At 54.8% G+C, this 139,656-nt stretch overlaps 3 protein-coding genes across 12 annotated transcripts; 1 reads left to right on the plus strand and 2 right to left on the minus strand.

Moving 5' to 3' along the window:
- Nucleotides 1–3,713: 3,713 nt before the first annotated feature.
- On the minus strand, nucleotides 3,714–75,441 carry Cpne5 (copine 5). 4 transcript variants are annotated; one of them, XM_021633466.2, is made up of 23 exons: nucleotides 75,127–75,441; nucleotides 63,844–63,884; nucleotides 63,181–63,227; nucleotides 47,333–47,436; nucleotides 46,293–46,332; nucleotides 45,768–45,844; nucleotides 41,913–41,972; nucleotides 40,019–40,069; nucleotides 39,631–39,694; nucleotides 29,873–29,976; nucleotides 25,567–25,671; nucleotides 18,889–18,930; nucleotides 16,159–16,234; nucleotides 13,380–13,433; nucleotides 11,952–12,013; nucleotides 8,220–8,266; nucleotides 6,948–7,129; nucleotides 6,489–6,616; nucleotides 6,200–6,302; nucleotides 5,587–5,644; nucleotides 5,136–5,209; nucleotides 4,214–4,456; nucleotides 3,714–3,774 (listed from the first exon to the last, which is right to left on the minus strand). In XM_021633466.2, exons 1-22 carry the CDS (start codon nucleotides 75,219–75,221, stop codon nucleotides 4,238–4,240), a joined length of 1,833 nt encoding a protein of 610 aa, XP_021489141.1. In that variant the 5' UTR covers nucleotides 75,222–75,441; the 3' UTR covers nucleotides 3,714–3,774; nucleotides 4,214–4,237. The 4 variants fall into 4 exon arrangements, with proteins under 4 accessions (XP_021489141.1, XP_021489143.1, XP_021489142.1 ...); XM_021633468.2 differs by having other exon boundaries at nucleotides 3,714–4,456; XM_021633467.2 differs by lacking the exon at nucleotides 40,019–40,069 and having other exon boundaries at nucleotides 3,714–4,456; nucleotides 75,127–75,439.
- Nucleotides 75,442–87,344: 11,903 nt separating this feature from the next.
- Ppil1 (peptidylprolyl isomerase like 1) lies at nucleotides 87,345–102,997 on the minus strand. 2 transcript variants are annotated; one of them, XM_021633431.2, is made up of 4 exons: nucleotides 102,800–102,997; nucleotides 100,488–100,642; nucleotides 88,788–88,856; nucleotides 87,345–88,263 (listed from the first exon to the last, which is right to left on the minus strand). In XM_021633431.2, the coding sequence occupies exons 1-4, from the start codon at nucleotides 102,853–102,855 to the stop codon at nucleotides 88,043–88,045; spliced, it is 501 nt and encodes a 166-aa protein (XP_021489106.1). In that variant the 5' UTR covers nucleotides 102,856–102,997; the 3' UTR covers nucleotides 87,345–88,042. The 2 variants fall into 2 exon arrangements, with proteins under 2 accessions (XP_021489106.1, XP_060225172.1); XM_060369189.1 differs by having other exon boundaries at nucleotides 102,690–102,813.
- A 4,817-nt stretch (nucleotides 102,998–107,814) lies between these two features.
- Nucleotides 107,815–139,584, plus strand: C16H6orf89 (chromosome 16 C6orf89 homolog). 6 transcript variants are annotated; one of them, XM_021633458.2, is made up of 8 exons: nucleotides 107,815–107,969; nucleotides 121,527–121,734; nucleotides 122,125–122,332; nucleotides 131,537–131,691; nucleotides 131,802–131,941; nucleotides 134,159–134,288; nucleotides 136,368–136,491; nucleotides 139,417–139,584. In XM_021633458.2, coding segments are annotated over exons 1-8 (1,062 nt in total). In that variant the 5' UTR covers nucleotides 107,815–107,967; the 3' UTR covers nucleotides 139,512–139,584. The 6 variants fall into 6 exon arrangements, with proteins under 6 accessions (XP_021489133.1, XP_021489132.1, XP_060225171.1 ...); XM_021633457.2 differs by lacking the exon at nucleotides 107,815–107,969 and adding an exon at nucleotides 108,406–108,543; XM_060369188.1 differs by lacking the exon at nucleotides 107,815–107,969 and adding an exon at nucleotides 108,863–108,991.
- Nucleotides 139,585–139,656: the final 72 nt, after the last annotated feature.

The following is a 139,656-nucleotide window of genomic DNA, read 5'->3' on the forward strand; positions in this document are numbered from 1 at the left end:
GTCACAGGCCAGCCCTAGCTAGGACGCCTGTTAGCAGCTGGGAGCCTGCAGATAGTGTGTGGCCTGATTAGCCCCTAGCAAAGCTAGCCATTACCCTGAAGTTCCTGGTAGCCCCCTTCGTGATTCCCACGAGGACTGTCACAGACGAACGTTTGAGTTTCCCTTCCTTAATTAGAGATGCCATTGTTGACGGAATTCACCGGTATGGAGTTGAATGTCACCCTCTACAAAGGGCTGGCAGCCACTTGGGAGAGGCTTGGTGGTTCTGCGGCCTCATCCTGCTCGTGGGGCTGCTGGCCAATGGGCTCCTACTGCTGCTGGTGGCCGGGGGCCCTCGAGCTACTCGCCTGCTCCTGGCGTTGACCTCCAGGCTCTGAACCTGCCGAAACCTGCTCTTATCCTACCCCGCTGCTGGGGGCTGGGCCACGGTCTGTACCACCGGCCAGGCCGCCAACAGGACCAGCACCTTCCGCACCTCCTACAGCATGGTAGCCAGCGCACTTGTGTGTCCGCAGCCCCCGTCCGGCCCAGGTCTTGGCCTGCTGCTCTGTGGGGCTAAGTGGGTACTAGGCCTGGCCACGTCTCTGCCCATCCCAGCGGGTGACGGTATTAGAGCAGGCAGCAGGTGTCCCTGAGTCCCTAGCCTGCCACCTGTTGCTCAGCCTGCTGGTTTACGCTGCTGGAAGCCAGGCCTGCTGGGCCTGGGCTGCTCTTCCGGCCGTGTGGGCCAGTGCCTGTGCACACGGAATGGTGGGTGCCCCCCCTCCTGGGAGAGAGTGTACAGGAGCACAAGGTAGGCACACAGCTTACCCTTGTGCTGGTAATCTCCATTCGGATGCGGGGACCCTGCCCTGCACTGGGCTAGGTGGCTGCCGAGAGCCGCTTGCCCGCCGGCTTTTGTGGCCTCCGGCCTGTGCACCTTGCTGGCCTCCTCCAGCTGTGCCGTCAGCCTTGGTCATCTAGAGCCCGCTTCCCCACCTTCTCATGGGGTCACAGAATGACACGGAGCCGGCCTTCTGGCACAAGCAAGCTGGCGCCTTGGAATGGTGAGGAGGGGTAGGGCCTCCGGGAGCATGGCGTGGCTGGGGGTAACGTGATGCTGCCACCATCTTAGGCTTGCAAATTCTGGGCATCTGAGAGGAGTTGACAAAAGGGGCAGACAGAGGCCACTCTGGACCTCCCACCCTGCGGTCCTTAGTCCTGACGGGCAGCCTGTCACAGCCAGACAGATCCAGGAGAACCCTTCATCTGCCTGCCCCCTTCTGCTCTGTCCCCCACACCCTCCGTTCCAGACGGAATGAAAATAAAGTCCACGTTGGAGTCACAAGTCCAGGCTTGCGAATTGCTGAGCCCCGCCCTTTCTTCTCTCTCTCTCTGTATGTGTGTGTTTTCCTTGTCATTGGGGCCCGCCTCTCCCTCCCCCACCCATCTGGGAGAGGTCCCTTCCCTCTCACTCTTTGGATGAGGCCTCAGCTTCTGGGTGGGCCTCAGGAATCTGGAAAAGGCTGTGGCCACTGCCATCCTCAAGACAGGTCGCTTAGTTTAACATGAGCAGTTAAGGGCAGGACAGAGAGGGGAGAGGGGGAGGGAGGGGGAGGGGGGAGGTCTCTGACTGACTCTGGTCTGAAACCTCAGGGACTCTTATGAGGTCAAGCCAGTGTCTGCTACAGAACTTGGTAGCCCTAAGGGCCGCTGAGGCTACCCCAGAGGGACTCCGAGGAAGCAGCCGCCTCCGACTCCATGCCAGGTAGTAGTTCCGGAGACACACCTTGGGAGGGAACCCGGCAGAGAAGCCAGCGTCACGGTAAAGATGCTTTGGGCGCTGTGCCTGTTCTCTCCCGCACACCTCAGGGGCAGCCACTGTCTGGATGGGTGTCCATCCCCTCCCTACACTTTCTCACGGCGCCCAGGGAGATGGAAAATAGACTGCTGGTTATGGGAACTTCCCTTTCTCCCCCGAGCCACGACCCCACCCCGCCCGTCCCCACTCATGGCGTCATGAGAGTCTCGGGGCATCTGATTACAGACACGGCCCTGAGTCAGCTCTAATTTACCACGAAGCAGTCAGAAGTAAACAAGCCGGGAGTGGGCAGACAATTAGCACGGAATTCCTCTCAGGTACAGGCCTCCTCGGAATGGCTGCCCAGAGGGCTGACGGGACAGCATGCGTGGTCTGTGTGTACACAGGCCTTGTCCCCATGATCCAGGCTGGCGATGGCCCTGACCTGTGAGGAGGGAGCCAGGGAGGTGCTTTCCGTGTGCCTACAGCACAGAGGGCCCCGGGCACGTCTGCCCATCAGTGCACACACGTACCCCCTGTCGCTCCGCTGGCCACACCCCCGGGGTCATCCAGCATGGGCCAGGGTGCCCTTTATCGACACACCTGAGTGCCACGGCTCCCAGCCCTTCCTGCTGGCTTGCACTGCTGCCCTGTGGCGGCTGATTTAGCCCAGAGGGTGACAATGGTGACAAGGGCCTTGGGTCACCATGCGGGCCTGGGACAGATTCTGGGGAGATATTTGTGGAAAGATGAGGTGATAAGTGATCGGCCACACATTGGCAAGGTTCGGGTTGCTGTCTCTCTCACTTCTCCAATAGCTGCCTCTCTCCCGAGGCCTCGCCTCGGACAGCAAGGCCCTGTGCCTTCTGGCCCCTCCCTGCACACTCTCTTTAGAGACTTAGCTCCATCACAGAAGCCTCCTGCTCTCCCTTTAAACACAGCAGGCTCCCACCTCAGGGACACTCCCCTCACTCCCCCGGAGCCCTCACCCAGGCAAGGCCCCCTGCCTGTTTCCCTGGGGCTCTCTCCTCAGTCCCTGTCTCGTCTAACCCATCACTCTGCTGGTGTCTCGCCCATTACTCCTGACTCTTCCCGCTCTCTGAAGCCAGGCTATGGGCCTGAGCGAACAGCTGTTTCTCTCAGGCGTGCATGCTGTCCTCCGGAGGCAGCTCTCGCTCCCTGCCCCTCCCCCCGTGCCTCACACAGGGTCTCACAGGGCCTGTCAGACCAAGGAAGCAAGGCAGCAGAGAGGCGCCGGGCAATCGGCGGAGAAGGGACGGGGAGTCTACTAAAAGAACTGGTTTATTTCAGTTTAAGGCAAGTTCCACAGAGACAGTCTCGGACAGGCACAGGACCAGACAGTAGAAACATCATCACCATCACCATGCATGACAGAGGTGGGTGGGTGGGGAGGCGGCAGGCGGGGACCCCATGCGGCATACGGGACACATGCAAGCCTGCCCCAGTGGACAAAGGATGACGGTGGCCGGTGGGGTGAGCGGCCTAGGGTGAAAAGCCCCTTCCGACCTTCCCGCAGCAGGGGCAGGAGCTCCGGAGGGCTAGGGTGTGGGGTGACAGGCTGCGACAGGGCGACCCCAGACGGCCTGGGTGTGGATGGTGGCCATGAGGAGGGGGGTGGGGAGGCTGTGTGTGGAATGGACGGCTCGGGAAACGCTGGACCCCCTGACCAATGCTGTCCTCACAGAGGTGTGGACACCGAGGCCCAGAGAGCAGAGGCTGTGCTGGGTGGGGACAGGTTGGTGCCCAGGGCCACCGTCCACCTTCTCTGGTCCCAGAGCCACCGAACAACAGAGAGCAGGAGCCTATGGGAGCGCAGGGGCTGGGCCTGTTCCTGGCAGGCGAACGAGCGGCCTCCGAGTTGAGCAGGAGACGTTTTGGGGCCCCAGGCCACCTGTGCCATCCAGGTGACGCACTGTGGCATCCGGTGAGGCTGTAGATCTGTATCTAGAACATTCTAGCACACCACCGGGCCCCTGAGGATGGTGAGGGAGCTCTGCTAACAGGCCTCTACCTCGGCCCCTGACGGCCCACGGCCCTGCTTATGTATGCTGTCCCCAGGAGGGTCACACACATCCCTGGGCGACCACTAGCCTGGGGTTCCCTGGAAACAGGACAGTGGGTCTCACGGACTGGGGACACCGCACACTAGGTCAGGAGGGGAGGGGAGCTGGAGGAGGCCCAGCTGGGCTGCAAGAACGGGGGATCTTGGGGTCGTACGGTATGGGCTAGGGGAGTCCACGCAACCCCAGAACTTTGTGTCCCCCTGACTTCTACCCCACCTCCAGTTCCCTGGATCCGGGCAGAGGATTGAGTCTAGAGGGTGGGAGATGAGGCCCTGCATGCCCCTTCTCCTGCCGGCCCTCTGAGTGGAGACTGGGAAGGCGACCACACAAGAGTGGGGCCTCAGCTTACCCTTGGCCCCGGGGTCCTGTGGCTTCAGATATCTGTGTGCAGGGGGGACTCGGGCGCTGAGCGGGATGGGGATTGTGGGGCGGACTGAGCCGGCGCGGGGGGCGGCGGGCGCGGGCGGATACCCTGCGCCTTCATGTAGGACACCAGCTGGTCGGGGATCTCGGCCAGCACGTCCCGGGCCAGGCGGGCCATGCTCAGCACGTGGTTGCCTGTGCGGTCCACGTAGTCCCGGAAGGGCACGAACTGACAGGCAAGAAGACGGGGTCAGGGTGGGACACCTGGGTCCCCCCCACCTTCCAGAGGACCCACTGCTTCCGACCCTCACTTGGTGAATCTCCCCAGAGGCTGTCCAGGTCTCTGTGGTGAGTAATTCAACTCTACTCCATGGTAGGACCTAACACCGACCCAGCCTGTTCCCTGAGACTTAGCAATGAGAACAGAGGCTCAAGGGATGCTGGGAAAGGTGAACTGAATTCTGCTTAGCTTCTTTTCTCCTTGCCACCCCTCCCCAGGGGGTTCCTCTGGTCCTTTCTCCTCGGAACCCACAGCTAAGCCACCTTCCTCACACTGTCAACCTCTGGCTCCTTCCTGCCTTCCTCCTCCAGGGCTAAGGACACCACCTCCCTCTGCAGAGGGTCTCTGTGGCACTGGAAGGCCACGAGGCACAGGCCACGAAAAGTCAAATGCTCGTGGAGCTCTTGGGTGGGCCCTGGGTTCTGTGGCGGAGGGGGGCCATCATTCAGGTTAGAAGGGGGCTTCAGACGGGGTGGGGATGGAGGGGGACGTCTTCCCTAGGAGACTGGCCCAAGGAGGGGATTCCAGGGCATGGCCTCTGGAAGCCCTCAAAGGGGCCCCGAGCTTGGCCTGGCTGGAGGACCGCCATATTGGTTGGGACTCTGCAGTAAGGCAGGGCCCATGTCACCTGAACGATATCCCGTTCGGCCAGCTTCCCCCTGGAGGAGATCCGTACGTCATCCCCGTCCAGCTCCACCATGGCTGTAGGGACAAGGGATGTGTGTGTGTGTGTGTGAGAGAGAGAGAGAGAGAGAGAGAGCGAGAGAGGAGGCAGGGAACGGCATGCGCATTTGGCAGGACTTGCCCTCCAATCCCAGGCCCAGTGCAGGGCCCCTGGCCTAGACACCAGAAGTGAGGAAAACAGGAGGCCAAGACCAGCATGCAGCTAGCGCCCTGCTGCTACTGTCCAGACTCCTGGTCTGGGGTGAGGAGGCCAGCTGGGATGAGGCCTGCATGGGCACCCTCTCAGGACCACAGAAGCCCACCCAGACTGCGTGCACGGCCAGGCTCTCTGGTGGGGACGAGATGCCACGGAATTCTGCGGGGAGGAAGAGCTGAAAGGGGGACGCCGGACTCACCATCGAATTCGGCCTGGCCCACGCCAACAATGATGATGGACATGGGCAGCTTGGCAGCCTGGGGGAAGACAGGGGAGGGGAAAGACCTGCATGAGGGGCAGGCAGGGACGGGAGGGTGGGTCAGAGGAAGAGAGGGCAAGGCATGGAGAAGGCCGTGAAGGCCAGGGGACCCCGAGGAACCCCGAGGAACCCCGAGGAAAGGAGAGGATAGGGAGGGGACACAGAGCAGGGGCAAGGGCAGAGGAGCTGCAGCCGGAGCCAGGACTCCCAGCTAACCCCTCTCTCTGGTGCCGGGACTCCGCCATGTGGGACCAAGGCAGCTGTGGCTGGGGGCCCTTTTGTATGGAAACCACGGGTCAGGGTTAGGGAAGAGAGCTTTCCAGGTGGTGGGACCCCTCCCTGGCCTCTCCATGACAGACAGGCCGGGGCCTAGGGTGGGTGACTGAGGGAGCCATGGGCTGCCTGCCTGGCTCAGAGGTCTGATGTTTCACAGGCCCAATGCTTCTTGTGTCTCCCAAATCCCTGTCACACACACACACACACACACACACACACACACACACATACACACACACACACACACCACACACACAGAAGCCCATCGTCCACTCACATTGACGATGGCCTCCTTGGTCTGTGCCATGTCCGAGATGACACCGTCAGTGATGATGAGGAGCACAGAATACTGGGAGCCATCCTGCACTGCTGCGGCGTTCCTGTGGGGTGGGGGTGGGGTGGGCACACAGAGGTGTGTCCCGGAGCCTCTAGCCCAGGCCCCCTGAACGGGGCTCCTCACTGCGGTAAGGGCTTAAAGGGAATGTCCTGGCCTCCTGCTGCGGGGTGAGCAGCTGCCCTTCACCTCAAACCCTCCCAGGGTGTCCCGGGGTTCCTGCCCTGCTCACCTGGCTACGTGGGTGACGACGGGGGCGAAGTTGGTGGGGCCGTAAAGCTGCACGGTGCGCAGGCTGCTGTGGTAGGCCTCCAGGATCCCGTCAATGCCGCAGCAGGAGGGGTTCTCCTGGTTGCCGTTCTGGGACACAGAGGGGGCAGCTGAGGCTGGGCTCAGGGAGGTGGGGGCGGGCAGGGGGGAGGGCAGGCGCAGCTGCCTTTAGCCCAGACCCCAAGCCAAGACTATGGAGTTTACTCTGTAAGTCTTTAGGCCAGGGTTAAGGATTAGAACCACCCGCTCACCCAGCCAGTGGTGGCGTACGCCTATAATCCCAGAGCTCAGGGAGGCAGAGGCAGGTGGATCTCTGAGGTCGAGGCCAGCCTGGTCTACAGAGCGAGTTCTAGGACAGCCAGGGCTACCCAGAGAGACTCTGTCTCGAAAAACAAAGACACCCCCCCCCGGTAGCGCCTACCAGTGGGAACTCGTGGGACACCCTGCCGTCGGGGGGCAGCTTGGCCCCGAAGCCCAGGGCGGGGAACATCTTGTCGCTGTCGTAGTGCTGGATGATCTCGCCCACGGCGGTCAGCGCCAGCGCATAGGCGTTCAGCTGGTAGGGGCTCATATAGTGCAGAGATGTGGACTGCGAGGGGTTCCCTGAAACGCAGGACGGGGGGGGGGCGTGCCAAACCGGGCGGGGGCGGCCCACGGTGGCCCTGCTTATCCCTGAGCCCTCTCTCTGTCATGCCCTCCTTTCCCTTCTCCCGCCACGGTGGCCCCACGCCCCTGTCATCCCCAAGCGCTCAGATTTCACCCACAGCTCCCCGGGGCACCGCCCACGGCCCGGCCTTCCGCTAGCTGTGTGGTCTCACCCCTTCGGCCTTACTTTCCCTCACCTGGAAAACAGGGGTGCCTGCCCGTCCCACGATCCCCGGTTGGGACTGACGTCAGTAGAAGTGTCTTCCTGCCGTTTTCCTATCTGTGTGTGTATGCCTGTCTGCATGTATGTGGGCGTGCCCGCCATGTGTGGCCAAGGCTGATCTGAGAAGGTGGGGTCTCCCAGTCGGAGCTGGCCAGCACGGCTCGTCCCCCTGAGCCCATTACAGCTGGGCTACCGCAGGAACCTGCTACGTAAGCGTGTCCTGGGACCAGACCTCCAGTCCTCACTTGCACGGCAAGTGCCTTAACCACCGAGCCATGCCCTCACCTCTGTAACGCCCTCAGCTCTAACAGCCCGGCACGCGTGCCCCGTAGCTATAGAGACATTTGGCATACAGAGAAGGGTGACACCTAGGTGTCCCCTGACACAGAACATGCTCAGAGCACTCTGGCGGGGTCGCGACCCCACGAGCAGCTCTGTGTTTCTCAGGACATACTCAGGCTCCATGATGGCTCCTGGCTGCCCAGCCATAGCCAGATGTAAAACACTGTGTTCTCGTTTCCCATTGGATGGCTGCTCCCGGCCAGGGCAGGGGCTTGGGGTGTGCCTTCTCACCAGCACAGGTCACCGGGATAGGCTCATCTGACCTGGGGAGCCCTCGGCCTTCTCGGCCACGCTGGGCCTGGGTGGTGTCCTTACTTTAATCTGCTGCTGGTCCCCTGTCTGGGTGAGCATGTGTTTGCTCACATCTCCCTCGGAACGGTGTCACACCACAGGAAGAGCAGGAAGTAGGAGGGACCCAGCTCACGGCCATGCTGTCCCCCGCAGCTTAGAGACACCCACCCGGCACGCTCCTGCCCCACTCACCGTTAGAGGCGGTAAAGTCGATGGCCACGGTGAAATTGATCTGTGTCCTAGAGAGGGGAAGACCTGGAGTCACCTGGGGAGCACGGTCACGGGCAGCTCCAGGCAAGGCGGGAGAACCACTGGGCGTCCATGTTTGTCAGGCACGTAGCCTCAGTGGAGCCACTGTGTGCAGGCTCTGGGAAGCTGGGACAGTGGCAACAGCCATGGGCCGCTGCCCGCATTGGAGGTGAGCATTCCAGAACACCCCGGGCGATTATGCTGTGTGGGCACCCACAGTTCCTTTCCTCCCTGAGCCTGGCCTCTGTGCCCACGTGAGCAGGTGTGGTCAGGGGTCACTGGGTTTCCCGTTCAAATTCAGAGTCCAGTTAATGCTTAAAACATGGCAAAGAGTTCAAAATATATGCTAAGCATCTTTTAGGAGGAAGAACATGACACTATCCACAATGCTGCCTGGGGCCCAAAACCCAACCCAGACCCTGGCTGACCCTCCACAGCTTTCTGCTACATTCTTTCATTTACTTCACTTAGTTTTGAGATGGAGTTTCAGCCGGCAGCCCTGGCTAGCCTAGAACCTGCTATGTTACCAGGCCGGTCTTGAACTCATAGGAGTCCTCCTGTCTTTGTCTTCAGATTGCTTGAACCAAAGGTACGCACCACCACACCCGGTCTCTACGTTCTAACAGGAAATCCAGGGGACAGAGCAGGGACAGTGCGATGGCCTCACGGGGAGTCTGTGAGATACACAGCATACTCCCAGAGTCTCTGAAACCGTATGGAACCCCCACAGGGACTGCAGTGGCGAACTCGGGAACCTCTGGTCCCCTTTCGATCCCTCGAGATGAAAACAGATTCAAGAAAGAAATAGATCAATCAGTATTTGGATTCTGACTGGACTTCAGAATCAACCAATCTTAACAAGTTTTAAGACAATCGAGGACATTTGGGAACTGCCTTGATTCTGTATTATGAAACTATTTTTTAGTGCTTATGACATTATGGATTGTGGGTTATCTTGTGATCACGTATTATGGCTATATGTTTAAATTAAAAAAATTTTTTATTAAGTGTCTGTGTGTGTGTGAATGTACACTTGAGTGCAGGTCCTAGAGGAGGTCAGAAGAGGGCGCCAGATCCCCTGGAGCTGGAGTTACAGGCTTTTGTGAGCCACCTGACATGGGAGTCGTATTCTGCAAGGGCAGGAAACACTCCTAACCACTGAGCCATCTCTTTAACCCCCTTCTATTTTATGTAAAGAAAGCCTTGTATTTTAGAGCTACCTTCTGCAGGACCCAGGGATGGATGAGGGGTGAGATTCAGTTTATCAGAAGTGGTTGAGGGGGAAGAAAAGACTCCAGCTATCCAGGTGGGTCAGTAGAGAAGCAGGGGAAGCCCTTGAGGGTCATTGTTCCTTCTTGATTCTATAGCATGTGTTGACAGTTTTCATAGTGAAGCCTGCTTGGGTGTTTCAACAGTTGGCTGCCGTGGGATCCGGGCCAGATGTAGACAGAGTAAAAGCTGATGAAGATGTGGGCCTGGGTGGAGACTCATCTTGTGATTCTCACACTGCTGGGAACCTGACTGGCAAGAGTCCAGAGCCTGTGGCAATTCATCCACTCTGACGTGGGGGCCCTCAGAATGGGCTTACCAAAAGCCCAGGGAGGCTGAGGAGGGGCCCTGGGGTCACACTGGGAGGAGGTGTCTTGCATGGGGCTGCGGAGGATGTAACGGGAGCCAGGCTCCATTTCAGCTGTACTTAGGAGAAGGTCCCTATCAGAATCCCCAGCTCCCATGCTACCTATGCATAGCCAAGCTGATGCACCTCTGTGCCCTGGGAAAAAGAGCCAGGACATGGCCAGCAGAAGACAAGCCAGGCTTTCTAGGTAGATGCAGTCCCATCTTTCATCTTTCTGCTAGCTGGGGGCAGAGTGTCCTCTGGACTCCAGATTCCAAGAGAAGAGCCACAAAAGAGCAAGAACCCGGGCCCCTGAGGGCTGCTCAAATCACTACCACACTCAACTCTGCCTGATACTTGTTTGAAGCAGATGGCTGGAAACCCCTTGCTACGGCAGGAGACCATGTGATGGCATGTATCCATGTGCAGTAACAGCGTATTTGTTGGAAGAAAGGAGACACATGGAGAGTAAAAACCCCGGCTCAGGGACCATCTCTGCCCTGCTGAACTACAGCCAAGGGGACACAGCTGCGCTGTCTCTTCCAAAGATGGGATGAGGGGAGGGGCTGGCCCTGCTTCTTAACTATCCTTCTGCTCAAAGTCCTGAGAAGATGAGGGAAAGAAGAAAGCAGAAAGCAGGCACTGTGAGGAATAACTCCATGTGGCCATGTTGCTCCTGCCCCTTGGCACTTATCTGAGATGAGAAAAGTGACCCTCGTTTCTCTTCCTTCTGGGTTCAGCTAGCAGGGAAGGGAAGCCATGGCCCCCAGACAGACGCCTCTGTCAGCCTCCTGCCTGGACACGTTCCCTGTGCTCTCACCCGCACGGCACCTCAGCAGACCCCGGCCTCCGTCATATTCGGCACAGAAACAGCTTCCATCAGACCCAGCCCCATGGGAAACAACAGAGGAGACAAGGAGGCCGAACGGGCTCGAAACAAAAGGAGCCGGGCCACCACGCAGGTGGGTGCAAATCGGAGATAAGGTCTTCCTTCGCCCCAGAAGCTATGCAAATCAGGAGCGCCGCGCAAATGATGAAGCTGCTTGAAAGTTGCCCAGTGCGGCGGAACAGGAGGGCTGGCTGCTCAACGGAACAGTGAGGGGAGGAGTTTTGGTTGGGGGATTTTTTTTTTTCACACATGGGAGGGAAATGCTGCACGCACGCAAAGGTAGAAGTGATGGAGAAGGCAGCCAGAGCAGCGAGCGGGTCCATGCAGAGAGGGGCTAGAGGAAGGCCCTGTGTGTGTGTGTGTGTGTGTGTGTGTGTGTATGTGTGTGTGCTTGCTCTGCAGACAGAAGGAGGGCTTGCAACCTCGAGGCTGTGAATCCAAGAGAGGAAGGTGCAGAACCATGGGAAAGTGAGGCGTGCCCCAGGCAGCTCTCTCTGTGCCCTGCACACCAGGCAGCCAGGTGCCTGCCGGGCTAGGATGCGCGCTGGGTAGCCGCCCCACCTGTCTCGGCTCTGGCAGGTGCAGCCGTGGCTCACTTACACCTGTGGACTGCCCACGCCCCGGCTGGCAGCGCACCAGGGAGGCCCTCTTTGGAATCGGGCCATTTCTAGGAAAGCTGGCGGCTGGGGCCTTCTGGTATGCGATGGCCTGGAGGTCACTCCCCACCCCCCGCTTTGCTTCCTTCTGCTCTTTCGGCCTGGGCTTGGGTACCTGCTGTCCCTGGGACTGTCCTCCAACTTCACTGTCCTTACAGGTCCCTGCCCTCAGAGAGAACATGACGCGCCCACTGTAACTCAGAACGTCCAAGGCAAACAGGGACCCGGAATCTGCATCTCCCACACCCTGGCTCTTTTTCACAGAGTGCCCACCACCATCAGGTACTCTCTCTGCCCAGGGACCCCACATGACCCCGTGACCCTGTGACCCTGGCAGGCTTCCTGGGCTCAGAATCCAGGAGAGGGCAGGGTTCTCAGCTCTGAGGCGGAGTCTGCCGGGGAGCCAGGGTCTGGCTCCGGCTGGGGCCTCAAGGGGGCGTGCTCTGGTTACACAGAGGGGTGGGGAGCCCAGCCCTGTCCCTGGGGCCGGGGAGGGCGCGCCCTGTTTCTCTCACCCTCCTTTGATGTAGTCCAGAAAGGTGCTCTCTGACTCTACCGCAAAGGAAAGCAGGGTGACCTGGGAAAGGAGCGGAGAGTGGTTAGTGGGGAGCCCCAGATGCCTGTGGAGAGCATCTTCAGGCTGTCGCTCCATGCTGTGTCTGGGGCAGCCCGATTGACGACTCTTAACCCCATTTTACAGCCAAGGAAACAGGCTCCAGCATGAGGCACAGCAGGGATTCGAACCTTCTGCATCTGGATCAGGAACCTCCATCACTTTCATGTTGAGGTTGGGTCTCATGTAGCTACAGCTGCCCCCGAACTCGCTGTGTAGCCGAGGGTGGCCCTGAACTGCTCCTCCTGCCTCCACCTCCTGAGTGCTGGAGTTTGGCGGGCTCTAGGACCACGCTTGAGTTTGATGCTTAAGTACCAGGACACAGGCTAAAGGCCCAGGCATCCTCCAAGTGGGTCCTGGGGAAACCCAGAGCCTGGGCTGCAATGTCGAGGCTGGAGAGTCCTCCTGAGAGAGGCCCAGCCGTGTCAAGGCCTGTGTCATTGACTGGCATGGATCCCATGCTCTGTGCCACTGTCCGTTGTCACTCCTGTCTCTGAACTGTTCTCTTCTCTGGCCTGCCCGCCTCTGGGGTGTCGTTCAGCCTCTGCCCCTTCAGCCCCAAGACCCGCCGAGCAGCCCGCCTTTTCCCTCTGCTGGTTGAAGCCTCCCGCCTCCTGCCTCTCAGGAGACTTTGGCAATGGCCTTGCCCGCATGGGCAGCCTGTTGCAAAGGATTCTGGGTCACTGAGAGAGAGTGGGGCCCCTGAAAGGAGGGGATCCTGAGATCGAGGGGCTCCTTCTGGTGTGGATCCGACTGATTAATCCACCAATCCGTCAGCGTGGCCAGGCCAGCTGGGACAAAGCTGATGTCCCTCAAGCTGAAGAACGGGGGACACAGGAAAAGGTCTGTGTGCGGTGGCCCAGAGAGCCACACCCAGGGGAACAGAGCGTGAAGCGCCTGAGGGGCCCGTGGACTCCTCCCAGGTCCTCCCGGGGGTGGCTGGTCAGCCCTTAGATTCCTGAGGCCCAGGAGGAGCCTGGACCAGAGACCCGGAAACTTCCCATCCTGCCCCACTAACCAGGCCTCACACTGGCGGGAGCAGGGGAGCAGGGACAGCGCCTGCTGCTGCCCAGGAGGGTGAGAGGCTGACTCCGGCTGACTGCTAGCTGTGTAACCTCGCCTGAGTCATTTCCCAGCCCGAGGCCCCACTCCTCCCCGACTCCTCCCCAGGACAGCAGAGGCCATAAAGGCCTCTCACAGTGCCCGGCCCCTGGGAATTCCCCACAAACACGGGGTGTCTCCTTCCTGCTGAGTGACTTGGGAGTCAGACCCTACGCTCCAGCCTGGCTTTCGGCAACTCCCCCCCCCCCCAATGACGGGTGCTACTCACCGTGCCAGAATTCACGTACTTCTTTTTTTTCATTTTCTTTTTTGGGTTTATCACCTGTAGGGAAAGAGCAGGTACTGTCCAAGAAGAGCCAGGGTGGGTTCGGGGCTCCCCCCAGCCTGGGGTGTGTGGCGTGGGCAGCAGCCCAGCAGGCCACGGGGTGTGACCGCAGCTTGGGGAAGGGCTTTGCCAGGCTTTGTGGGATGCTGGCATCTGGGCGTCCTACCCCGTGTCCCAGGATCCAACACACCAGGACAGTTTCTTCAGCTTTGTCCTCAATACCCTCAAGCCCACCCAGAGCAGGCGGGTGTTGCAAGCCAGCTCTGCACACACCTTCTTTCTAGCCCAGGGCCTTGCCTTCCCCATCCTCCCTGGGGCTCCCACTCAGGGGTGCCCTGAGCCTCCGAGCCTTGGAGCCTGGCCCTGGGCTGCCACCCTGACCCACAGCAGGAAGCTTCCAAACCAGATCTGTCTATTCCGAGGCAGGGCTCCCCACAGCAGGCTCAGTCAAGGCAAGCGGTTGCACCCTTCACCCTTGGCATCTGGTAAAGTCTGTAGGTGGCTGTCACTATCCGGGGCCAGGAGCAGGGTCTCATTGCATGGCCACACTGCACTGGGCTCTTTGATCCCGTGCTCAGCAGGGGAAATCCGGGCTTCCTCTGGTATCCAATCAACAAAGCAAGGCGGTTCCCCCCTCCTCTCAAGCTCGTCCCCCTCCCCACGTGGCTTATGCCTCCCTTGGGGGGCTTCATTATGTCTTCTGTTGGTTTGCTTCCCGAGACAGGGTTTCTCTGTGTAGCTCTGGCTGTCCTGGAACTTGTTCTGTAGAGCAGGCGGGCCTGGAACTCACAGAGATCCGCCTGCCTCTGCCTCCCGAGTGCTGGGACCGAAGGCGTGTGCCACCGCCGCTTGGCCTTCCCTACATCCTTAATTGCAGCGTCTGTGGTCTAACCAGGACTGACAGCCACTCTGGAGACAAAGCAAGCCACCAGGGCACAGAGATGCCAGGTGTCCTGCTCAAGGTCACGCGGCCATCCGGGTAGACACAGGATGAGAAACCAGTCTCCAGCCCAGCGGTGCACAAATATGGGGCTGGGCGACAAGTTCAAAGGCGAGGGCGAGCAGAACCCACGGGCAGGACTGAGGCCGGAAGTGCCTCTCTGGTCCCGGTGCAGCCCTCTCCACCACCACCACCGGCTGCTGGCTGCCCCGATGGGTAGGCAGAGCTGCTGTCTCAACACTACTGAGTTTCCCCAGTTGGGCTCATTCGGGGTTTGAACAACGGGAATCAAATGCGCCTCTGACCTCTGACCTCTGACCTTGGCTCCACGGTCACCCTTATGCAGAGTGGAAATAGCACATACTTAGGGTTGGGGTATGATTTCTTTATATTGCCTTTGTTTCATCTTATTTTGCTCTGGTGTTTCTGAGGCAGGGTTTCGCCGGGTAGCCCAGGCTGGCCTTGAACTCACATTCCCCTGCCTCGGCTTCCCGAGTGGCGGGATCACAGACTCCCAACACCACGTCCGACTCGGTTCTCTGAAACCTTCTCCGTGATCTTTAAATCAACGTGTAGTCACACTTCCGTGCCCTGACGCTACCCCACACTAAGGCAGCGGCTGGCATCGGATCTGGGCGAGGCGGGCAGTGAGCTAGCGCCCTGTCTGCTCTGAGGTCTCCTGCGATTCCCCAGAACCGCCACCAGCACGGCCTCCCTAGCCACGGCGGCTGCCAGGTTCCACGTGGGGCCGCAGCGCCCTCTATGGACACCACAGGGACTGGCCCACTCGGCGAGGCTGCCTTCCCGCAGCTCTGCATCCTGGTTCCCTGGGCACCGGGAAGGCAGACTCCACCTCTGAGAACCTCCCGCTCTTGGGAGGGCCCCGGGCACACCCTGGGGAGGAGCAGCGCGACGGTAGGGACTTGCAAAGGTGACAGCCTCCTGCAGGGGGCATTAGAGAAAGGCCTGCCCCGCCCTCCTGTCTGGAGAGGCCCGGCGGGTGAGTCAGCCTCTGGCAGGGGCGGGGTCCAGGGAGGGGCTGGGTTAGAAGTGCATCCCGGCAGGGTGGCTTCAGGTCCGAGATGGGGTGTTGCCTGGGGAGTCTAGCAAGGCCTCCCTGAGCCCACTGGGCCTCCGAGCGACACCCCTGGGGTTCGGAGCCGCCCCCGGGGGCTAGGGAAGCTGAGGCTGTCTCTTCCCCCAGAAACGGCATCGCGGCTTCCCATGCAGTGGCTCCTAGCCCACTGACCTCGAAGGCGCAAAGATGGATGACGGACTGGAGAACCGGGCTGGCCACTCTGCGTTCCCCACTCTCATTTTGCCTGAGATTTCACAGCCACTGGGAGCCAGGCTCCAGAGCTAACTCCATCCACTTCACGAAGAACCTCGTCAGGGGTGGCCCAAATGAAGACGGCCTCTGCCTTGCCTGGGGCTCGGGGGACTCAGCCAGCTCAGCGCTACAGCCCTTCCCCCAAACCGCAACCACGGGGACCAGAGAGATGGCTGGCGGCTAAGAGCACCATCATCCTCCAGAGGACCGCAAGCTTTGTCTGAACACACGGGCCACACTCAAGTCAGGACCTCGGGGCTCGGCTTTCAGGAGTGACCTTGAAGGCTCTTCCTGCAGTGTGTGTGTGTGTGTCTGTGAAATGGGAACATGAAACCCTCCATGTGGCACAACATGGAAGTCCTCAGCCCCTCTCTGAGCTCCCGTGCCCTTACTGTCAAGACCCAGCACCCTTACGAGAAGGCCCCCCTCCCCCAACCCTTGTTGCACCTCACCTCATAGATGTTGAATTGACTCTGGCCACGTGCCAGCTCCCGGTAGCTGGTGGTGAACTCCCCGATGAAGTCGTGGCTGTAAGGGAAGATGAGGCTGAAGACAGAGGCCCAGGCTACGAATGCCCCCGCCCCACCCCGCCATCATTCTGCCAGGGCCAGGGAAGCCAGCGGCCAGGTGGCAGAAGCCAGGGTCCCGGAGGAAGGAGACACAGGTCTGCTTGAATTCTTATTTAAAGGAGCCAGTAAGAAAAGGCATTCGGGGACAGTCTCTCTGCGGGGTGAGCGCTGGATGGCAGTCAAGCATTGCGGCTCAGTGTGTCAGGTGGAATAATGGCATTCACAGTGATGTGGGGAAATGTGCTTTTTTTTTTTGTAGACATTTCTAATGAAATATTTAGGGGTAAATGCCACAATGGAATTTCCTTTAAATTATATTAGCTATATATATATGAGGTGAATACAGTGAAATTTAGCAATTGTCAAAAAATTCAAGTGACAGGCTTAAAGGCATTCATTAACTCCTCCCTGCTGGGACAGATTTTCCAGTAACAGGGCCCCACAATGTAGTCCTGGCTGGCCTGAAACCTTCTAATTTAGATCAGGCTGGCCTAGAACTCACGGTGCTCCACCCGCCAACGCCTCTAGAGTGCTGGGATTAAAGGCATGTCCACTGTGTCCCGCTCAATAACATTTAAAAAATATTGTTTTTACTTTTTTAATTTATATTTTGAGCTTTATGGAGACAGTGTCTTATATCCCAGCCAACTTGCAAACTTGTATAGCCAAGGATGGCCTTGAACTCCTGACCCTTCTCGCTCTACTCCCGGAGTGCTGGGATGACGGATGTGACCACCCCGCCTGCCTGTCTCATTAATTTATTCCTTTTGAGATAACTTCTTATTGCATTGCGAAGGCTGTCCTCAAACTCCAATCCTCCTGCCTCAGACTCCTGAACAGTTGCATGACACCACCTGGGCCTTTCCTTTGGTGGTGCCGGAAGTGGAACCCTGGGACTGGATCCCTCAGGTCTGGGCCCTGTCTCTGAGCTGCACGCCCGCCCGGTCCTCCTGCTAACATTTCCTAAGGAGGTGATGGGAGCGACGTTCAGGCCGCGGGGGTCTTTTTCCAGTGTGTTTTCATAGTAGACACAGCAAGAGCTTGCGTAAACAGCGCCCCCACCAGCCCCGAGTCCTTGCTGGGACACAGTGCTCAGCGCTGTAGCTGGGGCAGCCAGAGGTGTCCAGGTGTCCCTGGCCCATGCCCTGCCGGGAGCCCACAGTAATTTTTGTTTTTTGGGATTTTTTTTTTTTTAAGTCATACAAACTAATGGATTTCGTTGTGAAACCTTGATACATATATACACGTTGGTTTGGGGGAGTTTAGTTTTACTGGTAGTGTGTGTGTGTGTGTGTGTGCGTGTGTGTGCACACGCTTGTGTGTGTGTGCGTGTGTGTCTGTGCGTGCACATGCCTGTGTGCAGGTGTGCCTGGACCACACATGAGTACGTCGGTCACGAGACAGCTTGATGGAGTGGGTTCTCTCAGCCCACCTTCTCGTGGGTTTCCAGGATTGAGCTCAGGTGGGCACTCTGCCCCCTGAGCCGGGCCAGCCCTGGGAGTTTACTTAGTTGTGCTCGGTGTGTGATGGAACCAGGGTCTCCCAAGTGCTCGGCGGGCCCTCTACCCTGAGCTACACTCGTGGCCCCGTGCTGTGGTGACAGCTGGTTCACGGACCTCAGACTGCTGATAAGGGTAGGACCCTGCCTGGGGCACCTGGTGGCTGTCTCAAGTTGCCAGGGAGGAAGGAACCCCCCTGGGCAGAGGAGACACGTGGGGAATTGTGAAGAAAGGGTGAAGCCAACTTGTGTTGGATGCATGGCGGTGCTGACCTGGCTGGCCGGAAGGGATGGAGGAGGTGGGGTCGGGGTTAACAGGGGCAGGATGGGCACTGGAGAATCTTCCACAGCTTGGGCCTGACCTGGCTATGTGGGCACAATGCCCCAGTCCATATCAGACATGGGAAGTGCCAACTGTGGCTGCCCTTCAGAGGCGCCCCGGCAGGGAGAGGCTGCAATTTGCCAGGATGCGGCTAGGTTTGGTTCGTCAGATAACTGGGAGACAATGAGGAGCCTGGACTCGTGCTTTGAGAGAGAGACATTTGTTCTGCCAGCCACACTCGCTCCCTGTGGGGTGCCCAGCCCTGCCCCCCACAGTCTCCAAGCAGAGGTCACCCTCCTGCAGGCCAGCCCCAGCCCTCCTCAGGCTCTGCCTTGTCCTCCCTCAGCCTCAGAACACCCCGCTGTCCCTTAGAGTCTTCTGTCAGACCTAAGTTCACCCTCCGTGTTTACAGGGAGCGGGAGCGCCTGCTAGACTGTGGGGCGCCTCTGGGCCTGGTCGGCCTACAGCGCCTCGCCCAGGGCTTCCCACAGGGAGAGACAGTGTGTGTGAATGCTCAGTGTCCCGCAGCACGGGCACTTCAGAGTGTTCCCGGCTCTGCAGGGGAGGAGAGTGAGTGCACGGGCTGGCTGCTGGCAGCTCTGTGAGGGAAAGGGGGTCCCCGGCATCCCTGGCCCTGTAGGACCTCCATGGGGCCGAGCCACCCTGTCCTGTCAGCAGACTCGTGTGGAACCCAGCTCCTCCCTCCCAGAGTGCCCTGATGGGCCGGCCTGGCCTCCCAGCGCTCCCTCGGGCCACTCACCTTCCTTTACACCTCTCTCACTCCTGCCCTTACCTGCCATCTCGGTCCCAGTCATACACCTCCACCTTGATGGTCCTAGAAAACAAACAGCAAAGAATCCTGGGTGGGACAGGCCTGAGGGCGGGCCTCCTGCTCATGGACCAGGAGGGAGGCACGCAGGCACTCTCTCCAGGGTCCAAGCCTGTGTGGAGAGAAGACAACCTGAAAGAGAAAGAGAGAGAGCAGGGACCCCTATCTGCAAAGGTCTTAGGGGCAGAGGCCACCAGGAGCCATGGCGGGACATCTTGAGATTTCAAGAATTTGGCTGAAGGGGCCTCGGCCCTCTGCTCACCCCACCTTCTTGGCTTCCCTAGATGGAGCAGAAGGCTCAGCAGGAAGCCAAACTGGGCATTCACCTGCGGCAGGGCCACGATGGGACAGACCTCACAGCGAGGGAGCGGGGAAGCTTCTGTGGGGGAGTTAGACTGCTCGGCAGGAAGGAGCCTGAGTCCGAGCCTGCGGGTGGTGAAGAGCCAGCCCTGTGGGCCAAGAAAGGGCCCCGGGCCCTGAGGGTGCCCTGTGGAGCTCGCCATCCCCGAGACTGGACCCTGAAAGAGGGTGGGATTTTCCTCACATCCTAGCCCAGGCTGCTTTAATTAGTTTGTTTTGACTCCTAAGCATGGGGCTGGGCTTTAAGAGCCCATCTTATTTTTAGCCATGTTTCCATGGCAACAGGTTAGCGGACCAGAAGCAGGAGGAAGGAGGTGGAGGGTTGCCTGTTAACCCTTGGTGCCGCCTGCTCCGTCCTCTCCAGGACGGAGAAGCCGTCAGGCAGCACCAGGGGTCTAGGAAGGTGGGAGAGGCCGGGGGTGGGGCAGTTTCTGGTCTTGAACCCCACGTGGGATGAACAAAACAGTCTGAACTGGTTTCTGTTCTACCAACATCCATTTATCCCACCGGTGGTGGGGTCCATCTTCTCGGCCCTGCCTGGAGCCGGCCTGGGAGTTCTGTGTCGCCCCAGCAGGGGGCGCTGTCTCCATTCGGATGCGTCTATCCAGGATGTGTGCAGGGTGGAAGGTCAGATTTCACAGAATGGGGCAGAAGAAAGTTCCAGAAGGTTATGCATGAGCTAATTTCTGTAAACGAAACACTATGAAGCAGATACAGAGGCATGGTTTAAACCCTCTGCATCCTTACTTTATAAACACAAACCCTACGGCTGCTTGAGCTGGATTGTTAAGACATCAGCACGCCTAAGTTTCTGAAGGTGCTGGAAAGAGCCCAGATATGACTTGGGTGGCTTCGGCTTGGACACTGGACCTGAGCTGTGTGGCTTGGTGGCTTTTCACCTCCCTGAACCACAAGCCTCTACTGTTAAAGTGGGAAAACAGGGGTAGTAAGGGCCTGACAGGACAGCTTACTGTGTGTGTGTGTGTGTGTGTGTGTGTGCATGTGCGTGTGCATGCGTGCATGTGGTGGGGTGGCTGGAAAATGCCTCCTGATTTCCACATTATCATCTAACCATGCCGGGCAGTGGTGACGCACACCTTTGGTCACAGCCCTCAGGAAGCAGAGGCAGGGCGGGTCTCTGAGTTCAAGGCCGGCCTGGTCTACAGAGTTCCAGGACCCTGTCCCAAAATCAAATGAACAAACAAATCCCGTGGCTGCTCTCCTAACACTTTCGTGAACTGGATGACATTGGTGACAGGGACACAGAGCACAGAAGGGGGGACTGAGCGTGCGGCTGGCAAGATGGCTCTGTGGATGAGGCCACAGTAGTCTAGCCTGGCAACCTGAGTTTGATCCCTGGGAAAGCAGGCACTGACTCCTGAAACGTGTCCTCTGACCTCCACAGGTGTGCCATGGCACAGTCACATTCCCCTCTGCCGCCAATAAACAAATACATGCAGTAAACAAACAAACTAACAAAATCAAATCTCAGCGTCAAAGGGCCTGACTTGTCTCTTTGCCTGGGATTTTGTCTGGGAAAGGCCCAATCCTGCACGTAACCCAGGCATGCTGCGGGGCCACCGGCCCTCTTCAGACTTGAGCTTAGGGCTCACGTCCTGGCTGACTCAGAATCAGCGGGTCCAGGGGACGGGGTGGGAGCTAGAAGCTCCCCAGGGGGTGGAGACTGGCGGCTGGGACTTGCTGTGAGGTTCCCCAGGGGCCAGTTTGATCTCAACCGAGGCTCCGGGCTGTTGCAGCCTGGGAGGGTCTGCTGGATTCGGGCTGTGTCTCCAGCCTGGGCCTGGGTGGGGAAGAAAGCAAAAGGACAGCCCCAGGCACAGAAGAAGGCCCCGGGGAAAAGCCCAGTGTCACTGTCTGTTAACCTGTCACAAATCCTGGTCATGGCAAATGGGACTTGGGACCCACGGGCCTGTACCCAGGCTCAGGCCAGGCTGGCTGTGACCTAGCCGTGTGACTCAATGACCTTCTGGGTGAGGACTAATGGGACAGAGCTCGGTGGCCCCTAAAACCAACATCCCGTTGGCACAAAGAGGTTAAAAACTCAGGGTCCCAGGGGAGGTGGTGAGGAGGGCAGGGCAGGGCACTGCCCTGGAGACAGCAGCCCAGCGTGGTGCCCCAGATCCTGCGGGTGCTGGCAGAGCATCCCTGCTGGTTCTGCCCCCCCAGGGGGGGAGGGGACTCTAACCTGTGGGGTAGTCCCGGCCTCTCCGAGGGTGCCAGCCACCCTGCGGGCACCGACATGTGGTCCGCCCCTTTGGGGCACACTCAACCTTCTCTCCATCTCCAGCAATCCTGGTGTTTGTCAGGGCGTCCTCCCTGGGTCGGAGGCGGCTGTGCTCTCCTGCCGGCTTGGCTCCCAGCTACGGTGCCAGGCAGGTGTGAGGCGCTTCCGCTTCCCGGCTGGGGGCGTCACCTAGCACCTCTGTGAATGGGCAACAGTGGCCCAGGCCCCTGGCACGCAGGGTGAGACTGGGGGGGGGTTGCAGATGGTGTCTCCAGGCCTCTCCCACTGACCACACACAGCACATGCCCTGTAGTCACCCCGGACCATGGTGGCAGTAACAGCTGCTCGGGGCAGGAGAAGGGACCTTCCCCGGCTGGGGGCCCTCCCTGCTTTCCATGTCCTAATGGTCAGACACTCTGAGAGAAACTGGTGATGGAAAGACCGTTGCACCTCGTGGCAGGGCCCAGGGCTGGGTCGACTGGTGCTCAGCTTGTGCTTGTGTTTCTCAGGACTGCAGGGCGGCCCTTGCGGTGACACTGAAGCATTTGGTAGTGGGCCTGCCCCTCCCTGCAGCCACCGCCACAGCCCAGTGTCCCCACAGAAGCGAGCCGGGGTGGTGGCAGCACACTCCCAGCTCAGGCGAGACCTCTGCACCCTCTCTCACAATCTGCAGTTCACTGGTGGCTGACAGCAGCCTGGATGAAAGGACGGGGCTCAGTCAGGGCAAACCCTCAGCTCCCAGAATGCCAAGAGAGCAGGACGGAGTCTGGCTGCGCCTAGAGAGTGCTTCTGGTTGTCACACCCCCTTTGACTTGACCTCTGCTCCTCTGAAGCACTCAGGTTTGGGGAATGGAGGCACGAGGGGAAAGTGCTCAGAGACAGGAGAGCTGGGCCAGGATGAGCCTAGAGGCGGCAGCTATAGAAGGAAAGGCATTGTCTTCCTCTGACACAGACTCTGACCCTCCATTTTCCCATCTGTGAAATGGGCACATCATGAATGAGGCTCCCAAGGCTATTTTTCATGACACACACACACACATACAAATGTGTTTAAGCCAAGCAGGACCACTGTGACACACATCCTAAGTGTCCCCATGATTCTAACAGCATGAACCATTTTCACCCATCATGCTGGGACACTGCTCTCTCTCAGTAGAGATAGTCAGTGTTTCCGTATAGTCTCCTGGCAGTGAGCCTCCCCCAGTCCTCCCCAGTCTCCTAGCCCACCTACTCTTCCTCCTTGCCCTGGGCCTGTGTCCTCACCGACATGGCCTCTGTCCCCTCCCCTCTGAGCTGTGCCTGGCCTCCAGCCACTTTTCTTCCTAGGATTAGAATCAAGACAGCAGCAGCTCTCCAAACTCAAACACAACTTTCCTAACCTAAGATTGTTGAAGTTTCCAGGTGGGCTAGGGGTTGCCCATTGGCTGGGACGAAAAGGGAAGTCGCATACTCAGACTACTCAGTAAGAATCTAGCCCACGTCACACGCCCTGCTGCTCCGCACCTCTCTCCGTGGAGCCAGGGGCCAAGTGAGAGCACAGCACACTCATGTTACAGTCATCAAGGTCTTCTGGACCTTCCTTCTCACCGTCCCCTGCTCCTCTCCTCTCTAAACCATTTGAAAATGATCTCAAAAGGACCCTGAAGTGCTTTAAGGACTGAAACCACTCCTCTGGGGTCACCTTTGAACAAAACTTCTCCAAGTCCCCCAGCTAAACCTCTTAGCTACCCGGTCACAGTGTGTCCTGGCCATTTGGAACAGATTTTAGAGCCAGCATGGGTCAGACTCCTGTGTTTCCATCCCCAGCATGGCTGATAGCATGATACAGGAAGGTGCCCACCCCTCACCTAGGAAGCACAGCCTCGCTAGAAACCCTTCCCAGTTCCCTGCATGTGGACCCCGTGTGACGGGAGGTGTCTGTGAGAGGCGAGAGCCGAGAGGTACGCCTGAGTCGTCAATAAAAACCCAAACTATAGCCCACAGGAAAGGGTAGAATAGAAGGTGGGACATCCAGTAGGCAGAAAGGATCCTGGGATAGAGCCAGGTGCAGGGAGATTTGCCAGGGAAGATGTGAGGAGGACAGACGAATGGTACCTGAGCAGAGGTAACCAGCCACGTTGCAAAGGGTAGATTAGTATAAATGGGTTATTTTAAGTGATGAGCTAGTCAGAGAAGAGCCTTGTTATATGGTATAGGTATTTGCAAATGTATTTTGAGTCTCTTCAGTTGTTATTCTGGGAGCGTGAGGCCTGGGAGGAAAAACACAACCCTACCACCCTCTGTACTGTCTGAGTCTGCCAGAGGGCTATAGGGGGGAGGGGAGATCAGTGGCCTCCAACACATCACCTCCTCAGTGGGTGCTGGGGCAATACTAGGCCAGACACTCCAGCCCCTGGATTAACCCTGCTGTCAGTCATGTCACAGTCCATTTGTGCCCAGCCATGAAGAAGGAGAGCAAGCCGCCCTGGAGGAAGATGCAGCTGGGCTCAGGCCTGTCTGCGCTTCTCACCAAACACTTGCCTCCTCTGGGGGACCAGAGGTTAGGCCAGGCCTCAGTCATGCTGTCCCCCTCCCTGTCCGCCTCTGATGGAGCCGGGTTCATCAGGAACCCCTCCCAGGAAGGCAGGTTTACGGCACTGCCTGCCCTCTCGCGATCTCCATCCTTTCCAACCCCTTTGCCCAATCCCCACACCTTCAAACTCCCAGCTGTCCATCCCCAGACTTCTTTAGAATCTAATGCTATCCTGTCCCCTCCCCAACTCCAGATGCCCTGGGACCCAGCTAGGCGTGTACCAGGAGTTTGTTTGATGGAAACATTCACTTTGGTCCCCAGTTCATTCTGAACAACTGCTCAGCTGTCATGGAACCTGTGTGTGCCTGAGCACCCATGGTCAGACCGAAAGTTCCCAGAAGACCCAGAGAGCCACCTGTCCTCGAATGCCACATAGTCAGGGACTCGGTGCCAGGCAATGTACACTGGGGGAAGAGACTGCTGTGTGTCTGTCCCAGCCAAGAGGACAAAGGGGAGTACCTGGCAGCTTGTAAGTGCTGAAAGGACACAGGTGCCAGGATGCCATCCTTGAGCTCACCACCCCCATACACACACCCTTGCAAACCCTGTGCAGAGTCCCAGCGTGTCGCCAACGTGTGTGTCCCCCTGCGCCATGGCTTCTGTGGGAGCAGCCAGTGTCTGACTTCATGCGAACCGATGCTGCCTTGCGGTACCCACCCGGCCTGCCTCCTGCTCCCTCCAGCACCCTCTGCACTGGCTAATGACATGTTTCTCTGTGTGATTACTGGATTAATGTCTGCCTCCCCCACGAGCGCTTCAGCTCCGTGAAGCTGGGAAGAGGGCGAGGTGGGCACGCTTGCTCGCTCGCTACCAGCCGACTTGCAGCACACGGCAGGGGCTCAGCCACCCAGCAGGCTGAATGCTACGGCACTGGGGCATTTGTCGCCCTCCGGCCTCCTGCTGGCCCCGAGGGAGCAGCCCCGGGAGGTCAGCAGGTGTCTCCACACTTATTTTGTAGGGAAGGACAGTTGAGAGGCAGACAGGCCAGGGCTTGCCAGGCTGACTGCTCCCTTAGTCAGTCAGGGGTGGGACTCAGGTACCAGTGCGTGGAGCTGAGGAAGAGGAGGCCAGCCTGCTCAGAAGACGATGATGAAAACACCCTCATCCCTCACTTAGGCACACGCTCAACCCGGTGTGGTCAGGGACTCTCCCTGGGGTCTTCACTCCACGGTCCCCAGGCCGAGAGTGAGGTCGCCGGAGACAGACCCCTCCTGCCTCTCCCCCCTCCCTTACCCCTGCTGCCATCTGCAATAGAGAGCTCCAGACCCCAGCGCCGGGAGACGCCCCTGCTCTGACCTTCCTGGAGCAGACAGGAAGCAGCAAGAGGCGGCACATGAGGTGGCGGAGGGGGTCAGGCGGCTCCAATCCCCACCCCAACCCCCCGGCGGTGTGAGAGCAGCCCCAGGAGGCCCCGTTTGCGGGGTGGGGTGGGGTGGGGGAGGGGAGGCAGGACCCCTTCTCTCACCTGTCATAGTCCCCGTTGCACAGGGCCCTCACGGGGATGGAGAAGGTCTGCCACACTGGGTTGAGGGTGTTCTTCATGACCTCCGTCTTGTGACAGATGGTGAACCTGGCCGAGAAGAATAGAGGGACATACGTGAGGCAGGCGGGCAGCTCAGGCAGTCAGCACGGCAGAGCTAGCGCTGGGCGCCGCCACAGGGAAGTTCCTGGACTAGGCAGAGCTGTGGCCGGAGCAGGGCGTCCTGCGGGCAGCGTCAGGGACCTGAGTTCCAGCCACTGTCCTGGGGCCGGCCTGTGGGAGCCTGACCAAGCCTGGCTCTCCGGGCACTTGCTTTCCTGGGAAGCCGGGATCTGAACTCGGGGCTAGACGGGTGGGTGTGTGCAAGTGTGCGCCTGCCCGCCTCTCGTTGGGACGTCTGTCTTCTCCTTCAGGACATCGCCAGACATCACCTCCAGGACGTCGCAAACGTACCAACCCTGACTCTGACACCCCCCCCCCCCCCGCGTCTCTCTCCCTCCAGGCTTTGCCTTCTCATCTCGTTTGTCACCGTGTGACACGGTCTGTTTCTCTCCTTACTCGGTCTGCTGTGGTCTGTCAGTAAAATCTAAGGTCGGCGGGAAACTGTTCCTGCTGCTGCTGAGTGGCCCAGGACAACGGCTGGCCCCAGGACATCCTCGATCATCTTCTGCTTGTGTTTTTTTTTGTTTTTGTGTGAGGGCCTATGTAGCTCGGGATGGACCTAACCTTCTGCTCTCCTGCCTCCGCCTCTCTTCTGCTGGATCCAAGTATCCAGCCATCAACCGATTAAAAAAACAAAACAAAACAAAACAAACCACCTACAATGAGATCTGCTGCCCTCTGCTGGCCTGCAGGTGTACACGCAGGCAGAACACTGTATAAATAATAATAAATGAATAAATCTTTATAAACCAACCAAAACAAAAGCCATTTAATTACTTTATTTTGTATGTGCCTGAGGGACTATCTATGTGCCACAGCTGTGCACTTTCCTGCGGAGGCTGGAAGCAGATGGTGGATCTCGAACCATTGCTGACCGGGAGCCATCCAGCATGGCTGCTAGGACCCAAACCCAGAGCTCCTGCAGCCGGTGCGCTGAAGGGCTGAGCCATCTCTCTAGCCCCCAGTCATATTTTAAAGGGAGGCGAGGGCCAGGCGTGTCCAGATGGTAGGTGCTTGACAGCACTGAGCTCTATCTACAGCAGCCCAAGAGCCGGCTAAAAAAAAAAAAAAAAAAAAAAATCAATAAAATAAAAAGGAGCTGCCAGGCGTGGTGGCCCTTTGGTCCCAGCACTTGGAAGGCGGAGGCAGGTGGGCTAATCTTTGAGTCCCTGGCCAGCTGCGGCTACCCTGTGTGACACCATCTCAAAAATAAAAAAAATTAAATTAAATAAATGGGAGCCAAGCGGGAACTGAGCTTCTTGGGGCAGAGATTCCACAGCTTTCACGGGCATTTCAGTCCAGTGGAGGCAAAGTCCTCTCTGGGGCCACTTGGGACCCCTCAGTTCCCTTCTGCTTTGCTAGCCGTGTGGACCGGGCTGTCTCCGCTGTTCCTGACATGGCGTCCTGCGCTCTCTGCTTGCCATGCCTAGCCTGTCTCAGAGGCACCCTACCTCAAGGATGGCCAGAGCTCTCCCAGCACCCACCCAGGCGGCATTAGAGCTTGGAAAGGTCACCAGGAAGCTCCGGGGCCCCACCCGAGGCCCACACAGCCTGTGCTGTTTCTTCTTTGGCAATTTTCAAGTCAAAATGTCACTCCTGTCACCGGGCTGAGCGTTTCTCCTCTGCACTCCTTCTCGCCCACCCGCTGGAGTGTGAGATCCACGTGGGAGGCCTTGTAGCTCACCCCAGAACTGGAGGAGGGGCTGGGGTGGGTGGCTGAGGGTGACAGAGAGTGAGCAGATGACAGGGGGGTGAGGGGAGCAGGCTGGAGGGGCTCCCTGGGCTTCGGGGATCCACCACGGAACATTCCCTCAGAGGGCGGACGTCACCCAGCCGCCTCAGTCCTCCTACACAGACCCCTGTCCTTCCTTCACGGCCCATGAGCTCAGAGAGGTCTCCTAAGACCCCTGGGTCCCCCTGGGTGGTCCTGTTTCTGCCTGAGGTGCCAGCTGGACACTGCTTCCTGTAGCCCCCATCAGACCCCCAGCTGCCTGGTGCCAGGATCGCTATGCCGAGCGGTCCCTGTAAGTACACAGTTGGACCATGGGTGTGGGAGAGTGTCACCCGTCTGTCAGACAGATGGAGTCCCAGGCCCAGAGCCAGCTGTGTATCCCCTGAATTTCCTTCGATGGCAGAACGAGTATAAAAAGAATGGCTAGAACAAACAAACAAACAAAGGAACAAACAAAAAAGGAAAACAAAAAAGCAGGGTAATGGCAGCACACGCCCTTAATCCCAGAATTTAGGAGGTACAGGCAGGCAGATCTCTGAGTTCAAGGCCAGCCTGGGCTGTAGAATGAGTTCCAGGACAGTCAAGGCTATGTGGACAAACCCTGTCTCAAACCAAAAACAAAAACCAAACCAACCAAACAACCAAACAACCAAAACAGAGAATGGCTATCGCTGAAGAAATGGCTTAGTGGGTAAAGTGGGGAAATGGCTCTGACTTCGCGCGTGCGCGCGCACACACACACACACACACACACACACACACACACACACACTTCTTGGACTTGGGTTCTGGACTACATATGCCAGCTGAGAACCAGCCCAGTCTGTTTCTTGACGTGTGCCTTCCAACTGTGAGCCAAAGCAAAACCTTCCTTAGGTTGCTTTTGTCAGCCCAGGTCATCACAGCTAGAGGACAAGTGATACAGTTCTGGCGGGCGGCGTTCTAGCACACCAGAGGGTTCTGTTGGGTTACAGCTGCCTAAAATTACTGTTTCTTGTACCTACTAACACCAGGCCAGGCCCAGCCGGCAGCTCGGCTGTCCAGTTTCTCCAGGATCCCAGAGGCCCCTCCAGGCATCGCTGTCTCCCCTGCCAAGAGGCTGTCATCTCTGAGTGTAGAACTCCCAAGGCCACAGCGCTCTGGGCTCCCCTGGCCCACGGTGCTGGTCCTCACGGGTCTCCTTGGAGCCCCTCTGCCCCTCCCTGCCCCCCTCCCACCCACAGTTCGGCTCAGGCACCTCCCACCTGCTCCGGAGTCAGTCAGAGCCTTCCCACACAGCCCTCCAGAGCTGCTCTCAGCACGCACCCCTCCTCCTGCCCGACCCTGAGGGGCCCTAAGGCTGCAGCTCAGCTTCCCTACAGGGACGGACAGGAGAGCCTGCTCGTTCACAGCAGCCCCAGCCTTTTCCCTCTGCCTTCCCCGGTGCTAAAACCAACTCGAAGTCACCGGGAATGATTTAGAGCGTCCTGCTGGGATCCTCCGAGAGACAAAGGAGCCCTTTGTCATGCAAATGATTGCACCTAATTTCCCGTTCAGTAGTTTGCGGTTAAAAATCAATTCTCCTGCACCAAAATACACTTCTCCTGCCTGCGGCTGCCCCGCCCCCGGCGCGCATGCACGCACATTCACACACACACACACACACACACACACACACACCGTGCACGAGCACACTGGCACTAGGGGTCCAGAGTGCCTCGCCCCGAGCTCCAGCTCAGCCCAAGGTTAGCCCTCCGGCCCTGTTAATCGCCCTGCTCCTCACTCAGCCCCGAGGACCCATTTTCTTCCTCGCCGAGTTTCTCCAATTAACCCTGCTGGCCTCATCACTTCCGCCGCCTTCCGCAGGATCCCAGAACCGGCTGCTTAAAGAGGCCGTGGAGACCACCTCATCCAATCGCTTCATTTCACAGACGAGAAAACAGGCCCAGCGAGGGGGCGGAAGGTGCCCTGGGCCACACAGCTGGTTGGTGGGGGGACCCGGGTTCTCAGCTTGGGTTGCCGACCTGCACTGGCCAGCGTGCCCCGCCCATTTCCCCTAGCTCTAATTTGACGAGGTGGGGAGAGGGACGGGGCCTTTCCATGCTGTGGTTCTGAATACGTGCACAGGAAAGAGGTGTGGGGCGGTGGGGGAGGGCCCCAGCTCTGCCCGGCCGGCTGTGCGGTTGGGGGACCTGTGAGCGTGCCTTGGGTTCTGTGTGAGGTGTCAGGGTGTGCACAGCGAGGCATTTCCGACCTAACCCTGGTTCCGGGCCCTCCCCAGGCACCCGCCGCTGCCGAGAGCCTCCCAGAGGCCATGCCAGGTCCCCACGTTGGCTTTCTCGGGTCCTGGGCGGCTGTGCCCTCCCCGCCCTGCCTGGTGTACAGGTGCCCGGAGCGGGGAGGCGGGGCGGGACTCACGTTCCATCCTCGTTGCTCCTGTAGAACACCAAGAAGGGGTCGGATTTTCCGAAGAAATCTTTCTTGTCCAGCTTGTTGGCACAGAACTGCATGGTAGCTACATCCTGGAAAGGAGGGAGGTCAGGACGGTGAGGCGGGGGGTCCAGGCATCGGCAGGGGCAGACAGGGCATCTCGCCGGGCACAAGCCCCAGGCCTATCTGTGGGACAGAGGGCCAGCTTCTCCAGCAGCCCACAGGCCTAGGGGACCAGCCGGCTGGAGAAGCTGCCCGGGGTTCGAATCCCAGCTCTACCACTTTGACAGTATGTGACCCTTCCCCCTCCAAGGAAGGCAGGTGACCTCAGCGCTCCTGGTTCCCCTCTCTGGGGCTCACGGGGGTAGCAGTGAGGAGCACAGGTCAAGTGTATAGAAATGTTCGCCATGATGAAGCCCACGGCCACTCTGGCCATGGGCTGCTGGGTGGCGCCTTGAAGCCTGGCACTGTCCATGACTCCCCGTACCCTCACAGACACCTGTGCTTAGGTGTCCCCTTCCACTAACCGGAGTGTGCCCGCTGCCCAGCACTTTAAGAAGGATGGGACAGGGATCAAACTCAGGGGCCAAAGGCTCACAGTTGGGGAGGTGTGGGGGAGGGGAGGGGTGCAAGGACAGCTTTACCGAGCTCCACAAACAGAGCTAATTTTGACACCCCCCCAGCTCCTTCCCCCACTGCCTGACATCTGCAAAGAGGCAATCAGGCCTTGAGAGAACCCCTCAGTGGGGTCACACTCCTCTCTGACCATGTCCCCTCAGGCTCTGAACCCACCTCGACCCCTCAGGACACCCCCACTTTTGGCTCTGTCCTCTCAGAGCTCCACCCTCTCAGGGTCCTGCTCCCCAGCAGGAGGCCCCTGGCCAGGCGGGGCAGATGACCAACCACCGCTCACCTTCCTCCTAGCCCTTTGCAGTGAAACTGGCTAACCTGTGAAAGAAGGCAGCTGGTGATCAGGGGAGCAGAGATTCAAACACCTCAGAGTCAGGCCTCTCGGGCACACCCCAACCCCTGGGATGCACCCTGAGGGACAGCAAACTGCCTCTCACCGGATTCACCTCCCTGCTTTCTTTACTCGCGACACAAACCGGGGACCCAGAACAGGGTCTGAATGGAAAGCTCTTGCTCAGAAAGAAACAGGAAATCTCAAAGATTATGGCCTAAGCGTGGGGGCCTGAGGGGCTGCGGAGCTGGCAGTGGTGTCTTCCCATGTGGCTTCAGGGGACCAGAGTCTGCTCAGGGGAGCCATGGGGACGGCCCCACAAGGAGACAACAGGCCCAGTCCTGGCTCTACAGAGCCTCGTGGCATCCTTACCTGAGTGAAAACATGAGCCTCTCTCAGGTGACACACTCAGGCTGACCCTAACCCATGCACACACTGGAGAGGGCCCAACAGCACAGCACAGCCTTTTGAAGAACCTTCTGAGAACCTTGCAAGGCCAGGTAGGGGGCAGAAAGTTTAGATCAAGAGTCAATGTAAGCCAGGAGCATAGCTAACGAGTGTTTGCCCAGCACACACAAGGTGCTGCGTTCACCCCCCTGCCCTAGAACGAGAACACCTGATATCCCCCTGGTGGGGGTCGCTATCCACGGGTTGAGAACCGTGGATCCGGTTCTTAGGCAGGCCTCAACGTTCCCAGGGCAATCTCTTTCACCCGCCCAGCCATCCCCACTGGGCTGCCTTCGTATCTATGCTTCATTCAAGCCTGTCAACGAGTCCATGGGGTAGGCACCGTTCTCCTGCCCATTTTACACAGAGGGGGATGGGTTCTGGGGGCTTGGTGCTCAGGAGTTAGAGGCTGGCAGAGCTCTGTGAGTTCAAAGCCACGGCACACTCCTGCCTGTACACACGCAGCACGAATACATGAAACGTAAGAAAAACAGACCAAGAAGTGGAGTCACAGAGCGGGGAAGCACCCTCGCTGGAAGCCACACAGTAGGGCTCCGGAGGCGAGTCGCCGAGACTGTGAGCGATGATCCCCGCATCTCCAGGTAAGCTTAACTATGTTCTATAACCTCCATTGGGGGAGGCACAGAGTGTGAGATCCATTTCGAGGGGCCTCTGTGCAAACTCGTTAAAATGAAAAAAGAAAGGAAAAAAAAGAGGCAGGCTCGGAACTCCAGCTACGTGGAAGGCTTGGCCAGGGTGTGACAGTAGATTTCCTGTCCATGGTAGATAAGTGAGGCTCATCTGGATCCCACCCACCGCCAGGGCACACACTCTCTCTGTCTATCACTCTCTCTCTCTATCTCTCTCTCTCTCTCTCTCCCCCCAGTGACACTTGCCCAGAGCCCACTGTGACTGCTGTACCATGCAGGGCTCCTGGAAGACAAGACAGACTTTCAGAGAGGTTTTCGGCTTGTCACCAAAGCACTGACGAACACCCAGTGGGCAAGTCCCCTGGGGGCAGTAAGTCGAGGTCCCGGCCTGTGAGGATGGAACCCGAGGGCCTGGCACAAGCTGAGCAAGCCCGAACCCTGACCGGAGCGGCAGCCTGTGCTGTGGGGGGTTGGGGAGGATGATATGCCGTGGCCTGGATCCCGGGCTTCCCGAGAGGATCGGGTTTGGGAGGTTTGATGCCGAGGTGGGGCTCTCCCAGCCGAGAGATGCTGTTTGGAGCCTGTGCACCCCAGGGAATCGGTGGCGAGGAAGATAAAACTTGCTCGCTCCCGAGATATATAATTTCCTGCAATTTCTGCCTTTCACCCTATCTTTTTAAAAAACATATTAAGTTTCTCTAAAACAGCAGGATTGCTTCAATTTGCATATCCCCCGAATGCTAATTGCGCTGCCTAGGAGATGCGGCAGGCAGACTTTCTCTGCAGTGGGGCTCCCCACCCTCCGGAAGAAGGCTGAGGAGGTCACAGGTCAGGCCCACAGGGCAGCAGGCCCAGCATCCACTCTTCTGCCTGGGTCAGCAGGTCAATGGGAAACCTAAGGGCACCTCTGAGGCTCAGTAATCGAACGCTTTAAAAAAGAAATCAATAATAATAATAATAATGAAAAGCCGTGATAGACAGGACACTGAAATGTGAACCATTTGTATGAATGAAGCAACTGAGTCACACAAAAAGTCACACAGAGCCTGCCCAGGATCACACACTTGAGTTCTTTGGTTGCTGTTTGTTGTTGCTTTCGATTTTCAAGACAGGGCCTCTCTCTATAGCCTGGCTGTCTTGGGAGTTGCTTTGTAGACCAGGCTGACCTCAGACTCACAGAGATCCACCTGCCTCTGCCTCCCAAGCGCTGGGATTAGAGGTGTGCGCCACCACCGCCCAGCTGGCACTTGAGTTCTGAGCCAGCCTATAAGCCAACCCTGAGAGATGTTTTTAAATAACTAATAGGACCGTGGTGCGTCTATTGGCTTTGGTCTTTGGGGTTTTCCTAATTTCCTAGAGTTAAGCACATTGTTCTCTTCCCTCAGATAAAAAGGCACAGTGAGGGATGGCAGGTGTGATGGCAGGTAGGAGGCAGAGGCAGAGGCAGAGGCAGGTGGATCTCTGTGAGTTCCAGGCCAGCCTGGTCTACAGAGCAAGTTCCAGGACAGCTAAGGCTACAGGAAGAAACCCTGTCTGGAAACAAACACACAGAAGGGAATCATATGAAAGAAGGGGGAGTTAATAAGACCTGGAGAGGACAGGAGCTCCACAAGGACCAAATATATCAGGGCACAGGGGTCTTTCACGAGACTGTTCCTCCAACTAAGGACCATGTATGATATAACCTAGAACCCCCGCTCGGATATAGCCCATGGTAGCTCAGTATCCAAGTGGGTTCTCTAGTAAGGGGAACAGGGACTATTTCTGACAGGAACTCAATGGAGAGCTCTTTGACCTTCCCCCTTTCCCCCTTCTCCCTGAGAGAGGAGCAGCCTTGCCAGGCCACAGAAAAGGACACAGCAGCCAGTCCTGAAGAGACCTGATAAGCTAGGTTCAGATGGAAGGGGAGGAGGTCCTCCCCAATGAATGGACTTGGAAAGGGGCAGGGAGGAGATGAAGGAGGGAGGGTGAGACTGGGAGGGAATGAAGGAGGGGGCTACGGCTGGGATACAAAGTAAATAACCTGTGATTAATATAAACACACACACACACACACACACACAGAAAACCACCGCCACCAACCAAAAGACCCCAGCACCCACAAAACATGTGGTCTCATGGGCACCTGTAGCCCTGTGCTGTGCGGGTCTGAGGCTGGAAGGTCTGGGGCTTGCTAGCTGCCAGCCCAGTCAAACAAAAGAACAAGAAAGCCCAAAGTTTCAGGGTCAGGGAGAGATCCTGCCCCAAAGGAATAAGGTGGAAAGTGACACTTGTACACACGTGGTGCACACACACACACACACACACACACACACAGACATACACACGCACGCACACGCACACGCATGAGGGGGGCAGGGAGGGGAGGCCAGTGAGGAGGCCTTGGGCTGACAGCTATTCAGACACAGGAGGTGGGCACAGCTGAGGGAGACGCTGCGTGATGCCTTTGTTGGTGCACTAACTGTGAAGGGGCCTCGGGGTCAAGGGTCAAGCTGACAGTCCTTTGCGGTGGTGACGGCGGCCGACTTCCCAGTCGGCTGTGCCTACGCTGATCTGATCTTTTAGAGGCTGAAAACCCTCTGCTGACCGCTTTCCCTCCCCTCGCCGTGTCTGGGAAGCTGACCTAAATCCAGTGCTTGGGAGGAAAAGGAAACAGTCAGGACACAGGAGGTGAGCTGGGCGTGGCAGCGCACGCACGTAAGGGGAAGGCGCATGTGTGGGGAGCCCGGGAGCCATCTGGGACGTAGAAGTGTCTCAAAACCAAAACCAACCAACCGACCAACCGGAGGGCCTGTGAGGCGTCACCTACACGGTGACAGCAGAGAGCTGACTCCCTGTGCTAGCTCCGGCCTGTGTGCACACAAACACACAAAAAGTAAAGGAATCAGTGCACGCAAAACCACAAGCAAAAAAGAGAACAGGCCGCTCAGCGCAGAACTGTTTAACTGTATCGAAGAGGGAGCTGAATTGAACAAATGACGCCCTGCCGGACAATGAGGGGTAACAGGCGGCTGTGACCAGGTACCACAGGGGCTGGGCGTGGCGGAACACATCTTTAATCTCCACACTCCACTCGGGAGGATCTTTGCGCCTGAAACCAGCTTGATCTACACAGCAAATTCCAGGCCAGGAAAAGCTGTACAGTGAGACCCTGTCTCAAAATAAAACCACCAAATGAGGTACCAAATTACACCAAAAAAAAAAAAAATCTAATCTGTAGCCATAAAAAAAAAAAAAAAGGTCAACAAATAATTCTCTCTGGGCAATTTTTTCTATTCTCCCCAACCTGTGCAGAATCAACACAGGAATTTTTTTTCTTTTTCATTTCCACGTGTGTACGTATGTTCGCCTGTGTGTAGGTACACGTGTGTGCGAGGGCGCTCGCATACACGCCTGAGTGTGTAGGGGCTGGAGGAGGGGTTGACTTGGCGCCCTCCTTGTTGACTCTCCATCTTTTTCTACAGGCAGGTGTCAGTCACTGGGCACCCATGTGGGTTCTCGGGGCGTGAACTGTGCTTCGCTCCTCTGTGCAGCGAGAGCCTGAGCCGTCTCCCAAGGGCTACCGTGGGCCAACGCGCTGTCACCCTTAAGCAGCAGAGACGGTGTTTTTGTTTTTTATTTTGTTTTGATTTGACTAGAGCAATTACTCCCGAGACTAGGAAATTACACACCGAGCTCTAAGGGAGGATGCTCAGGCCTGTTCAAGCACTGACGGGCCCTTCTCCTAGCCTTCAGCCAGAGGCAGCTGAGGGTCTGAGAACGTGCACCCCGCCCCCACTTCACCCACAGCACCCTCCAACCTCCCCCATTCCCTCCAATGGCTACTCCCTTCCAAAGTCTGCAGCAACGAGAAACACCAACCCTCAAGTCTCCTGTGAGTTCGAGGCCAGCCTGGTCTACAGAGCATGCTCCAGGATAGCCAGGGGCTACACAGAGAAACCCTGTCTTGAACCCTGTCCCCACCTCCATCAAAGAAAGGGAAGAACTCCAGCCCCTCCTTCCAACATCTTCCCTCCCTCCCTTCCTCCCTCTCTCCCTCCCTCCCTCCCTCTCTCTCCCCCTCGGCTTTTGCACAGCCTCCTGCCTCCCAGGGAGCTATTTGTACCTGCTTTTCCACACAGGCATGTAATAAAACACCCATGGATTTTCCTTCAGGATCAAGAACGTCAGGAGGCATGTGTGGAAAAAAGATGCAGGGGGTCTGCCAGGGTGGGGAGGCTGGGATCGCTGGCTGGCATTACACTAAATAATGACAAGTCCCGGGGACAGAGGGCAGACACTCACTTGCTGACCTGAAATGGATGGACTCCTAATCAGTCTGGAGAGGATTCATGGGTGTGCTGGGGAGCGGTGGGGGGGAACCCCAGGATGCTGCAGCCTGATGCTCGGAGCCTCCTGACCGGGCAGGGTGCCAAGGATGAGGCAGGTCTCTGCTCCCCATCCGTCACCTGGGTGGCCGGTACTGATTGTGGTGACTAAGCAGCCTGAAAGGCCGGGAAGATCCGGGGCTTTCCGTTGCACATGCTACCGGAACCCATCGCTCTGGATCCAGTTCCAACTCTCTCTCTCTCTCTCTCTCTCTAAGATTTATTTACTTATTCCATATACAGTGTTCTGCCTACACGCCAGAAGAGGGCATAAGATCCCAATATAGATGGTTGTGAGCCACCATGTGGGTGCTGGGAATTGAACTCAGGACCTCCAGAAGAGCAGCCAGTGCTCCTAACCTCTGAGCCATCTCTCCAGCCCTGGTTCCAACCCTCACAGCCGGCTTTTCCGCTGATGGCTACAAGCCTGCAGAGTCCGAAGGGCGACCATTCCAAGTCACTGAGAAATTGTCCCTCGTCTGTTTTTGGCTGAGGAAGGCTCTCATTATTTGGCCCAGGCTGGCCTGCAACTCAGAGATCCGCCTGCCTCTGCCTCTGAGGAGCTGGGATTAAAGGCGTGCACCACACAGGGACTTAATTTTTTATTTTTATTTTTTGAGACCGAGTTTAGCGTGGGCAAGGTCCTGGGTTCAATCTGCAGCATAGGTTGTATTTGTGAACAAGAGAGCCTCAGAAAGGAATGTGTCAGTATCCTCACGGGGCCTGGGAAAATGTGGTTGAGTCTGGGCAGCTGACATCCTGTCAACATAAGGACCTTGACTGTCTTAGCATCAAATCTGACTGTAGGAACCTTCTTGGCATTAATATTCCAGATGAGCAAGGCTTTTCTCCTACCTACTAAAGTAAGCCTGTGACAGGCATCCACGCCATCCTTTGCTGTCCCGGCCACCCACGCAGGCTCCCCGGCTGAAGGCAGACCCACTCCAGACCCCGCCCTCTCCCTTTGATCCTCCCACTGAAAGCCTGAGTTGCAAAGCTGCTCACATGTAATTATTTTAATTCAGCCAGATGCTGAGAATTAGTCTCTTTTCCTTGCAAGGATTCTAGGGAAAGAGAGAATTCAGCCAAAGATGTGCCAGAAGAAAAAGGGAGCTGACAGCCTCTGGAGGGAGGGAGGGAGGGAGGGAGGCCCCAACTCTCCCACCCCCAAAGTGTGGGCAAAGCCTCCAGTGAGAAACTGCTGTGTCCAAGGATGAAAAAGGAGAGGGGGAGGATGGGGAGGATGGGGAGGCGGGGAGGAAGAGGAAGGGAGGCAGGAGGGGTCTAAGGTGGCAAAGGAAGATGTTTACAAGCTGCCAGGAAACCAACAGCAGCCTCGGCCCCCAAGCTTCTGGTCTGTACAGCGGCCCCACTGATGTTATTTAAAGAAGCACCGAGGAGGAGGTCAGGGCTGGGCTGAGAGCGCAGGGGAAGGGAAGCCGCACCACCCCAAAATTCCCGCACAGCCTCCCTCCTAACCGCTGTCAGGCGGCAGCCATCCTCATCACCATCACCCTCACCATCACTTAATCCAACCGTCCCATGGCAAGGGAACCCTGAGGCTCCGGGCTTAGAAGCTAGAAGTCGGTGTCTGGGTCCCCCAGGCCCGGAGTTAGTGTGGGTGCTGAGAATCAAGCCCGGGTCTTCCGCAAGAGTGGCCAGTGTTCCAAACTACGTCATCTCTCCACCCCACCCCACCCCCGCCATGTCCATTCTTGCTCATTGGGTTTTTTTGGTTTGTTTTTTTTTTATTTATTTTTAATTTTAATTTTTATTTTTTTTGCTCATTGGTTTTTTTAAGATGGGGTCCCTCTACGTATCCAGGCCTAGAATTCACAGAGATCCTCCTGCCTCTGCCTCCCAAGTTACTGGGATCAGATGCATTCTCCAACACGCCTGCCTACCAAGCCGCTTCTGAGTGGGTTCCACTGTCACTCTCCTAGAAGGAGCTAACGCACAGTGACATTCGCTCTGCCGCAGTCTCTGACGTGGCGGATGATGGTGGATACAGGGGTGCTCAGTCTCTTTCTCCTGGGTGCCTGGGCTTGGGCTGTCACTTAGCCCACCCCCACCCCAAATCCTGCCTCAGAGGGGTTCCTTGCTGACCTCAGCGATGCCTGGCTGGGGTGGCCTGGGGGCTGAGCTGGGGTGGAGCCCAGTCTTGCTTCCTGTTGTTCCAGAGAGAGGATGCAGTTTCTGGTAACATGGGAATCTTTCTCAAGTCCTTTCCCCAAGCATCGTCCATAAGGTTGGTCTGCGGCCATTCTGTGAGGCATTTTTATTTTGTTTTTTAAGATTTATTTCTAACTGTATGGGTGTGTGCACATGCCTGTCGGTACTGTGAAGGCCACACACATGCCGGATCCCCTGGGAGCTGGAGTTCCAGGCAGCTGGGAATGGCCGGACATGGGTGCTGGGGAACTGAGCTTAGACCCAGTTTAAGGGAAGCACACATTTTAAAGCACTGAGTCTTGACAGTTAATTGGAGAGGGAGGGCACAGCCCACTGTGGGTGGTGCCATCCCTATGCAGGTGACCGGGTCTGGGATCTACAAGAAATCTAGTTGATCCTGACCCTAAGAGCAAGCCAGGAAGCAGCGCTCTTCCGAGGTTTCTGCTTCAAGCTCTTGCCTGGGCTCTCCGCTCTGACTTCCCTCCGTGCAGGACTGTTCCCCGGGACTATAGGCTAAAATAAACCCTTCCCTCCCGGAGTGGCTTCGGTCATGGCGGTCACGGCAGCAGCCCAGAGCAACCCAGAACAGTGCCGATCACTGACAAGTGGCTCCATTTGTCCCTACAGCATCTTTGTAACATCAGAACCCTGACCCCGTTCTCCGAGTGGTAAGCCACCCCCGGGACCTGCTTTTCCACAGTCCTACACAAGAGTCAAAGCCAACCGGTGCCTGGGATTGCAGACTCTTGGCTTCCCAACAGCCACACCCTCCCCTATTTCATATTCATACCTACCCACACTCCATCCGCCCATGCACACGAACTCACACTTGTGCCCACACACAGACACATGCAGCCCCCTCCGCTCCGCTGAGGGTGTCACCCCTATGCCAACCGAAGAGCGACAACCCAAGCCGGGACAGGCTGTGGTCATTGCTGCCGGTGCCCTGGCCGTCTGGGCTGAGGGACGTGTGACAGGGCTTGAAGGAGCCTGGCTCTGTGCTCCCTAGGCCGCTCCTCCCTGCTCAACCATAAGGATGGACTCTTCTAGCTCCAGTGTCACGGCGTCCTGCCAGCCAGATCACGAGGCGCCCTGTCTACCCCGGGGCTCCCTCCGGGAATGGGCAGTCCTGGGTCACAGACCACTCACCCTGCAGTTGCTCAGCTCCTCTGCGGACAGAATGATGGTGCCGCACTTCTTCCCAGGGACGCCGCTGGAGGAAAAGAGGCAAAACAAACAAACAAACCCAAAATGACAAGCCAGACCGGGACAGACCAACCCAACACTCCTGGGCCAGCCAGCCCGTGCCCGCCCCGTGCCGTCCGGGCAGCTGACCCCAACACCCCTGAGAAAGAAAGTGTCCGGAAGTGCCTGAGCAATGTGGCCAGGCGCTGCGTCGCTGGGGCCAGGCCCGCGGCCTGGGTGGCCTGCGGCCTGGGTGGCCCTCAGCATGGGTGGCCCTCGGCCTGGGTGGCCCGCCCCCTGCTCCCGAGGCCCACCGGGGAGGTCTTGAACTGGCAGCAGCACCCAGACTCACCCGGAAGCTTCCGGACCAGTAACTCTGGAGCTTTCCATCGAAAGACCACTTCTGTGGGCAAAAGACCTTGTGGGCTAGCCACCCTGTACCCGGCTGACCCAGGGTCCCCCGGTGGTCCTGACTCTGAGCCAGTCTGCTTCCTCGAGGGAAGAGCAGCTGAGGATGGGGCAGGGCTTCCGGGAGGGGGTCCTCTCCACGGCTCTCTTCTGCAGCTACCTCCCTCTGAATTCCTTGGCTGGGGGACCCCAGAAAGGCAAGCCGGAGAGGGACTCTACTCAGGGTACCCCAACACCTCAGGCTACCCTCCCACCTCTTCCCGTGTGTGTGTGTGTGTGTATGTGTGTGTGTACACACTCGTGAGCGCACGTGCGCACGCGTATAATGCCCTAAGGACTAGCCCATGTCACTCTAACATCTGAGACTAAGCCAGGGGGATAGCAGGGTCACTGAGAGGGAGAGTCATATGTGAAGCTGTGGGCTAGCTGGGACTAGGGTTCAAAGGTTACTTACTCTTCTGCCCCTGCCCATACCCACGGGTGACATAGGATCTGCTTTTCTAATACGTGCACACAGTGCCTAATGCACAGAGGGCCCTAGATTTCCCCTCCCCGCATCCTTGCTTCCCCGTTGTGGGGTACTGTAATACCCAGACCCCATCTCCTGCCCAGCCCAGACGGCAACATGCTGTGTGGAACCCACTGGGCTTTCGCCAGCATCAGCCTTTGGAGAGAGAGGTTCCCGGCACAGGAGGGAAGAGAGGAAGAGACGCCTCCTGGGGTTGAAGAAACAGCCCAGGTCTCTCCGAATCGAGTGGGCAGAGCAGGGGTCACCTCTGCCCCAGGCACGTGGGGCTGCTGCAACTTGTCCCCTGCTCTTGGGCAGCCCTTCCCCACGCACTGGCCTGGCAAAGCCCGGGCGGGAGCCTGGCAGCAGCCTCCTCCGCCCCTGGCTCCCCATCTGCCGCTCTGCCTTGGACTCCACCTTCTATTTCTGCTCTTGCTTTCCCTCCTCTCTTGCCTCAGCCTGCTCCTACGGGCTTGGTGTTCCTTCCTCTTCCTACCTCTCTCTCTCTCTCTCTCTCTCTCTCTCTCTCTCTCTCTCTGGACTTTGCCCCTCTCTCACATCTGCTCACAAGCCCTCAGCTCACTGGTATCCACCCTCCTCATAAACCAGCAGCCACACCGGCCCTGAGCTAGGAGAGGGCCCACGTATGGCTCCTCCAGCCTCTTCCCTCACAGGCAGGAGGCCGGGACTCCCTTACTCAGCCCCAGAGGCCCTGAGCCTCGCAGGGTATGACAAAGAAGCCAGCCTGGAGGTTCTCCTCAAGAGAGGAGAGGGAAGACCTCAGAGGGTCTGTGTATGAGGCCAGCCAAAAAGTCAGAGAGGGAACTGGGGGAGCAGACAGCCCTCCGTAGGCCAGGCAATCTATGAAAGCAGTGTGTGTGCGCATGTGTGTGGGGGGGTAGGTGGGAGTTTGAGCCAATCAGACTCCATAGTGAAGAGAAGCCTCATATTTAGTAGGGAAAACACGGAGAAGAAAGAACCAAGAGCAGTGTTAGATGGAGAAAAGGGAGAGGGAATGGGCAAATCTGAGGGAAAAAGGGAAGTGAGAGGTCTCAGGCACTCAACCCTGGGCACAGTCTACTCCTCTGAGCCCTACCCTGCTTCCTGACATCCCAGGAGCCACCACAGCTCAGCAGGCTTCCAGCCCTGGCCCTGAGAGGAGGTCAGGCAGCCATCTTGGTGCCTGAGACCTTGTGGAGGGACCCGGGACCCTTTGTCTTCTTCCCCAGGGGTAGGCAGTAGATCAGGAGCTGGCCCCGGAGGCAGGTGGCCTCTGTAGGGCTGGCTGAGCACAGAAGGACACAAGGGCCATGGCTGAGTGGTGACCTACCCGTTAGACACGGCCGGCATAGGTTTGCCTGTCCGGGAGTTGAGGCTGAAGGCTCCTATCCTGTGGAGACAGAGCAAGAGAGCCAGTCGTGAGCCCAGGACACCAGTCTTCTTCGGGCAGAACACGTGATGCGTGGACACCTAAAGCCAGGTTTCTGCCCTGGAAGTCATTAAAGTGGGAGCAAAATCCCAGCCCACTCAGGGTGAAGCCCTGGGTGTTCAGAGCAGGGACCCCAGACCAGCAGACCCAGCAAAGTGTGACACACGTGCCTCAGTCCCACGGGTACGGAAAGCCTGAGGTGCAGCCCAGCCTGTGCCCCAGGGGATCCTGACACCTGCTGCAGGTGGAAACTGTGTGGCATCACTGGGCCTCAGTGGCTTATCTGTGACTCCCCGTTTGCAGGCTGAAGGCCCACACCCCAGCGCCCACATGACTACATCTGGAGACAGAACCTTTCCAGGGGGCTGCAGAGATGGCTCAGCAGTTAAGAGCGAGGAGCGTTCTTCCAGAACCAAGTTTGCTTCCCGGAACCCACATCAGGAGGCTCACAGCCAGCTCCGGGACTCTGCCGCCCCCTCTGGCCTCGGAGGGCACCTGCACTCACATGCACACACCCTCCCCACACACAGACACCTACACTTAAGTAAAAATAATCTCTAAAGACTTTAAGAACAGAGTCGGTTAAGGAGATTAAGTCACGTGGGTGGGGTCTGCCTGCCCCTACACACACAGAACGGTGACTCCAGGAAGACAGGAGAAGAAACAACACATCCGTCCCAAACCAAAGAGAGCAGGCCCAGCAGAAGGAAACTCAGCCTGGCGCCCTGAATTTGGAATTCCGGCTTCCAGCAGTGTGAAAATGTTAATTTCTCTTACTTAAGCCACTCAGTATGGTATCCACATCCGCAGCCCTCGGAAGTTAGCACAGCTGGCAGGGTGTGGTGGCACACGCCCACAAACGAGCCTTTGGGAAGGGGAGGCACAAGGCGCTGTTTGAGGCTTTCCTGGGATATGGACAAAGACCCCGGGTTGTGACTTTAAAAGGCTGTGGTGGTGCCCAGTTGCAATCCCAGGACTCAAACACAAGGAACCCAAATCAATGATGTCATTGTCCCTCAGTGGGCACAAGGAGCTGCTTCCTGGACCCCTGTGTGACAACAGAGCCTCTGGATAGCAAGTCTCTTTGTTTCATTTTCTGAGACGGTTTCTCTGTGCACCCCTGGCTGTCCAGGAACTCTCTCTGTAGACCAGGCTGGCCTCAAACTCACAGATGCACCTGCCTCTGCCTCCCGGGTGCTGGGATTAAAGGCATGCGCCACCCAGCCTGGCATCGCCTGTATTTACGAAATCCTTAGGTGAGTCAGAACACCTAACGCAGAGCAAATGCTCAGCACAGGCTTGCTGTGCTGTCTCCCGGGGAACACTGCCCGGGGGACTGTCAGCGCTTGTCCAGGAATACACAACCTTTCTGACTAGGGAGCACACGCACGCGCAGCCCACGGACACCGAGGGCTTCCTGCGCAGACTTCACTCGAGAAACACCGACCCTCACATCTGTCCGGATGCCGGCGAACAGGTGCTGCTCAGGTGGGCACTCCTGGGGGAAGGCCCTGCCTCCTCCTCGGCGTTCCGCCCCCTACACTTCAGATCTCGCTGGTACAAGCGGGAACCAGGCCCGGGACTGGGTGGGTTTAGACCCAGGTGGGAGCTGGGAAGTGTGGATGCATCCTGGGCCTTTCCTCCACCAGAGGGTGCAGAAGGGCGTGAGAGAGGGCAACGGGGGGTGGGTGAGATCAAAATGCATTATTTGCACGTGTGAGATGGTCCAAGAATCAGTAAAAATAATTTTAAGGTGTGTAAATCTGAATGAAAGGCCCCCTGCACGCTGCTACTTAAAAAGAGCTAATTGTGACCTCTCCCTGGGGAAAATACCACTTTTCTCTCCTTGTAAAATTTGTTTTTACTATTTTTAAGTGTGTGTGCATGTGTGTGTGTGTGTGTGTGTGCGTGCGCGCGCGCATGTGTGTGCGTGCACACGAGGCCGGAGGTGTCGGGTCCCTTGGGACTGGAGTTGCAGACGGCTGAGAGCCACCGGACAGGGGTGCCGGGATAAAGGTGACATTGTCACACCTCTGCAGTGAAGGTTCTTAGCCTGTGAGGCACCCTTCCAGGCTGGTCAACTGGAGAACAGTTTGGGGCCTCTTTGAATTAGTGAGTTCTAGGCTGGCTAGGGATAGATAGAAAGATCCTCTCTCAAAAACAAAAACAAAAAAAAACCCCAACAAAACCAAAAAAAAAAAAAAAAAATACAGAACAAAGCAAAACACAGCCCCCACACACAGAACCTAAAACAACAACAACAGAACCCCCAATATTCTAAATTAAATCTTTGTTGTTTTCGTCAAAAACCCGAGTGAGCTAGCTGGGAGATGACTTCATACACCGGAGCTGGGTTCCTGGTGATGCTGAGCTGCTCCAGGCGGGAGGCAGCGCTGGTCCTGTGCACGAGCAGCGAGCAGTGAGCGCTCTCAACCGCTGGGCACCCTCAGTCCCCTGCATGCCGCCGATGTTTATAAAGAGTCGGTTACAGACATGTTTGCGACGGTCTAGCAGATGTGAATTTGTGTCATTATGTGTGTGTATTCATATGTGTGCGTGTTTGTGTGTGCCATGTGTGTCTGTGTGTGCATGCATATGTGTGCATGTGTGTGCGTGTATAGGTTTGTGTGTGTGAGAGAGAGAGACTGTGGAGGCTGGAGGCTGGTGTCAGCTCTTTCCCCCATCCCTTTCCACCTCACACACGGGCAGCGGCTCTCACAAGCCTGGATCTTGGCAATGCAGCGTCCAGCCAGCTCTGAGGCCTCCCAGGCCGGGTCCCAAGCGGTCAGGTGTGTACTCGGGTGCTGGGGATCGACCGTTCGTTCGTGGGAGTGACAAGAGTGGCATGTGCTTTCCCACAGCCCATTCTCCAAGCTCCAGAGCGCCAACCCGAATTCCTCCCAGCTCAATGAAGGAATTATCATTTCTGGGGACCTGAGGTTAGGCTTTTGAGGGGGAAAGAGATCTTTCCTGAGGGTTCTGATGCTACCACACAGCTGCTGAGCAGTTACAGGCCAGGGTCTAGGAGAGAGTGTCTAATCCCTGTACACACAGACACACACACTGACACACACACACACTACAGTGTGCACCGCAGTATGTAACAGAAACTTGGCAGAAGGGAGGGAGGGGTTCATGCTGGGCGCACCTCAAACCCTCTCTCTCCTGCATGTCCAGCCCTGTGACCCAGACACGGGTTCCAGCCTCAGCTGGTCATTGCCTGGGCCCTGTCCCTAGGGCTTCCTTAGGATAATGCACACACAAATGTGCATACATGAGCACGCATGCACACAAGCCACCCTCAGCAGCACGGTGGGGATCCTGGAGACCCCCAGGCCTGACGCCAAGGCCGCTCAGGGTAACAGCTCTCCCCAGGAGCCCCGTGCCTCGGGGGTGAGGGGTGAGAAGGCCCCACTAAGTCAAGGGATGAGCTGTGCAAATGAAGGCCAGGTTCAAATCCCAGCTTTCCCACCTGCTGGCTGCGGGCCCCAGCTCCCCCCCCCCCCCGTGTGTGTTCTCTGGTCTCTTCCTTACACAAGGAGAGAGGAGAGAGAGGCACGGTTGCAAACTGACCAGCTAGTTCTCGGAAATAACAGGGTGGGAGGGCGGGACGGAGCAGGGCGGGAGAGCCCCTCTCTCGCTCTGGGAGCCCGGCCATTGGTGCTCTGCCACAGGGGGCTTGAGGCAGGGTGGGGAGAACACACAAGGGCATCACAAGGGAGGGCACGCAGCAGGCCGCAGCCACCCTGCACTTACGTGAGAGGCTTCTCCAGGCGGCTCCCGGAGGACCCCACAATCTCGCCAAGGGTGCAGAAGGCCTGGCCCAGGAAGTCCTGTGTATCCGGGGCACAAGAGACCCGCGTCAGCCACCTCCTTCAGGGCCACCCACCTGCCCACTGACGAGACAGTGTGCAGCCTTGGGTACATGCTCTCTGAGGGAAGCCCAGGGCCTAGCCGGAATATGGCATTTAAGAGAGGAGGCTGGAGGCTGGTGTCAGCTCTTTCCCCCATCCCTTTGGACCTCAGTGCATCCAAACTGCAAGAGAGGGAGCTGGTGGGAGCAGGGCCAGCCTCAGGCACTAGGCTCCAGGCTCCGGGTTCAGTGGGGCACCCGCCTTTAACCCCAGCAGAGGCAGGTGGATCTCTGTGAGTTCAAGGGCAGCCTGGTCTACAAAGCGACTCCAGGACAGCCAGAGCTACACAGAAACACCCTGTTTTGAACCCCCCCCCCCAAAAAAAAAGACAGCCTGGGCTCACTGGGCGGTGGTGGGTGGAACTCACGTGTTTAGATAAATCCGGGCTCTTGGAGTCGACATCGTATCTACGAGGGACACAGAGAAATGGTAAAGGCAGGCAGGGGATACCCCACCTAGGCCTGCGTAGGACCCCGGGTGGGTAGAGTCAGGGGCCCCCACACCCTAAAAAGTGGGCTCTGTCACTGTGAGCTCGGGGAGTCTTGGAGGCTCATCCTGTCCTGATCTTGTATTCTATCTCATCCTGTACCCTGACTGGGTCACAGGTAGCTGGGTCACAGGTGGCAGGGTCACAGGTGGCTGGGTCACAGGTGGCAGGGTCACAGGTGGTCGGGTCACAGGTGGCTGGGTCATCCTACCCATCACTCCCAGCTGTCTGTTTTCTCAGTGTTGTCTGTCTGTCTCTCTCCTCACCCGGGGCCCTGCCTCTGCACTGAGCTGGTCACTCCTGAGAGAGGGAGGCACGGCTACTTCCTCCTGAGTGGGCAGCCGGCTGGCCTGCCTCTCTCGCTGCAGCCTGCTCTCCCGGGGGTCCTGCCTGCAGCCCTTCCTCCAGCAACCTCCCCTGCACTATGCTGCGCCTGCTGAGGCTGGGGGTCACCACTCACTCTCCTGAGCACTTTGCCTCCCCAGACTATCACCAGGTGACTTCTCTGTCACATCATGGGTGGTGTTTGTTCAGAATGAGACCTTTCTGGCTTTTCCAGGTTAGCTCCTAAGTTCCTGCACGCACGCACGCACGCACACACACACACACCATGGGGAGAGGCCAGCAGGTGCCTGGGAGGCCAGGAGAAAAAGGCGCAGCGGCAGACACCTGCATTGCTACATGGATGCTCCCAGAGTCAGACGCCTCGCCCAGCGTCCCCTTAATGAAGACTAATGCTGGGTAAGGTCTGGCACCCCCTTTCCCACACCCTAGCGAGGCTAGGGGTACATCTCACCTGTCGCTTTTATCTTCCTGGTCTCCCGGAACATCCCTGCCTCTCCACCTGTACCCAGTCAACCCCCGGTCCCAGTCCGGCCCCCCAACCCCCACCCCGTGTGTGTGCCCCACCTTCCACTCACAGGTCAAAACGGAGGTTCTGCTTCTCCTCAAAGAAGTAATCCACAATGAACTTGCGTACGAAGTCCGGGTTGAGCGTGTTATCAATGACCTCAGTGCGTCCAAACTGCAAGAGAGGGAGCCGGTGGGAGCAGGGCCAGCCCCAGGCACTAGGCTTCAGGCTTTGGGTGCTGGCTGCCTCCCGCAGGCTTCTCCTCCGACCCCTCCCTCCCCCCTCTCCAGGCATGAGCTCCAGGCATGGGGTCATACCCGAGTGCTCCTTTGTGTTCCGATCTTGCCCTTAGCCTATGCCGTGACCTCTGTCTACCCTCCCTTCATGGCCAGGCAGTTGCTTTGGTGAAACACCATGACCAAAACAACAGGGGGAGGAAATGGTTTATTCTGCTTATACACTTCTACATCACAGCCCATTATTAAAGGAAGTCAGTGTAGGAACTCAAACAGGGCAGGAACCTAAAGGCAGGAGCTGAGGCAGAGGCCATGGTGGGTTGCTGCTTACTGGTTTGTTGCTCCTGGCCTGGTCAGCCTGCTTTCTTTCTTTTCCTTTCTTTTCCTTTCCTTTCCTTTCCTTTCCTTTCCTTTCCTTTCCTTTCCTTTCCTTTCCTTTCCTTTCCTTTCCTTTCCTTTTCTTTCTTTCTCCTTCCTTCCTTCCTTCCTTCCTTCCTTCCTTCCTTCCTTTCTCTCTCTCTCTCCCTTCCTTCCTTCCTTCCTTCCTTCCTTCCTTCCTTCCTTTCCTCCTTCTTTCCTTCCCTCCCTCCCTTCCTTCCTTTCAAGTGTTATCTATCTATCTATCTATCTATCTATCCATCCATCCATCCATCCATCCATCCATCCATTTATTTATTGTATATGCATGCCCTATCTGCATGTACACCTGAATGCCAGAAGAGGTCGTCAGATCCCAGTATAGATGGTTGTGAACCACCATGTGGTTGCTGGGAATTGAACTCAGGATCTCCAGAAGAGCAGACAGTGCTCTTAACCTCTGAGCCATCTCTCTAGCCCCATCCTGCTTTCTTACAGAACCCAGGACTGCCGCCCACAATGGGCTGGGCCCTCTCACATCAATCACCAATTAATAAAATGCCCTACAGCTTGCCAGCAGCCTTATCTCATGGACACATTTTCTCGACTGAGGCACCTTCCTCTCTGATGACAGCCATGTCAAGCTGACATAGAACTAGCCAGCACGCAGGTCCTGCGATCCCTCAGGTCCCGCTGCTGATGCTGCCTCCTTAGGGAACCTCCTAGATATTCCACCCCAAAGGTTTCACTTCTCAGAGCCATCGCTGAACTTGTGGCAACCCTATGTAGCCCACTGTGGTCTCTGACAGCCTCCACAACCAGGGGTGCCTGGATCACAGGTGTGTGCCACGGGACCCAGTTTGACCACACACTTCCAAAAAGCAGAATATACACGAGTTACAAGATGCCCTTCAGAATACTGTGCTGTCGACCGTGGGGCGTCCATCTTGGGGGTTCCTTGGGGTTGGCCTGTCTTGCTCGCTCACTCCCCTAGAGCCAGCAGCTGCAAGAGATTTAGTGCCTTCCCGCTTTGGCCATGGCAATCCTGGCTTCGCAGCGCCCCCGCCCGGGTCCTGTCTCTCCTGCAAACCTCATGCTTTCTCATCTCCTGCCACCTCCTGCACATGCACTAACTCCGGATGGTTGAGGCCATGGCTCCCCACCCTGACCCCTCGCTCTTATCGCCGTGCATGGCCTGGAAACTACTCACGGAACTCCTCTCCCCTCTTTTGAGCCGTGAGCACACACGATACCCAGATCCACTTTGAACAACCTGCGCCCTAGTCCTACGTAACGCCTTGCGGGGGCCTTCCCCATCTTAGAGAGGAGAAGACGGAAGCCCGGAGGAGCCACGTGAGCTTGTCTAGGACCGCAGCGTAGTCCAGGCGCACTCCATCAGCCTGCCTGTCAGCGACTCACGTCACGCCCTGCTGCCACCACGCCAGGCACATTTCCAACATCCCAGGAGTCACGCACTTTCCCTGTGCGGCCCTTTAAAGGATCCTGGACGCCCCAGATGTCTCTCTCTGTGTGTCTTGTTTATTCTCTCTGGCTCCCGATCTTTCTATCTGTCTCTCTGTCATGTCCCTACTCTGAGACAGCCTTTCACTCCCTGTCCCCCCATTCCCCCCAAACCCTCCTGAGTCAGATCTTTTGCTTGGCATGATCTCTTGGCAGCACACCTCAGCACACCTGCCCAGGCACCTTGGCGGATATGCTAACACCTGCAGCCGAGACTTGCTGACCCGAAGGCACAAGCCAGGCTGGGTCACGTGGTGCCACACGTACTGTGCGGGAGATGAGACCTGCATAAGACTGGCTCACGCAGACACTCCAGGGTGGAGGACGAGGAGCCGGATGACTCTCGGTCTTGTCACAACTGTGAGGTCCCTTTAAAGGATGGAGACTGAGCTGCCTCCCACCCGCACCCCACACCTTCCCAACCTTATTCGCGCCTGTTCTGTATCGCACACAGGTTGCTTGCTTTGACGGAGCTGGGGGGTCAGCCCAGGGCCTTGCCCATGCTAGGCAAGCGCTTGACCATGGAGCCAAGAGCCACGCCGAGGCTCTATCCAGTTTCTGAGACCTTAGCATAGGCCGGGCTGGGTCCATGCTGAGCTACGATGAGCAGAACGCGGACGCTATACCCGAAGACGTCTCCATCACGCTCGGCGTCACTCGTGAACAAACACCTATGACACAGCGCAGTCACCAAGAGCCACGGTGCCCTGGAGCATAGCTCGGCCTCCCGTGCCCGGGTGTGACGGGGCACACCTGGAATCCTAGCACCCAGGAGGTGGAAACAGGGGGCCAGGAGTTCAAGGCCATCTTTTAGCTACACAGTGAGCTTGCAGCCAGCCTGATCTATTGTCCTCACGGCCTGACCCTTAAAAAAAAAAAAAAAAAAAAGCTTTTTGCACTTTCTGCATGAGATCAGAGGTCAGAGGTCAGATCCCGGCACCCACATAACAAGCCAGGCATCCCACACACCCCTGGAAGCCCAGATCCAATGTGAGGCGGTGGTGGGATGATCTGTGGCTTGCCTAGCCTCGTCAGGAAAACACAAGCCCTAATGTGCAGGGAGGGATGCCACCTCAAAGGAAAATGCGGAGACGGACAGAGGAGGCCATTCACCACCCTCCTCCGGCATCTGCACAGGCACACATACACGCATCACGCATACGCTCACGCATAAACAATCACCTGTGAAAAGAATAACATGCACTCACACATGTAAAAGAATCACACACACATACACACACACACACACACACACACACACACACATACACACAGCTCCAGTGTAGTGTCCTACCCAGCCTGCGCGGACAGGCGAGCTCGGCATGCGCAGGGCAAGATGGCCTCCCTTGTGGCTCCCATCATCGGCCCACACACTTGTTGTTTTAGAATCACTAGCTGCTGTGCCTTGCTGGGGGCTGCTTTCTCTGTCTCAGTGGGGTGTGGCAAACTAAACGGATTTTTGTCCTGTGCTCATTTCACGTTTGTGTGAGAATTAAATAATAATAATAATAATAATAATATAATAATTCATGCTTTAACAGGTGCTAAAGAAACAACAACAAAAACACCCACACTCAGCCCCGCCAGGGGCCAATTAAAGTCAGTTCGAAGTGCGTGGGGCCCAAACAACCGTGTGCCAGCCAGGGAGGGTCCCCGGACTCTGCTCAAGAGCGGGTAGGGTTGCCAGCGGCTGATGAGGGAGGCCAGCGGGAGGCAGGGAGAAAACTAACATTTACCGAGCCTCTGCTGAACGGTCCACAGATCAGCCGGGTCATTAAGCTCTCTCATGCCATCCTCGTGAAGACTCCCAGGGTTACTGCCCGGCTCACGAGCTCGGAGACAAATCAGCGAGGTTAAGGAACCTGCCCTCGGCCACACAGCAGGGAACTCGTGCTGTTTTTTTGTACACTTGACTGGAGGGAGACATCTGAACCGATGGAAATCAGACAGGGTGGTTTATTTTCCCAAGCAGTGTGGACGGTCCCGCTGGGGGCGAGCAGTGGGGCCCCGGCCCCTGGGGTCACATTCCATAACAACCTCGCCAACATGGCGCCCGCCGCAAAGGACTTCCCGCCTGCCCCCGCCCCTTCTAAGTGAACCTCCTGTCTTCAGACAAGAGGAAAATTTCTCCTAATGGCTTCCTCGGGGAAGTCCTGCAGGTAAACACTTGTCTTAGACAAGTCTCTGGAAAGATCAGACTTCCTGCTGCTCTCCTTCAACGCTTGTAGCCCCGGAGCATCCCCAGCCAGGGCTGGCAGATGCCCCCAGCCAGGGCTGGCAGATGCCCCCTCCCAGGGCTGGCAGCCCCGGCCCACACTCCCCGGAAAACCCTCGCCAGGGAGGATGACAGCAGCCGCTTTGGAAGTGGCACTGGAAGGTTCCACGGGGGGTGGGGGGGATTCCCTGGAGACTGCTCACTGCTGGAGCCGGGGACAGGGTTCCCCTGGAAACGGGAGGGGAGGGGGCTCCGGAGGCCCCTGGAAACGTGGAGGCGCTTGAAGGATTCCTGGGACTCGGCTGTAATTAACATATACACACGGCACCGGCGAAAGCAGCAGCCCAGGGGCCCGCCACGGAGGCTTTACGGGTTTTCATTAGTTGGACTAATAACAGCGAGGGGTGTGCGCTCTGAAATTCAGATTTAAGAAAGTGTCTCAGAGGCCACCGGCTCCCTGCCAGGCTCAATGTGTACGTCTGCTAATGAAGGCAGGAACACAACTGAACTGATGGTGCTGAGGGTGTGTGTGTGTGTGTGTCTCCATATTTCACAAAGAACTGCAGAGCTCTGGCAGAATGGCCTTGGGGAGGTGAAGTATGAGTGTCAGACCCTGTGTCCTAACCGCTGTGTGCACCCCATCTTGGTGGGGCGGGGGAGGAGGCCAGGCCCCTCACCGTCCTGAACCCGGAGCCTGGACACTTTCTCAGAACCACCTGTCCATCCCTCTAGTCCATTCTGAGCCAGCGCTGGTCCAAGCTCTGGGCGAAGGGGTCTTGTGTCGCAGGAGTGCCACGACCCCTAAGCAGCCCCCAGGCAAGCAGAGGACTCCAAGTGACTCAGGCAGTGCGCAGCCAGGGACTCAGCACAGGATGCAGAAGGTTAGAGGGCCTTCCAGGGTATCTGAGAAGGATGAACAATGTCGGGGAGGGGGGAGGCGATCCCTGACCTCAGGACTGGGACGCCTCCTATGGGAAAGAATAAAATTCTCTCCTATGGGGAGAATAAAAAAAGCACAAGCCCAAAGGAGCCTGGAAAGGAGAGCCTTCAGCCTCTGAAAGGCCTCATCCCTGGCCACGGGCCCGAGTGAAGCTTTTGGAGGAAGCTGCTCCCAAGGGCTCCGATGACGAAGCCCCAAGAACACCAATTAAGCGGCATTAACCGCAGATCATCCAGTCCAGTGAGACCCTCGGGAGAGGCAGGCCTTGAACCGTCCTCAGGGAACAAATTAAGTGGTTCCCAAGCGGCTCTGCCTCACAGACGAATTGTGTGGCATTTCTGGGTACAGGTGAGCGCCGGTGTCCAAGCATCCTCAGAACCTGTCAGGGCACGGTGTCTGAGCCCTGGTCAGCCAAGCCCAGCCTCCTTTAAAGCTCCCACTTGAGGCCTCAGGGACCGGCCTGTCAGGACAGTGGGTTGTCGGGGAGGAGGGCACAGGCTGTTCCAAGCCTGCCAGTGGGTTTGGCTGTGGAAGACCCTGGGAAACACAGGCAGACAGACACAGGGGTGGGGCCTCTTCTCCCAGCCTCAAGGCCCACCTTCACCTCCCCCTGACACCGCGGTACCCTCACTGACCCCGCAGTGGACAGTGGGAGCAGCTCCCCACTGCTGCTTGTCCCGTCCAACACATCTTCAACCACGCCCATGCCTTCAAACCTCCCCCCTCCCCCCCCCGTGAAAAACCTCCTCAGCAGACGTCAGAGGCAACACTCCTTCCCGCCGGATGCCAATCTGGATTTTTCCCTCTCACAATCTCCAGCCCACTAGGTCACAAGGGTAGCCCCCATCCTCACTCTGTCCTGCTCAAATCCACTGTGCAACACTTGCCCCACCTAAGAGGTGGGTAAGGACCCTCGAGGCGGCTGGCTTGGAAAGGTGCTTGCTGCCCAGCCTTATGATCCGGGTTCAATTCCCAGGACCCCCGGGGTAAAAGAGAACCGATACCTTTAAAGTCGTCCTCTGACCTCCACAAGCTCACCATGGCATAGGCACCCTGACATCCCCCCCTCCACACACACACAAATAAAGGAAATGCAATATTTTTTTAAGAAACGGGAGACCTGGGCATAGTGGCACACGCCTTTAATCATGGCACTCAGGAGGCAGGCACAGGTAGATCTCTGTGAGTCTGAGGCCAGTCTGATCTACACAGAGCACAGAGTTCCAGGACAGCCATGGCTATATAATAAGTCCCTGGAAAGAAAGAAAAGAAAGAAAAAAAGAAAGGAAGGAAGGAAGGAAGGAAGAAGAAGAAGAAGAAGAAGAAGAAGAAGAAAGAGAGAGAGAGAAAGAAAGAAAGAAAGAAAGAAAGAAAGAAGAAAGAAAAGAAAAGAGACACAAAGAAACAAACAAAGAAACAAACAAAGACAGACAGAAGAAGGAATGAGCTGCCATCTCTCAGGCTGCCGTTGACAGTCCTATGGAAGAAACTCTCAGTGCTGTTGTCCCATCCAAGACCTCCCATGGGGACACTGAGGGTTTGGAGCTTCTTATTTATTATTATTATTTTTTTTTTCTGTAACCTCTGCAACACAGAGCTCGTGGTTCCCTGAGGCTCCAGGGGAGGGAGGGAATATTCGGGGATCTGCCTGGCGCCTGTTCTGTGTTGCCCAGTACCGACAACTCTGCAGGCTGGGCACAGCGGCCTATAATCTCAGCATCTGTGGGTGCGTAGGCGAGGATCAGAAACCCAAGGTCCAGTCCAGCCTGGGCTACGTGAGGCTGTCTCAGAAACGTCATTCCTTTAGCAGGATGCCTGTGCAGCTCCACTGTGTGCTACACGCTAAGCTTTTTCCATGCATCGATTCAGTCCCCATAAATGCTTAATGAGGCAGTGGGGACCGAGGTTCCCCAATTTACAGACAAGTGAACTGAGAGAAGGCTCAGAGAAGGCGAGGGGGTGCCTGAGGCCCCACAGCTACTGGGCATAAAAACAGAGTTCAAACCCAGGCAGGGTAGTCCCAAACCAACAAGGAATTGGTGTGGTCACAGATTGACAGGGGCCGCTGGGGAGATGGCTCACGGGGTGGGCTCACGGGGTGGGCGCATGCTGTGCAAGCGTGAGGACCTGAGTGTGAATTCTCAGACCCCACTCGAAGTCCTGCGTGGCCGCTCACCTCTGTGAGCGAATCCTAGGGCCATAAGGGGACAAAAAAGAAACCTGGACGGTCTCAGGGTCACCTAGCTGGGTGTGCGCAGCAGCAGACAGCAGACACAGACCCTGCCTCAGGCCAGGTGGAGGTGAGGACTGACGCCCAAGGTCGGCCTCTGACCCCCGTATGGACGCAGCAGCTCAGACAGCCTGCACTCACACACTAGCATACACGCGCACACACGACTCTGAACTCTCCCATGGCAAGCTTACCCTAGGATCTAAAGCCTATGTGGCTGGGAGCCCAAATCCTTTCAATTAACTGACGAGGAAGCAGAGGCGGGACAGGAGACTGGCCATTCTGGGCAGGCTCAGCAGCCAGATAGGAAACGGCCCTGGACAGGGCCCAGTGGGCCAGCCACCAGCCCAAGCGCCCGTCCACACCCCTTGCCCGGGCTCTTCTCTTCCCCCAGCTTTGCACTGTGACCCCTCCACTGCCATGACTCTGCTCAGTCTCCCTGGGACCTCAGGAGGACACACCACCACGGTACCCGCTTTATACGGAGGGTGAGGAGTGCCAAGGGGACCCAGCAGGCAAGAGAAAGAGGCACAGGTGTCCCCCTGCCTCGGTAATGAGGGGACGGCGCTCTGCGAGCCTGAACAGCAGTAAAAGCGACACCCCCCAAACACAGGAGGCAGCGCTCGCCTTTCCCAAACTGCGGCTGGAGCTTCTGAGACAGCCCCCAGCTGCAGAGCACCCCCCAAGCTGCAGAGCACACCCCCAGCTGCAGAGCACACACACACACACACACACACACACACACACCGCGGAGGCCAGGAGCCGATGGACCGGGCCTTCCGTCCCAAGCTGCTCTCCAACCCAGCCCCAACTGCTCGGCAATTCTCACACAGGACTGACGGCTCCCAAATAACAGGTCACTGGAAATCCTGGCTGCCGGGCCCAGTCCCGGCCGGTCATGACTCACGTTCACCCGGAGTAAAACCAGAGGCCAAGAGCCGTGTCTGCCTCAGAGAGCAGGAAGAGGAAGGGTGCTTGCCCAGGCTGGGAGCTGGGCCCTGCTGTGGGGCCGACAGCCTATGGCCTGGCTGTGGTACCCCTCCTGGTACCGTGAGGCAAACTGGGCCGGAAGGATGGAATCCCCAGCGGGAGAAGTCACGGTCCTCCGGGCTCAGCGTCGCCCACCCGGTGTCCTATCCTGCTTGGGCATCGGGGTGCGGAGGACACAGTTATGACCGGCACCCCTGGCTGGGGGAGGAGACCCACACCCGGAGCAGGATGGCGCAGGTGTCCTCTCCAGCCAGGATGTGTCTTTCATCCTAAGCCGCCTAGAGTTTAGGATGAAAGACACATCCTTTTTGCTTCCTGCCAAAACCCCTCGGCTGCTTATCAGCCATTGTCCCACACACTCTGGTCAATGGTCCCGTTCCCTGGGGGAAGAGCGGTTGCCAATGAACTCGGCTGCCAGGCCAGTCCTCCCACCCTGTGCCACCCTTCCTGGGCCTCGTCAGGTTGTGGAAATGGGTGGACCGACGACCTCCCCTGAGTTCTCCCTGCCAGGCAGGTGAAGCCGGTTCAGGATCTGACTCTGGGACGACATTCTCTATAGCTCAGGCAGGAGCATGTGTGCGCATGTAATCACACCCCCACACACATACACATGCACACGCGTACACGCACAGCTTCAGAGTGGGACAGAAAGCCCACTCAGTGGGTCTAGGCAGGGAGCCCGGCTCAGAAGACCAGCCCACCTTCTAGCCGAGTTGCTGGGCGGAACAGGAACCCTCGGAGCCTCACCACGGTGCAGTGAGGGCCCAGGGAGGACAGGGACACAGCCATCTCTCTGCCTGTCAGAGGGCACAGAACTGAGCGTGAACAGGCGCCTGCCACATGATCCCTGCCAAGGGAGCTGGCACACAGGATCCCATTACAAAACAAACAAACAAACAAACAAAAAACCAAGGGGCTGGAGAGATGGCTCAGTGGTTAAGAGCGCTGTCTGCTCTTCAAAGGACCCGGGTTCAATTCCCAGCACCTACATGGCAGCTCACAACTATAACACAAATTCCAAGGGATCTAACACCTTCACAGTAATGCACATAAAATAAAAATTAAAAATAAAACAAAACCAAACCAAAAACCCAAGGCCCAGGAATCGAGTGAGTCAAGCGGCAAAGACAGGCTGTGAAGGGGCATCGTGACAGTGCCCTGTCAGGCCACAGCAGGCTTAGTGACGTTTGTTTACTGCAGTCATGTATTTGGTGTGTAAAGGCGTGTGTGTGTCACGATGCGTGCGGATAGAGGTCGGGGGACACCCTTGTCCGAGTCTGTAACCTCCTCCTACCACGTGGGTCCCAGAGATGGAACCTGGGCAACTCTGAGCTGAGGGAAGTCTGGCAGGGGAGACTCGGCGATTCCACAGTCGTTCTGAAGGAGGCGGGAAACGCCTGCCACAGAGGTCGGCCTGACAGTGGTGGTGGCACCGTTCCCGGCTCCGGGGTATGGGAGCTGGCTGAGCAGGATGCTCCCCAAGTGTTCGTTTCTCCCTGCTCCTCACTGTGGATGGGCCGTGGCCAGCTGTCTGAAGTCCCTGCCGCCCTGACCTCTCCGTGATGACCGACTATAACCTGTGAGCTGAAACAAACCCTCCTTTCCCCAACTTGCCTTTTTTCTGTTCTTTTCCGATTATCCGAGACAGGGTCTCTCTGTGTAGCCGTGGCTGCCTGAAACTCACTGTGTAGACCAGGCTGGCCTCGACCTAAGAGATCTGCCTGCCTCCATCTCCCGAGGGCCGGGATTACAGGCGTGCCCGATGCCACTGCCCGGCTTCTAAATTGCGTTTTGTCGGGATGTTTCCTCACAGCGGCAGAAGCAAAGCTAGGATGCCGTCTATGGCGCTTTTGTTACAGCCGCTTCAACAGACTAAATCGGTGCCCGAGACATGCCTGGGGCAGCACGGCCATGTGACATCACGTGTCCAGCAGCCCCCGGAAGATCAGCCTGAATATTCCCACAAGCCACCGCTCCAAGCCCATGTTCACGTGTTGACAGTCTGGGATTGCACGCTGAGTGGTGTCAGGGCAGACGCTGCTATGACAGCCTGGGCTGCAGGCCCTGCGGGGGCTATGGGCTGATCAAAACCCCGAGGCCTTGCCTCCCATCTTTTCCTTGCCATGGGGACCTCAGCCTGGACAGCCGGCTGATGAGGGAGGAGCAGGACCCTCCCCCAACACACACACACACACACACACACACACACACACACACACACACGCTTTCAAATTCAGGGTCCCCGCAACGCCTCTCTTCTCAAATGATCTGTTCTGAGCCTCTACCCCACTGGCCACCTGAGGACACTCAGGAGGCCCAGACAGGGCTGAACACCGATAGTGCTTAATTTTGTAAGCTAAAATTACAGCTCAAGAGTCCATTTTCATAAAATGTCGTGACACATTTAGGTTCTGAGAAGACGGGCTTTCTCGGAAGGCATAAAAATGACCCGAACGGTAGAAGTCAGCTAAAAGCTGACGGGCAGGGCCTGGGACAACAGCCTCCTCCTTCCCAGGATGGGCTGCTGGTGGGCAGGTTCAGGACCCCCTGGGCCCTCCTCGTCACAGGAGGCTTAGCATCCAAGTTCCAGCATGGTCAGAGAGCGGCACCTTGCCCCCTCCGGGCAACACACCCGCAGGTGCAGTGGCCGAGCTGGCTCCTGTCTGCTGGGAAAGCCCTTCTTCCTCCTAGGGCATGGATGAAATGGGATCACACAGTGAAGCTAGCGAGCAGGGCTCTGGGTGTGTGTGCATCTCTGTGAGTTTATGTGCAGGAGCCCACAGAGGCCAAGAGAGCAGCGGATTCCACCAGACGTGACCGTAGAGGTGGTTGCGGCTGCCATGTGGGTGCTGAGAGCGGAGCCCAAGTCCTCCTCAAGAGCAGCCAACGGCATCTCTTGGGCCCTCCACCCCTTTATTACATTCCCTGTTGGGGGTTGGTCTGGTGTTTGTGTTTTGATGCTATTTACCGGCCCTCGAGATCTGGGGACTGCCTGGATACACCTATCCTTGATGTGTAAACCTGCCTAAGACATTATTCCTGATTGGTTGATTAAAAGGACTAAAACCTGGGCGGGACAGAAGGCGGTAGGTGTGGCTAAGGTTCTGGGATTTGGGAAGAGGAGAATCACGGGAAGGAGACAGACAGTAAGGGAGGAGGACGCCAGGATGGGTTAGTATGGAGAAGAAACGACATGGGCCGGGAGGAAGGACTCCAATAATGATGTGCAAAGGCCCAGATGAAGAACATGAGCAATTATTTATAAGATAATGGATGGAAGGTAGACCAGATGAGGGTGGTTAAGGCGGATGGCATTGGACGGGGGCTGGGAGGTGGGTGGTGAGGTTATTGAGACGGCGTCGATGGAATTGGCTTCGTGGCCCGAGTGTTTTAAGGCAATCATAAAATCTAACAGGTGTCTGTGTCTTATTGATTGCGATATCGGGTTAAACAATCCTGCCGAAATAATTATAGAGCAAATAATAATAACATTCTATAGCCCAACACCCATTCTTATCGCCTACAGCAATTCCCCAAGGGCACACGGCCTGGATGGGCTGGCTCATTCGTCTTCTTGCCCCCACAACTATTCACTTTTGCTCCTGTGTGCTTGCCTTATGACTTCCTTGGAACCCAGCGTTTCTAGACAAATCTCAGTGATCTCTCCGACCAAGACTGCCTTCACGGCCTGGGGCCAGCCAAGGGGCAGAGCCAGAGAGTGCCGAAGGGTCTTTGGCTCCTGTTCTGTTCCTTGAACGGTGGTTTCTACATTAGATTCAAATGGTGTCTCAAAACATCAAAACACCGGGCTCGGTGGGTAAAGGCGCCTGTCCCAAGTCAGACGACCTAAGCTCGGTCCCTGATACCTACACTGTGAAAGAAGAAAACCAGTCCCAAGTAAACCTCTGACTGCCACATGTGTGTCACGGTGTGTACATACCTGCACTCATATGGATACAGCTTGTGCGTACACAGCCAAGCATCATGGGATACATGTCCCTCCCCCAACCCAAATAAATATAACCTTTGTTTTGTGAGACAAGTGTCATTCCATTATGCAGCCCTGGCTGTCCTGGAACTATGTAGACCAGGCTAGCCTCAAACTCCAGAAACACACACACACATACACTCAGTTGTGAGTCCCCACTCACACGTGCTCTGCTGCGCCCTCGCCTTTCCTGCTCCCCTACCCCTGGTAAATGGCTGTCTGGCATCCACAAATGCTGTGTGTTGCAAATGTTCACTAACAGGCAGAGAGCCACCTCAGAGCAAGGCCTGGCCTCAGGCCAGCGTTCTATGGCGACTGTTGTGTGTAAGGCTCGAGGGATCTCTCCTGCCGCCATCTTGTTTTCCAAATCCTCATCTTCTCTGGAACCCAGTCCGGGCCCCACCTCCACAAAGGCCTGGAGCCCCAAGCAAAGCTCAAGCGTGCCCAGGCCCTGCCTTGCTTGTGTGCTTTGGGGCAAGAAGGGGGGTGCAGGTGTGGGGGGGAGAGCCCCGAAGAAGCCTGGACAATTGGAGGCCCTGGACCTAACGGAGATGGTTTTCAATTACAGCGTGTAATTAACAGTCTGCCAGAGCAGCCCTTCTCAAGAGGTCCTTCCAGACTCGCGCTAATGAATCACCGAGCCTGTGCTCCGCGCTGGAAGCTCCGCCGAAAGGCCCCAGAAGTAATTAGTCCACTTATGCGGCCTAAACGTTCCCTAGCAGTGTGCTTCACGCTTCAGCGGCTTTCGCGTCTTAGGGAGGGAAGAGCCACACGCCAGCCAGCCTCGGCGGAAGGAGCGCCATTGCTCAGACTCAGTCCACACCCCCTGCCCTCGGCTTCCGCTAAATCCGGCTTCATGATGGACATTTCCATCACGTCAGGATCTTGGGAGCCTGGGCTTCCTTCTCTCTTTGGAGATGCCAGGCAGTCTCTATGCAGAGGTTCCCCCCCCCCAATACCTCCTTCCTAGGAGCCAATGACAGGGTGATGAGGTGAGATGGCCAGGGCCATGAGGCTGCAGCCTCAGCCAACCCTTTCCCGTCTCGTTCATTAGCCTGCTTGCGGCAGCAGCAGCAGCAGTAACAGACTCGACCCTCGGCCACCTCAGACAGCCTGACAGTCCCTGGAAGTCCCTCAGTCCCTTAGCAACAGGCCAAAGGAACTGCACATTCCCAGCATGAAAGAAAGAAAGTAACGTTTCCCTCCACGCTTCGATTCTGCCCTGCCTTGTCAAGAGTCAGGAGGGGCAGCTCTTGTGTCAAACGAGGAAGACGGGGCCTCCTGCGGGGGGCATTCGTCTCCACCATCGTGTTCCTCTAGCTGGGTCTCCTCTGCATCTGAAGGCCTGGGAGCCCAGTGAGGGGCAAGGAGGCCGAGGAGAGAAAAGGACAGCAGCCGTCATATCCTGCAAGCCTAAACCGTTCCTGATCTTTCCTTGAGTGCCTGCCGTGTGCTGGGCGCTGTGCCAGGGACAGCAGGCAGAGAGCGTGGAAAGCCCCTGGCCTGTGGAACTGACACGTGATGAGATAAATACTGATGCTAGAATTGATGGTTAAAAAAACAAAACCAAACCAACAAACAAGTGACAAGGGTGTGTGTGAGACGGAGATGGAGGCCTTACTCTGGGAAACGCCTTAGGATGGGTGGCCCAGGAGTCAGGATCTGATGAAACTGTGGAGGGGGCACAGGGTACACCCCTGTGAGAAGAGAAGAGAATGGTGCGGAGCATGTACAGAGGCCCTGAGGCTGGAGGAGACCCGTGTGCCATCCGTGTGGGGGCATGTGCAAGGCCCGCAGAAGAGGACATCCGAACCCCTGGAGCTAGAGTTGCAGGTAGTTGTGAGCTGCCTGGTGCGGTTGCTCAGAGCTGAACTCGGGGCCTCTGCAAGAGTGGCGGGTGCCCTTAACGGCTCGGCCGCCTCTTCAGCCCTAGGTTCTATCTCGCCCAAGGACCCCTTCCTCCTCCTCCCGATTCACCACGCCTCTCCCTTCACAAGTTCCTCTCCTACCCAAATGCAGGGGGACAAGCAAGCACGGACCGAACCCTCTACAACCATGAGCAGAAGTTAACAATTCCCCCACCCCCCATAAATGAACTTCCTCGGGTAAGCTCGACAGTTATGCAACTAGTTCTAATACAGAAATCGGTACCAGAGAAGCGGGTGACTAAACTACCATGGTTCTCGAGCCTCCGGCCTGCGACGGAGCTGGGAATGTCACAAGAGGTGCAAGAAACCCAAGGATGCTGTAACTGACAGTTCTGCTGGGAGCCCGGAAGACCTTCAGCAATGCCAGTCAAGGCCAGGCTCGTGGGACTTCAGGTGAAGAGCCATCCACAAGCCTGTTCCAGCCAGGACTTTGTGGGAACCTTATCCATGTTCTGAGACTTTGGGAAAGGCTGGAGTTGAAAGGGATAGACCCGTCAATGTGATGGAGGAGATATCGAGACCTCGAGGCATCCGGGCCACGGCATGGACACTGCTGGCTGCTTTTAGCCAGGCTTACAGGGAGAGCTAGAAGCAAGAAGCAGGCAGATAGATCTGGGAACCACAGCACGGCCAGAAAAGAAGCACGTTTGAAGCTGTGAGCCGGATGGCTATAGTGTTAAAGAGATGCGGATAGAGAGTTACTACAGAGAAGCCACACACTCAGCACCGGGACAACAGGGCGACGGTGCCAAAGTATGTGAGCTGTTAGCCATAGCAGTTTATGAACCCATCACATCTCTCCTCTTCCTCCTCCTCCTTCTTCTTCTTTTATCGACACTGGCTGCTCTTTATAGTTCTAGCTGTCCCGAAACTTGCTCTGTAGACCAAGCTGGCCTTGAACTCACAGAGATACTCCGGTCTCTGGCTCCTGAGTGCTGGGATTAAAGGCGTGTGCCACTGCTGCTCGGCGTAAAGCAGGCTTCTAGGTGTTCTTGGAAGGGAGTTTCCAGAGATTATCAGTAAGATCACCAGGGCTCTGAGCTAACGGATGGGTTTCTTTTGCTTTTGAGTGAGCGGTGGGAGCCCCTGAATACAGGTCACCTATGGAGTTCCTGGGTGCCGGGGTGGAGTGGAGGACGCAGGCCAGTGGGGCTGTGCCCCTGGGTGCTCTCTCCTTCCTGTCTTCCATGCCCCCCCAACCAAGGACATGAGGCCAAGCAGCCATCGCTAGACGGGGCCCCCCGCCCCGAAATGTGAGCCGAAATCAATCTTCCTTCCTCTGAGCTGTTGTCTCGGTTAAGCAAAGCAAACAACGTAGCCAGGCTCGTGGGACTTCAGGTGGTAGTTTCCCCTCTACCAGAGCTCCCCGAGAACAGGCCCAGCCTGGTCCGTCTTCAGTCTCCACACCCTCTGCTGGCCCTGCCAGCCTCTGGTGCTGCGGGCGGGGTGCCCACAGAGGAACCAACGGCACACTGGTGCTCCCTGGGTGGTCAAGGGGCGGGGCGGCACCTACCTCCCTCCATTGCTTGTTCTCCATCCCTTGCGTGTACATGACGCACACTGGGGGGAAAAGAGAAAAAACAAAAACATGGGTTACTATCTCAGGTCAAGAGGGACAGTCAGAGCCTCAGCCTACGCTGCTCAGCTGGGTTTGGGGAAAGGGTGGCCATATACTGAGGCGGCTGGGGTCTTGGTGAGTGAGCCTGGCCCCCAAGCCTAGACCGCCATGGGTCAGTTGTTTCTGTAGTACTGAGACTGGCCCCGGATCCTTAGACAAGCACCCGGCCATGGAGTTACGTCCCCCGCTCCACAATGGGCCTCTACACAGTGCCACCTGGCAGTCGGCTTGGCGAAGGGGCCTGGGACCTCGGCCCGTCTCTTAGGAGGGAACTCAAGGGCCATCAATTGCTCCACCGTGGGAAGGGTCCTAGGTGTGAGGCAGGTGGGCGTGATGGAGGACTGAGTGGCGGGTATGGTGAGGATGCCTAAACAATCCCACGAGGCCTATTACCACCACCAGCTCCTCTTCACTGATGGGGAAACTGAGGCCCTGTGGAGGCCAGAGACCTATCCAAGGTTATGGTCAGCCAAGCTGGGGCTCACAGGACAGAGGCCTTCTTGACCCAGACACCCCTACACCTAGTTATCAGGCCGCTTCTGCCAGAGCAGGACTTACATGGGTCAGACTTGGAAAACATGTCTTTGTCCAAAAGGTTCCTGAAAGAGGAGAGAAAGCAGAAATTAGCAGGGATGGAGGGGGCGGGGTGTCGGGGCCTAAGGCTGGTGCTGAGCCTGGAGACAGCCTCCGGCCCGGCCTCAGACACATGGAAAGGGAAGAAGGTTTCCTCAGCACACTTGATCAACCTCATTACATGCCGGGAACCATGCAGGGTGCCCCATGTCTTCACCCTAGCACGCGGGGAGAGGAGAGGGAGACGGGACTGAGGAGTTCAAGGTCGCCCTGGGGCTATGCAGTGAATCAGAACAGCCTGGGCTACACGCAATCCTGTCTTCAAAAATAAAAATAAAAAAAAAGATGCTGGGAGGCCCTGAGGCTGCTCCAGGCCCTGCTTTCCTACCATCTGAAGTGCTCCCCATCCACACCATAGCCACAGCGCCTTCAGACTGGCACCATGGCATTCTGGACCCTGGTCATTCTCATTAGCCAAATCTTAGTGAGCCTCAGAAATCAGCCCTTCTTAGACCTTTCTTTCTATCACCTCTCTGTCCCTCAAAAATAATAAATGAATGAATGAATGATAAATATGACCCACCAGAAAGTGTCTGTTTAGCCTCTGGTCTCCCAGGATGCCAATTCCCTAGTCCTGTGCATAGGGAGGAATTAATGAGTGACTCCTCACTGAGTAATCAGCGAATGACTCCTCCAAGGGGATACAAGATCCCTCCAAGGTCAAGACCAGAGCTGACTTTGGGTGGGGTGGCCCACATCTATAATCCAAGTGCTTGGGAGGCTGAGGCAGGAGGATGGAGTTTAAGGCCAGCCTAGGGCACATGGGTTGAATCCTGTTTCCAAAAGCCCAGACAAGGTGTAGCAGCCCTGTGATCTCAGAACTCAAGAGGTTGAGGCAGGAGGATCATGAATTCAAGGTCATCTTCATAGTGAGTTTGAGGTAGCCTGGGCTACAGGGGACCCAGCCACCAACAAACAAAACAGAGTTCACTCATGGATCCAAGACTTAGGCTGGAAGAGGAGGAGTTGGCTAATGAGGGATGAGGGTGAAGGACCCTGAGCGGCCCTTGGAGCCTCCCCCTGCCGGGTCAGCACTGGGTGGGTGTGGTCCCAGCTGCAAGGTGGAAGATGAGGCTTGGGGAGCCCTGTTCTGTAGAGTGCTGTCCCTCCACACACGTCATCAGGAGGCTACACAGCCCATTGGAGACTGTCACCAGAGGGCAGGGGTCCACCCTTCCTGCCCTAGAAGCTGTCAATGTCGCCTGTCTCCCTGGAGCTGGAGGGACGCAGCGGCTGCCCCTCATGCTCACTACCCACTTCCAGACGGTAGCAGGCGGAAAGTCCTGCTCCGGGGACAGTGCAGCCAGCGACAGCAATAGCCAGGGAATGCGTGCCCAGCCTCCACCCTCCCTGGTGGCCTCCTATAGGCTGAGGGGACAGAACTTGAACGGATTCCCCCAAGGTCTGTGCCTCCTCCCAGTCTCGGTGGTGAGGCTCAAGTTTAGTCATTTCTAGGCTAGTGAGGAAAAAAGAAAAAAAGAAAAAGGAAGCCCCTAGGTTTCAGCCTGGGCGAGGGAGGGAGAGAGACAAGTGAGGATGAATAAATGCAGCTATCCACTTTGTAGCCGGGCCATAGGCCCACAGCTAGACCAAGAGTCAGAGTCCGGGTTGGAGGTGTAGCTCAGTGGCAGAAGGCCATCCCAGTATGCACGAGGCTCTGGGTTCAACCCACAGCACTGCACCGAACAAAGAACGAACCAGAGTACGGCTCCCGGCTCCGGCGGCTCCCCGTCCGATCTGCCTCGGATTCTCCATAAGCCTGGGGCGACAGTCACCCTGGACGGTGCAGGATACCCGGAGAGACTGTGGGTACCCCTGCCCCTTCACCATGTTGGGCCCCTCCAGGGAAGGGACCCGCACAGTGCAGGCTGAGTGCGGAGGAACACGGAGATGAGGGACCAGCGGCGCAGGATGGAGCCAGTGGGTGGGGCCGGCCTAGCACACGCAGAGCTCTGGGTTGGCTCCCCGGCACCGCGTACCGCATAAACCAGGCGTGGCAACGTCCGCTGGTGATACCAGCACATGGGAAGCTGAGCCGAGGGGACCGCCACAGATTAAAGGCTAACCTGGGCTACACGGTGAAAACAAAACCAAAGCCAGACAGGACAGCCAGGGCTGCCCAGGGCGACACTCATGCCCCAACCAACCCCTGGCTACAGACAGGCAAGCAGGATCACATCCTGGCTCTGTGAGGCTGACGTGGCTATGTCAGGCCTCAGTTTCCCCACTTATAAAATGGGGCTTGGTACAGTCTAGGGCTGCTTTAATGTGTTACCTGGCTCCTATGGGTCAGTCCTCACCAGCCTGTGCTGGTCAGAGCAGACATTTCTTCTGAGAAAGCCCAGGCTCACGGGTGAGAAAGACTGACGAGCCACCTCTACCCTGGCTGGTCCAAGAAGCCAGGCCCTACCCTGACCTGAAGGGGGCACTGAGATCTTATCAGACCCTCAGACTCCCACGGGATGCCAAAGGCCCACAGAAACGTTTATTCATCTCCCGAGACACCCTCACAGTTGCCAGGTCCCCGCTAACCCTCACCTGCCATACTGGGCACTCTTGGCTCAGAGAGAGAGAGGGAGGGAGAGAGAGAGGCCTCCAGCGGCACACAGCCAGAGCAGCCTGTGAGACCTTCCATCCCAAGCAGGGCCCAAGCCGTGAAGCACTGACCAGGCCAGACTAAACTAGACCTTACGTGGTTTTCCTCCGCTTTCTACTTTAGGAGAGCTCAAAGAGAGGAAAAAAATGCCTCCAACAGACAAAATTTTCCCCCCAAAAAAGCATAAAACCCTTCAGCTGTCTGCTCAGCAGCCTGGAGCTTGGCTTTCTTTTGTTCCTTAAACCGAGGCTGGGAAAGCAGAGCCAAGGCCCTTTGCTTCCTGCCACCCCCGAGGACTCATTTCCAACTCGGGAGGCTAGGAGAAACGTCACCAGGCTGTGAGGTCCAGGCCTCTGAGGCTCTGGAGGAAGGTGATAGGGGATTCCCTTACAGGGGCCTGAGGGTGACACTTGCCAGCAGAGAGGCCCTAGGGAAGTGGGCCAGGGGCTGGGGCTGGGCCGGAGTCCCAGTCTGAGGAGACACCCCTGCCCTTGCCTGAGCGCTGGATACGGTAACTGCATCCCCCGGGTCTCTCTCACGGGTGCGCTGAGCTTGCGCTCAGCTGCCGCTGAGAAGGTGTCCTAACAGCTTGTACTTCAGCTATCCTGGGCCCCAGGGCCCTCAGTGGGGACCATGGACCCCTGAAACTAAGCGGACTGATGCTGGTGCGGGAGTGTTGCAGTTTTGTTCTGTTTTTGTCATCCGATTCTCAGAGAAAGCCACGAGGCTGCAAATGTTAGGAAAAGGCTAAACTGGGCAGGCCAGGCCTGTAATCCCAGCCACCTGCGAGGCTGAGGCAAGAAAGTCACAAATTCAAGGCCTGCTTGGGCTCTATAGTGAGTTCAGCGGCAGGCAGTCTGGCAACTTGGCTATCTCAGAAGAACACAAAGCAAAGGGTTCTAGCTCCGTGGCAGGGCACTCACTCAGTATGTGGAAGGCCCCAGGTTCAATCCCCAGCACGGCAAGAAAGAAAGAGCAGGTGGGAGGGAGGTACTGAGGAGCCTAGCTCTTGGGAGGCTGAGGCAGGAGGACAGCCAGTATGAGACGAGCCTCTGGTGCGAGGGACAGATGAACTGACACCAGGTAGCCAATGACAGACGCACAGAGAGCCTCGGGAGAGCACACTGATATCACCTCGCTTTTCAAAATCAATCTCATGCCAAACATCTGGGCAGTGGAGTCGATGAAGGGGTGACCCCTCACCTAACTGGCCAGGTCCTTTGTCGGGTACCTAACCTGGGACATTCGACTGACCCTGCAGGTGCCAGTTCATACCCCTGGAAGGGACAGATTTGACCTCCAGAGTCCCAGTCACCGGGGCTGCCCAGGTACACCTATGTCACATAACCTGCGCTCTCCCAGGGCCACGGGAAATGCCACCTGTGCCCTTCCATCCCACTGGCACATCAGATGTCTGCCTCCCCCACCTGTCACAGGAGGAAGTCGTCAAGGGAGACTGGCCAGGAGCGTCTGGCCTCTGGCACCCACCACTGCCTCCACATCCCACTCATTCCCTGCCTGGCCATGCCGTCTCCCTGCCAAACAACCTTGCCAGGCCTAATGAGCGCTTCTCCCAGGGCGCCCGGAGAGCCTTCTAGGGCTGGCAGCGTTTCTATCGCTCTGGGATATTGGCATAACTGTCCCTGCTGAGTCGTAGGGTCAGGGGAGAGAGCTGTGCCCTCAGGAGCAGGCAGGCTGGGATCCTGCATGGCCACACCGCCACCTGCCACCCTGGGCAGCTTCATGCGACACCTCAGCTTCTTGTCGGTACAAGAAGGGGCGGGGGAGGGAAGCAGGTCACTCGCTTGCTTCTCCGAGCAGGTGTGAGCCACTAGCGGCCAGCTTAGACTGGAAACAGGAAGTGACCTCGTTGCTGGCTTCCCCGGAGGCCGTACCTGTTCTACTCCGTGGGAGCCACTCCCCACCTGTCCGCTATCCCCATGCTACCCTCACCATCCTCCGCTTGGCCTCCCTGGAAACACATCTACTTCCTGATGCACCCCCACTCCCCAGCAGCCTGGAGTCTGCTCAGCAACCGGAGGCCTGTCCGCACAGTTAATCACAACTCCTGTTTAACAAGGTCCATCCCCAGTGCTCTGAGAACAGTAAACCAGAACTCCTTCCTGTGACTCCCAAAGTTACGGCTTACAGCCCCCCATCTCCGCTGGGACCCCCGCCCTTGCACTACCATGATCCTTTGTGCTAGCTTTGTCTTCTCCATGGCTTCCTGATGGGGGTTGGTCTGGCGCTGTGTATCCTGACGATAATTACTGACCCCCAAGATCAGGCCCAAAATGATGTTTGTAACCCAGCCTGAAACCGTATTCCTGTTTGACCAATGAAAAGCCGACACACCTGGGCAGGGCAAATGGGGCAGTTGTGGCTAAGGGCCTCAGGCTTGGAGGGCAAAGAGGAACGTGGGAAGGAGACAGACAGAAAGAGGAGGAAGGAAGGAGGAAGCCACGATGGGTTAGCATGGAAAAGGAACCACGTGGGCCAGGAGGAAGAACTCCGAGAAGACGTGCAAAGGAAAGATCCAGATGAAGAATAAGCAAGTATTTATGGAATTATGGATGGGAGGCAACCCAATCAGGAATGGTTAAAGCAGATGGTGGGGGCTGGGGGCTGAGGGATACGAGAGAGCGTAGGTGGAATTGTCTGCCCTATCAAAGGCGAATCTAAAGCCTAAGCAGGTGTCTTATTGATTATAATAGCGGGTTATACAGTAACTGCCGTATTCATTATAAGGCTAATAACAAAAATTACTAGACACAGCAACATAATGGCGCCCAACGTGGGGCTCAAACCCAGGACCCTGAGATTAAGAGTTTCAGGCTCTACAGATGGAACAGGCTGGGCTTCCCTCATGTCGACACCTGCCTCATCCTCTGAAGCGAATGAACTCACTTGCTGATCAGTTCACGGATGCTATTTGCCTAATAAAAATGTGCAAAGGATAGAACTGGCAGAGGGCGCCTTTAATCCCAGCACTACTGCTCCACTGAGACCTGGGAACTGCCTGGGTGAGGAGAAGGGAAGCTGGGGCAGAGGCACCTGGCAGGCCTTGGCAAGGACAGAGAACCTTAGCTTCTTGCCTGTCACACCAGGAGGGGTAGAGGTCGTCAGGGCTCTGCATGACTCCTTGGAAATTCTGATTCCTTGTCCCCAACACTGGCTGTCCTCTGGCCTAAGAACGTGAGGGAGCCAGACCTCGAGAAGTCAACACTAGGCCCCTTGTAGCTTCAAGGAGCGCAGGCAGCCCGTGAAACCATCTTGCAAGCCATGGCTGGCCATCCAGGCGGAATCCACCCAGGTTCTGAAGGGATGGAGAACCCCCCCTTACGTCAAAGATGGCGGCAGCAAACATGAGATCCAGTTCTGACCACTTGCTGGGACTGTTGGGGATCTGTGCCAGGTTGTGCTTCTCAGATCAAAGCACCTTCCCCGAAGACCCTTGGCCGCTCGGTTTAGATACAGTTGCAAGCCCTGGTAAAGAGGCAGCAGGTTTGTAACAATGGAGCTGCGTTTGGATGACAACCAAACCAGCCCCCACACAGCTTACCTCTGGACTCTCATCTGAGAAACACAAGTTACTTCAGGTTCAGGCTGCTAGCAGCCAGGTTTCCTGTTACTTCTACTCGGCCGACGGCTCTATGGGGCTTGTCAGCCTCAATGAGCTTCTCTCTCCCCTCTTTTCCTCTGTTCTCAGTGGTGGGTCATCTCCCCGCAACCCCCCATCAGCCCCTGAGTCTGAGCAGAAGGAACATGAGCTGGGAGAGGAGGGTAGGCTGGCTTCTGTTGTAGAAGTCTCCCTGTTTGGCCTCTCAAGAGTCAGCAGCCTCTCCAACAAGCAAGGCCTTTTTCGCACGCCTGAGGGAGGACCACCTGCCTCTGTCTCGCCTACAGTAGCTGCTACCCAGGTCCCACCAGGATCTCTACGGAACCTGACCCTCGACCTCAAGAAGCTCTGAAGGTCTTGACATCTGAGGGCACGGGCTGTGGACTCACTTCTCTGCCAACCTCAGACAGGTGCCTTCACCTCTCTGGGCCTTCATTTCCTAGGCAGACAGAAAGGAAGGGCTGCAATTTATGGAAGAGGATTGTCGGGGAGCTAAAAAGTCACAGTGTGGGGGGAGGGGGTTGCTGGGGAGATGGCTCAGCCGCTGAAAGGCTTGTTCTGTTAGCGTGTGGAAGACCAGAGCTCAGGACCCCAGAAACCCATAGCAATGCTGGGCGGAAATGACAGCCTGCCTGTAACCGAATCCCCAGAAGGCAGACAGAGAATCCACCCAGAGCCATCCGGCCAGAGAGATCTCTGCCTGTCATGGCCCTTGAAGGAGCCAGCCTTCCCTGAGAGGTCAGTTGTGGCTTGCTGGGACCAGCAACCCCCGGAGCCAGCTGGGGGTCGCTCTGGTCCTTACCAGGAAGACACTGAGCCTGGACTCTGCAGCTTCCTGCGGCTGGCAAGCCTGGTCAGAGCCCACACCTGGAGTTGGAGTTGCGAGGGGGCCAAGTCAGATGTTCAGGAAACCGCGACCAATGCTCTGACCTTCTAAGACAGCGCGGTCTGAGGCGCTAGCTTAGACAGCAGCCTGGGCCAGTGTAGACACAACAGGTGCGGGTCTGTCTAACGAGGATGTCCACCGCTCAGCTGAAGTAGAGGTCTAACCTGTGCCACTGAGACCCTCCCCTGGCGTTGCTGAATCGCTGGGTGTGGTTAATGGCTAAACAGCTCTCCTTTCCCTAACGCTGACTCTTACAACTGCCACCCCCCCTCCAGGCCCACATGTCCCCAGTGCCTGCTTGTCAGAAGCTCACAGTGAGCTCACACCTGTCTTCAAGGCCCAGGACACAGCCCAGAGCCGGTTGTCTCTTTCCACGGGGTGCTGTAACTTAGCTTGAAAACAGACAACAGTAACCAACCTTTGGGGCAGAGACCCAGCCACCCACCAGCCCCTACCAGCGGTGGGAAACAAAAGCTGTGGTAGAGCCTGAGGACGCATCCAACCTGCCCTGGTCTCAGGAGCCCTCGAATGCGTCTCCAACACGACCCTGCCCGAGCACAAAGGCTCCCTGTAACATGAAAAAGGCAAGCCATTCTTTCCGACCACAGAGCTGCTGCGGCTACAGGCACGGAACAGGGCTGCCAGGGCCTCTGGAGGAAGAGGCGCAGGACTCAGGCAAGCTTTGGATGGGTCTGCAGAATGGCTAACGTTCCTAGTCAGGGGAGGTCAGGAAGGAGAGGCACAGGGCTCAGGAGCGGGTAAGGCCACATTTCATACCACGCCTGTCTGCCGGAATCTCGTGCCACGAAGCACCTTCCCTCAAGGAATCGCCCCATCACATCATCTCCCGGCCTCTGTGCATCCCCGGCGCCCACCACTGGACAGGGACCGTCGCTACTGCGTGAGCTCAGTGAGTGCTGAGACCGGCCGCTGTTCTCAGACTGATCCCCCGGATCCCTATAACTGACAGGGACCACTAGGTTCCTCTGCACAGGAGGAAACTGAGGCCAGACAGGGGAAGCAGCTCACCGGAGACCGCAGGAACAGAGCTGGGCTGTGCCTCAGTGGTAGCGTGCATGCATGATATGGGGTTGATCCCCAACAGCCTTGAGTGTGTGCATGTGCGGGCTCATGCAAACAGAGAGGGAGAGGGAGGGAGAGAGGAAGAGAGAGATGGCCTGGAACTTACAGAGCTATGCCTGTCTCTGCCTCCTGGGTGCTGGGGATAAAGGCAAGCTCACACTCTTTTTGTTATTGTTGTTGGGGGTTGGTTTGTTTGTTTGAGGCAAGGTCTCTCTTGGTAGCCCTGGCTGTCCTGGAACTGGCTCCATAGAACAGGCTGGTCTTAAACTCACGGAGATACACCTGCCTCTACCTCCCAAGGGCTGACCAAGCTCACGTTCTTGACCAATAAGTCAAATAGCACAAGGCTGGTTCACCCTCAGGCTTGGGTCTACCGGAGTGACAGTAGTTCATTTGGGAATGCACCACAGCTTGGCCCAAGACGTCCTCTAGAGGCAGAGGCCCTAAAGTGTCTGCCCCGTGGTGTCATTTGCTTTCTGCACATGTGCACGCACGCACACACACACACACACACACACACACACACACGCACACACATGAAACACCAGCGAGGTTTTGGGGTAAGGCTGCGTCAGGCAGCCTTGTTCTGCTGACGTGCCCAGGTCAGGCACAGCTTGTCTCTAGAACAGCCCCTGGGGCAAGACAGAGTTTCTGGGCCTGGATCAAGGGAGCTGAAGAACTCATCAGACACCCTGAGGCATTGCTCCCAGCTGCCCATTTGGAGGAAGTTGCCAGCGGGGGTCACTGAGCTGCTCGTGGTAAGGCACCCCAAAGTCTCTATTCTTGGGGCTCGAATGAGAGCTGGCCAGGCTGCCAGGAAAGGGACACTTGAGTTGGTAAGCATGGGATAAAGGGTATGACGGCAAAGTGGGCTCTTCAGGCCTCTGCCCTCCCCTGAACATGGATGTCTGTGGACCTAGAGAGTCAAGGCCACCATCTCCATGGACCTAGAGAGTCAAGGCCACCATCTCCATGGACCTAGAGAGTCAAGGCCACCATCTCCATGGACCTAGAGAGCCAAGGCCACCCAGACTGCTTTGTCGCCTTCCCCCTGTTCCAACTGACCATTTTGTCCTCATCTCTCCTCACCCAAACCACATCTCCCTCATTTCCATCTCAGGAGAACAGAAGCAGAGCTCGGCCAGGCCTTCTACAAAAACGTGGATCACATCCCTTCCGAGGGATGGACGGCAGCGTCGACCCAGAGCCCAACCTCCCGGAACCCTGCTGCAGCAGGAACCTCTCGCACATCCTTTGGATGCTTCCAGAAAGCACAGGGAGGGAGCAAGAGCTTCTGTCTCGGGCTGATCACTGTGGCCACCCGCTGCTCAGTGCGGGAACGCTCCTCCGTTCCCACCACTCCATCGGCCCGCCCTGTTCGCACCCACTGTGTGCCCCAACCAAGCACACGCGCTACTTCTGAGCAAGGCTTCCCTGAGAAGAGAGAAGACTTGCAACTGGGAAACTGAGGCTTAAAGTTCGCCTCACGCGGGATCCCTCACCGGATGTCTGACCCCAAGCCTCGCTGCTCTCACCCCTCCTCCCCTGGGGCAGGTGCAGCCCCGCCTCACCCAGAGGCGCTGGACTCAGGGACCTGCGGAGGTAGGAGCCAGGGCTTTGGGCGGCTGTCCCTGGCAGTGGAAAGCACAAAGCCTTTCCGGGTAGGGAACAGGCTGTTCAGAAGCCCAGAGGTGGGAAGGCTCTGAGAGACAACTGAAGAGCCTGAAGGCGACAGGCATGATTGAAGGCGGGGAGGCAGGGCTGTGTGCGGAAGGAGGGCAAGCCGGCAGCTGCTGACAGCTGCGGAGGTGAGGCTGGAGCTAACGGGCCATCGGGAACCTCCCAGCGGAGTAGAGGCAGCTTCAGATCGGCTCTGTGTGGGACTGGGGAGGGCGGGGGGAGGCACAGACGTACATTTGGGAGTCACCACAGCAGCCCCCTGGAGAGCCTGGCTGGGGACACCCCTCCCCTCAAGTCCTCGGGAAGAAATTCCCCAGAATCCATCCTCTTTCACCCCCCACCCCCCAGGCCAGCCTCTCAGGTCCCACCTACGCCTCCCTGGTGCCTCAAGTCAGTAACTCAGAGCTGAGGGGCCAGGACGCAGGCAAAGTCTGGCCCAACGGTGACCTGCAAGGAGCAGAGGCGAATGGTTCCGAAGGAGGGTGCTGCAGGGCTCTGGAATGCTGTGGGCCGCTGCGGGGACCTCAGGGTGAGCTTTATCTGGGCCACGGTGTCCCTCCTAGACCTATCAAAGCGGTGTGCCCCGGGGCCAGCCACCTGCCCGGCTACCCTTGGGGCAGCCTGTTCAGAGAGCCCGAGAGGCCCAGCTTCTCAGAGAAGTCCTTCCCGACCTGCATGGCCTCACAGGGGCCTCGAGGGAGGCGGCCTACAAAACGAGCTACCCCCTCCTCCCGCCTGAGGATTCTGACATTTCACCCTCGGCCCTTCGCTCCTCCGGCTTCAGGTTCTTCCACCCGAGTCACCGGTTTCTAATGGCGCCACTCTTAAGTTCGCCAGGGCTTCCCGCACTCAGAGTGCCTGTCCCAGCTGGTCCTTCTGGCGGGAGGTGAAAGCAAGAGAAGGCTTTCAAATCCCGGGTTCTAAGACGGTGGAGGACCGGGAGCAGGCTGGGGCACAGCCCCGAGGATGGGGGGGGGGAGCAGAGGTCACGGGAGGCTCAGCGGGTCACGCACTTCTCCTTTTGGAGAGGGCGCATCAGAGCGAGCCTGGGCGGAAGGGGCAGCCCCCATCTCTTCCCACTCGGGAGCTGGGACCCCCGTTTCCCCCCCCCCCCCCCCGTCTCCCCGCTGTCCCGGAAGCAACTGCTCCTGTCGCAAACTTTCTGGGGACCCGACCCCCTGCCTGGCCTGCCCCTTTAGCCCCTGGGCAAGGGGTTTCCGAAGGCCGGCAGATGAGGGGCGTCCGGGAGGCGAGGCCACGGGAGAGCGGGCTCGCTCCGCACAGGGGGATGAGGGATTCCGGCCCCGGGGCGGGGCAGGGGGAAGCGACTGGCGGGCGGCTCACCTGCACGACACGGTGATCTCCACCTTGGTGGCCGGGATGCTGCCGGCCAAGGAGTCAAACTCGCTGAGCGACGCCATGTCCTCGGGCTGCTCCATCGCCCACCGTCCCCCGCCCCGAACCACCACCGCCACCGCCACCCCGCCCCACCCCAAATTAGTCAATATCCCTGCGCGATTCACGCCTCCTCCGGAGCGGCTGGAGCCCCGGGCTGGGCGGCCAGGGGAGGAGACGAGCGAGCGCGGAGAGGGGGCGTGGGAAGCGAGAGCGGGAAGGGGGCGGAGAGCGGGGGCCGCGGCCAGGGAGCCGGGGCGCGGCGGGGAGGGGGCCCCGAGGGGGCGTGGGGACCCCGTGGGGGGCGGTGGGGGGGAGGCGGTGGGGGAGGCGCTGCCTCGGGCTCGGGGCGCAGCGCCGCGTCCTCTGCTGGGGCTCCAGCTCCCGGGTGCCTGGACTGCGGGAAAATCAAATGTGCCCCGAGTCGCCACCGCCGCCGCCGCCTCCCGCCAGCCGCGCGCGCGCTGCGTGCCGGGGGGTCCGCCGGGCGCCGGAGGGGCCGCCCGCAGGGGCCGGGGCGGGGCCGGGGCGGGGTCTGCGCGGGGCGAGGGTGGGAGCGGTGTGCGTGTGTGTGTGTGTGTGTGTGTGTGTGAGAGAGAGAGAGAGAGAGAGAGAGAGAGAGAGAGAGAGAGAGAGAGAGAGGGTGTGCGCGCGTGTATGTGCACGCGCGTGGCGGGCGTGGGGAGACGCGGCTCCGGATGACGGGGACAGGGCTGGCGACAGCCGGAGACGGTCCCAGGGCCGCGCGCGCCGCCCTCCGCACCGGTCCCCCCCACCTCACTTGTCTGCGTGCTGGCGGGGAGGGGGGCACGGCCCAGGGGCACCTGTTTGGGCAGCGTCTGGGCGGGGTTCGGGGCAGAGGGCTTGGCTGGGCGTGTGCGCGCCAGCCGCCACCAGAGGGTCTAAGCCCGGAGCAAGCTCTCCATCTCCCCTTGGGGAGGTGGCCACCAGCCCGGTGCCAGGCGGGCTGGTCTGGTTTCCCGTGGAGGGTGGGCCTGTGGGCACGTGCCCATCTGCCTCTGGTGCCCGCCAACCCTAGGCTTGGCCAGTCGCCCGAACCTTTAGCCAGCTCCTTCCTTCTCCTCCTCCTCTCGTCGTGACCATAGGGGCCGAGCCAGCCCCCGGGTCTGGAAGCTTCCTCCAGTAGACAGAGAGGATGGCCTCGGCTCCCTGGGCTCTGCAACCGGCTCCCACCATACCCGGCTCGGAGCCCTGCATTTGGGAGTGCGGGGAGGGTCCGAGCATCTCCCAGGTAGTGTCTTCCAGCCAAACCCGGAGCCTCCTGCCTGGCCCAGCCTGCCCTCTGGTCCTGGGGTCGCAGCCCCAAGCTCCTCACCTATCACCCCACACGCCTTGGATGCCCGTCGCCGATAAGGGTGGCATTCTGGTAGCCGGGCATTCCGGGCGTTCTGAGCGAACGCTGTTGGAAAGCAATCCTCTGTGCATCCGTTGGGGCCAGGGTTGAAAACAAACAGAACACCTTTCTTGCATCTGCACAAGTGTTTTTCTGTTTACACATGGCTCCAGATCAGCTGGACTTAGTCCTGCCGCCTGGAGCGGACAGCCAGGGAGGGGCACCGGGATTCCCCTGGGAAGCAAAAGGAGGGCAGCTCCCTTTTGGGTTGGGCTGGGGCCCTCCCTGCAGAAAGAAAACTCCGTCTCCCACTTATTTCTTTGCGTTCTGTTTTTTTATTGTTTTCCAATTTTCAATCGATTTCAAATTTAGACCGAAATGCAGTCTGAACCACAAGTGAGATGCTGGTCGATCTATGGCTAAAACTATGGTTCAGTATGATAATGAGAGAGAATGAACATCGGGGCCTGAGAAATTCCCACGCAGCCTGGCTCTCTGTATGTGTGGCTTAGGAAGAATCTAGTTTCCAACTCCTTATAATGGGGTGTCACAAAAGCACAGACACTTGAGGGGACTTGCCAAAATTTATGATTAGAAATGTGTTTTTATTTTATTATCGTTTTGTTTTTCGAGACGGGGTTTCTCTGTGTGTCCCTGGCTGTCCCGGAACTCAGTCTGTAGAGCGGGCCGGCCAGAACTCACAGAGATCCGCCTGCCTCTGCCTCCCTGCTGGGATGAAAGGCGTGTGCCAGCCACCACCGCCTGCACGGATGCGTTCTGAATGACTGGGCGAAGATCAGGTCACCCCTTCACCACAGGCACGCTGTGGGTGTGGGACCAGGGCGGTGCGGCTCAGCAGGCGGCCTCCTCCCTCCCTCTCTGATGTCCAGGCGGCAGCTATGGAGAGGCAGGGAGGAGGTTCACCTGAAAGTCTGCTGAGGACCTGAGCATTTGCAGAAGCCCGTAGTCTGTGCGGTCCCGTCCTCTCTAGCTGTTGCGCTTTTTCACGCAGACAGAGCTGGGCAGCATTGAGGAAGGCTCTGGCAGGTGGCATGAAGAGCCAAGGATAGCGTCGGGGGTGGGGGTGGGGCAAGGGAGAGGAATGGGAGCCTGCAGGGATTGTGACAGCAACAGACAAAGAGAGCGAGGCCTTGGTGTGATGTGATGCTAGAGTCGCGGTGAGTGTGGGTGGAGTGTGAGATGTGGAGCAAAGCAAGGCGGCCCAGGACGGCGCTGGCCGGCGAGAGGACGGGATCCCAGGACTCCTCCCACCCTCCCGATCCGGAGTGTTTGTGCGGCTCCTGCCAGCTGTCGGTTCCATGGCGACACTGCTCCGGAGGGGCTCGCCTTCGGCTGCTTCTAGCCTGATACCCAGAGCGGCAGTGAGTGTCTCAGAGGCGGGGAAGGCCTCAGCCCGCAGGTCCACGGCCTTAACTTTGGCTCCACCACCGTCGCCACCAGCAGTGAGGCTGAGCTGCGTTCTGTGGGGAGGCCTATGGCACCCTGGCCACAGATCTGTGCCTGGCAACCTTGGTGTGTGTGTCTAGAGCGAGGCCAAAGGTTGATGGAGGTAGAAGGTAGAGGCAAGAGACAGGTGTGAGGCCACAGCGCTGCCACCGGCCTGCCCAAAAGGGGGCACCAGTGAAGAGGTGATCTGAAAGGCACCTCTCTGCCCCGTGGCCAACCAACTAGCTGGTGAGCATCAGGAGTGTGGCCCCTGGCCTTTGCTTAAACGAACCACTCACTGATGGCTCAGAGCATACCCATGCGGTGATACCTTTGGGCCTGGAACCCATATCCGAAGCACCCATGACCCTGGCCCACCCACCACATCTGATTTAGAGCCTCGGGCACGGACTGGTGCCGTGCCCAGACGATGTAGATAATCAACATCAGCAGTTTGCCGTCGCCGACCAAGACTGCAGAGGGCCCTTCATCTGACCTCACCCGTGGTGTTAATGACGGCAGAGCAATTTCCAGAGGCAACTCGCAGCATCGATAAGGAGGGGAAAAGCACTGAGGGCCTGGGGGCCGGGCTCCTCGGAGCAAGCGGGGAAGAGGCAGCTGCTGTCGCCCTCCCCTCCCCTTCCTTCCGCTCCTTGGAGGCTCTTGGAGTATGTGCTGCCTTCAGATCTGCCCTGGTACAACAGGAGAAAGCTGATGAGCGAGTTGGAGCGGGCAGGTGCCCACACTATGCCCGAGAACACTGTCAGCTGGGGGGACACAGCCTTGGGCCCGGCGCGCGCACACACACTCACACACACACACACACACACACACGCACACACACACACGCACACACGCACGCACACACGCACGCACACACGCACGCACACACGCGCGCACACACACGCGCACACACGCACACACGCACAGCTTATTTCTTACACAGTTAACACCCTGTGCCGCTGTACCTGGCTGCCTCAGGGGGAGAAGGAGACCCAGGGCCCAGGAGGGAAACTTGAAACCACCACAGCAGTAGGAAGGAGGCAGCATCCATTTATAGAAATACTACAAGGGGTTTGGGCCGGAGACCCTGTAGGTTAAACCCCTTTGATTGCTGAAAAGCTTAGAGGAGAGAGTGTGGTGAGTTCAAGGTCACCAGATTCCTTCCCAATCAGAAACCCACCACGAGTAACAGGCTTGGAGCGGGATGCTGGCACACCCCTGTGATCCCAGCACCCAGGGAGGCAGAGGCAGGCAATCTCTGTGAGTTCGCGGCCAGCCTGGTCTACAAAGCAAGTCCAGGATGGCCAAGGCTACACAGAGAAACCCTGTTCCTCAGGACCTTGCCTCCCCATCCTGCTTGGTGCCACCAACTCAAAGTGAAGCCCAGAATGTTGCAGTGGCCCGGGGTTCCCTTCCCCCGGGAAGTCCCCAAGCCTGACTGCCCCTCTACAGCCTGCCTTTCTCTTGCCCTTCCCTCCGTCTCCATACTCTCTCCAGATCCTTACCGTCCAGAACCTGGAACCTTCACAAACAGGAGGTGCGCTAACCCACGGGGCACACATCACCCTTCTGGAACATCCCATGACCCTGACCTGTTTGGCCGCATCTCCTCCATCACCTTGGTGACCATAGCCAGCCAGGTGGGCCTTTGGTTCACGCCCTAGGCCTTTGTACCTGTCTGTTCTGTTTCTCCTGCCTGGGAGAGTGTTGGCCGTCTGCTGCGATGGCCCTGGCCCTCACAGAGACCTCCCCGAAACACTCTCAGCCTCCCTACCTCCCTCTTCCCTCCCGTCTGTGTTTTCCCACCAGGGAAAGCTTTGCACAGCCCAGGGCTGCCTTGCTCACTGTTGATTCCCAGTGCCTGAGGACCTTGCAATCACAGATAGATGGTGCACGTGGAAGGTGCCTGATTCGTCAGATGGCTGACTGAAAAGCCCGCTCCTGCCCTTGGAAGCACCGAGTCCTTCACGGAGACCCCCAGAGCCTACCCAGCAGCACCACTGGGGACTGCCCATCACACGCATCATTAAACATTTATTCTGCCTGTGTCGTGAACACAGCTAGGGAACTATGTGTCAACAATCTGGCTGACCCTGGCGGGTCTGGGGCCAGAGTCTCAGAGAAAGGGAGAGATTTGGATGTCTCCGGCTTGTTTACTGAGAACCCGCCATGAACGCAGCATCGAGACCCTCACATCTGCCGCCCACTCAATCCTCAGGAGTGGTCCCACAAATCTCGCTACTCCTGCCTCTCTCCCCACACCCAGCCATCTCTGGGGTGGAGGGCGGAGGCCACCACAGCATACAGCTCAGCCCAGGGCACGGCACCCCCTTCCTGAGGAAGCTGCAGAAGGGCCAGCGTTGGCCATGTCGGTGGAGCCTGGTCCTCAGGGCAGGGGCTGTGTCCATCGAAGCCTGCCACCTCCCTTGGGTCTCCTCTCTCACACACTTCATCCAGTGTCAGCTTGGTTTGAGGTATCAGCTCGATGGCAGACCTCCTCCATGTTGCCAAGGGCTTAAAAGATGGCTCTGCAGATCTGGAAACTGAGGCCCGTGGAGGGAAAGAGGTCTCTTCAGGGCTGTTTGCCAGGGAGTGGTAATTAGCATCAAAAGCTCATAAGTGCTCAGACTCAAATCAGAGTCTGTTTGTTTGTTGCGACTGTTGTTCCTTTTGGAGACAGGATCTCATGTAGCCCAGGCTGGCCCTCTGCTCCTGCCTCCACCCCTAGAGTGCTGGGATTACAAGCCCTTGGTTTCATGTATTGCTAAGATCAAACTCCAGGCTCAGCAGGCACTCTGCCACTGTGCTATATCCCCAGTCTATCCAGGCTGGACTTGTTCTGACTGTAGCCCTAGCTGACCCTGAGCTCACTGGCCATCCTCCTGCCTCAACCTCCTGAGCACTGGGATTTTAGGTAGCAGTCATTTTACTTCAGCTCCTTCTGGGGGAGGTTGGTTGCTTTAACTTCCATCTCATTAACATGCGAGTGTACCCTGTCTGACCCTACAATGAGGTCCATGTCCTCACCGCTGCTAACAGGCTCCACACTGGCTGGCTTGGATGCCCTGCCGGCCTTGTCTCTTCTGGAGAGCTGACCCAGTGCCTCTCTGCAGTAGATGCTTTTCTCCTCTCCAGCTCTGTGCACATTGGGGGTGGGAGGTGAGGATAGGGGTGGGGACAGTGGGGGGATGGGCTCCAGGTCTTACTTCCGTTCCACAGCCTGGTCTTGCCCGGCCTCAGCCCCCCCCCCACCGCTCTTTTGTTGCTGGGTCTAACTCTTCATCCTGTCCTCCCTCCCACCTCCCTGGCAGTGCTGGTGATGGAAGCCAAGGCCTTGTCCATGCCAGCGAACACTCTGCCACTGAGCACACCCCCAGCTCCATTCCATCGGAGAGCAGCGTCCGGCCTCACGTGGCAGGCTGGTCAGCTTCGGGGCCCGCTGGGCTCGCTGCTCCTGGTGAGAGCATCTCCCCTTGCCCGAGCGTCTTAGGAAACAGAAGATTGGCTCCTCACGTTTGTTCTAAGCTTGAACGCACACTCCGCCCCTCCCTGCGCCTCCAGCCTCCCACCAGTGAGCAGTCTTCCCGGCTGCCACGCTCAAGCCCAGGAAGAGCAGGGAGACACAGCCTCTTGGCCAATTCTGTGCCTGAAACTCCTCCATCTCCCCCGACTGGCTCCAGAGACCCTGGCGCTCTCTCCCTCGGGCACCTAAAAATGGGAGAGAGGAGTACGCTCTGGCTGCCCCCACAGCCCCAAGGGTCCATCAACCCTGCACGCTAGCACCTCCCCTTGCTGTGCCTGTACCAGGGCAGCCTGCAAAGCCAACGAGGATGAAATATCCTTTTCCTCCCTTAAGCTCTAAATTGATTTTCATGCCAAGCCACTCATATTTGCTTGCCTGGCTGCAGAGGTAAACTGAAATGCGCACAAAATGCCACAAGCCTGGCTCTGTGTGCAAGCCGAGGTCCCGGAGGCCCTGCCCTGCCGGGCCTGCTGGAGTCTTCAACTGCCTGCCGCAATTTCCCTGAGTTTATTAGCTCTGTCTCCTACCCCCGGCAGCTCAGCGGCACGGCACATCTGCTGGCCTGCCTCCTCCACCCTGGGCTAGGAACAGCAGCCCTGACTGAGGGAAATGTCTGCTCTCTGGTTCTTTGAGAATTCCATCAGTGTCTTAGGTAAGGCTCGGGTGTCAGCATCAGGGGCTGCTCCCAGCCTAGAGCAGAGCAGGCTCCTCAGCACCCTCTCTCCTTGGATGGCGGTTTTTTAGGTTTCCCCTAGCTCAAACTGGGAGACAGTAGGGTCAACAGTCTAGTTCTGTGGCACAGCTCTTGCTTAACATGTACCGGGTTCTGGGTTCTAGGCAGAACTACACACGCTCTCTCTCTCTCTCTCTCTCTCTCTCTCACATGCACACACACACTAATAAAATACTCAGTGTGCCCCCACCTCCTCTGGAGTCTGTAGGAGGGTCCGTTAGAGGCCCTGCTGGGAGCTCCCTAGAGAAACTCGGACCATAAAAGCGTAGTGAGATGGCTCAGTGGGTAAAAGCATTGGCCAAGTCTGTTGCTCTGGGTTCAATCAGCATCCATAGTTGTCACCTGACACCCACCCACCCACCTACACACACACACACACACACACACACACACACACACACTACATAGACAGACAGACAGACAGACGGATGGATGGATAGATCACAGGTATGTAGACCAGTGGGGCTTAGCACGAGTGTGGGCCTCTCACTTTGCAGGTAACCTGAGGCTAGGGAACGCCCCTCCCACAGCCAAATATGCCTCAAAACCCTGTTCTTTTTCTGAGCTACAGGGAGGAGGGAGCAAAGAATTCTCACTCACGCACACACGTGTATTTCCAGTGTGCAGAGGGACAAAGCACACCAGCGAGGAAGGGAATTTTGCCATCCTGCATTGGGGGCCCAATGGAGCCGGGCAGTACCGCCTCCTACCCCCTGAGCTCACCAACCAAGTCCCTCCTCACCCTCCTTCCCAAAAGGGAGCCGCAGAAACAAAGCCCTGAGGACTGAGCACGGCTGAAGACAACCGTGAACTCTGATTCCCTCTCCTTCCAGGCCGACCGGAATGGTCACTTTCCCTGTCAGTTAATGAGGAAGGAGAGACACGCCTACTCCCCCCCCCCCCCCCGCCTGGACCAGGTACACAGGGCTCAGCTCTTAATGGAGCCTGGCCGGAGCCTCACGGAGAGGAAAGTGTTTTCCACCAGCAGAGCTGAGTGGCGCGGCCATTGCACTTCTGACCTAATAAACAGTGATTAGGGTCACGTGGGTCCTGGGCCCTGGCGGCCAGCTTCTGGGAATGGGCTCGTGGCGGCGAATCGGGCAGGGTGGACGTCCCCTCCTGCGAAGTCAACCTCCCCTTCTATGTATCAAGGGTGGGGACAACTGAAAAGAGCCAAGACCACGGCCAGAAGTCCCCAAGTCTCTTCCTAAGCTGGCAGCCTTGGGCCCATTATTCCATCTGCGCAGTCACTCTGCTGGGCTTTGTTCTGTTCGCTCATTCAGAATGGGCGTAATAAGCACAGCTCAGAGGCAGGTGGTGGTCCAGGAATTCTGAGTTCGAGGGCAGCCTGATCTACAGAGAGAGTTCCAGGATAGCCAGGGCTACAGAGAAACCCTGTCCCCAAAATAAACAAAAACCAAACCAAACCAACCAACCAAACAACAACAAAAAGCCCAGAAATACACAAACCGTACTGTTTTCTCAAGTGAAGTTATTTCCTGGCTAATGTCAGGGAGGGACCCAGATTACCACAGAAAGAATGGCTTCCCTGCTCAGGAAAGGACTAAACAGAGAGCAGAAGCCAGCAAGCTCTTTAGCCCAGGTGTGCACACGGCCAGGCCCAGGCTCCCTCAACCCGGGCGTGGGAGAGCAACTGCCTAGCCCAGGTGACAGAAGACATCTCAACCCACATGGCTCTCTAGGCTTCCTCTGCTGGGCTCAGTGCTGGTCAGTGGTAATCTGAGCTTCTCAGGAGCGGCTGGTTTGGCTAAGTCATGAAAGGTGTGCCTGCCTCCTGGAGCAGCTGCCAGGCTCAGCTGTAGTCACAGTGGCCTCTAGCGGCCTCTAGTGGCAGGCTCCCAGAACAGCATGCTAAACGCCAGCTTGGCAGCTGGAAGAATTCTCTGACCTACATTCAGACTTGAAGCTGGAAAGGCCTGTCTTAGCCTGATGATCAAGGAAACTAAATTCTAGGTGTCACATGGTTCTCCGAGGTGCCACAAAGTCCTCACACTCCCAGATCCACACATCTTGCCTTGTGGCTTCAGACAGGGGGATCTTAAAGATTTGTCATTTTAACTCGAGTGTGCCTGTGTGGGTTTGTGTGCACGCTGTGAGCGCAGAAGCCCCTGGAGACCAGAAGAGGGCGTCGGATGCCCTGGCGTTGATTGGGGTCACAGGCAGTTGTGAGTCACTGTGTTGGAATGCTGGTCCTCTTTAAGAGAAGCGAGCACTCTTCAGCACCCAGCCCTCTCTCCCACCCAGACAGGACTCTCATTTTCTTTTGCCCCCGGAGGCAGGGATCTGTCTCACTCTGCAGGCCAGGCTGGTCTTGGACTTGCCACTGCAGGTTTGGAAGGACAGACACAATCTCTCCACGAGACCAAAGCAGCCTTACCAGCCATACTTGCCTCTGCACTTTGCCCATCCTAGGGAACAGACGGCACAGAGTGCTTCTGGGCAGGAAGTGCCCAGCTCGAGCAGATGTGCTTGCCAATGCTTCCTCCTCCACACCCTGCAGCGTGGTGCCAGGGGCCACAGGGAGCCTCAGACTGGCTTGAGGATCGGGGGTAGAAGCCATTTGCCGTTTGTGGGAAAAGCTATTTTGACATACTCTGCAGACACAATCCAAAAATAAACGAAGCCGAGGCCTTCCAAGGGCTGAGTAGAAAAGGCTTTGCTGTCAGGCCAACCAAAGCCAGGGTCCGTGGCTCTGGGCGCAGCTACTCCTGCCAACGAGCCTCCATCTTTTCCTGATGGAGATTTCATTTGATTCACTCAGCAGTAACCTCAATACATTACACAGGTGTGGGAAGACAGCAGGGAATGAGAATACGACCAGGCCTCCCTCTGAGGTCAGTGCAGGGAGGGGGGAGCTGTGAGGGCAGACAGGCATAGAGAAGCAGGGGTTGGGAGGGAGGGGTGTGCTGTGGTGGTAGGGTTCTGGCCCAGAAAATGGGAGGTTCAGGCTTCTACCCACACTGGAGAGGAACGAACACGAATGAACACACACACACACACACACACACACACACACACACACGGCTGAAGAGGTGTGTAATGGCTTTAAGGTCCACTGGTACTAGAAGCTGGTTTTTAAGCATTTCCAGTACCAGATCCTGCTCTGAATCACATTCTGCCATGAGCAGTAGTGTGATCATGACTGCCGTGAGTTCAAGGCCATTCTCTGACCCCAATTTCGGCTAGGAGGATCCCAAGTTCGCGGTCATTCCCAGCTATAGAGTTAAAGGCTGCCTGGGATACATGAGAACCTGTTGCAAACCACAAGAACCTCAAGGCAAGGGCCAGGCGTGGTGGCACACCCCTGTAATCCCAGTATTCTGGGAGGCCAGCCTGGTCTACCAAGTGAGTCCAAGATAGCCAAGGCTACCCAGAGAAACCCTGACTTGGGGATTGGGGAGGAAGAACCTCAAGACATGTTTCCAGGCCGCTTCCTAGACGCCCTATGGTCCCAGAGCCCCTCCCTTCACTGCCCCTTGCCCTGACTGCTCCGAGTCAGGCACCGTGGAGCTCACACAGCAGGGCGCTGTCCTCCGATGTTCAGCAGCCAAAGTGCTGAACTCAGCCTGGGCTTTCTCTTCTCCCCAGGCCAGGAGAGGCAGGGGAGGGTCTAGGAGGCAGACCATGGGGTCACGGACCTGCTCACCCTGGCTGTGGCATCCGGACCAGCAGTCACCATCTCCAGGGGACTGAACGGGCAGAGGTGGCTCGCCCAGGCCGGGGTATGTGGCGCCCCGCTCTGGACTTTCGCTTGAAGGCTTATCTACTCCCAACCTCAAACCGCCTCTCCAAGTCTAGATCCTTCCCACGACGGCTGCCTCTCTCCTGTCCTTTACTGAGCCCCGGAAGTCCCACAGCCACTTTCATTGCTCTCTGAAGGTCCCTTCTCCTCCGCCTACAGTGGGACTGGGCCACCTGTGGCCTGCTGTCACAGCAAGGGTCTGGTGGCTCCTCACCCTGATGGTGTGACAGCTAATTGTGCTGCTTTATTACGCAGGCTCTCTCCTGTCCATGGGGACGGGTGCCTGTACCTCAGGCTTCCTAGCAATCGCTAGAAATCGTGAAACCCTTGGCCTCTCTCTTTTGAGGTCTTGTGCTGTACGGAAACAGGCCTGTGCAATTTTCAGGGCTTGTTGGTGGGTTTTCCTTTTTCTTTACTACTGAGTGAGTATTTTCCTGATTTCTGTTCTCAGACCCATGTAAATAAGACCCTTACACATTTAATACGGTGCATTAACCTTGGACCCTGGAAAGGTTGAGCCTTTCCTGGACCTATATATTTGCTAACTTCTGTACAATGCTAGGTGCCTTTTTTTCATTGCTGAGAGAAGAGCTTGAAGGTGAAGACTTGTGGAACAGAACGTTGGTCACTTCCCAAAATGAACACACAATGACACAGAGGCACTTGGCTGCCTTGGGCCCACAGCAACATAGAAGTGGACCTCCTCCAACTTCAGGGGATGACTGTGTCCCCGGCATAGACCCCGGTGGTAGCTAATCAGCTTGACACACAGCGAAGGAAACCTCAACTGAGGAACTGCTTTCATCTGGCCTGTGAGGCAGTTTCTTGATTGCTGGCTGATAAGAAGGCGCAGCCCACTGTGGGTGCCAGTCTGGGGCAGCGGGCCTGGGTTCTCTAAGAGAGGGAGCTGAGCAAGCCAGTGAGCATGATTTCTCCGTGGTCTCCGCTGCAGCTCTGGCCTGAGTTCCTCCTGCCCTGCCCTGTCTTCCCTGGATGGTGGCCTGTGGGCTGAAGAGGAAATCAACCCTTTCCTCTCCAGGTTCTCGAGGCAGCTGAAGAGCAGCTAGAGCACAGCCAGCTCACCCTCTCCCTCAGAGCACTAGCACACATCACGTGAGGCTTTCTTTGGTTCTATCTCTTTCAAGCAGGGGCTGATCTTGCTCAGGGGAGGCCAGGTGGAGGTCCCCAACCGGAGCTGGGCGTGGGGCTGCATGCCTTCATCCCAGCACCTGAGGTTCAGTCACTTTCAGAATTGATGGTCTGTGCCTATGGTAAGTTAAGGCCAGCAAGTGCCACCCAATGACACCCTGTGTCAAAAAAATAAAGCCAATACCAGACCACAGCAGGGATTTCAACCAGCAACAATGCTTTACTGTGGAAATCTCTGTTTACATAGGTACCAACACCCTTCTTCTCACCCCAACTATCCTGCAAATCTAAAAAGATAAAAAAAAAAAAAAAAAAAAACCTGAATTATGTCATGTATAAAAAGCTCTTGCCTACTTTTTCCAAAGCCCTAGGAGCGTCACCTCCTGTGGGAGCTCGTGCAGGCCTGGCCTTGTGCTCACTAGACCGCTGCTCCCTCCCTGGGTCTGTGTGTGTCTGTGGGGGGGGGGGGGGATGGGCACCGTTCTGCTTCCCTTCAGAGATTCACGGCTCCATCATTTCACATTTTCATTCCCCACTTGACACCTTCTCAGCAACTTGCTTGTTGGATGCATTTTTCCTTTGGCAAAAACCCAACATGGCTTTGCGTGGGCTGTTCAGTGTCAGCGGCAGCGTGGCTGCTCCGGCTCTGGGAGGGAAACGGGGAGAGCTGTGTGTGCATTCCTGGAAGAGCGCACTGGAGGCCGGAAGGGGCTGTGCAGTTAATGTGCCTCATTGGCGCTGCCAGCTTGTCAAGTCTGAGACCATTGGCCAGAATACAAATGTCCCCAAAGACGACCCCTCTGCTTCAGAGGAGGTGTACAAGAATCGCATGGCACTCAAGGTCACTGGAAGATGGCTGACAGGGACCTGGGTGTGCCCAGGACAGCATCACGTCTACCCAGAAGGGTACGCCTTCAGGATCTTCACGTCATCCACGGGACGGTCCTGGGAGTTCGTCTCCACCATGCCCACTCGATTCACCATTCCTATACCCTGGCATACTCGGCCAAAAATGGTATGTTTGCCATCCAGCCACTGGGTGGGGGCCAGGGTCACAAAGAACTGGCTGCCGTTGGTGTCTGGCCCTGCATTGGCCATTGCGAGAATCCCAGCCCCTGAGGAGATAAGAGAGAAAAGCATGAGCAACGGCCCCTGGAGCCAGCTAAGCGCCAACACTGTCGGTGGACGCAGGGGACTGCACGCCCTCTCTGTCACCAATGTCAGGACCCCAGCACCCCTTCCCAGGTGCACGGCGGCCTCGCCTCCACTACCCCAATGGCCTCCATGCCTCCGCCTCCATCTCCCCAGTCTCATGCGTTGCTCCTCACTAACCCTGGCCAGCGCCTCTCACTCCTCTCCAGAGCGAGGCCTTGCTTTGCTCTGAGAAAGCTCCAGACTGCCTTTCCTTCATGACACTTCACACGTGGGTAGACTCTAGAACACAGACCAGTGCTCAGAACTGCCAAGGACTCTCAAGAGGCGCTGTTTTCTTTCATCTGCCAGGGCGCTTGTGGCGCCACGGCTGGGCAGCTGTCTGGCAGCACGCCATGGTGTCAGGCACTCACCTTGAGTCACAGCCAAATGAGCGAGCTTTCAGTATCACCCTCTCCCTGCCCAGCCAGCTGGATTACACACTCACCAGTGAATTTCAGGTCCGGATGAAGCTCGTCTTCAAACTGTTTGCCGTAGATAGACGCGCCGCCTCGACCTGCCCAATCAGAAGACAAGCAGTGAGCCAGCCTACCTCAGCCCATGACGAACGGCCTGAGGTCAAAGGACTTTTCAGAGTACAGGGATGGAAGAGGTGGCGGCGCCTCAGCCCCCAGAAGGCACATGACAATGTTCCGGCTGTGGCTTCACTCGGGTAAGACAATACCATCTGCTCGTTAAATCAACGTTCACAGTTCACATGCAGGAAGCCAGGACGGTATCCCAAAGGGCAGTGGTACTAGCACGACACTACAGAGGCCCTCCCCTCATGACTGGCAGGGAACACATCTCTCAGGGCTTCGGCCCTCAGCCCAGCGCCAGCACAGACACCGCTGACCAACACACTCGCCCCTGCTGTGCTCAGCTCCTGTCCACAAATCCTACCGACCCACCTCTCCGGGCACCTGCTGCACAGGATCCGAGGTGGCTGTTGCCTCCCCTCGGGCAGGTGATGGTCAGGAAGAGCTACCAGCTTAGGGAGGAAGGGACGGTGCTGAGAGACAGGCACAGTGGAACAGAATCACACTTGCAGAGTGCACAGAGAAGATGGGCGGCGGTTAAAGGGAACACAGAGACTGTGGCCTGCTGGCACCACCACCAGGTCCAGTGTGGTCGGGGCGGTGCCAGGTGCTTAGGCTCCAGCAGGTTCCCTGGCACATAAAGGAACATGGACAGGAAAGCCCACACTGTAATTCCTACATTCAGGAGGCTGAGGCAAGAGGCTGGAGCTCAAGACTAACCTGAGCTACATTGTCTCAGAGAAAAGGAAGGAAATGTGGTGTCCTCACAGGAGAAGCTGACGGGAGGCAGGCTCTCATCAGTGCTTACAGACTACGGGGCCTGGCTGAGCTACTGGCTTGTCCACGCTGGGCGGCCATGACCAGACATGAGCTGTAGCTCTGAGTCTACGTGCAGCAGAAACCAGGTGGGAAGTAGGGTCTGCCCTCCCCAAGCAGCCTGCTATAAAGGAGCACACTACAGCAGGTGCCGGTCCTGGCTGCCCCAGGACCACGGCTACTGTGTGTGTGTTCGCTGGATTTTAGTTTGTTCTTTTTTGAGACTGGGTCTCACGGTGTAACTGGCTTCTGCCTCCTGAGTGCTGGGTTCAGGGGCATACACCACGACACTCAGCTTTGTTTTTAAGTCCTTTTCTTCCCCCCTCAGGTGCAAGAAAACCCTGTTCTCATACCAAGAGGAAGGGGCAGGAAGAGCCAGCGGGTCAGGGGAAGCCTCCCACCCGGGCCAGGCTCGCTCCACTTCTGGAAGCGAGGGAGCTAAATCCCACTATGTACAGGCTCAGCCTGAGAGCGGCAGCCCTCAGGGCATCCCACAGCTCTGTAGTCCCCCAGTGCTCCCCAACTGGCCTCCTCAGCCCATGATGAGGTGCTCTACCCGCACAGTGCAGCCTGCACCCCTGCCCCAGGCCTCTGCTCGGGGGGAACTGTCCTAGTCAGGCTTTCTGTTGCCATGATGAAACACCATGACCAAAAGCAGCTTGGGAAGGAAAGGGCTCGTTTTGCTTCTCCTTCCACGCCACAGTTCAACACTGAAGGCTGTCAGAGCAGGAGCTCAACTAGGAAGGCGGGAGCTGATGCACAGGCCTGCAAGACGGCTGCAGGCTGTCTGCTTTCTCACAGGACCACCGGCCCAGAGATTGCCTCACGCACAGTGCCCGGGCCCTCCCACAACCACCTCTACTTAAGAACATACCCTACAGGCTTGCCTACAGCCTCATCTCAGTCTCTCGGTTGGGGTTCCCTCCTCTCAAATGCCTCTGGCGTGTCACGTTGATAAAACTAGCCAGCACAGGAACCTGAAAGCCGCCACATCAATGCCACCGCAAACATTAAGATACGGGCTAGTCAAGGGTCAGCGACACAGTGGAGACTTTTTAAATAACCAAGGAGGGAAGAGGGCAGAGTGAGGCCGTTGTAATCGCTAGGCATCTTGGGAACTACTAGCTGGGTCTCCAGAACACCGTTCACTCAGGGCTCACTCTCCTTTCATCACCCAGTTCAACTCAGAGGTTTGCAGAAAAGGCCCGCCCGCCCGACACCCCCGAGCAGACACTGCTGCGGGCACGTGGAGCAGGGGAAAGGTGGCCAGACAGGGAAGAGCAAGTATCCTCGGCAGAGCTGGTCCCTGCAGACACCGATCAGCAGCCACAGCCCTGCACAGCCTCCACAGGCTGTGGCTGGCCTAGAGCAGACGGTCCCTGGGCCCAGACTGCTGACCGGACCACACGCTTCTGGCCTCTGTGAAACATGTATCCAACATACAGATTTGACACACACAAAAGACAAAACAAAACAACAACAACAAAAAACCCATAACAAACAAGAAGGCTGAAGGCCGGGACGCTGGAGGCCAGGACACTGATACAAGTTCCTGGACTGTGTGCTACAGTTTATTCTTAAGTCTCAGTGGACGGAGAACTTCACCGTCTGCTTGCCAAGACCACCTGAAAGACTGCCTTACAACCACAACAGCCCACTGGCCCTAAGCTCTGGACCCGTGGCATTCTGGACTAATTCTGGCCTCACCTGTGGCCAGCTGTAACTCATGTACAACAAATCCTCTTTCTCACTGTCTCAGCTGAAGAACCAAATCACCAAATAAAGCTATCTCCAAGACTCTCCAGCATCTTCCTCAGCTCCCCCAGTCCCTGAGAGGAACAGGCTGAAGGGCGACACACGAAGCACAGGCCGACACAACCGTTACTGTGCTGGTGTAACCTGCCCCCTTCCTTCCCGTGACAGGCAGCAGCCCGTAAGGAGGACCACATGGGTACTCGACACCACGTCAGAGCCTCTCCTCTCCTGGTGACAAAACCTCCAACAGACACCTCTGGTCACTGTCCGCTGGGCATTCCCAGCCCTTTCTCCCCACCTTCCCTGGCCTCAAAGACAGGCCCTTTTTGCGGCCAGCTGAGGCGATGGCCCAGTTCTGTCTTACAACACGCACAGCTTGCTAGGTCATGCCTTCAAGAAGCCAGCACTTTCTGCATCACACAGACAGCCCTCTCCTTTGCATTTCCCCATAGTCTTTTCTCATCTTCCTTCAAAGGCAGCTGCAGCCCTCTTGCAAGCATAAGACACAAGTCCAAGATCGAAGGCCAAAAGCTAAGAGTGACACAGAGAAGGATCCCTCAAGCTCGGCCCTTAACAACTGTGCCAGGAAGTGAGGCAGTGGAAACAGCAGCTTCCCCCCGGGGTGCTTTACACCATGGGAGAACCAACCCAGCCACGATGGCCAATACATTTGTCAGAGCCCAAAGCACTACCCGATGAAACACTGAGTGACAGCAGAGCAGACTATCTCAGAAGTCGCGTAGGTAGCAGGAAGCAAGCACAGAAGCTATCAGGGATGCTGAGCCCACTAACCAAGAGCGCCCTGTGCCTCCCACGGGGCAGCAGATACAGTGACAGTGGCCAGCAGTCAGCCTGGCCTGGTCCCCTCCTCCACCACTCCTGGCTCTCCTTGCTCTTCAGGTGGCCTGCTTATTTCAGAACTCCCATCACCCCCCCCACTTCCTCTTGTCACTGATGCACCCTATGAGCCACTGTCAGATTACCCAGCACCACGTACCCAAGGCCTCAGATGTAAGGAAGCCAGCAGTGACAACTGTCCTGTCCAGCCTTCCCCTTCCTGCCAGCACTTCATTAATATTTCCTAGTACCACTACTCAGAAGCACCATCCTCATTCCATCCTGAGAACCACGTACGTGCACCCACACCCACACCCACACACCTGTGTCCTGGCTGCACCAAGCCCTAAGGCTGCCCTTGGTCCCCAGCAGCCTCTCACAGCTGGTGTCACCCTTCTCCAAGACATCCCAGTATCCCCCCTCCCTGGCAGCTCCTTCTCCACTGGCACCGTCTTTCCCAGGGGACCAGCCTATGGTGCCCAGGGACCACACTCTTCCCCTCGGGTCCTCTCCCCTGTAAATCTCTGAACATGGCTGAGTGTCTGCGTCCTGGGAATCACACTAACCCTGGTCTAAACTACAGCCGTCCAGCTCAGCCATCCGAGCCCCTGAATCCCAGCCCTGTGCCCGGCTCCCACAGGCGGCTTCTTCACGTAGCATTTGGAGGCTCCTACCCTGCCCTGCTTGAAATCCTCCGGGTGCATTTCCCCACACTTAGGACTCCACACCGCCGTCCCGGAGGACAGTCTGTGCTCATCATCCCTCACCCCCTGCCTCACTGATTCCACTGTCTTGGCAAGCATGGGCTCTAAGGCCTCTGACGCTGCATCCTGCCCCAACCCTGGTACTCAGAGCTCTACTCAACCTTATCAGAGGTCTTCCGTCCATGCCCTACCCCAAACAGCACCACTCCACCCTCTAGCCCAGCGGTTTTCAACAGGGGTTGGCTGTGGCCCCAGGGACACCGGTTAATGTCAGACACAGTTCTGGTTGTCATAACTGAAGGGTCTACTATCTAGCAGATGCCAGGCCAGGCCACATCAGCAGTACCTAGCCTCAACTGATAACACCAAGGTGGGGACACCCTGCCGTCTCCCCTACAGCCACCATTTCCAAGTCACCTGACAGTATACACGGAATGGCTCACCTTCCATCTTATTAGGGCTTTCTCCCTGCGGGCTCCAGCCTGGAGCAGCCAGACAGAGGCAGTCTAGCAGGTACCTGTGAAATGCTAAGTAAATTAAGCATAAAAATAATCTTCTAAACTGTTTCTGTGCCAAGCCTTTGCCAACACGAGCTCACTTAGCTGCCACCATAACCCTGGGAGGAATGGACGGCCATGCTCCCCACCTGGCGATAAACGCTCTGCAAAGTTACCCAACCTGCATGTGTGACAAGTGACCACGTGAGGCCAGGACTCATGTCTCAGCACACTGGGGCGCCCGCCATCGCCACCCGGTACCTGGACGTGACCCCACCGTGCCACGGATCCCAGCTGGACTCAGCTTCTCAGGTATTGTTCCTCTTACCCTCGTCACAAGCATCCCTAGTGCCACATTAATTCTGATCACAATGGATCAACCTGCACCCTTGGTTGGTGGGATCTGCATTAACCGGCCCCATCTCCTGACCCACACCTTTTCCCACTGGTGAGCAATCTGCCCATACTGCTCCTCTCCTATTCCCTATACAAGCAGCTCAGAGACGTGTGACTCCTGAGGCCTCAGAGTCATTCAACTACCCTCTCAGGAGTGACCGGCTGGAGGGGCTGCCGCACGGTGAAGCAGGTGAGCCGCTGGCTCCCAGGACAGCAGGCTCTCCTCCACGCTTCCCTGCAGAAGGCTTAAGGGTTAGATTCTGCGGTCCCCTCAAGGCCATCCCCAGGTCTCCTCCCCAGTAAGCCCACTCCATCGGACCAGGCCTCCTGAGTTACCCAGACTGCGCAACACACAGACCGCAGGCTGCCAGCGCAGAGCTGCACAGTCATGAGCTCAGCACCCGCCCGTTTCTTAAAACAGCAGCTGCTTTCCTGTGGAGCTGGGACCTCCATGAGGAGAGACTATGCTCCGGCTTCCATGCTCCAACACTCTTCACAGGCCTGGAACAGCACAGGACACCCGGCTAAGCGAGGACAATTAACAATGGCTTGCTGTTCCACAAGACAAATTACGGGGGTTCCCAGGGCTCCAAAGAAGACAGATGATGGGAGGAGGCTGCCGGGCAGAGACCATGTGCAATCAATCAAGGCCAAGAGCAGAGCAAGATGAGCTGGGGGAGGGGGGCTCATCAGGCTGTCGGGTTCCAGGTGGAGGTGAGCGAGGGTGAGCGGAACAGACAGAAGGCACACAGGAAGCTGAGGATGAGGAAAGGTGGGCGGTGTGGAGGTGGGAGATGGTCAGAGGGAGGTGCAGGGAGCCAGAGGCTTCTGAACCGAGATTGCATCTGCCAAGGACGAGTGCAAGAGCAGCCATGCCAAGAAAGGCTCCTGAGAAAGGCAGGAAGTGGAGCTGGAGAAGAAACACCCAACTTGCTGAGAACTCACCTACCTGCCTACCTGAGACATTTAACAAAACCTGTCTCTCCGCTGGCTGGCAGGCAGGCACGATCTACTGGGGGCAGAGGGGGAGTCCCTGCTTGCTTTTCTCACAGACCTGCTGGCAGGCTGCGCAAGCATTTGTTATACTCGAGGCTGTGGCTTTATTGAAAGTCTTTGGAGTGCTTCAATTTCATTAAAAGTACATCATGGAAATGTGACATTAGCAAAGAGGGCCAAGTAACTACAGAGACCCGGGAGACACTGCGGCAGCAGGGGACCTCAGGGACTCCCAGATACCTGAGCATGGGCTCTCGGCGCAGCGTTACAGGTTAAAGGTTAAAGGTCATTTCATTACAGAAATCAAAGGGAGAGGTGGGGCATGGTGGTGCACACCTGTAATCCTAGAGCTTGGGAGGAAGGAGCAAGTGATCTCTGTGAGTTCAAGGCCAGCCTTTCTACAAAATGAGTTCCAGGAAGATCAAGCTACACAGTGAAACCCTATTTTTTTTTTTTTTTTTTTTAAAAAAGGGTGGTCAGGAAGGAAGGGCAGACATAAATACCAGCATCAAGCCTGCCCTGCTTCAAGACTCATTGAAACCCACATCACAAAGATTTTTCAAAGGCAAAAATAAAGGGAGACAAAGGGCCTGCTGTGGTGCACACACTCAGCATTCCGGAGGCAGAGGGAGGCAGCGAGTTCCAGGCCAGCCAGGGCTACACTGTGAGACCCTGTAAGTAACGGAAACATTTGTTACATTCTGAAGAATTGGCCAAGGAAAGAAAGGCTCTCCCTCACTGCCTGCGAGTCCCACACGCTGCAGTTCTCAGCCAACAGAGGGCGCCAGCGAGCAGCCCAAGGGCAGAAGCCCACACACATAGCACGGACAGTGTGGCAAAGCTGTCTGCTGTCCAGTGGGGTACTTAGGAGATGAGTCGGGGCCTGAGGAACCCTGGGACAGAATTCACTGGAATCTGGGAAGACAGGAGAGAAGCTAGCCTTCTCACAAGGAGCTCCCCAATTCGTCTTGAGACTGAGATGCGGTAGAGACCCAGCAACCTTGAACTAGTGGGGAAGACACATGGCCCCAAACAAGTGTGAAAAAACGACAGGAACCTGATCACGTTGTACCTGAACAAAACAAGGTAGGGGCACGTAGGTGCTGGTACCAGCATCCACAGAAATGGCACGGGCAGCATGGGACAGAGCACAGCAAATGAAGAACAGCAGGAGAGGAGGGGCGGCGACAGCTCTGAGGCCATCCAGAAATGAAGGGCTTTGCAGAGGCCAGACACAAGATGGGGAACACAGTGAGAAGACACAGCTGGGCTGGGGGCACAAACTGGAACCCAAATGACACTAATAAGGAGCAGACACAGCTGCTGAACAGTGAAAACTTTAGAACACAGTCTGAAGAGGTTTTAGCGAAGGCAGGGAAAAGGATAACAAACCATCTCTCTAACCGCAGGAAATGACAGACAAGGAAGAGGAAGGGCCCAGCACAGAGGCTTCCTAAACACAGCAAGCACGACCACAGGCGACCAGGGGTGCTCCCACAGGCGATCAGGGTGCACCCACAGGCGTCTCTGACTCACTGGACTGGAGGGGAGCACATCTGGATTTCCTGAAACCATATTCAAACTAGAAGGCAGTGACCAGAATTTTCTAAAAATGATCCGAAGAGATGAATTCAGCCCAATAAATACTATACCTACTCACGGTCTATTTTTAACCACAAAGGCAACAGGCAGGAACAGGAACAAACCCCAAAACATACCACCCTCAGTCCCCGCAATAGAAAGCAAGAGGCGGAACCCTGGCCAGGGAGCCGGCGCCGTGGCAGAGAAAGGGCTTGCCGAGCTCAGTCAAAACAACTGACGTGGTGGCGCGCAGCTGTGATGCCAATACTCCCACAGCAAGATGGGACACAGACACCAAGAATCTGCTAGAGGCTTCCAGGCCAGCTAGACTGGAGTAGGCGGATTTGCCCAATAGAGAAGATGAGGACCAACTCCAGAGGAGTCCTGGGACTCCACCATAAACACTGTAGCACGCACCTGCGCGCGCGCAGGCCCTCAGCCCCTGTTAAAATAACTGAGTGGTTGAGTACCAAACCCACCCAAATGTAGACCCCACAAGTTTGTTTTGGATGCAGATGGGAAAATAAGAAAACTAACAACAAAACTTAGGGTGTGAGGAAACGTGGCTCAGAGGTCAAGAGCACTTGCTGCTCTCCCAGGACCTGGGTTCAGTTCCCAGCACCCACCTCAGGGACTCACAACAACCTATAACTCAGGTTCCAGGGGCTCTGAGGCCCTTTCCTGCCTGTGAGCACAGCACTCTTGTGGCACACACACATACACTCAGGGACACACACTATCCACCCATTTAAAAAAGAAGAAAAAACATTTGGGACTGGAGAAGTGTCTCCATCGTTAAGAGCACCGATGCTCTTCCAGAGGACCTGGGTTTGGTTCCCAGCACCCACATGGCAGCTCACAGCCGTCTGTAACTGCAGTTCCAGGGGATCCGGTGCCCTCCTCTGGCCTCATGAGCACCAGGCAGGCACATGGTGCAGAAACATATATGCAGGCAAAACTCATACACATGAAATAATAATTTTTAAAAGTTACCATGAATAAATAAATTTTTTTAACCTTTATAAAATGTAGCATGGCACTGGGCACAGTGGTGCACACCTGTAATCCCAGAACTCAGGGAGGCAGAGACAGGCGGATCTCTGTGAGTTTGAGGCCAGCCTGGTCTACAAAGCAAATCCAGGACAGTCAGGACTACACAGAGAAACCCTATCTCAAAAAACCAAACCAAACCAAACCAGAACAAAACTGAAGGTGGAAGAATAAAAATGAACAGAAATTTGTAATTACTAACTGCCTCATATTTCATAACAGGAAGTCAGTTTTTCATAACACATACCTCATTCTTTTTCGTTTTTTTTTTTTGTTTTGTTTTGTTTTTTTTTTTGTAGCCCTGACTGTTCTGAGCTCTGTAGACCAGGCTGGCCTGGAACTCAGAGATCCACCTGCCCCTGCCTCAGGAGACCTGGGACCAAAGGCGTGAGCAGTCACACCCCATTCTTTTGAGCCTTTCCACTTAGCTAGTTATTGATCCAACCTGGCTTTAGTGTAGTACCTAAACGCCCTCTAGAGACGGCCTCCTGACGTGAGCACTGTTCTTTTCTGAGAGATGGAATGGAGGACAAGCCAAAAAACAAAGAAATCTTCAGGATCTGTGTTTCTGAACTTCCCTCCCGCCTTCCTACATTTTGCTTTCCTGAAATGAGCTCAGGCACAGAGAAAACTGAATGTCTCCAGCCATGAAGGGCACCCGAGGGTAATAACAGTCAGGATGAGAAAACCAGGTCTGTTTAAGAGCCAGAATTAGCAGGGAAAAAGCAAGCTGAGCAAAAGTTCTTGAGAGGGTAAGTGTTCTACCAGATCCATCAAGAAAGCCCTTCCCCTGCCTGCATGGTGGCACACACCTGTGACCCCAGCACCCTAAAGGCAGAGGCTGGGGTTCAGAATACTTCGAAGCCATCATTGGTTACACAGTGAGTCAAGGCAAGCCTGGGCTAGACAAGACCCTGCCTTACGAAAGAGAGGTGCTGTCTGAGTCAGGAAAGTGCCTGATGTGGAAGCTCAGAGACCGGAGTTGGGATGCTGGCACCCACGGGAAGAACCAGGAATAATGGCACATTTCCATCACCCCAGCACAGGGAGGGCAGAGAGATGGATCCCTGGAGCTCACTGGCCAGCCCGCACAGCCAAAGCACCAGGTTGAGGGAGAAACTCCCTTAAAAATGGTGTGCAATCCAGGAAGACATCAGGTGTCAACCTCTGACCTCCCCATACATGCACACACATGAAGACATGCAACCCCCCCAAAACAACAAATGCCAGCTAAGTGCCCGTGACTCCCAGATTGCCTCTCCCTGTCAGATCTCCTTGTAACTCCACATTCATTTTCAACTACTGACTCCATGTCATCCTGAAGGACTGAAAAATTTCAACCAAACCTTATAAAGACCAAGCTAAGCTCTTGACTTCCTGTTCCAGACCTGGCCCTCACTCCACACGAGGCTCAGCCTTCCTCCTTTCCCCACAAGCCAAATGCCTCACAGATACCCTTGCCCGTCTCCTCTCGTCCGTTCAGTTTGTCAGCAAGTCTTCACCCCAAGTATTGCTGGGCTGGGATGCACGAACAGACAGGCGCACTCGCATACACGCATACACACGCATACACACGCATACACACGCACACACACACACACACACACACACATGCAGTGGCTGCCAGCACCACGTGAACCGGGCCTGGGGTGCATGCCTGCACTCCCATTGTGGGAGCAGGGGACAGGACATCTCACGATGTTATCATCAGCCTACTTCTAGTCTGGATGGGGATGGTAGAGTCTCCCTGTTCGGGGCTACATTCTTCTTTTCTTTCAATCTTTTTGTTAGTTTTTTTTTTTTGTTTGTTTGTTTGTTTTTTTCCAGACGGCGTTTCTCTGTGTGGCCCTGGCTGTGTTGAACTTGAACTTGCTCTGTAGACCAGGCTGGCCCATGTCTCCCAAGTGCTGGGATTCAAAGCTTGTGCCACCACCACCCAGCCTGGGCCTGCATTCTTTCCTTTCCATCTACTCTCCTGGCAGCAGGCTGTGACCCCTGACAGCGCAAGCAAGATTCTGCCACTGTCCTCAAGCACAGCAGTGGCTGTGGGCCTGCTCAGGATGGCCAGACTTCTTCCTTCTGTGGTCTACACAGGCTCCTGCCTGGTACAGCCACGGGCTCTGCTCCCAGCATCAAAGTTCCAGCTGCCTCTCCAGCCAGATCCCGGCTCCCACAGCAGCACACCATGGAGGCCTCTTCTGGCTTTTCTACAGCTGCCCCCATGCCTGCCTCCACTTCTTTCAGAGCAGGTTTGCCTCTTTGCTCACAGCTACATCTCTAGAGCTTAGTCGGGGACATAAGGCAGGGCTCATATCTGTCAAATGGACAAGTTACAATAAAGGAACCTGAACTTTTATTCTCTAAGACCCGGGACTGTCTTTTTTTTCCTCTCTCTCACTTCTGACGGATCCAATTCCAGCAGTTATCACTTGCTCTTAATGAATGGCACAGACAGCTAAGAAACTATCATGCTCAGGTGTGACCACTACTCTCCAGTCGGTGACACCTGTGGCTCTGAAGAAAGCAGGAACTGTCAGCACAATCAGTGAACCAGAGCAGCGTGCGCCTGTAACCCAGCACGTAGGAGGTAGAAGCAGGAGGATCAGGAGTTCAACCCAGGCTACCTTGATACCCTGGCGGTGGTGGTGCTCAGGCGCGCGTGCGTGCATGCGCGTGCAGGTGTGTGTGTGTAGCTACTGACGCAGCTCAATAGGCAGAAGGCTTGCCCAGTGTACTTGAAGCCCTGGCTTCAATCGCCAGCACTACAAAAGCTGAGCAGCACACAGAAATCCCAGCCTGAGGAAGTGAGGGGGTGAAGGTCAGAGGATTAGATCGTTCTCGGTGAGTAGGAGCTAGCCTGGGCTAGGAGACCCTGTCTCAAAAACAAAAACAAACTAGATCCAGCAAACCGAAAAGCAAGCTTTGCCCTCCAGTTCCAACAGTGAGACAGAAGATGTGTGTGCTGGCTTAACTGTACCTGTCCCTGTCGGGTCACCGCCTTGGATCATGAAGTCCTTGATGATCCTGTGGAATTTGGTGCCGTTGTAGTAGCCCCGCCGAGCCAGCTCTGCAAAGTTCTTGCAGGTCTTTGGGGCGTGCTTCCAGTACAGCTCCAGAACAATGATCCCCATGCTGCAGTGGGACAGATAGCAGAGCCAGTCAGCAAGGCGAGGGCGCACCGAAGTGGGGACAGTCACCAGTCAGCAAGGTGAGGGTGTGCAGGAGTGGGGACAGACAGGAGAGACCAGTCAGCAAGGTCAGGGGATGCAGGAGTGAGGACAGACAGCAGAGACCAGTCAGCAAGGTGAGGGTGTGCAGGAGTGGGGACAGACAGCAGAGCCAGTCAGCAAGGTGAGGGGATGCAGGAGTGGGGACAGACAGGAGAGACCAGTCAGCAAGGTCAGGGCACACAGCAGGGAGGGGCTACTTGGACTCCTGCTGTTCAACCCTGTGAGGCATCTAACTGTGACCAGAGTACTCAGAAGGAAACAACCCACAAAGCAACAAGGCACGCAGGACACGCAGGACAGCTTCTGGCGGGTGTTCTAAGCAAGACAACCACAGACCAACCAGAAAACCTAAGAGCGTATACTGATGCTCTGAGACCAACCCCAAATACGGAAAAAGACCTCCCGCGGTATCTATGGATGTAATGAGAGGACATTAAAGTGTGAGGAGTTTATATACAACTGCAGCAGTCTGGGGGCATGGGGGTGGCCAGATAAGAGGCAGGATGTATACTCCTAACTTTTGTACTTTTGATCATATAATATATCACCCATTAAAACAAAACTTAAATAGAAAAATAAAAAGCAGTTTGCATGTTAAGGAGAGGGTCAAACAAGAGCTGGAGATGATTCCGTCGCTAAGAGCATGTACTGCTCTTAAGAGGACGGGGGTTCAGCTCCCAGCACGCATGTCAGGAGGCTCACAACCACTTGTGCTTCCAGCTCCAGGATTTCCAACATCTCTGGCCTCTGCACTCACGTGCACACATCCACACATGATTAAAAATCAAATCTGAAGAGAATGGGTAAAACAAATTCCAAGGCTGGTTATCTCAAGTGTCTGCACATACCAAGTATGAGTGCCTTTTAAAAAATAACTTATTTTTTTTTTAATTTTATGTACATTGGTGTGAGGGTGTCGGATCCCCTGGAACTGGAGTTACAGACAGCTGTGAGCCGCCATGGGGGTGCATGGGAATTGAACCCGGTCCTCTGGAAGAACAGCCAGTGCTCTTAGCTGCTAAGTCCTCTCTCCAGCTCCCAGTATGAGCGCTTTTCTTCTCTACCCCTAGTACCTTTAAGGATAAGACAGAAGCAAGAGGCAAGGCAGGGGGCTCCTGCTAGGCGCCATCACCCACTGAGCTCTGGGGATGTGAGGACTGAGCTGAGTCTGTATGGCCCTGATTCGGGGGACCCAGCAATGTGAGCTGGGTGTGGTGCCTTTTTAATGCCTGCACTCAGGAGGCAGAGGCTGGCAGAATGAGGCTAAAGTCAGTAGGCCGTCTGACCAGGCTCCAAGCAAGGTTCCCTCCACTCCCTGTGAAACTCGGGTTCCAGGTGGAGCTGTAAAATGTGGCATTGCTCTGCAAAAACCGGACAATGCCTTCACGATAGGAGCCACCAGCAATGTTAAAGGGAATGCGGTCACGTACACCACAGACATGGCAGCTCAGGGCCCATACCCTCGCTAAGCATTCTAGCCCAGCCCAGACCTTGAACTTCTCATCCTCCCGCTTCCGTCGCCAGCGCGCTAGGATCGCAAGCATGTGCCGACCACACCGAGTCTGTGCGGTGCTGGAGACGGACCTCAGGCACGCTAAGCCAATCCTTGAATGATGGGGGAAATAAATCTTCCCCTACTCTCAACGTAACTTGATCAGACAGCCCTACTACGAGTCCCGTAGTGTCTACACGTCCGTCTCCTTCACCGTGGTAGACCGTTTTCTCTAGATCTGTGTCTCAAAAGTCCAGGTCCTACGTGCATGGCTTGCAGACTCAACACACACTGAGAGTGAGTGAGTGAGTGAGTGAGTGAGTGAGTGAGTGAGTGAGTGAGTGAATGAGAGGATATAAATGAACTAATGAACGGCATGGAGAAAGGACAGCGGACAGAGTCGCTGAGGTCTCCCGCGATGCTGGTGGGGCTCCCCTGAGGTCCCTTCAGAACTCACAGGCGCTCCCGGCCGCAGCCCTGTGCGGTCCGCAGCTCTGGCCTCAATCAGCCTGGCCGCTGCGGCACGAACCCGCGTCTCCTTGGCCAGTCCACCCCCGCGACCCTCACCTAGTCTCCAGGTAGACGTTGGGCGGCTGCCAGGTGTCAGGGGGAATCGCCGCCATGCCGAACGAAGGTAGCCCCCTAGCAATCACTACTTCCGGTGGCGTTCACTGGGGACCCGTTCCGGGTGCGCACACTTCCGGTTCCCGCCAAGCCGCCCGTTTGGGTGTTGGGATTATAGGACGCTGGGACAAGGAAGATGAAGGACCCTTCTTGCGAGGGCGGGAAGGGGGCTGCAGCACGAAATACCCGGTGCAGACCCCCAGACGAATGCAAAAGCTTTCGGCGGCAGTTCGCGCGATGCTCCGGAACGGTGATTGGTCTGTTTAGGCCCGGGAGGCGGGAACAACCTTCTTTGCTCTGATTGGAGGGGTGTCCAATCAGTGAAAATTTTCTTAGTTCCCTGACCTGGAAGGTTCAGAAACGAGCCACGCTGCTTATTGTATATCCCTGGCTGCCCTGGAGCACACCGTGTAGACCAGACCTGGTCTCGAACTCACACAGATCCTCCCGCGCTGCCTCCCGAGTGCTGGGATTTAAGGCGTACACCGCCACGCCCAGCGCACTTTCTTGTTTCATCTATTCCATAAAGCAATCCTGTAGATGATAGCAGCCCTGTTTTACAGAAGTGAAAACTGAAACCGAGACTCAGCAGTTAAGTGCCGCGTGGCAAACCTGATCCTCTAAGACTCCAAAAGCAAGGGCGGTGTGGAAAGAGGGAAAGAAGGGCAGGAAGAGAATGACAAGGCTTAAAATGACTGCTCCAGGAAGTGGTAGTCCATGCCTTTAATCCCAGCGTTCATGAGGCAGAGCCAGGCAGATCTCAAGAGTTCGAGGCCAGTCTAGTCTACAGATTAAATACCCATACAAAATGCCAGGCGGGCATGCACCTGTGACCCCAGCACCAGGGAAGCAGAAACTCATGGATCCATGGAGCTGGTTGGCCATCCAGTCTAGTCTCAACAGCTGCCTCCAAGATCAGTGAGCCAGGAGGGAAATGTAGGTTGTATGTTAAACATCCCATAATTAAGAACAAAGAAGTTGGTAAATATTTACATTGCTTCTTCAATTCTAAGATGAATTCTCCCTCCCACCCACCCACTTCCTGCTCAGCAAGGCAAAAACAAAGCAAATGTAAACGCTAACAATCTTTGTTTCCCCAGAAAATTGTGCAAGAGATACCATAGATAGGAAATCTGAACTTTTAGCATGCCCAGGACTTACAAGTCCAACAAAGATGGGGGTAAGAGCTTTTGGGGGCACTCTCCCATCAAAGGCTAAAGAACAAAAGTGACTTTTTAATCTTATAGTGTGTGTGTGTCTGGGTTTGTATGTGCAGCACGGGCACACGGGAGCCCGCAGACCTGAAGAGCATGTCAGATTCCCCAGAACTGGAGTTTCATGCAGTTTTGAGCCGGCACCTGGTGTTAGAAACAGAATGTGGTCCCTCCAGAAAAGGAGTGAGTGCTTTTAACACCCCTGCTATCTCTCCACCCCTAACAATGACATTTTTCACAATGAAGGAAAATGATCAAAAACAGTCTCGTGGGCGGGGAGATGGCTCAGAGGGTGAGGGTGCCTGCTGCCAAGCCTGACCAACCTGAGCTCAACCTGGGACCTTCACAGCGGAAGTGACACCCCTAAGATGCACACACACCGTACACCACGCTGAAGGTCAGTGGTAGAGCGCTTGCCCAGCATGTTAGGAGTTGACACTAAACCATCAAAGCAGCCAGCTTCCGCAGCCTGAAACCCTAGGTGCTTTGTATCGTTTTTGTTTTGTTTTGTTGTGTTTTGTTTGAGTTTTTGAAAGTGTCCTGACACATTTTTAAAGTTGTGGCATGTTCAGTGTGTTCTACAACTGTGTCATATTAAGGCAAGCCAGTGTCAGCTTGAAAATCCAGTGTCGAGTCAGGCTCTCGGCTCAGCACCGCGCGCAGTCCTTTCTGACCCCCAGCTCACACGGTGCTCTGTGTGAGCCAACCCAAAGCCTTCCCTGTGTTTGTGAGGGTGGGTGAGCCGTCGGTGAGGCTGAGTCACTCCTCACACTTCAGCAGGCCTTCAGGGGCCTTCTCAGAGATTTTAGGGGCCAGGTGTACAAGCTGCTTTATAATTAGACACTCTTGTCCCTTCCTCCTCCCTTCCTTTGTCTGGTCCCTCTTTCCTCACTGCCTTCTTTTCCCTCCTCCTGGGGCATGGCTTACTTTTCAGGCTTCCTCACAGCTACTCTCCCTTGGGAAGAACATAGCAGCACCCTTGGGCAGTCTGCCTGTTTCCAAGTGCCTTTCTTTCTCCCTTAATTCCCATGGCCTAAGTCATTAAAAATAGCCTTACGAAAATCTCCGACTCTGCTTTAAGTTACTTAGTCCTGAACAGTCTCTGCGGTATCCAACTCTTGACTCCTGTAGTTTGCCTAAGTCAAGGTCCCTAAAAGATTAATGGGCCAACTTGGACAGTTCAGGGTGACATTGTAGATCCAGGTCTCTGTTGCTTTCACCTCTGCCATCGTGGAGGCTCATTTCTGGGTCCATCTAGAGCAGCGTGGGTGAGTGTCCCTGACCACTGCTTGGCTGATCTGCCCTGTTCAATGCATGGTCTCTTGGTTTCTTTGCTTTTGTTTTTCTGGGCAAATCAGTTAATGTTTACTGGGTGCCAAAAAGGTAGAAATCCCCTAGACTCATCCATATCCTGTCCCTAGCTCAGAGAGAACAGTATATGGCCTCTCTTTGAAGACATCTTCATCAACCCCCCTAGGTTTCCTAAAATTTCCACCATCTTGTCTCTAAGAGAGCAGCCAGAGGTACAATGGAAAGAACCTGCCTTGCTCCGGTAAACACCAAGGGAGCTACTACTCCCCAAAGCAGCCGAATTTGGATCCAAAAGACATTAAGAGTGGTCACTTCTGCACTCTCTCTTGGCCCTAAGTTTTGTTTTGTTTTGAAGCGTGTTTTCTCTGTGTAAGCCTTGGCTATCCTCCCTTTGTAGACCAGGCTGGCCTCAAACTCACAACTCAAAGAGATCCACAAGCCTCTGCCTCCCCAAGCCTCTGGGGATGCTTACGAACCAGGATAGCAGCCTGAGCTTTTGTGACCATCCAATGGATGAGTTAACAGCACTGGACGGCCTGCTGAGCCTGCTCTAGGAAGGGCTCCACAGCCTACGCTAGGACAGGTAGATGAGGCCCAATCCAGGCATCTATTTTTATCTCTTTCTTTTGCCCAACCCCCCTGCTTTTGGTTGTTTTTGTTCTAGACACACATGCTAGCATGGGAAGGTAGCTGAGCTTAAAAGAGTGACGGCCTAAAGAGACGAGAGGAAATCATCTGGAAGGCATTTCCTCCTCCGCTATTGAGCTGTGGGGCCAGGAAAAGCTACTGCCTGCGTCTGCATGACTAGCCTCGTGTTCTGTGTGGATGTGTGCATCTGAACCTTAAGCCTTATCATCAGCCAGCTTAGGCGCCAAGGCCTTGGCTCCACGGGAAGCTCCCAACCAGGATTCTAGGAAAGTGCACGCCTTTTCAGAAGGGCAGATTTAAGAGCAAGGATCACGCGCTCTAGTGCTCTGCACGTGTCTACACACGCGTCTACACACGTGTCTACACGTGCTCGTGGTTTTATCTAGTTTCCTTGGTACCAAACTGGCTTAGAATTAAGTGCTAACGTAAGTTAAAAATCTTAAGTTAATCCAGATTGTTTTTAGTTCACAGTCCAACTGGAATTCATTTTTTTTTTCAGATTTATTTTCATATGTATCTGTTCCACATGCGTGTATGTGTTCCACATGTGTGCCCAGTGCTCGGGGAGGTCAGAGGAGGACATCCGAGCCCCTGGAACTGGAGTTACAGACAGTTTTAAGCCGGTATGTGGGTGCTGGGAACTGAACCCCAGTCGTCTGCAGGAGCAGTCAGTGTCCCTCACTACTGAGCCATCTCTGCAGCCTATGTAACTGTTATCTATCTATGTATCTATGGTCTCTCTATTTATTTATTTATTGGGTTTTCGAGACAGGGTTTCTCTTTGTAGCCTTGGCTGGCCTGGACTCACTCTGTAGACCAGGCTGGCCTCAAACTCAACTGAGAGCCACCTGCCTCTGCCTCCCAGAGCGCCAGGATTACAGGCATGCACCACAGGGCCAGCTGTCACCGTGATTTGAGGAGTGAGAAGAAAAAGCCAGTTCTAACAGTGTCAGCGTGTCAGCTAAGGCGGCAGGTAATAACAGGGGTTGAGAGATTTAATTGTGTCTGTACCTCGGGGAGAGCACAGGGTTGCCTGATGGCTTGCCCGACTCCGCCTCACAGTCACAGTGCCTTTGATCGTGTGGCATCAGGGCTGAGGCCCAGTGCTTTATTTGCTGGTCCCATGCAGAAATAAGTTAAAGGCTCGGACCGGGGCTGAGAGATGGCTCGGCTGTTGAGAGCCCTTGGAAGCTGCTCTTCCAAAGGATTGGCATTCAGTTCCCAGAACCTACGTCATTCTGCTCACAACTGTGTGTAAGCCCAGTTCCATGGCATCCGGGTGCCTCTGGCCTGAGGATACATGTGCATGCCCACGTGGAAAAACGCATGAACATAATTAAAAAGAGTAAATACAAACGCATGTGTTTTTAAAGTTCTAACGTTACAGGCAGTTCGCATTGAGGAAGGTGACATCAGATGCTGACTGCGGCTCCTTCTCTGAGAGAAATCTCCAAGTTAGCTAGCTCCATAAACCCGTTTGGCTGGTACAAGGTTAAATGTGAGACTGTTTAAGTTACAGTAGAATTGCTGAAGCAGTTTCGTAAGAGGACAGAGCTTAGCAGTGCCTACCACAGAATTAGCGGGCAATAGATACAAACGAGTAAGCCGAGCTTAAAGGTAAGTGATTTGAATCTGGACCCCAAAAAATAAAGCGAGACCTCAAGGACTGAGAAGGCGCAGTAGTGCGATGCAGACGCCAGGGGGCGCAAGAGCACCAGCTTTCCCGATACCGCGAGAGTTGCCCCAGCCCTGCGCCCTCGCCCGATCTGTTTCGGAGCGTGGGGCGCCGAGAGCTTTTCCTTTGTGTTCGGGCCCGGCCATCGGCCTGAGAAGCGCTTCCGGGTCGCGGCGCCGGAAGTAGGAAGTTGTTAGCCCATCCTCCTCGCCCGGCGGCTTGTGTCCCCGAGGCGGGAGGAGCCCGAGAGGGCGCGGGCCCGCATGTGAGTGATCGGGGCCCGAGGCCGGGAGGGGGGAGGCCGGCTGCCGGCCGCGGCCGCCGCAGCCTCGCGCAGCCCTGGCTCGCCGCTGCCGCCGTCCCCACCTTGCCCCTCCGCCCCCGCCCCTCTGCGAGAGCCTCCGGCCGTTCTGCTGACCGACCACCTCCCCCGGCCGCTCCCTCGGGGTATTCTCCCTTCTGACATCTTTCGGAGGCTCCGCGGAGGAGAGGGAAACGAGGCCCGCCTCTGCTTGAACTCGGTTCTCAGGCGTCGCGGCCGTGTCCAAAAGCCCCGACCCCGCTCGTCACCTTGTCACGGATACCTTAGCAGCACGAGAGTCCATCCCTGACGCCTTCTTAGACAGCTTTCCCTAACTGTTAAGGAGGAAATCTTTTTATTTATTTATTTTTAACGTGGACTGAATGTGATAAACGTGGCGTCTCAGATTTCAGAGAGGAACGTGTCTTGGTGTACTGACCTGAGTAAAAGAACTGTTTGCAATCGCCTGTCAGTCCACGAAAATCACGTGCTGGTGTTTCATCGCAGTTTTAAGACTTAACCTTGCAGGCCACATGTCGTGAGTATGCCGTGTCAGAAGCATAAAGGGACACGTTTGTCTCTTCCTAATGTCAGACTTTATCCTTGGCTGCAGTTTTGCTAAGGATTCAAGATTTCCCTTGACAGCTGGCCATTACCAAAAATAGATAGATTATACCTTCCAACGCTCATTGGTGATATTAAGTCTCACGTGACAGTACACATCCCACAGTAATTATGGGTCTATATGGGCTATTGTCTTTACACAAGGGCCATTCAGAGAGGCCCTACATGAGAATGGCACAGATGTGAAGAGAAAGACGAGTGTTCAGATAAGGCGTGAAAGCCGTAGAGCGGAGGGATGTCAGAGCTAGGCCTCAGCGTTGAGGGGAGCTTCCGGAAGGAAGTGGAAGATCCAGAAGGGCAAACAGGTGGCCCCATCAACAGTGGCGGGAGGGGATCTGGCCAGGCCTGAGCTGCAGGGACAGGTAGGAGTTCCCTGCTGTCAGCCTTTCATGAACACAATCATGGACAAATGACAGGTCACAGGGGGCTGTTGCTGTTACAATTTTACAAGTCTTTCTTTTCCTGGGGTATTAGATCTTTGCCTCATCCTAGTGAATCTCATAAGTTGTTTTTGTCTAGCGTATCTGGTGATGGTTTTCCTGATAGGAGTTCAGTACTCTCACGTGCTCATAGGGTCCTAATTTATTTTGATAAGTTAAAGTTTGCTTTTTACTTTTAGAAGTAAGTGATTTGTTGGGCTGTGCTGTGTGACGGTGCATAGTGTGCCTGCCTCTGCGTTTTCTGCGTTTTCACTTAAAATAGAGCCAAATGTGGCTTATAAAATGGAGTCACCTAGCGCAAGGTACAGCCTGAAAACTGCTGTTTCACACAGTATGTAGTAATATATAACAGGCCACACACAGCTTGATTGCATCCTCACAGTTTGTCACGATCTAAAAGCCTGCATGACCTTGGTGTTGAATGTTCTCTTAGTCATCACATACCTGGTAGTAGAGGCTACTCCTGCATAGCTAGTATTCTGACCCTTCTCGCTGTTCATTTGGTAGTTCCCAGCGTGGGACTTTCTACAGCCTTTCTTTCTCTCTCTCGTTTGGTTAAATTGAAGTTGAATTATTTCAGTTTCTCTCTTTAAGAACACGCCGGGAATGGGGATGGGGCTCAGTGGTAAAGTGCTGGGCTAGTATGCACAATGCTCGGTGTCCAGTTCCCAGTCCTGAAAGGAACAAAACAGATTAAATACTTAAGGAAGGCATGGTGATGGGTGCCGTTAATCCCAGTGCTTGGAAGATATGCAGGATCAGGAGTTCAAGGCCAGCCTAGACTACATGAAACTAGATCTCAAAATAAAACAACCCACCTAAGACCTCCAAGCATACATCTGTATGTATAGCACAGGCGTGCGTTTGTGTAAAAGAGTTCACTTGGCTGTCCTGCAGTTTGGGCTGAATGTTCACATACCCCAACTTGTTTACCACAAAGAACCAAGCCCAGGTCCTCTGAAATAGCAGTTATCACGCTTAATTACTGAGCCATCTCTGCAGGCTGCATTTTCTCCATTATCCTTTTGTCTGCTTGGAAACTGCTTATTTTGTTTGTTTGTTTGCCTTGAAACAGTTTTTGTGACCCTGCTTGAGCCCCTGTCCTCCCGATCTGCTCTCTAACACACAAAAAAGGTAAAGGTGCTGGCTTCCAAGCCTGCCACTCACTAACCCTCAGCAGGCGGACATACTCCACAAGGGAGTGCAATGAACAAACCACGAGATACACATTAGAAACACGGTGCTCAGTGGATCCTTTCTGTGACTTGTTGCTTCATCAGTTTCTTAGGGGGTTTTTTTGTTTGTTTGTTTTGTTTTTTTGAGTGTGCTGTTATTTTCTCTATTAAAAAAAAAAACTTTTAAAGTTATTATTATGTGCATTCGTGTTTTACCTGAATGTGTATCTGTGTGAGGGTGCCAGATCCCTTGGAACTGGAGTTATAACAGTTGTGAGCTGCCCTATGGGTGCTGGGAATTGAACCCGGGTCCTCTGGAAGATCAAGCAGTGCTCTTAACTGCTGAGCCATCACTCTAGCCCAAGTTATTAGTATTGATTCTTAATTCCTATGAATGTTTGTGATTCTGAGTGCAGAGGCCAGAAGAGGATGCCAGGTCCCCTGGAATGGGTTGGAGGTGGTGTCATAGGCAGTTGTGAGTTGTCATGTGGGTACTGAGAACCAAACCCAGGTCCTCTGAACTATCAGTAAGTGCTCTTAATCACTGAGCCATCTCTGCATCCTACGTTTTTCTCCACTTATGTGCTTTGAAGAACTCAGTGTATTGTGGGAGAGGGAAGAGGAAGTACAAAGCAGTAGAGTTGTGCAAGGTTCAGAGGACAAAGTCCGAGTTGAGGGCTTAGAGTTAATTTATTTGACGGATCACTGGAGAACAGACTGTTTAGAAAGAGGAAATGATGTGCACCAAGGCAGACAGCCATGAGATAGCATAGTGGTGGAGAGGACCAGGGAAGGCTAATGGGAAAATGAGGCGCATGGAGAAGGTGGTGGCCGGGTGGTAGCAGGCTGCAGCAAGTAGCTTAGACTTCTTTTTGTAACAACTTTTTTTGGGGGTGGGGGTGTTTGAGACAGGGTTTCTCTGTGTAGCCCTGGCTGTCTGGACTCACTTGGTAGACCAGGCTGGTCTCGAACTCACAGAGATCCACCTGCCTCTTCTGGGGTTACAGGCGTGTGCCAACACAACCAGCTTAACAATTACTATTAAGTATTTGATTTACTTGGGTATTGGAACAAATTTTACATATACATTGTATAATCCTCAACTGGAGTAGCTATAATTAGTCCCCCCCCCCCCCGCTTTTGAGACAGGTTTCAGTGTAGTCCAGGCTAACCTCAAACTTGCTATGTCGCTGAACTCCTGACTAATTTCTGAGTGCTGGAATTGCAGGTGTGTACTCCACATCTGGTTTATTATCCCTATTTTATAAATGAAAAGTTCTAAGGTTTAAGCAGGTATCGCTAAGTAGAGAAAGCTAGGTAGGTCCGGTTCCTTCCAGCTCTAGCGCCTGTGTCATTAGACTGTGCCCAGAAGAGCATCAGGCATCTTGTCAGGTGCCTAAACCCGACCTGCTGTGCATCAGAACAATAGCCTGTGAAGAAGAAGAAGGTTAGGCTGGAAGTACAGAGACGGACTCTAGCTCTGTGATGAGCCACAGTAGGAAAAAAAATTAATTACTCACTTTTTTTTAGATGAAAATATCTGTCTTATAACCCTGGTTGGCCTGGAGCTCACTGTGTACACGATGCTGGCCTCAGACTTGCAGAGCTCTTCCTGCGTCTGCTGCTGAGTGATGGGGCTGTGGACAGCCCACCTGCATCAGAAGGATTCAGTGCGGATTTCAGTGGTGTGAAGGAGAGAGAAAGGAAAGTTTTAATTGAAGTTCAGAGGACTAGTATCTTCGTTTAAAAAAAGAAAGAGAGGGCCTGAGAGACAGCTTAGGCGGAAGCACCCACCAGCAAGTCTGCTGACCTGAGCTCCATCCCTGGGGCCCATCTGTAGGAGAGCAGAGCCGACTTCCATGTCCAAACATGTATGTACACATAAGAAAGCCAACATCTGAAAAGTAAGTGGATGGAAGAGGGCGCTCACAGGGAAAGACAGGTGCAGTTATGGACACTTCCACAGTGGGAAACTCGAGTTAGTCCACTGGGCAAATAAGGGGTTGGCTCTTGAGCTCTGTAAAGAATTGTGGGCTGAAAAAGATTGGAGGATCGTTAATAGCTGTGGTTGAAGTCTTGGAGGGAATGAGAAGGTCAAGGACAGCTGGTGAATGTTAATCTCTGGCGTGAGAATGAGACAGTTATGCCAAGATTGAGAGGACTGAGAGAGAGAATGGTAGCAATGCCAGGTGCTTCTCAGAGGTCAGATAAAGCAGTCACTGGAAAACGCCCTTTGGACTTGGCAGCAGGAGAACCTGGTGACTGGTGAGTGCCGGCTTAGTCGGGCGAGAGCGCAGCGCTATGATTCAGCAGGTCAGTGAAGGAGTGGAGGCCTGAGGAGACGGTGAGTGAGGCTAGCCCCTCCTGGATCTGGCCCTGAAGGGAGGGGCAGAGAGCTGGAGCAGTGCAGCTCCGGAAGGGACGGAGTTTTTTTTTTTTTTTTTTTTTTTTTTTTAATGGTTGGGACAGGAAAAGGCAAGGCTTGGAGAAGAGAGAGGTAAGTTCAAAGATGTGTAGACTTCTGCAAGGTCAGAAAGCAAAATAAGTCAAACTAGGAAGGTTCTGTGTTGATAGGTCAGAGCCAGCAGCCAAGGCTATCCAAGGTCTTGGATCTGTAAAAAGGTAGGGTGTGTGTTTATGTGTGTGTGTGTGTGTGCGTGTGCATTCGAGAAAGAGAGAGTAGAGATTTGATTACAAACTGAGTGTTAGGTAATGTCAGAGAATTAGTAATTTTAGTGGGAATGTTAGTAAAAGCATATCCATTGTCACATGAGAAAGTCGTACATGATGCTGAACTCTTTAGAGGTAATCTAATAATGTGTCACAGTTAACTTCAAATGAGTCTGATAGAAACAGAGCTAAGCATGGTAGCACACACCTTTAATCCCAGCACCCGGGAAGTACGGGCAGTTGGATCTCTGTAAGTTCAAAGCCACCTGGTGTGCAGAATTAGTTCCCAGACACCAGGACTTCACAAAGAAACCCTGTATTGAAAAACCAGGATGAGGGAAGGAAGGAAGAGAGAAAGGGAGGGAGGGAGGAAGTCAGAAAGAGCAGGGTGTGGCCAGTGCTGGCAGCAGGCAGGTCTGAGTGAGCGCTCTGTAGGCGTTCATTTTCTTTCCATTTTCCAGAAGCTTAAAATCTCTCAAAATAGTTTGGGGAAAATACAGGATTGAGGTGTCCATGGGATGGCTCTCTTTCCCGAGTCAGGAAGGGCTGGATCTGCCAAGAGTGAAGAGATGCTTTAAAAATCTCAAGTCTTGCTGGAGGGATGGATCAGCAGCTAAGAGCTTGCTCCTCCAGAGGTCCTGAGTTCAGTTCCCAGCACCCACATGGTGGCTCACAACCATCGATAACCATAGTCCCATGGGATCCAGTGCCTTCTTCTGGTGGGCAAATGTACATACAGACAAAATAGCCATATGCATAAATAAATAAATCTTAAAAAAAAGAAAAAACAACCCTCAAGTCTTGCCAGACAGGGCCATAGAAAGAGGATCGTTAGATCATATGCTAGAGTGCAAAAAAGGTAAATTTTTCTTGATTGTAATATTTTTATAGTGTTAAACTACTTTCTTGGATTTTCCTAGCCCCTACAATTGCCGTTTCACGGTTTGGTTCTGTGTTTGCTAGTTCACATTAGTCATATAAGTGGTACCATGGAGTATTTTTTATGTGACTTAGTTTACTAAGCATTTCCTTTTCAAAGATGAAGTAGTTTTTGTGTTTATGTCCACCTTCTCCTTGACTAGTGTAGCTCTGCTAGCCCATGCGCGGGCTCTAGGGTGCTCCTGTCCCTGCCATTGTGAAGAATGTTGCGGTCACCCTGGGCATGCAGGCCTCTCCTCAGAGCGGCATCTCACTTCCTTTGAGGAAGTACCCGCGCTTGGGATGCTGACAGCCCTGTTGTTATTTCCAACACGTCTGTGTTATTTTCTGCTCTCATGCTTAACAACAGTAAAAGCTTAGTGTTATAAATTTTAAACACTTACAGTCTTAAATTATTACTGTTTTGAATCACATAAATCATTTTAATGTTTTACCAGTTATTTTCCCTTAAGTGTGTTGAGTTTTTCTTGATAGCTATTTGTTTGTTTGTTTGTTTGTTTGTTTGTTTGAGGCAAGGTCTCTATGTAGTTCTAGCTGTCCTGGAACTCAATATGGAGACCAAGCTGGCCTCAAACCCACAGAGATCTTACTGTCTCTGCCACCCAAATGCTGGGATTAAAGTCCTTCACCACTGTGCCTGGCTCCTGGTAGTTTTGAGTTACAATCTAATGGATGTGCTGCTCTTTTTAGTAGACGATGTCTTCAGGCATGAGAGCCTTGGGTGACGCTGGGTGGAGTGTATCCGTGGCCAGTGTGCACCCACACCCCACAGCTAACGAGGGAGCTAAGCAGGAGAAAGACTGCCTCTGGACACTGCTCTCCTCCTAGTCGGGCTGTGTGCTTTAGAGAAATGGAGCGGTATTGTGTCTTAGAGTTGCTGGCGCTGCCACGGCTGTTCATGCCACGGCCCTGGAGGGACCAGCGCAAAAGTGATGGATACATTGATTCTGCTCTCTTAGCTGCTGCTCTGCTGTCAACAAATTTGTTTGGCTTTTATATGCCATTTATTTTATTTTATATAGGGGCATGTACACACTGTACCCGTGTAGTGCCCACAGAGTCAGAACAGGCTGTGAACTTCCCTGGAATTGGAGCTGCAGGTGGTCATGAGCCATGCTATGGGTGCTGGGAACCAAACCTCGATTGCTGAGCTAGCTCTCCAGCCCTTGTTTATTTTTTGAATCAGGATCTTATGTAGCCCAAGATGGCCCTGAACTGTAATTGGCTGAAATTGGCCTGGAACGCCTGATCTACCTGCATCCCAGTTCTAGGATTACAGGACAATGTCACCATACTCAGCTCTTCCAAAAACTCTTTGCTGACAAGGTCTGCCCTGGCAGTTCCAGGAGCCACACCCCCATGCTGCTTCCACAGGAACTGAGGCCAGGTGGAGCTATGGGGACCATCTCCTCAGAGCTGCCCTGCTTCTGTTCGTAAAGAGCCCTCTGTGAACCAGCACCCTGGCCCACCCTGGCAGGCCTGTCTTGAAGGCGTTTCTTGGAGGGTTTTGTTTCTGTGGGCAAGATTGTTTTTCATTGTGGGGGACTGCCTGGGCCCTGTGTGGTGTTGGCTCTACCCAGTAGATGCCAATAATTTCTACAGTAACAACAAACAAACAGACCCCTTCCAGACCTTCAGACATCACCAGATGCTACAAAGAGCGGGGTCACTCTTGGTTGAAAGCTGCTGCCCTCAAGCTTTTAAACAGGGTGTGCCTTTGTTACTTTCATTTCTTTTACAGTGCTGGGGCTTGAACCAAGGGCTCCTCTGATGAGCTAAACCCTGCTCCCAAGTGTGCTTTTTTTTTTTTAAGATTTATTTATTTTATGTATATGAATGCTCTGTCTGCATGTATATCTGCACAACAAAAGAGGGCACCAGATCTCATTATAGATGATTGTGGGCCATCATGTGGTTGCTGGGAATTGAACTCAGGACCTCTGGATGAACAGCCAGTGCTCTTAACTGCTGAGCCATCTCCTCAGCCCCGCAAGTGTGCTTTTAATCAGCAGAGAGGTATGAGAGCTCCATACCCAAAGCCTGTGGGAACTCAGTACTGTACTCTCCCCATCCATGGCTCTAAGCCTGCAGTCTGGAAATGCTCACTGGACAACTGCAGAAACGAGCAGCGCTGCATTTCAGCATGCTCAGTAGCCTGGGGCAGAGTCTGCCTGGGGCAGCGTCACCCTTGTTCCGTGTTCCTGTGTGCGTGCCCACCACCTACTTTTTGGTAACTAAGCAGTTACCAAAGTTAGCCCTTCCTAAGGCTGCTACCATGTCTGTGTCCTCCACCTCAGGTGATCTGTGTAGGCAGTTAGCAGCTCACAGACTCATAAGAAGAGTAAGTACAAGCCATTTGAGAGTAAGACGAGGTTCCTCTGGCTTATTATTAAGAGTGTGCTGTCATTGTTCTATTTCATCCTTACTTATTGTTGCTATTTTACTGTGCTTAATTTGTAAATTAAACTTACTCAAGGTGTGCATGGGGAAAACCTGGCATGTCTAAGAGTTCGGTACAGTGTGGTTTCAGGCTTGTACTGGGGGGTCTGAAAACATCTCCCCATCACTAATGGAGAACAACTGTATGTCCAGGGCGGGACAGAGGCCTTGGCCTTTAACTCCCCTGGTGACCCTGCCTGTGCCCTGGCGGGGTTAAACCACTGTTAAACAATCAAGCTCATTCTTCTGAACTTTTCTCCAAGGCAAAGCTCCTTTCTGCCAGGCCAACCCTCTTTCTAGAGGTAAATGGATTGTCTGTTGTCAGCCTCAGCTGATTGCACTCATTCTGCTCATGCCCAGTGCCTAGCTGTGACTTTGTGTTTCATGTTTTAAAGTGGGCAAGTTTGTTGTCTGATTAACATATCCAGCTAATATTCTCAAAGTCTCCAGTCTAGGCAGAAAAACACTGTCTCTGGAGTTACTGGTCACAAAAGGATCTTATGATGTTATCATGTTACTCTCTTTGGCATGCATGCTAGGGGTTGGCCCAGAGCCTGTTCTTGTTCACTGCTCTGAACCCCCAGACCCTCACCCTGTGTCACCACAGCAGCCACTGGACAGCATGACACACCACGGCTGTCTTTCCTTCACAGCTCTCATTCCCTTTGTGCCCAGTGATGCTCCAGAAGAGTACCAGTAGATGTTTGAAGATTATGGAATCATTACAGAGATCACTTCACTTACTGTTCTTGGAAATGTTCCTTTCTTAGGGGAAGGTTTTATGTATTCCAGGCTGGCCTTGAACTTGCATTGTAGCCAGAATGACCTAGAACTACCTGCACTTCCCAAGTGCTCTTTCTCATAGCTTTGGGTTTGGAACCCAGGGCTTTTTGCATACGAGAAATTGCTCTCTTGACTGAGCTACATCCTCAGCCCCCAGTCCTCCCCAGTTGTGCTGGGGTCACAAGGCTTGTGCTACCATTACCTGGCATGGAAACACTACATCTTGGTTTATTTGGTTTATCCTTAGAGTAGCTCTTAATGCTTTATAGTCCCTTCTGATTAATGGCTTTATGGACAGAGTGAGGGCCACATGCAGCTGGTTGGCTCAGATACATCTTTCCCTCACCCAGAAATTAAGACATTCACCTGGGTAACTTCAGATGATTGTTGTATTCTGCACATGCTAATAAATGGTTTACAGCTAGGAACACATGCAGTAAGAGCCTCTGTTGTAGAGCAGGCATGGTGGTGCATGCCTTTAAAACATCTTTATTTTAGAATTATTTCATTTATAGTGTATATGGAGGTTTTGCCTGTGTGCCTGTCTGTGTATTATATGCATGCAGTGTTGTCAAAGGCCAGAGAGGGCAGCAGGTCCCCTGGGACTGAAGTTAACTGATGGTTGTGAGCAGGCATGGAGTGCTATGAATCAAACCCAGGTCCTCTGGAGGAGAAGCCAGTGCTTTTAGTCACTCCAGCCCTCATACATGCCTTTGGTCCCACACAGAGACAGGGGGCTCTCCATGAGCTCCAGCCCCACCAGGGCTGTATAAGCCTAGACTGTGTATGAGCTGAGGATTAACTGATCCTCCTGCTTTCACCTTGCAGCTGTGTGGCACCATGCCCAGGTTTATTCAGTGCTAAGGACTGAACCAAGGCTAGGCAAGCAGTCTGCCAACTAGCTCCATCCCCAGCCCTGTAGCTCTCTAAGAGAAGCCTTTTATACTTTGCTTTGCCGATCCTCGGCCAGTTTATCCTTCTGTTTGTCACCAAGCATATGCACATGTTTATTATGTGCGACAGGTGCAGACCTCTGTTAAGAATATGTACACCATCTGTACCCTGTCTGCGTGGGCTTCCGAGGCCTGTGGCTGGACAGTAGGAAATAGAGCACAGCATAGACTAATAAATGCTACACTAGAGCTAAGTTCAAATCCATAAATATGTATTAGCCTTTATTAAGATAAAGTTTACTGTGGGGTGGTGGTAGCACAGGCCTTTAATTCCTGAACTACAGAGTGAGTTCCAGGACAGCTAGGGCTACACAGAGAAACCCTGTCTCTAAAAAAACAAAAACAAGAAAAAAGACAAAATGCTTTCTATGTCAAAAAGTTCACCCGCTTGAAAAGCACAGTTTGTGCTCAGTTTGTCACTGACATGAGACCATTTTGTCACTCGAGAGAGAAAGACTGCCAGTTACTCTCTGTTCTCTCCCTCAGCGAGCATTGGTCTACTATTGTCTTAGAGACTCGCCTGCCCTCGGGTGCTCCTTGTGATGGTCTTCCACTCATCACGCTGTTTTCACGGGCACCACGTAGCTTGTATTAGGACTCCGTCATTTCTATTGTCCTGTGATAATCCGCAAGTGGACCTGTCACATTTTGCTCCTGCATTCATTAGTTCAGACCTTTGGACGGCTTCTGTTTTAAGGCTGCTATGAATACCGTCACTGCAAACACTCTTGTTCATGTATTTGTGTAGACATATGTTTTGAGTTCTCTTGGTACATACCTGTGAGTAAAATTGTTGTATGACAGGTGCAAACTCATTGTTCAGCTTTTTAAACTGATAGCTGTTGTCCAGTGTCTGCACTATTTTACATCCCTACTGGTAATGTACTGATTTTTTAAGGTTCATATTTCATTCCCAAATAATTATAACTTTGAACCTCACTAAAGTGAATTTTGTTTCTGTTTTATTAAAAATAAAAATAAGAATAAAAATGGGCTTTCCTATAAAGCCCAGGCTGGTGTGGAACTTGTGTAGCCCAGCCCAGACTGACTTGAATCTTAATGTCCCTGCCTTAGCATTCTATGGACTAGGATTAAAAGCACTCAAAGGCAGCCAGGCGTGGTGGCTCATGACTTTAATCCCAGCACTCAGGGAGGCAGAGGCAGGCAGATCTCTGAGATTGAGGCCAGTCTGGTCCCCAAAGTGAGTTCTAGGACAGCCAGGGCTACACAGAAAAACCCTGTCTCAAAAAACGAAACAACAGCAAAAACATTCAAAGGCTGAGGCAGAAGGATCAGTGAAAGAGTGCTTGACTTCATACATGAGGCCCTAGGTTCAGTCCCCAGCATTGCATAATGCCCAGGCAATAGTGTCTTCAGCCAATGGCAGTGGGCCAACAGGATATCCACACAAAAATAAATTTGAAGTGGTCCAGATAAACTAAAATTACAAACCTTTTAGAAGAAAACATAAAGAAAAGCCTTTGTTGCACTGGAGAAGTGGCTCGGTGGTTAAGAGCACTGGCTTCTCCTCCAGAGGACTGGGCTTCCATTCCCAGCACCCACACAGGCTCACAACTGTCTATAACTCCAGTCCCAGGGGATCTGACAGCACCCTCTGGCCTCTGAGGGCACCATGCACACACAGGGTGCACAGACACACATGTAGGCAAAACGCCTACATGCATAAAATAACTTTGAAAATGAAGACACCTCTGTGATGCTTAGCTAGGTCCCTAAATGAGGGGCCTCCTGAGTGCAAGCAGCGAAGGAGACGTTGGGCTTCTGTGGAGTTTAAAAGCTGTGCTGCAGAGGTGCCGTCAAGAGAGTGATATGGGGTGGAAGGGGGCTCATACAGAGGCCCAAGGTCAGCTCCCAGCACCTAGGATCTGCAGTGCTAAGCTCCCGGCCTCTACACCCACCTGCATGCACACGCATATGCCTGCACTCACAGCACAGATGTAACTAAAAAAAGCAAAGGCACAAAAGGAAGTCTCTTAGGACCTGGTATGGTGGTGCACACCCAGGGATTAGGAGTGCAAGGACAGCCTTTGCTGCACATCAGGTTTAAGGCTCGAGGACAGCCTTTGCTGTACATCAGGTTTGGGGCCTGGGTTACATGAGACCTTTTTCAGACAGACAGACAGATAGAATGTTTTTAAAAGAGGAAGAAAAAAGAAAATGAAATGGAGGTAGGCCTTTGGTTCAACTGTAGTTCTGCCAACAGGAGGAGGGCTAGCTCTAGACGTCTGAAGGAAATGTGTACAGTGTCTGATAAGGGCCTATTGTCCAGGACAGAGAACACTGAAAATTCCGACAAACTAAATAATGAGACAGCCCAATAGAAGTGCACAAAAAGGGCTGGAGAGATGGCTAAGCAATTAAGAGCACTGGCTATTCTTCCAAAGGACCCAGGTTTAATTCCCAGCACCCATATGGCAGCTCACAACTGTCGTAACTCCAGTTCCAGGGGATCTGACACCCTAACACAGACATACATGCAAGTGAAACACTGATGCTCATAAAAATAAGTAAATTAAAGAAAGGCACAAAAGAACCAGGTGTGGTGGTGCACACCTGTAATCCCAGTGCTGAGGGAGGCAGAGCCAGGTGGATCTCTGAGTTCAAGGTTAGCCTGGTCTACAAAGCAAGTCCAGGACAGCCAAGGCTACACAGAGAAACCCTGTCTCAAAAAACAAATAAATAGACAAAAAAACCACCACCAACAACAAAAATGTACAAAAGACAGCCCCTCCTGCAGAGAAGGGCTTCAGAGAAATGCAGATCAGGACCAGTGAGCCACCACTGCCCATCCCCTGGCATGGCTCTGTTCTGAAGTAGTCAGATGGGCGGAGTAGAGCTCCCTCACTGCTCGCCTGCCGATCCACCCTCCCAGGGCAGCATCTTCCTGGACTCCACCGTATCCGTGCTTCTCAGGGTTAGACACACTTAGGGCTGAAGTGCGCAGATAAGAGGACCCTCTGCGTTTAAGGGCTGGGGAGGCCCTAAGCACTGTTCCCAAATGAAGAAAATATTGAGGGCATTTAACTAAAACTTTTTTTTTTTTGAGTCTAGGTCTTTCTGTGTAGCCCAGGCTGGCCTTGAATTCACTCAGATCCACCTGTCTCTCCCCTCTGAGTGCCAGGATTGAAGGCGTGCATGCCGCACACAGCCTAGCTAATTGACATTTTGTGACTCATGCACAGACTGACACAGTGGCCTGTCACTGAAGAGATTAAGTCAAGAGAACCATGCAGGCCCCAGGACTGTAATGCCGTGAGCAGCCTAGCAAGAAATGGTCTCAGCACGGAAGAGAGCAGCCTGAAAGTGCTGCACACACAGCTCGACAATGTCGTTATGTGCGCTTTGTATTTGGTAGAACCATGTGTGTGATGTGGTTTGGGAGGAAAGCCAAACAATTTGTTCTCTCAGAGAGTTGAAAGGCAGTAGCCTTGTGCAGGAAGAACTTTAAAGAAAACATCGCTTTGCTTTTGTTCTCAGGGACTTCATTTTGGAAGACATGGATCTTGCTGCTAATGAGATCAGCATCTATGACAAACTTTCAGAGACTGTTGATTTGGTGAGACAGACAGGCCATCAGTGTGGAATGTCAGAGAAGGCAATCGAAAAGTTTATCAGACAGCTGCTGGAAAAGAATGAGCCTCAAAGAGGACCACCCCAGTACCCTCTCCTTCTAGCCGGGTATAAGGTAACGTGCTGCTTGGAGAGCCCACCCCAGGCACTTCCGCGTCCCTTCCAGTCGCTGCTGGCCAGTCTCAGTTCCGAACTGGACTTTTCTAGTATGAACTGATTGCTGCTGCTCTGGTGTGTTACCCGGAAATGTGACTGTTGTCGGCTGGCACTGAGTGAAAGCTGTGTCTCTATAGCGGAGGTAGCACCTGGTTGTGGGGTGGACGTTTGTGGGCCTCAGAGTTCTCGAGCTTTAAAGGCCTTTGGAGGTGCAGGCAAATGGCTTGTTTAGGAAGTGGGCTAGCTCTAGCTACACTGGATGTAGCCAAGAGGCTCGTTTTTCTCCCCAGTGGTATGGGAATTTCTTTGTTGGGGCAACTCTTAATGTCACTCTCGTCTTTCCTTCTAGGTCCTCCTAACTCTGGGATTAATCTTGTTCACTGCCTACTTTGTAATTCAACCTTTTAGCTCATTAGCACCTGAGCCAGTGCTTTCTGGAGCTCACACCTGGCGCTCGCTCATCCATCATATTCGGCTGATGTCCTTGCCCATTACCAAGAAGTATATGCCAGAGAATAAGGGCATTCCTCTGCGAGAGGAGGACAAGCCCTTACCAGGTTAGGAAATACGGTGTTTGATTTGTTTTCTTTGAGATAGGACCTCATGTCGCTGAGCCTGTTCTAGAACTTGATTTAGGTCTCAGGCTGGCCTGAGACCCACCGGTGCTGGGATTACAGGCGTGTGCCACGCTGCCAACCTGAAACCCAGTTCTCTTGACAGTATTTGATGGAAAAGGATTATTGGGTCTAACAAGAGACACGTTCCCAGCGTTGTATGATGTGTCACAGCCCGCACTAAAACTGTGGGATGGGATGAGTTGGTTTGTTCATATTTTACAGACAGGGAGACGAGGCCCAGAGAAGCATGTCTGGTGAGGCCACGTTCAAGTTCTTCAATGTTAGGGCACCACGTTAGGGATGGGTGCCCACAGTGCCTGCCCCTCTCTGCTTAGGGTCTTCCCTGTTTTCTCTGCCCATGGCGGAGAGCTCTAGCCAGTCTGGGCACCACTGTTGTCCTACTGAGCTGCTATTTGCCGCTCTGCCAATTTTCTCTTTCTCGGCACCACAGTAAGTCAGTGACACCGATGGAGTGCTCTAGGGTGTGACAGTTTTGCCAGCACAGCGAGTTCAAGAGACACTTCAGCCTTACAGATGTGTGAGGAGGCTGCTGGAACATGGTAGTGTGGCCACTGCAGACATACTTGTTGGAAGAGTAGAGGGACACTGCCCAGGGAGATGAGTCCCGTGTTCTCTCCTTCTCCTCTTCCCTCTCTCCTCCTCCAGGCTGGGGAGAGGCAGCACCGTGAGCAGTCTAGGCTAGACCTTCTGCCGAGCTTACTCCCAAACCCCGTCGAAGTTTTGAAAAAACGTATTTATTAGTGTCATGTGCATCGTGTGTGTGTGTGTGTGTGTGTGTGTGTGTGCACTGTGTGTGTGTATATGTATTACAGGCACATGTGTGCCACAGCACTCACATGTGCAGGACAGATGAACCTTTCTGGATTGGTTCTCTCCTTTTGACTGGGTTCCGGGGATTGACTTTAAGGTGTCAGGCTTGCCTGGCAAGTGCTTGCACACAGAGACCCATCCAGCTGCCCAAGCTCTGTTTTTGGTTTTGTTTGGTTTGCCTTTCTTTCTTTCTTTTTTTTTTTTTTTTTTTTTGTGTGTGTGTGTGTCTGTGTGTGTTAATAATCTCATTTGTCCACATTTTTAATAACTTTGTTCTGAAACCTTTAGGATCTAGGATAAGTTTTAAAAATGTTTTCAGAAAAAAAAAACTTGACTAGTGTAAGCTAACTTTTATAAAATCATAGTGTCTTAAGCCCTACTTTATCAGTCATAAAAATCGCCTCTTAGATTAGTCACCTTTGAAAGCTTTCTGTGTACATTTGAGGAAGTTATGAATTGATTTCCCAAATTATATCAAAACCAGAGGAAGGGAACATTGCATGATAAGAACTCTGCACCATGACTTTTTTGTCTGTGGGGATTTATTTTTAAACTGACCGGAAATATCATGTTTATTTATTGCCATACAGTTGAATACCGATTTCCAGTACCACAGTTAACAATTCCATTTGAAAATGTTTACACAACTTTCACAAACTGACATTTTCTCTCACAAATTTCTGACATACAAGAATTTAGATATTACTGAAAACATTGACATTAAAGGTACTTGCGGCTGCCAGGCAGTGGTGACGCGACCTTTCATCCCAGCACAGGCAGAGGCTGTGACTTCAAGGCCAGCCTGGTCTACAGAATGAGTTCCAAGACAGCCAGGGCTACACAGAGCCCCACCCCTCCCCAAAAAAGACACTTGTGGCTGTCTGCACAGGGTGACTTCAGTATCACCCCGTCGTAAATGAGGAGGTGCCCGTGAGGCCCTGCCCCACCCTGAGGGGCTCTGGGACTTGACCGCTGCTGTTCAGGAGGAGCATTCTCTTCCGTGGGGTAGTCACCGCTGCCGTGCTCCAGTGAATGGCCCCCGACCTGTGCTCATACGGACAGCCTGATTGAACTCAGTGGACAGTTCTCAGTCAGGACACACATGGGCAGTGCAGGGCCTGGGCTGGCCCTCAACAGAAGCTGGGTCTTTATGCACACTGATGCTCTCTGCATTCTACACCTTCAAAGAAAGGAGAGCACGGAGCCAGCACCCCTGAGGAGTTTGGGGAATGGCAGGCCCTTCATTGCTTCAGAACCAAGGAGTTAACAAGACTTAAGAAATACTCAGATTTTAAAAAGCCTTTTTTGTGGTAGGGAGATGGTTCTTAGAGCCTTGTTGGTGCTAGGCGAGTCCTACCACCAAGCTACTCTGAGCCCTGCCTTACTCTCCCACGTGCAGAATACGCTCACCTTCTGAACTCTGACGAGTACCTCCTGGGTGCCATGCCTTGTGCTACAGACTCTATGCCTTCACAGCCCCTCATAAGTGTTTGTATCCACCTCAGAATGAGGAAAGTGCTGTGCTGACTGACTAACTTGCCGAAAGCAGGAGAGAAGTGTCTCAGGCCAAGCTCAGCATGATTTTTGACATTTCAAACCGTGGGCTGAGCCCATCCCTGGGGAGAACATGGAAGACAGGTTGTGAACTTTACCGAGCACATTTCTGTCCGTTCCCAGGGTGGCCTCACCTTGCAGCCTGGAATAGCGGCAGCCACAGGCTGGACAGAAACTAGAAGCAGCATTTTATAGAGCTGAAGGCGGGTTCTGAGCCAGGGTGGCTTGGTTCCCTGGCTGCTGCTGTTGCTAGCTGTTTTCCCAGATAGGATTTTCCTCACTGGCATGGCCTCCTGCCATTACTACAGAGAGCACATCAGACAAAACCTTTGTAGAGATGGAGGCCCAGCCAGAGCCTGGCCATTCCTGTGCTGTTGGGATACTGTGGAGGATGAACCTGTGCCTCCATGCTCCATCACAACCCATGGCTGACTAGTCCTCCTCAGCGGTCTCAGGGCTGCGTAGAAAGCAAAAGTAGCTCTTCCGCTTGACAACCTGTGTTACCCAGTCCTTGAGATCCCTCTCCCTCATCAGTCTGCTCACTTTGCTAGCCATGAGGCTGGCCACCTGCTCTGCTCCTGCACGGGCCTCTCAAGGCTGTTTTAGGAGAGATTAGCCCAGTCTCAGTTGATGAGACTCTTTGCTTAAGTTTTCCCGATCTCCAAAAACATTTTCACTAGGAAGATACGTAACGAATATGAAGTCAAGGTAGAGACATAAGATTTTGTTTTTAAGGAAAGTACTCTTGGGCTGACAAATTAGCGCAGAGGGTAAAGATGCCTGCCTTGTGAGCCTGTCAACCTGAGTTTGGTCCCCAGAGCCCACATGAAGGTGGAAGGAGAGAGCTGACTCCATAGAGCTGCTCTCTGGCCTCCACGTGCTGTCTGTAGCAAGCATGCCCACACGGGTGTCATGCATACACCCAGAGACAGGAAGGAAGGGAGGGAGGGAGGGAGGGAGGGAGGGAGGGAGGAAGGAAGGAAGGAAGGAAGGAAGGAAGGAAGGAAGGAAGGAAGGAAGGAAGAGAACGAATGAACAGGGTTTCTCTGTATATCCTTAGCTGTGCTGGAACTCACTCTGTAGACCGGGCTGCCCTCGAACTCACAGAGATTTGCTTGCCTCTGCCTCCTGAGTGCTAGGATTAAAGACGTGCACCACCCTTGCCTGACTCAATATACATGAAAGACTGAGAAGCAATTAAAACATTTTCTGAAAAAAAAAAAAAAAATTCTGTTTCATCTTGGTTTGTTTGTTTTGAGGCAGGGGTTCTCAGTGTATATTTATTTGACCTGTGTAGACTAGGCTAGCCTTGAACTCAGATCTACCAGCCTCTGCCTCCTGAATGCTATGATTAAAGGCATATGTCACCATACCTGACTAAAACTTTCCTTTAAAATAAAAACACTCTGAGGCTGGAGAGCTAGCTTACTTACTTGAAAAAACACTTGCCCTGTAAGTGTGAGGACCTGCCTTTGATACATGGATCTTATGTCAGAAAAGCCTGGCATGAGGGCACACGTTTATAAAACTGGGGGTGCTGGGGGTGGGTGGGAGCCTGGACTCAGCGGCCAGCCGGTCTGGTCTGTGCGGAGTGTCTGAGGATGACTCATTGAGGCTGAGCTCAGGGTTGTCTTCTGTCCTCCATGTGCATGTATGTGCATGCACACCTACACACACATAAGCACTCATTCAAATGAAAAGCCCTTCTTCTTAGTGCTAGGGTTGGGTCCAGGGCTTAGCCTTACCCCAGCCCTAAAAATAGATATTCTAAAAATAGGTTCTCCCTGGGAGGGAATGAGGGATCGGGACACAGCTGGGATACAGAGTTAATAAAATGTAACTGATAAAAAAAATAATAATAAAAAAAATAGGTTCTCGGGCTGGAGAGATGGCTCAGAGGTTAAGAGCACTGCTTGCTCTTCCAGACGTCCTGAAATCAATTCCCAGCAACAACATGGTGGCTAACGACCATCTATAATGAGATCTGGTGCCCTCTTCTGGCGTTCAGGTGTACATGCAGGCAGAACACTGTATACATAATAAAATAAGTAAATCTTTTTTAAAAAATAGGTTCTCACTATATTTCCAGGATGATCTTCCTGATATTCTTTGTTTTGCTTTCAAGACGGGGTTTCTCTGTGTGTAGCCCTGGCTGTCCTGGACTCCCTTTGTTGACCATGCTGACCTCAAACTCACATCGATCCTCCTGCCTCTGCCTCCTGAGTGCTGGGACTAATGGCATACCCTCCTACCCCCTCTACCCCCTCTGCTGCCTCCCCAACCCCGCCCGCTAATCTTCATTATGCTCTTGCCTTAGCCTCCTCCTAAATTCTAGGATTACCACAGGCTTGTACCACCACAGTTGGCCCCAAAACCACCTTTCTTACGCAACTATATGCATATATATGATCCTTCTTGGGTCATGTGTACATAAAGACTTTACATGTACACTGCTCCCTGGATACACTGTTCTTTTCTAACGCCACCGAACCCCGGCACGGCTCAAAGCAACACAAATCACCCGGAAATCCTGGGAGCGAGGACCCTGAAATGAAGTGTTGGTAGGGTTGTGTTCCCTCCAACTGCTGCTGGTCAGTAGCACCTCTCCCTTCTCCTGCTGTGGTCCCACTCACTGTCTGCCTCCATCCTCGCATACTGTCTTTCCTCTGTGGTTTTGTGTGTCCTCTCCTCTTGTAAGGGCATCGTTCAGATTGGCTTCAGGGCCACTCTATCTGCAAAGGAAGATACTGTCTCCGAGTCCAGACAGGATGGGGGCTGCTGTTCAACCCATTGTATTCTTTTGAGGGATTTTTTGTTTTGTACCATCCTATAATTTAGTTTCCAGATTTTATTTCACTTCTCCAATATGAGGTGTTCATATGCACTTAATCTTTATATCTGTGTGTATCTATGTAAGTACAGATATAAATGTCTGCTGTTGTTCCTGCACTGTGTAACCCTGCAGCCAGGCATAACTCTAATCCCCACACTTGGAGGCTGAGACACAAGTTTTACAAGTTTGAGGTTAGGGCAGTCTGGGCTATGTGGTAAGATTCTCTCTCTCTCGCTCTCTCTCTCGCTCTCTCTCTCTCTGTGTATGTGTATGTATGTGTGTGTGCGCGTGCGCGCGTGAACAGTGTACATTTGAAGATCAGAGAACAACTTTCTGGAGCCAGTTCTCTCCTACACATGGCATCCAGGGATTGAACTCAGGTTATCAAGCTCATGACAGAACCACTTTTAACTCCAAGCCATCTCACCAACCTAAGACATTGTCTTTAAAACCTAAACAGGCCAGGCATGATGGCGCACGCCTTAATCCAAGTGCTGGAGAGACAGATCTCTGTGAGATCAAGGGCAGCCTCTTCTGTATAGCAAGTTCCAGGCCAGCCAGGGCTCATTGTACAGCCATGTCTCTAAAAGCAGGAGGGAGGGTGTTGTTGCAGATGGCTTTAATCTCAGTACGTGGGAGGTGGAGGCAGGTAGATCTCTGAGTTCAAAACCAGCTTGGTCTACATAATGAGTTCTAGGACAGCCAGGGCTTCATAGAGGGATCCTTTCTCAAAAGAAAACAAACAAACAAAAGTGCTAGAGAGATGGCTCAGGAGTTAAGAGCATTTGCTGCTCTGCCAGAGGACCTATGTTCAATTCCCAGCACCCCCTAGCTCTTCACAACCTCTGTAGCTTTAGTTCCAGGGGATCTGTCACTCTTCTCTGACCTCTTCAGAAACCTGGCATGCAAATAGTACCCAAACATACATGCAGGCAACATGCCATACAAGTAAAATAAATACAGTAATAATATAATAAAAATCATGTCTTATCTTTTTCTCAACTTATTCCTTAAACTTCATCATTTATATCTTTAAGTAACCTGGAATTTACTTCTGTGTATATTGAAAGATTAGAGGTCAGATTACTTTCTTGCAGATAGTAATCCCTGCTCCTTTTTAAAAAAGGTTTATTTTTATGTGCATTGGCTTTCTGCCTGCATGTTTACCTGTGCAAGGTGCCAGATCCACTGGAACTGGACTTAGGGTTGTGAGCTGCCATGTTGGTGCTGGGAACCAGACGCCTCTAGAATTGCTGCTAGTGCTCAGTTGCTGAGCCATCTCTCCAGCCCCGAGGTCCCTGCTCCTCACATGTTTGCCGAGTCACCCACCTGTCCACAGATTTAGAAACAGACTCACACACGCGCAGGCGTGCTCCATTCCCACATTCTCTTTGTGCCTTAGCTTCTTGCCTGAGGGGTGTTTTCTCCACTTGCAGGAGACACGTGGCTCTGTTATGCTGTTGAAAGCTGTGGGCTTTAACAGCAACAGCCCATGCTCATCATCTGTAAGACGCTTCTCACCCACCCTGGGTTAGTGTGTTGACGCATCGTCACTAGAGGACCCACAGGGCTCTGCAGTAGTTTTATGGTTAGTGTATAACTGTGTTATGATTGCTCCTGTTTCTTTATTCAATACATGATGTGCACTTATTAATGCTTCAGGCAGCAACATTTTTATTCATGCTTGCATAAAAGTTATCGACATAATTTCTTTGCAAGGCACCACATACAGCCTTCCAGTACCTAGGAAGACTGGACAACACTTCTGGATCACACTCAAGATTTTAAACAATAATAAACTTCAGTTTCCTGAGCAGTCTTGAGTTCAAAGCAAAATCACCAGGGCAAAGTACAACAGATTCTCGCACGGCCTCTGTCACCACACATGTGCTGCCTCCCCGGCACCCACGGGTGATGTGTGACGTAAGAGCATCTCCAGGGCTGTCTGCATGGGGATTCCCTGCCCAGGCCCAGAGGCGCCGAGAGCACCATAAAGTCAGTGGCTTCTGTCCCCGGCATGGCATTGGCTGTCAGGAACGTAGCACCCGTATTTTCTACTGTCTTGTATATAAATGCTTTAGTCCTTCTCCCTTGGTAAGTTCGTGTTTGTTATTATGAATCGGGTCATTTTTCCACTTTGGCTTCAGCTGATCTCATGGCTAGACGAGTAAGAAAGCTGTTGACTCTCTTGTTTGTTTTTGGCTTTTTGAGACGGGGTTTCTCTGTGTAACAGCCTTGGCTGTTACCAGGCCGGCATCGAACTCAGGGATCCACTTGTCTCTGCCTCCCGAGTGCTGGGATTAAAGGCCTTTAATCTTTTTTAAGGTGAGGCCTTGCTCTGTGGTCTAGCCTCAAACTCACAATCCTCTTGCCTCAGCCTTCCAAGAGGCTGCTAAGTTGTCCATGCTGAGGTGCGGCCTCGTGTACTGATGCTGTGTCCAGCCCTGTTAGTACTGGGGCGCTGCTTAGACTTAGGGGCAGCACCCGGGCTTTCTCTCGGTTCCCAAGTCTCTCAGTGTCCCATGAGTGCCTCCTCGCCAAAGCCTCCTCACCCAGGCATCACCCCATAATAAAACCTAACAGGGCACAGGCCTAGACTAGAGTGCCTGCCTAGCAGGCTCACATCTCAGGAGGTTCCATCCCCAACACCCCCAAACCAAACAAGCCCCAAGTTACAGTTAGAAGTTCATTGCTGCTGCTAGCCACCAAGCATCTGTACAGATTAGAAGACCCCTCTGTCCTGACTCTCAGCTCTCACCTTGGGAAGATTTTCATAATTAACTGATTCTGACAAAATGGTGTTACTGTAGAACAAGTCCGCAGTGTAGAGCTCAGCGCAAGGAGATCGGCAGGCCTCCCACAGTGGTGCTCCCCGGGCACTGGCGGTGCCAGCCCTTGCCGATGCCAGGGAATGCCATGAGGTTCCGGCAGCATCTTCCTCACTGCCCTTGCAGTCCACGCTTTTCCAGACTGCCACGCCCCTGGCTTCTCAGTACACTCACTTCTCATTAGTTGCTCCTTGTCCAACAAAGGTTAAAGCCCAAATATAACCAGGCCTTCCTCCTACTGGCCCCTCTCAGGACATCTTAGTCACAACCTCGAATAACTTTCCTAAAACATTGGGAAACCAGTGCTCGAAAGCCTCTGACCGCTCCCATGGGGGCAGCCAGGCGTGCATGAAGCCCTTGTGGCCCTTGCCACCTTCTGCTGCAGCCCTGCCCCCTCCGCCCCTGCTCAGTACCTCTAGTGCTCTTGCATCTCCTCAGGTGCCTGGGGAACGCCTTATGCACTAGCTCACAGAGAGACAGAAAGGAGGCCTCACACTGAGCACCGCACGAGGCTGAATGCTTGCGGGCTTAGACAGGCCTCTTTCTCATCATTGTAACTTCTCGTTTTATGCTTCTTCGTTGTGCATCCATTACCTGGAAGGAATTCCTGTACTTTGACAAGAAAAACCTCTGCACTTAGGAAGCAGATCTCTGTGAGTTTGAGTCGAGGACAGCCAGGGCTGTTACACAGAGAAACCCTGTCGCCAGAACAAAAGAGCCGAGGGTTGGGGCCACACCAGAACACGTGCACATGAGGGAGCACCTGTGCACTGCCCCACCCAGTGCCGGAGACGGTCAGACATGCCAGGTTCAGGTCAGAGGCCCGGAGAACTGTGTAGCTGAATGCTTGTTGCCTCTGTTACGCTCTGCTGAGGGGTGTGATTCAGGAAATACGTGTGAGTGTTAGAAGATTCTTTGCACAAAGTCTAGAAAAGCATATGAAGAAAAGTGTCTCTTTCCCAGAACCCTGCCCTCCACACCTCCTTGCAGAGGTCTCCAGAGGAAACTGCTGCTTTGCTGTCTGCTTTTGTTCCTGGGGCTGCTGGGCTCACCACCTGTTCTTCTGTTCCTGTCTGCTCTCTGTCTCTTCTCTCTCAGACTTTGACCCCTGGTCATCGAATGATTGTGAGCAGAACAAGTCAGAGCCCATCCCTGCCAACTGCACTGGCTGTGCCCAGATATTACCCCTCAAGGTAACGCTCCCAGAGGATACGCCGAAGACTTTTGAGAGACTCCGTCCTCTGGTGATCAAGGTAGGTAAGAAGCCAGGTTTCCCTATGGACAGCCTGGCCCTAAAAGGCTGGATCAAGCCCTGCAAAGCTGTGGTAGCTAACTGTGTTCTGTATCTTTCTGTGTCACCAAGACTGGACAGCCTCTGTTGTCTTCAGAGATTCAGCGTTTCTCATGCCAGTATCCTGAGGCCACAGAGGGCTTCACTGAGGGCGTTTTCACCAAGTGGTGGCGCTGCTTTCCTGAGAGGTGGTTCCCATATTCCTACCCATGGTGAGTGTGAAGAGTGCTTAGCGTAAGTGGGGAAGGGGCCCGGGCTGGCCGGGTGTCAGAGCGGTGAGAGCCAGCTCTGTGTGATCAGCTCACAGCACACCTAACTAAGGAGGGAAGCCAAGTCAGCCTGCACGAAGCACAGGGAGGCAGGGAACAGGGTGTCCAAGGAAGGACCCTGCCATGCAGACGCTCCTGCTGTTCTAGTGCTGTGATAAAACACCATGACCAAGGTGTTCATTTGGGCTTGTATTTCCAGAGCAGTAAAAGTTGATCTCTTCGGGGCGGGAGAGATGGCTCTTAAGCGCTTCTACTGGCTGTTCTTCCTGAGGTCCTGAGTTCAGTTCCCAGCACCACATGGTAGCTCACAGCCATCTAGTTCTTGGGCCCTCTTCTGGAGTGCAGGTGTACATGCAGACAGAACACTGTATGCATAACAGACCAGTGTTTTTTGTTTTTTAAAGAGTCATCTCCTACACCAAGCAGACAGTCTTTAAACTCCCAACGTGACACACCTCCAGCCAGGCCACACCTCCTCAGCCTCCCCAAACAGTGCCTGCCTAGGACCAAGTTCTCAAGCCATGGGGGATATTCTCATTGAGACCATCATGAGCCTGACTGCATCTGCTTAACCTGTGTTCTGACGGAGAAGAGCTGGGAGGGTTGAGGGCCAAAGAGAGAGCCTGACAAATAGAACCGCTGCCCCTGGGGCCATGGCGCAAAGCAGATCAAAGGGTAGATTCAGCTACCCAAGCTCACTCAAGCCAATTGAAACCGGTTTGCTTTCCAGTCCTTTTTGATTTCTGCAAAAAAACGTGGGCCATCCTTGAGGGCTAAGGCTCCCTCTGGCAAGAAAGGAAGAGCCAGCTCCCATGGAGAACTGGCTCAAAGGAAAATTAAAATTGCACTTTACCGGTTTTGTTGGATAACTTCTTTTTTTCTTTTTCTTTTTTTTTTTTAGATTTATTTATTTATTTATTATGTAGATGAGTGCTCTATCCAAATATACACCTGCCTGTCGTAAGAGGGTATCAGATTCCAATATAGATGGTTGTGAGCCACCATGTGGTTGCTGGGACTTGAACTCAGGACCTCTGGAAGAGGAGACAGTGCTCTTAACTTCTGAGCCATCTCTCCAGCCCCGGATAACTTTTTAAAATATTTTTTACATTAAATTTTTTATCATGTCATCTGTTGTGTGCATGTGTGTGAGTGCCATGCTATCATATATGTGTGGAGGTCAGAGGACAACTTATAGAAGTCAGCGCTGACTTCCACCCTGTGGGGCCTGGGATGGGACTCCCTGAGCCATCTCGGCAGCCCCTGTGCCGGACAGTTTCCTTTTCTTAAACAAAATAAGCTCTTAACCTCTGAACCATCCAGGCCCCTCAGCTGTGGGGTCAGGCCATCTCTGAGTTGATTCTCCCCCACCACTGAGTGGGATCCAAGGGGGAGCTCAGCTCCTCAGGCTCACACTTGCGTTCCTCTGCCTGCTGAGCCATCTCCCTGCCCCACCTTTTTAAAATTGTCATCTATTGTGTGTAGAATGCCCCGCTTAGCAGGCTGCTGGGCTGCTCACTGCCTCCCTTCTCCGCCCTCTTGCCCCTGTAACAGCCTGCTTACATCAGCTTCAGCTTCTTTCCCAGACAGAGTGCGTGCATTCTTGGCCTACGCGTGGCTTCGGCTGGGACTTAACATTCCATCCACACATACCACTAATGGTAGGGCTTCTCCCAGTGCCTGGCACAGCTCACCGATTCTGCATGCCCATCATCGTGGCTCTGAAGCTTAAGATACCGTCCCGCAGGCTGGGATGACACATGCCAGGACTCTTGGGAACTTCAGCACTGGGCTGTGGAGGCACAAGCATCCGGGAAAGGGTCCTCAGCTACAGAGTGAACAGGCGACCCACTAGGGTCCAGGAGAGCCTGACCCAAAGAGACTTAACAGGTTGGACAAGACTGTAGTTAAGAGCGCTTGCTGCTCCAGAGGACCTGGCTTTGGTTCCCAGCACCACAGCAGGGCCCCTGTAACCAACTCCAGGGGATTAACTCCCTTTTCGGGCCTCATGCGGTACATGTAGCATGCACGCACATGCGTGCGTGTCGGAGTCCAGCTCTTTGCCCTCTGCACAGCTGTTACTGCACCCCCACTCTGCGCTCCTGCAGTGGGCCAGCTGATCTGCCTGGTGACTTGTTTGTTTCTGTTTCACCTTTTCAGGAGAAGACCTCTGAACAGATCACAGATTTTACGGGAGCTTTTTCCTGTTTTTACACAACTTCCCTTTCCAAAAGACGCCTCCTTAAACAAATGCTTCCTGATCCAGCCGGCACCTGTGGTGGGTAGCAAGGTAGGACACACTGGAGGACTTGGCTCTAGAGCCCCCCGTTTGGGGTGTGCACCGCTGGGGTGACGCCCACGCTAGAGGACTTGGCTCTAGAGCCCCCCGTTTGGGGTGTGCACTGCTGGGGTGACGCCCTCCCTGCATGCAGACTCGTGGAGCCTCCCCACTGCTGCTGGAGCTCTGGCCTGAAGGGACCTTCCCCGGAACTCCTCACCCGCTGATCGAAGCCCGCTGCTTCTCCTCTTTAAAGGAGCAGGGAGTTGCCCCAATGTCCCTACCTCAGTGTGTCATCGTCATTTCAGTCCTTTTTGTAAACAGAGAAATGCAACCTGAGAGAGAAACCTTTTACCCGAGTTTAGCAGCTTTGAAAAACCCACCTACGAACGAGAGTCATGGCAGAGAACTGGAAAGGCCAACATGAGGTCCTGTGACATCTGCATGGCACAGGAAGGCCAGCGGCTGACCCGCCTATCGTACCCTCTCCCATTGGGTCTATCCACTTTTGTCTGAATTGCTTTTTTTTTTTTTTTTTTTTTTGAGTTCCATTCCTGAGGGAAGGTTTCTGAATTTGGATTGAGTTGAATAATTAAAGGGATAAATTTTCCTTTATTTAAAAAAAAAAAAAAGTGTCCCACCTGTGGCTCTGGTTTGTGGTTTGTGTCTGCAGCCTCCTGATATTCCTAATTTGTTCCAGACTTGCTGAACTATCTTGAAGGAATTTAAAAGCCTATAAAACCCACTTTGTGTAGGAGTAAGAATGACTGCCTGCAGTGTGGAGAAGGGCCAGGCTCTCACCTCAGACTTCACTGTTCTGGCCTGCTGTGTCCAGCTAGAACTCAGGGCTCCAGTATGATTTCATTCTCATAATCATGAGAGAATTCTGGGCGAGGGACTTTATCTTCATTTTCTCACTTGAATGCTGAAGTGAATTTCCTCAGCTTGCTGAGTACAGGGGAGTCCAGCCAGAGGAATAAATGCAGCCATTCAGATGGTTATCGAAGTTGTCTTGGGGGGTGTTTTGAGAAGGGAGTGGCTGTGGAGGCAGAGATCCTGAGGGCCTGGTTTCTTAGAATATGTGTATCCCCACCCTGGCCCGGGCCTCACTACTCCACCCTGCTGTCCTCCTCCCAGTCCCTGGGCCCTGGGAAAGCCGTGGCCCAGTGTCCCAGGGCAGTCTTAGGATAGAGAGAAATAGGGTCTGGTCATTATGCAGCCCCACTTTCCCTAGTCCTCAGTGTTGTCTGGGGCTGGCGCTCAGTCTTCCCTGCATCTGAGCCTCTGACACTATGAGCGAGGGGTGCACCTACCTTGCTGTGGTCTTGTGGATCTACTTTCAGGTAGTTAGTGCCTGCTCCCTTCAAGCCAGCTCAAGCTGGGAGGCCACCTCCTGTGCCCCTGGTTGCTAGTGAAGTGGCTCCGTGTGGCCTTGGAGATGCACTTGGGAAACTGTCTGCCCTTGCACTGTCACCCAGGATGTTACCCAGTAAATCACACAGTTGCTCTGAAGAGCCCATCGGTGGCTACAGAGAGGCTCAGTGATTATGAAGCCTTCTGCCCTTGCAGAAGACCCAAGTTCAGTTCCCAGCACTCACAGCGGGCAGCTCACCGTTCCTATGACTCCAGCTCCATGTGTTCTGGCTCCCTGTTTGGCCACTAAGAGTACCCACATGTAGGTACACAGATAATAAGATTTAAAATATTAAAAAGAATATTAGAAGAGATTTTGCTCTGGTCTCAGTTCCAGGAGATGTCATGATTTAGGAAACACTCTTTGTTTTGTCTTTTAGTCATAATTATAAAATTTGTTATTAATCATGTTTTTCTCATTGCTCTGCCTGCTGGGAAACTAGCCATATGGAAGGCCAAGCATTTGGGCCTTTAATCTTAGCACTCAGGAGGCAGAGGCAGGTGAATCTCTGTGAATAAAAGGCCAACCTGGTCTACATAGAGTTCCAAGACAGACACACCCTGTCTCAAAAAAAATTTTTTTTTTTTAAATAAAAAAGGTCAGTATGTGTTAAGGATTTTATGTACTAATCGCCTGTTCTTTTTTCTTCTTTCTCTTGTACCCCTTTTTTACTCCAGATGCATAAGGTACATGACCTGTTTACTGTTGGCAGCGGGGAAGCCATGCTGCAGCTCATCCCTCCCTTCCAGTGCCGGAGGCACTGTCAGTCGGTGGCCATGCCCATAGAGCCTGGGGATATTGGTATGTAAGGTTTCCGGAGGACAGAGACAGTATTTCTAAGTATCAAACGCTGCCTTCAAGAAGGTTCTGTCCAGTTGCATCAAATGTGACAGAGTCAGTGTATGCTTAGAAAGAGAACAGACAAGGCAGCGTGGCAAGGTGTGTGCAGGGGCGTCATTGTGAAGGATGATGCCTGCTGATCAGAGCTGCTTTAAGTTAGAAGGGCTTCTGGAAGTTATTCACAATAAGTCATCACTTTGTAGATGAAGATCAGATGACCTTCCCAGTGCCCTGCCATTAGGTCAGGCAGCCTCCACCTGCCTGGCACAGGCAGGCCAGGGCACAGCCAAGGCAAGGCCAGAGGAGACCTTTAGAGCTGTTGTGCAAATAAGACAGCGGAGGGTGAAGAGCCACCCTCTCATGGGCGCATGTCCTCTGTGTGGGTCCACAGCCAAGTCCCAGCTCACACCAATGACCGCCCTTGAGTCTGGCTCCATGTTTGCCACCCAGTATCCTCAGAATCGATTCCAGAGTCCGTCAGTTGACAGCAGCCCTCTCAGCAGAAGCAAGGGGGCAGCAAATGCCACTGCTGCCCTGTTTGTGCTGCCTCTCAAGATCTGGTAAGGTCTGGAGCTCCTGCCAGGCTAAGGCTAGCTTCTAGTTGGGTCCTTTTACTGTTGGCCACCAGAAGCCATAGGATGCCTAGAAAGTTCTCACCTCGGTAAGGGCCAGAAGCCGGCACTGTGCCAAGCTTAATCTCCACGCCCCAGAGCCTTTGTGTTAGTGTCAGGATGGGAGCAAGTATGGCACAACTGAGTAATAGTAATGGGGTCCAGCTGGTGTGGCCCAGCCATGCAGAACTATGATAAAAAGTGGGCGTGTGCACGGAGACAGCAGGCCCTGCTTCCTAGAGTGGAGTCGTCGTTCACTGAGGGGGCTGTTACAGAGAGCAGGGTCTGAGATTCGCGGCTACACGTAAACAGGGCTCTCTGTCTGTCTGTACAAATACTATTGTTCAGACAACTACAGAGCACCTTAAATTTTCCCAGTTCCAGATTTCCAGCTCCCACAAGCATCCAGATTTCCAGTTATAGAATTTGAAAAGAAGAGGTGTCTGGCAACTGCAGAGTAGGCATTGATAGGGGAGGAGAACAGCCTAGAACAGGCCAGGCCCCTGGCTGAACAGCTGGTCCCATGGCAGGCACAGAAGAGGGGCAGATACTGAGGAAAAGAACAGGCCTGGGGGAGTAGGGGGAATGGAGGTGCCATTCTGGGGGAGTAGGGGGAATGGAGGTGACGGTACTCTGCCACAGGTGGGAAGGACTGGAGTCAGAGTTACTGGTGAGGAAGAATAACTTGGGGTGTAGCATGGCCACTCAGGACCCTTAAAAACGGCCCTGGGACAAACCTGTCCTATGATCTAGTTCTGTTTTTACTATTCACCAACATGGTGTTTAAGCTGGAGATGGAGGGGAGGAGGTATATATAGATCAGTAGGAATTCTGGAGTGGAGGCATTAGCAAGGACATGTGCTGCGCACAGCATTGGCTGTCCTCCAGCAGGACTGTGTGACCCTCCTCAGCCAGCAAGTAATGGTCAGTGCCTATGCACGCAGGATCTAGACTGGGACCAGCCTTCACATTCTAGACACTCCGGATCAAGACTGCTTAATCTTGGATTTAGCTTGAAAGGAAAAGTTAGCCTGAGATGATTTTAATTACAATTTTGAATTTTTTGAGACAGTCTTGCAGTGTAGTTGTGGCTTAGATATCCCTGTGTAGCCCAGACTTGCAGTAGTCCCTCCAGTCTCTGTGCTGGCACCTCAGGTATGTGCCACCACCTCCAGCTTCCCCTTTTATTTCTTTATTTACTTAACTTGCTGTTGCTCATTTTGAGAGGAGGTCTGGCAGCAGCATCTTGGCTGGCCTCAAACCCGAAGTCTTTGTGGCTCGGCCTTTACCACACTAGGACTGCAGGTGCAGCCTGCACCCAGCAACAGAGCTACCCTGCTCCATGCGCAGGACAGTACTATAAGCCACAGGCTCCATGCTGCATAGGACCAGCATGTCACCTCCCTCGCATGCTCAGATAATCCAGCTCTGAGTTTTCTATCACGTAACCTCAGGAGTGAAAACAGGAGCACCCAGAGAAGGGCCTGCCGATAGGCTTCCTGAGTCAGGGCTTTGCAAACAGCTGTTCACGCACAGCGGGCAGGATGTGCAAAGGCTGAGAAGCTGTGGAAGAGCCATGGAAGGCTCTGTCTTCAGAACCCCTTCAGGGTTTAGAAAGCCCGTTGGGAAGTGCTGACTGAAGTTAATCTGTCTATGCTGTAGTGAAATCATCTTAGAATAACCTCGTGCTCCCCACAGAACCCATCCTGTCTCGCTGAAAGCATAAGATAAAGCCAGTCCTGGGTATCGTCATATAATCCTAGTGCTCAGGGAGGCAGAGGCAGGTAGATTACTGAGTTTGAGGCCAGTGTGGTCTACAAAGCAAGTCCAGGACAGCCAAGGCTACACAGAGAAACCCTGTCTTAAACAAATAAACAAAAAACGCTGAGGCAGGAGGATCCCAAGCTTGAGGTCAGCCTACGCTGATGACAGGGACCTATCATATGCACACTTCTGCAGCAACAACCAAAAATCAGACTCTCTGCCTGAGAACTGACAGCTCATGCTGTCCTCATCTGAAACAAGCAGCCTTTGTGACCAGCCAAAACATGATTGGGTTGCCCAGGAAAGGGTAGGGAGTGTCTCTTTTTGAACGTCAGGTCACAGGAAAGTAGTAAGAGTAAGGAATGCTTCCTCAGGTTTCAGAGAGCCCAGAGACCTTCAGAGCAAGAAGCCCGCCATCCGCGAGAGCGGCTGAACTGCAGACCCGTGCTCTGCCCACAGTGTCCCCCGCTCCCTGCCGTTCACTGCTTTCCTGTTGCTGTTTCCCTCCAAGGCTATGCCGGTGCTGCCCACTGGAAGGCCTACATTGTAGCCAGAGGGACGCAGCCTTTGGTCATCTGCGATGGAACCACTTTCTCAGAACTGTGAGAAACAACTGTCCGAAGAGCTGAAGAGCAGGCTGAGAAGAGTGGGGAGGGGGAATAAAGACGCTGAAACACTTCCCACGGCTCGGTCGCTCAGTTACCTGCCCTCCATGCCCTGGCTGCCAGCTGTGTGCTGGAGACAGTGGCTT

The sequence above is a fragment of the Meriones unguiculatus genome, chromosome 16 (genome assembly GCF_030254825.1).
Source record: "Meriones unguiculatus strain TT.TT164.6M chromosome 16, Bangor_MerUng_6.1, whole genome shotgun sequence".
In the NCBI taxonomy this organism is placed as follows: Eukaryota; Metazoa; Chordata; class Mammalia; order Rodentia; family Muridae; genus Meriones; species Meriones unguiculatus.

Bases quoted from the DNA above. Each gene is read 5' to 3' on its own strand.
- C16H6orf89 (XM_021633457.2), top strand. The intron at 131,692-131,801 runs GTAGGTAAGAAG...TGTGTCACCAAG, and splicing joins TCCGTCCTCTGGTGATCAAG to ACTGGACAGCCTCTGTTGTC. The intron at 131,942-134,158 runs GTGAGTGTGAAG...TCACCTTTTCAG, and splicing joins TTCCCATATTCCTACCCATG to GAGAAGACCTCTGAACAGAT.
- Cpne5 (XM_021633466.2), bottom strand. From the start codon at position 75,221: ATGGAGCAGCCCGAGGACATGGCGTCGCTCAGCGAGTTTGACTCCTTG. The intron at 40,070-41,912 runs GTAGGTCACCAC...TTTTGCCCACAG, and splicing joins ATGCCGGCCGTGTCTAACGG to AAGTGGTCTTTCGATGGAAA. The intron at 8,267-11,951 runs GTGAGAGAAACA...TCCCCTCTCTAG, and splicing joins CTGGACTACATCAAAGGAGG to GACACAGATCAATTTCACCG.
- Ppil1 (XM_021633431.2), bottom strand. From the start codon at position 102,855: ATGGCGGCGATTCCCCCTGACACCTGGCAGCCGCCCAACGTCTACCTG. The intron at 100,643-102,799 runs GTGAGGGTCGCG...GTCCCACTGCAG, and splicing joins AACGTCTACCTGGAGACTAG to CATGGGGATCATTGTTCTGG. The intron at 88,264-88,787 runs GTGAGTGTGTAA...TTATCTCCTCAG, and splicing joins TCCGGACCTGAAATTCACTG to GGGCTGGGATTCTCGCAATG.